At 42.7% G+C, this 142909-nt stretch overlaps 5 protein-coding genes across 10 annotated transcripts; 3 read left to right on the top strand and 2 right to left on the bottom strand.

Annotated features, from left to right (window-relative positions):
- Positions 1 to 18156: 18156 nt before the first annotated feature.
- Positions 18157 to 20928, bottom strand: B3GALT6 (beta-1,3-galactosyltransferase 6). Its single transcript, XM_009479992.2, has one exon. The coding sequence runs from the start codon at positions 20926 to 20928 to the stop codon at positions 19885 to 19887; it is 1044 nt and encodes a 347-aa protein (XP_009478267.2). The 3' UTR covers positions 18157 to 19884.
- A 623-nt stretch (positions 20929 to 21551) lies between these two features.
- SDF4 (stromal cell derived factor 4) lies at positions 21552 to 38476 on the top strand. 2 transcript variants are annotated; one of them, XM_075721587.1, is made up of 7 exons: positions 21552 to 21759; positions 23247 to 23613; positions 30654 to 30790; positions 31280 to 31393; positions 35142 to 35300; positions 36426 to 36601; positions 38229 to 38476. In XM_075721587.1, exons 2-7 carry the CDS (start codon positions 23306 to 23308, stop codon positions 38403 to 38405), a joined length of 1071 nt encoding a protein of 356 aa, XP_075577702.1. In that variant the 5' UTR covers positions 21552 to 21759; positions 23247 to 23305; the 3' UTR covers positions 38406 to 38476. The 2 variants fall into 2 exon arrangements, with proteins under 2 accessions (XP_075577702.1, XP_075577701.1); XM_075721586.1 differs by lacking the exon at positions 21552 to 21759 and adding an exon at positions 22132 to 22212.
- Positions 38477 to 43150: 4674 nt separating this feature from the next.
- On the top strand, positions 43151 to 59128 carry TNFRSF4 (TNF receptor superfamily member 4). Of its 5 annotated transcripts, none has more exons than XR_012831650.1 (9): positions 43151 to 43378; positions 45704 to 45826; positions 46186 to 46287; positions 46723 to 46789; positions 47325 to 47554; positions 47873 to 47998; positions 48730 to 48856; positions 55444 to 55576; positions 59073 to 59128. XR_012831650.1 is itself a non-coding variant. In XM_075721588.1 (7 exons), the coding sequence occupies exons 1-7, from the start codon at positions 43237 to 43239 to the stop codon at positions 48798 to 48800; spliced, it is 861 nt and encodes a 286-aa protein (XP_075577703.1). In that variant the 5' UTR covers positions 43151 to 43236; the 3' UTR covers positions 48801 to 50849. The 5 variants fall into 5 exon arrangements, 1 of the variants encoding a protein (XP_075577703.1); XR_012831651.1 differs by lacking the exon at positions 59073 to 59128 and adding an exon at positions 56887 to 56925 and having other exon boundaries at positions 47331 to 47554; XR_012831649.1 differs by lacking the exon at positions 59073 to 59128 and adding an exon at positions 56887 to 56925.
- Positions 59129 to 59464: 336 nt separating this feature from the next.
- TNFRSF18 (TNF receptor superfamily member 18) lies at positions 59465 to 68000 on the top strand. Its single transcript, XM_075721589.1, is given in 7 exon segments — positions 59465 to 60254; positions 62569 to 62703; positions 63229 to 63316; positions 63820 to 63908; positions 66840 to 66980; positions 67260 to 67378; positions 67380 to 68000. Coding segments are annotated over 7 exon segments (789 nt in total). The 5' UTR covers positions 59465 to 60079; the 3' UTR covers positions 67422 to 68000.
- A 13383-nt stretch (positions 68001 to 81383) lies between these two features.
- On the bottom strand, positions 81384 to 102445 carry TTLL10 (tubulin tyrosine ligase like 10). Its single transcript, XM_075721733.1, has 11 exons — positions 102343 to 102445; positions 96568 to 96730; positions 95514 to 95632; positions 94764 to 94884; positions 94036 to 94121; positions 93655 to 93826; positions 91110 to 91281; positions 89169 to 89309; positions 87726 to 87842; positions 82682 to 82775; positions 81384 to 81664 (listed from the first exon to the last, which is right to left on the bottom strand). Exons 1-11 carry the CDS (start codon positions 102443 to 102445, stop codon positions 81384 to 81386), a joined length of 1569 nt encoding a protein of 522 aa, XP_075577848.1.
- Positions 102446 to 142909: the final 40464 nt, after the last annotated feature.

Here is a 142909-nt window from a genome sequence, read left to right as displayed (position 1 = left end):
TCAGCACGGCAGAAGTCTCACATCTCAGAACACTATTTGAAATTCTCCTTCAATACGAGGCCCGTAAGATTGCAGTGCCACTGGACTTGGATTCTGAACCAGATTTGAACATGACCCCAAACCCCGAAACCAACCTTAGAATGTGTCTGGCTCTCAGTCAAGAGGAGCGTATTTTTGGGCCAATTTCTGCTTAGTACAATGACCTACATTCAGTTCTCGACAACCTTGGTGTGAGTTCTCAAATAACACCACTGACTTTGCAAGTCTGATTCCAGGTATGTATGGCAGAGACTGAAATCAGAATCTGATTTAGCTCCTCCTTGGTGTTTAATCACAACCCTTCCTTTTTCAAAAGCCTTTCTGCCATACCTAGTGGGGGCTCATTAAGGGATGTCTTTGCAAACAGAACTGTTGTACTGTGGTCAGATTTAAACCTCCATATTTTTTATTCCCTCGCATCTGCTTATGAGCTGGAACTGAGAGTAAACCTGTTCCCAATTAAAAACACACTAGTGCCCTCACACGTGAGAAGTGTGCACTACTGGCTGCACAGGGGAGCCTCCTGGAAGATTTTATGGGGTTCTCTTTCTCAGCATGGCCTGGCTGTTCAGGCTTCTTGTTCAGTGCTCAGATTCCTGTCCCTTGCGTTCCTCTTTCTCTTATAATTTGAAATGAGAAGAGTTTATTTCTGTGCTCACTGCAGAGGCTAATTCCAACAAAAAGGAGCCGAGTGCTTTACGGTTTAACTTTGGGAAACTCTTCATCCACAGCCATGGGCTTTCACTGCTTTGCTGTGGTTGGGCAGATGTTATCTTGTCCCCTCTTTGACTATAACTCTTGCAACTGCAACAACACAGAAAAAAGTCGTTGTTCTTGAGTTGTGTGTTTTGTTGTGGTGGGTTTTTGGGGGGGTTGGGGTTTTTTTGTTTTGTTTTTTTGTGGGCTTTTTAAAAACTGCTTGCACACATCAGTGTTATTCCACCCTTCCTCTGTGAGCCTATGTCCCTGTGCAGAGCATGTTGCTACAGAGCTGGGGACTCAAAACCACAGATGAGAGTAGGAAATGAATGTATAAATCAGAGCATTACCACGGCGCCCGCTAGCAGTGCCATACCACACAGAGGACACTGCCTGTCATTGTCTCACCCATAAACCCCACTGGAAGAGGTTTAGATTACTGCTGGAAGGTTCTCTGGCTTGGCCTCTGAAGCCACCTCTGCAGAATGTTTGGCTGAGTGGCATTGTAGAATTTGAGAGAGAAAAAGCATACTAGGTTTGATGACTGCAAGATGATACTCTTTCATGCTCTCTGTTTTACAGCTCTTGCAAGTAAGTACACAGGAGGAAAGAAAAAATCAGTTGCGTTCAATATAGTGGAGTTTCTAAAAATCAGTCAGACTGCAAAGCGGATCAATCAATTCTGCTTCTCAGCAGAGGAAATACTAAATCAAATACTGATTTATTCCCTCAGCACCCAACCTCCCTTTGTTAACAAATTATTTCTTATCAAAGACAGCCCCCTGGACTAAGCACACACATGCTTGCAAAATCAATTTTTGTCCAGCATAGGGAGTGACAAAATTTCTTTTACTCCTGATAATGAAATTCATGCATCTTAAGTAGGCTTTGGCTCAGCTAAGAAAGCCCCATGTGTCAGCTGTAGTGCGTGGAGTGAGCGTGGTGGGAGTTTGATTAAACGGCACACAATCTAATGGACCATGAAGCCTCTTCTACCACTAAGTAGTGACTTCAGATCCATGCTGGGCCAGCACAAGAGTACTGGGCAGCCATTGAGAAAGGATTCAGTGGGTTCAGTCCAGCCTGCAAAGAGCAAATGGTTTTTGCTTGCTGGTGGCCTTGGCAAAGCTACCCTCCTTTGAACGGGCTCTAAGCAGTGGATTATGCCAGCATTCTTGCAAGGGGCCCCTTCCGGCCCTACACAGAGAACAGGGCACGTAGAAAGAGCTTTATTAAAGGGTGCCATGTCTCAGCACGCTGCTGGGGAAAGGGACAGAGGAGAGAAAGCAAATGGCATCTGCTCCTTTCCTAGCCTGTGCCCTGAGCCAGCAGGACGCAAGCCTTTTTCCTCTGAGAAGAAGAGCGACGGGTCAGCTTACCGGCGGTGGTCGGCGAGTGCTAAGCCACTCTCTTGGGGCTGGCGTTGTGATGGGGGGGTTCATCGTGCCTGGGGGGGCTCAGCCCTGTGGGGAGCAGGGTGATGTAGCACCATCGCATTCCCTGAAGCCTTTAGGCCCGGGGAGTGCTCAGCCCATTGCAGGATTAGGGCTAGCACGCACCATCTAGGCTGACCTAGGATGCAATTCCCTGCTCTGTGATGAATGTCCCAACACTCTGTGGGTTGGGCTCAGCCTGAACATTGCTGTAACGTTGCCTTTGTTGGTTTAATTTTCTAATAACATATTTCACCAAGCAATGCAGCCAGACTGGAGCCATAACCCAGAACAGCAGTTGGCATGAAAAACTCTACTGTATTTCTGACACTAGGGTCTTTTATAACCAGGGTATGATGGTTTCAGCACCAGTGCAATTGCAACCAAGTATTAAATATCCCAATTAGTGCAATTCACAGTTATCGACAACACTGTTTTCTTTCCAACATTCCCCAAGGACAAGAAAATGTTCTGTGTGAATCTGAAAGCTTCAGAAAGAGGCAGCGTACATCAGTAGGATGCTGCAGTGTTTAACTTACGGATCTCCAGAGCTGATTTGGGGCTGGGCAGACATAACACATTAGCTTTCTTAGGCAGTCAAGGTAAAATAGACTCAACAGCCCTAATCCACCATCTAACGGGGGCATCCATGTAACAACAGGCATTGTAGCAAATGGCATTTGTTGGACTCTTGCCTGCAAATATCAGAGCTGAGAAATGATAAGACAGTAGGCTTGAGCTAGAACACATTTGCCCAGCAGAAGTCTGTGTTGCTTCAGCACCTGCACAAGCCTCCAAACACAGGCATTTATTTTGCATTTCCACCTGCTTTGTGGAAACGAGAAGAAAGCTCTGAAAGATAGTCTTTGTAGTCACAAAATGTTCAAAGGAAAAGCACAGTAATATTAGAACAATTTCTCCAGTTTGGCCTGTAAATCCAGGTGCGTTTCTGGCTGCGCTCTGCAGGGCTCTAGTCCCTGCCAAAGTTGTGCTACAATCTTCAGTTTGTGATTCTTACCCAGTGCAGCTACATTAAAATGCTGTTTGCCCAAGCTCATTTTGCTAGTTTGTTCTAGATTTGCCCAGGGAAAAAAAAAAAAAATTCCTTACACTTCCTTCCCTCTAACCTGGCTGTCTAATGTCATTCACAAATAAGCACGTGCTCCTCCAAATGCAGGTTCATGCACTCATTATTAAGCGTGCAATGCCAGTGAAATGCAGGATTGACTTCTGCAGGGTTGACTCCCAAGGATCAATGATTACTAAGTGATCATTTTATCCTAATTTCTATCTTTAATTTTTTTGTTTCCTCCTCCTTCAGGTTTCTTGCTCTGTAAAGCCAGAGAAGGAAACAACACAGCTGCAGAAAGATGCTGGGTTTCAAGAGTTAAAAAATGACAGCAAAAAAGAAAAAAAAATAATCATAACTGCCTTTTAAATAAACATCAGTGTTACTGATCCAGTTGTTTATGAGTCTCTGTTCCAGCCCATTTCACTGACAAAAGCCAAGTGAAATTACTGTTTGATGCCTGAAAAGAAATAGAAAGCCATAGGCCTCACATGAAAGGGGAAGCAGCGAGATAAACAAACTCTGATTACATGGAAGGGGTTGTGTGTTTGCTTAGAAAGAAAGCAGCGAATCACAGGTTGTTTTCAGTCAGAAGAAAGAACACATTCTGAATAATTCAAGGAATGGGGACACCGAGACGCTTCAAGACCTCAGTGTTGCTGCTGCGCAGCCTAAGGAGAGATGCCACAGCAGGCTGGGGGCCTGGGTGGGACCGCAAAAACATGGCTCGGTTCTTTGATTTTGCTCCTGACCAACAATGGCAGAGTGTCCGTGGTGGTCTGTTAACTTTTGGGGCTGGGAGTCTAGGCTGATTATCTTGAGTTCAGCATCATGCTAACATGGTTATACCGTCTTCCTGAGACAGCTGGCTCGTGTCATGCTTGTAGAGTAGGAGACCAACTTGGATCTGAGGGATGATATATGGTTGTCATCTTTGTCTCCCTGTGCCTCAGCTCCCCTCTGCAATTATTCCATAGCACTAACCTGTTTACTGTGAGGATAGGTCAAGCCTGGGAAGTTCTCTGGTAAGAGAAGCCCCATTTAGTATCTGAGCTTAATGGAAGTAGCTCCCTTCAGCTCCTAGTGTTCATAGAAGAACTGGCCTAGCACTTCTAATCCCATCTGCAAGGACAGGACTTTCCAACTAGCTTTGTACCTGTTTAGTAATATCTCTGAACCTGTCTTTTTTCTTGACTCTGAATAATCCTACTCCCAACTGCTTCTAATTCAGCCTCTTACAATTCCCCAATCAAGGAATCTGCAGCCACTTCCAGTCTGCTCCTGGCTTGTGCCTATTCTTTTGCTAGGGGTTCTTCAAAACTGCATTTCCCATACCATGAAGAAATCCCTGGTCCTAGCCTGAATGTGGAAGGGGAATGCAGTGGGAGGAAAGGAAATTAGGGCCTTTGATCTCTTATTTCATCTGCAAGGCATTGAGAGCCAAATGCTTTGGAATAAACAAGCTGTCAGAGGTAGGGAGTGAACAGATCCACATGGATTGGGTGGGGTGCTCTCTGCACGAGCCAACGTGGAACTGATGTAAGGCAAGCAATGGGATGTTTCCCAAGCATTCCCCTGCCTGGTGATGTAATCTCTCATTTGTCATGTGCCCTGGCTAAGGCTGATCTCTACACATGCCAAGGATGAGTGGAGGCAGACTTGCTGTCAATCCAAGGATAATTAACATTGGAAGAGACCTCTGGAGGTCTCTAGTCCAACCTACTGCTGAAAGTGGGGTCAGCTTTGGGGGCAGACCAGGTTACTCAGGGCTTTATCCAGCTGGGTTTTGAAAACCTCCACAGTTGGAGACTGCACAAATTCTCTGGGCAAGATGTTCCAATTATTGACTGTTTGCGTGATGAAAAAACTTTCTTTTAACCCAGTTTGAACCTCTCTTATTTCAACATGCCCATTGTCTCTTGTCCTCCTGCCATACACCAGTGTGAAGGGCCTGGATCTGTCTTCGTGCTAACTTCTCACAGGTACTGTAAGCTTGCTAGTAGCCTCTCCACAGTTTTTCTTCTCCAGACTAAACAAGCCCAGGTCCCTGGGCCCTTGACCATATTGCTTTTCAGTAGCTTGTGCTTGGAAAGAGGCAAGTGAAGGCACACCCCCCTTCCTTGGCAGTGCAAGGAGTGTGTTCTGGGGTCCTCAGACAAGGATTTATAGGCTTATGGGCACATTAAGGCAACTACAGTAGGTGATCAAGGCACCAAACAAGAAGCAGAGGAAGGAATTCTCAAAACAGGGCACTCATTTGCATGACCTGCAGGTGGCTGGATGCTGTGTAGCACCCAGGAATCTCATGGCTCATAACATAGGAAGTGGGCTTCTGAGATCCCATTGCCTTTCGTCACGAGCCTTCCTTTTTCTTCCCAGGGTAAGTGCCTCCTCCCAGCCAAATAAACAAAATTGTCCCCCACTCCCAATTCTGCGGTCTCCCTGCCATGACCATGCAAAATTTATCCCTACTAGTCTCACTAGTCTTCACCCTGGTGATCTTTGAAGTTATCTGTACAGCTCATTTGGAACCACCGCCCGGTGATCAGGTGCCTGGCCGGGAGACACTGACTTCCCTCAGGCATTGCCCACTTCTACAGGCTCCTACCCATCACCCCAGAGCAACTCCCTGGGCTAAATATGGCTCTGGGTCTTTTGTGGTTGTGCCCCACTCTTTTCTGAAAGCAAATGGAGCAGAGAGCTGGTGCTGGTGCACTGTAATGAGGATAAAGTTCCTCTTGTCACAGCTGGAATTAAAATCAAGGTAATTTTACCCCTTCGAATTCCTCCTTTTCATCTCAGTCCTTCCCCAAACAGGCATCTGTCTCTTCTTTAGTGACCCCAGTGCTTAGGACAACTGGGGCAGGACATCCCTGCCTAGTGGCTGATTCCACCCAGTTGCAATATTTATGTATTTCTTGCTGTCTCTTGCTCTTTGGGACCCTGCAGCTTCCTGATCACTGCATTTCATTTGTCTCAGGTTTTAGAATTTATTTCGGTGACTCCAGTCCTGATGTCTGAGACTGGCTGAAAATAGCAACTCAGTCTGATCTTATCTGCAGCTATTAGACTTCAATTATATCCTCCTGGGACTATCTGTTACTCCTAAGAAATTAGATCTTGGTTATTGTTTTCTTACCCCTCTCCCTGTCCTCATAAACCTTCCAGCTATGGGTTTTGCTTTGATGAAGCTTTTCAGGAGCCAGACTGGACTTATACAAAGTGTAAGATAATCAGGCACTTTCCTAAGTCCAGCCGTGCCTGGATCCCAAAGGCCTTTGATAGCTTTGCTTCACAGTGCCCTGAGAAGACGTAATGTTATTATCAATTTACTGAGGGAGAAACTGAGGCGTGGAGTAGTTATTAGTTTCATTTTAAGAACTATTTCTACTGGATTCTGCTGGAATAATGGAGGCACAGCACATTAAGAACTCGGGGCATGCAGACCATGGTTTGGCAGGCGTGCCCATGGCTGCAGACTAATCTGATGGTAGGCTCCAGGAGTCATGACCACAATTAATTGGTCAGTTCTGCCTTCATAACGAAAAAGTGCCCAGCCTTGCAGGCTGCATTAACCAATAGTCAGCACCGATAGCTTACTGCTCCAGCACTCAAGAGTAGATGTTACTTTGCACTTCCAGGAGAGAGAGGGTTCCAGGAGTAACTGCATCTTCCAGCTCCTGGTTAAGGAGCTGGCTAACCTGACTCTTTAAATCTGAAGGTGCAGAGAGCAGGCTGTCCTCTCCATTCACAGTGCATCGCCAGGAGCTCTTCTCCCTTTTGCCTGTGCCTCTGGCTAGGGCACCCTTTTGCCATTCAGTCACATCTTGAGGGAATCTCTCCTCTCTGTCTCTCTACAGCCTTCCGCTGCCATGGTGAGCCATCCATTGCTCTCTGCCATAGGGCAAGAAGCAGCAGCCCAGTGACCCAGCACCCTGAAAAACTTTGCAGAACAGTACGCTAGAACACAAGTCAGAGAAGAAAGGTAAAACCCCACCAAACATCTTCGTAGCCAGGAGTCCCTATGAAATCAGGGATTAGGAATGGTAAAGAAAACCAGAAGAGCTATAACTTTTCTAACTTCTTGTGCGCAGCACCTCACATTTGGGAAAAAAATCCCTGTATGGCTGAAGATTGCCCTAACATTTTTTGCAGCCAAAGTCAGCAAGATTTGTTTTTAGGAAGGGACACAGTGTAGCATTCACAGAGAAACCACTTGCCAGGGACTGTGAGAGACTAGCTGCAAATTAGGGCAGAGACAGCTGAGAAAATTGCACACGCAAGCATGCAGTGTGTAAACATCTAAGGAACTACAAATGATACCAAAAATCTAAGTCTGGGTTAGCTCCTGGCCTCCTTGATCTTAGCAGAGCCATAGATTGAGACCTGGAGCTCAGCACGGCACGTTTATAGGGGGTGGTTTTCCAGTGCATGGAATGCTTGTTTTATTGAGGTCAAGGCATGGAAAGAAAGACAAATATATTAGACAAGATAAGATCAGAAAGATTAGACCCAAAACTCCAGTTCTTAGCACCTCAATTGCTGGTATGTTTGCAATCAAGATCTACTATCTCTGGCTTGAGTCCTTCCCTAAAGTAAATATATAAAGTAAATATTTGTAACTCTTGTGGCTAGGATCTGTTCTGGATAAATGTTTTTGCAGTGTCTTGTGCTATGATGCTTCAAAGCCAACTGGAGCCATTTGGCGCTATCCCAAATCAATTGATCACTGGCAACAACAACAACGTTTTCCTTTATTTAAAAAACACGGTGTTATTAATTTTCCTGTCCCCTCTGTTGCTTATGTAGGGTGCACTTTGCACTAGAGGCTCTTTGTGTGGAACTTCTCTACTTGTCCAACACTTTAGATTTCAGTACTGCACATCAGCCTGCTGCCTGGAAAATAAACAGATGCTGTAAGAGGACTCACATTCCCTGGATCTTGGCTGTCAAGCAAAGCCGGGAATGACATGGACCACCAGAAGGTGGGGCTTGTGGCCTTAAATGACTAGACGTTCTTTAGCCTCCCTGCCAACTTGCCAAAGCAGGCTGCTGTGCCGGGCAGAGGTGATTGCCTTGGCGTCTCCAGAAATCAGGGCCGGAGTGATCGTCAAATAGTGGGCAGCAAGTGGCTGGATGTGCGGGCTTGTGGCTTTTTGAGTTTTCATCAAAACATGAATCAGTGTCTATATTTTTCCACATTTTTTTCCATGTTTTCATTGAAACCGATAATAAAAAGAAAGAGGAGAGGATGTGGAAAGTACGGCTGAAGTTTGGATTTTATGCAATGTTTGTGACCTGGGTATAAAAGCCCAAGGCTATGACAGCTCGACAGGAGCGGAGGAACGAGGCCAGAGCTGTACCACTCCATACCCACCAAGACATAAAGCAGTATTCCTGCACTGCAGCCTGCCTGGCCAGAAACCCTGGGTGACCTGAGTGGGACCCTCGGCAGGGACAGAGCCAGGCAGGGACACTGGCATGGAACCCACCGTGGCTCCGCTTTGCCTGCTGTGCTCTGGAGCTCACTTATCTAAGCAGGAGTAAAGCAGGAGACGGGGCCTGATTCTCAGAGCTGCTCAGTATTTCCCTGGAAATGCTGTTGCATTCACAGGAGAGTTGTTTTACTGACGGGGTGCTGTTCAGAATTAAGAACTCTGCAATCTGACTCAGAACAAATATTCATTTCCCCTGCAATAACGCGTAAGCATTGATAACTCATTCTTAACTCTGCTTTTTCAAAATTCTTTCTGCACTCCCTAAATTTCAGCATCAAATACCGGGGTTTCCCTTAAGAAAACAAAATTTGACAAATCAATTGTATTTTCAGATGATGAAACCACAGAAAAACTTGATTGGGGGTGGAGGTGGGTGGAGCACGGGGACTTAGGGTTTTGGTTTGTTTTGGCTTCTTCTATAAAAAATGTCCACTTCACTGAAAAGCTATTTCTCTTCCACCTGCCAACCCTCCCCCAACGACAATAGAGTCCTTTGATGTAAAATTTTTGGCCAGTTTTACCACAAACATACACAGACAAGAAAAAGTCATCCGAAGATTTTGGCAAATCACAGCTGCATATTTTTCCATAACAGGCACCGTTAGTTATCTTTCCATAATCCCAAGTTATTGTAGGTCCCAAATGGTGTCTAAACTTCACTATCATACTGACCAAAATATGGGTCGTTGTTTGTAGTTAATGTGCTTCTCCCGTTTTGGGGGCTTTGTGGGCTTCTGCAAAGGCTTGTCTTTAAAATCTGGGTATGCATTATCAATCATTAATTACATGGAACAATCCTCAGTAATTCCTTCAGAATTCCATTTCTGAACAGGAAAACTTTTTTCTTTTTCTCCCCGATTATCCATTTGAGACTGTGTTAAACAGCAGATACTTATGAGAGAACACAGCTAGATTTTAGTCATAAACAACTGTCTTTCGACACTGCTTAGGTTCCTGCTTTGATCCTTTTTTTTTTTCCTCAAGGGAAACATCCCGTTATGTGCTCTTAAAGGCGCACAGTGACATCTAGTGACTGAATTGTACAGCGCAAGTAAACAGGAAAACTATGGAGAGTTGGGAATAGGGACCTTGCTTCAAAGATCTATTTCAATAACAAATTTGAAAGTTATTTTGAATTGCCGATGAAAAAAATAGAAGCAAAGTCTTATTTTAAATCTTTTTAGCAAAGATGCAAAAAGAAGTGAGTTCATTAGACGTAGGTGAAAGATTTTAATTTGGATGAAAATGCATTTTAAAAAAAATGGAAGACACATTTTAATGGTATCAGGGCAAACAGATGAATAACACCCATGTGAGGATGTCCCTTTAAAATAGTTGGGCCTAATCCTCATGTGTAGCTGATTTGTTGCTTCCCAGCTGATTCCCTGAGGTCAGTAATAAGGTGAGGACCAACTGGTCTTGACAAAAGCAGCAAGAAGAGCTCTGGGGGGTTTTTTTGGTGTGGAGTGTTTGAGCTGTGATAATGGACATCATCCTGTGGAAGTGACACTGGGAAAATGGCTTTTATTCGCAGTCTTCCTGGAAAAAAAGGTACGGTAGGTGAGTTGAAAGGCTTGGTTTGGCTCTTGGGCAGACGGTCTTTGGACAGTGCTGCTCTAACAGTTGGGCTGTTGCAAAAGAGGGCAGGTTTGGATTTAGAGGAGAGGCAATGCATTGCTTGTCTATTCTGGAGTTCTGTGTTATGGGAGGGGTGGGGTTAAAGCTTTCACACTTCTCTGAAAAGGTATCTTGACTATCTGGTGTTGTGCATTGACTGCAAACCTTCAGCTGATGTGACTAGTTTAGCCTTATCTTGCTTGCTTCTCTTTTGCTCTGTAAGAACCTGCTATGGGGTTAATAGCCCCAGTACTTGATGAAAAGCCATCTGAAGGGCCAATCTTAGACTTAAAGGCTGACAATTACTAATGTAACTCATTGACAATCTGCTAAGAGTGTCTAGATATCCATGACTTGGGGATGTTACAGATGGAAACAAAATACCATAAAACCAAGGGACAGTTAGACGGCTTAGTTCTGTTGTCACAAACAGGACGAAAATCTGTTGGATTTGTATGGTTCTGGCATGTTCCTTTTGACAGGAAGAACTTATGATTAGCTTGCGTGTAAGATTTGGAAAGCTATCATCAGCTTTCTCCTTAGTAAGAGGAGGGCGTTAGCCTAACAGCACCACTACCTGTTTCTAGCTTCTGATCTGTTGCCAGCTTCCTATGTGATATTGGACGAGTCGCTTCCCCTCTGAGCTGCCTTGTTTTCACTGTAAAACTGAAACACTGTATGCCCTTGGACACTGGTTGTCTCGGTATTTTTCTATAATCTATGAGTTCTATTTTTAGGCAACTTTCTTGGTTACTGGCAGAAATCTTTATATATATATATATATATATATATATATATATATTCTTTGGTTGATGACCTGGGCAGCCTGTTTTGAATTAGCTCACTTGATTTGCATTATTTGTCAGTCTTCTCCTTATGTTCACTTCGGTAGCAATTTGATCATTTGTGTTGGAACGAAAACATCTTACATCATGTAACAAAATAACTCATCTTAGATTCAAGGTCTTATACATGTGACTTTATTTACTTTAGATTGCTTGGCCTTAGAATAATTTCTGAATTAGCTTTCTTTGGAATTAGACGACTGAATTTGAAACAAGCTTTGAGCAATGAAAACTTGCTGTATCCCAGAGACAATAATTTAAAGATATAGAGTGGCTAGGTCCCAAGTAGAGCAAATAATGCATAATGCACGGTGCCTCCTAGCAAACTTGTGCGTGGGGAGAAAAGGAACAAACCCAACTAATCTGGTCCAATCCACTTGCTCCTGGGTTCCTCAGAAACTTGTAGGAGTTGATAGAGACTTATAATGAAAGATTATTCTTTTAGCATGACTCTAGGCACCAAGCAGTGTGAATAAATATCTCAGAAAAGGAGAATAAAAACGTTTGTCCTGACCTTGAGTTGGGGTCAAAAGGCCATTTCCCTGTTCTTGCACTGATGTGGCTGTCTCCTTGTTACCTGAGAAGCTGCAGAAGAAATGCTGATGACTTGAAGGCTAGATTCTGTTTCTGAGGCACACTACCCCTTCATCCCAGTGCAGTGGCAAAAGAAGGACAAAGGGTGTTGCACTGCCCTTTCTCCTTGGGGTATGCTGGCACAGCACGGCTGAACGCACTTCTATTTCCACTAGGAACATCCTCCTTGGTACTGCGCTCTGCTCTCCCTCTTTCACGACCACCTGAGAAACTGCTGGGGTAGAGGAATACAAGAGTTTCCCACTGAATGTTTTTTAGTTTTACCCAAGAGTACATTTGGACACTTTGATTGTAGTGCTTAGCCAGATGCGATTATTGCAGAGACTCTGAATAGTGTGCGGTATTGCTGACGTCAAATTTCCTTATCCACTCTTACCGATACATGAATTGCTTTTTGGCCAAATGTAGATTAAAGCTGAGTTTGCATCGTGACCTAGACATTCAAAACCACGTACACATTAAGAGTAAACTGGGAGGAGAATCCAGCATCGTTTTTGTGGCTCTGGTTTTCTCCTACCTTAGATACTGCTGGGGTGCAGAAGCACTAGTGGTGACAAAGACTTTAAAACGATACTGCATCTGATTAGATAGATGTAGGGTGGGACTATTTTAGTCTGGTAGCCCAGAAGAAAGGGTAAACCCTGAGGTACCTGACAAGCCAGATTTGAAATAACTGTCTCATTGACTTGTTTAGAACAGATTCTTTTCTTCTCTGTACTCTGATAATTAGTAGACCACTATCCCTGCCGTGGCTAGAGCAGAACCAACACACTTAAATCGCTTTTCTGGCTGCACACAGAAGCATTAACTACGTTAAATCCTTTAGTGTTTTCAGTATCGTGCATATAACCAGAAAATATCTTTTCATGATAATACAACAGGCTACACGGTATGATCTCTTACAAGCTACTAGTGATGTCTTGTTTTTCAAATACCCTAAGTAATTGCAAAAAATTGTTGAAACAACTTCAGTACAAAGTTGCTATGTGGATAAAAGGAATAAGGGATCTGCTGACTTACATTTGTTGGCCCCCAAGTCTACACAGTGTGCCCGAGGTTACTATTGAGGATGGGTTCAAACTCTGTCCGAGTGTGGCTTTCATGTTTAACCACGGCATTTCTAATTGACAAGAGTTCTTTAACTTGATTTACCATTGGACTTACTATTTCGGTACAAGAGGAGACTGCATGTATTATTTGGCAATCGTAGTGCTTTATGAATTTTAATTAAAGCTCAATACCACTGCCGCTGGAATGAGGCGAGTATGGAATTTTGAATTTAATTACGGCTTACAGGCCAGGGTGCAGTCATGGAATCCAAATCCCCTGCTCCATATGGTCACTTGGCTTGCCTTTACAATTCCAGAGTATTGAAATACTTCCTTGTTCCAGCCTCTGTAGATGAGGAATTTCAGACTTGCGCTTCTCTTAAAATGAAGATGCATGTGTTTACCTAGTACCATATCTATAAATATTTTACAAGACACAAATCTTACTATTTGGCTTACCACAGTTCTGAATTATACTCTGCATATACATGTGCTGTATGTATAGCACTGAGTACCTGTTACTCTAAGTGAGAATGCTCCTACTGCCTGCAACTTCAATGCTCTATTTCAAGGGAATGGTACTCTGGGCACTTCCTCTCCTCACTTAAACTACTTAGAGATGGCTTTCCAGGTACGCTGTATCTTCTGCTTTCTGCAGAAAGAGCATTGGGTATCACGCCTAGACACTTGAAAAAGGCTGGTGTTTGTCACAGGCTTCCACATAGTGGAAAAATACGAATCATAACCTGCTTAAGATATGCTAATTTTAGAGGTTAGATGCATCCTTACTGTGAATTTCTAAGTATGTAGAACCCGAGATGTCTTTGATTTCAGTGAAACAGCAGCAAAAACATTGTGTTGCAATCTTAATTCTAGTTTAAATAAATCTTCATCAGACCTTAGTGTTTTTAAGTTACTAATGCACTGGAGAAGTATTTTTATTACTACTTCTCCGTGCCTCTACCTCAGCAAATACAGCAATAAAATACTGAATACAAATGTTACTGAGCAGATGAGTTAAATGCTCATTATGGGCTAGGTAAGAAGCGTACCTTTTGCTCTCCGCTTAGGAACTAATCAATACGGCTAGCCACGTATTCAATTTGCCAAAGCTTTCCATGTGTCAGAGGTGACTGTGATGCTTTGAGATCATAGTATTAAAAGGGAAAATTACTGTTGGTTTTCTGGTCAGAGTGCACTTTATGACAAACACTGCCAAGAAAAATCGTAACAGGTAATTGAAGAACTGCTAGTGAGAACCAGGACACTTCTGATCAGAAATAACAACTTGGTCTTACTCAGTCACCTTGTGCTTCTGGGTCCAAATAGATCGGTTTAGTTTAGCTAAAACCAGAGGTGCTTCTCTGGGCCAGAGCCCAAAATGTGCTTCCAAGGTTTTGGCAGAAGCAGCAGGAGCAAGAACACACTCATGTTAAAGAGAAGGGACTAGCTACTTCATTGGCCAAAAGTTAGTGCTATTTAAACTGCTTGAAGGTTGAAGGGAGTTGAGCAGATGTTATATTAAAAACAGTTTCAATTCTTTGTCAGAATGTTGCTAGTATTTTGGTTGCTTAACATAAAACGGGACTATAGCCAATGGTGTTTATGGATGTCTAACTGCTTAAAACACTTCTTAGCGAAGGCCGGAATCATACACTTTTTAGTCAGAAAACCCCTTTTTCTGACTGCATTACGGTTTAAGTCATGCCCCTATACTGCAACCAAGGTAAAATATGGATGAACAGGTACATGTATTTATGTATACATGTGTGACCCAGTGGCATTCCTTCTAGGCCATGGCTACTTCAGGGTTCTGGCATGCTGGTCAGTCGGCATTACTGACGTTAACTGAAGCATCTTTGTGCAATTCCTTAAGACTGAGCCAATTCTCTGTGCCTCTCAGTGGCATAATAAAACAAAAATAACCACACTTGTATCTTTTCTTACATAGAACGAGCAATCACCTATACAGCAAAAGTCTTTTATTAAAAATCACAGCACACAGATCCTTTGGCCAATAAAGGCATACATGAAAGGACATAAATACATATACAACACGCTTACGCAATTACCAAGAGTTTTCATCATCAGATAGCTTCAGGTTTCTAGCAGTTTATTTCCTATATAAATGCTGAGCAAATAAACTGTGTGCCACACCCCACCCCCAAATGGTAAAGTTATGTGGCTGCAAAAAATGTGCAATGTCATTCAATTGTTTAAAACATACTCAGCACAGTACCCCACGTTAATTCTGTTTCATAAAGGCACACTTACGTACTATCCTTCAGCTTCACATAGGCTGTAAGTAACAGACTGATCTGTTTCCACATTTTACTAGACATTACCCAAATAGTCTGTATTAGAAAGTAATAACTGGCATATTACGTTGGCATAAAGTAGTTCCAGTTCCAAGGTAAAAGCATATCTCACACAGGTACATGTAGCAGATTTGAGTCTTGCAGGCAGTGTGTTCTAAATAAAATATATAGATCGTAGTGTAAGTGTTGACAGTTTGCCAAGCGTACAGCAATACTAAAAACATTTCAGCTCTGATGCTGGAGCTGAACAGAAACGAATAGAAATGCAACGCTTAATCACCTTTCCATGCTGCTGGGCTTTTAATCAAATCTGCAAAGCTAACACCTTGGCCCCCAAAACATTAGCGTTAACAGATATGAAATACAAACTTAAATGCTCAAAAATGAGGCATTTCAACTACAGAAAACATAACATTTGTCAAAAGTAGGACACAGAGAAGCTGTATTTGAGCAAACTTCACAAGAACAAGGCTAGACATTCAGAAAAGAAAAGTATTCAGTTACAGGAATAGTAGTTTCTAAGTTGGGGTTTTTTTTAAAAATCTTGAACTGACTATAGGAATTCTTGGAAGCTTGAGGGTTTTTTAAGTAGAACTGATGGTTTATTTAGTACGGCAATTAATGTTTTAGCTATTTGTTTTTACACACTAAAGTAATTAAGTCATGTTGCATATAACTTAAAAATCACTGGAAAATCAACTTTCTAGTTTACGCCATTGTCAGCTTTAAGTATTTCAGTATCAAGTCTTAGATATGATCACGGAGAGGACACGTCATGAACAATTCATTTGTCTGCTGCACCTATTAGCTCTGGTAGAATGCTAAATGCTTGATTTAAAAAATAAGTTTAAAAAAAATCTGTAAATAATAACAGAAAGCTGAACAGTGTTACAGATCAACTCAACGGTAGCCCTGAATGGATGCTAACATAAGCTGATAGACTTGACACAGTTGCCTAACTTACAGTGCATAACGCACTGATATCTAGAAAAGCTAAGGTGATAATTTTTCCCCGTACTAACAATAATATTAAAAATGCAAAGTATTTATGAAGGGAAAACTTGGAAACCAGCAGAAACACTATTTTAAAAAAATAAAAAGCCCAATGTATCACTAACATATTGCCACTAATCATGGCTATAAAAAAGAAGATAAATCTGTTCCCAGATAATTTTCAGTAAGGCTCACAACAACTTTCCACTCTAATACCGCTGCTATAAAGACCAAAAACTGCTTATTTCTCAGCAGCACTTAAACATCCTCCCAAATGCTGGACCCCCTGAAGTCAGACTTTCAAGAGAGACAAAGATTACCTCATGGTTTTCAAGTATAAAAACATCACATACTAGACTTCTGAGATGACGTCAGGGAATGTGGAACCTGGCCCTGAGAAGTTATGAAAGATAGCCTTTAATTACTACTTTTAAAATATTCAATTCCTATGTTGTTCAAAATGTGCTTTCTATTTTGCTTTAGGAAAAACAGGCTCAAAAATGAATTTTGGACTGAAACTTTAAGTTTTAAAACTTTCGTGACTCACTCATGGAATATACAGGTGTTTCTTGATTATTCAAAATAGCATCAATAGGTCTTTCACATGCAAATTCTTCCTAGTAAAATCTAAAATAAAAATTCCTGTATTAGTTAATGATTTTCTGGGTTTTCCCACAGAAGATGTGGGATGTCTGCTCTCTCCCAAATGATTCAATTTGCTTTTAAAATACCAAAAAAGTCTAAAAACTTCATCTTTTACTTTTGTGGAATTTCCCAGCTAACTGGGATTGAAATCTAAGCGCTGTAATCGCAGTAAGGGGGCGTCTACTAAGAAAACTAAAACCGCACACCAAAGGACAAGAATCTGTCGAGCCTTCCATGTTAATCTGTTTTGCAACTAGAGCAAAGCATGGGTAACCGTAAACAGAAAAGGGTATAACGCAGCTGTGTCAGACCGAGATCCAGGTATCAAGGGTGTTAAGAGCAGTCACCGTTGTTTGAGCTTCATCTTGCACGCGTGCAGGCAGTGCGCCGAGGCAGGCAACGGGCTGGGCTGCTGTCGCGGTCTGCTACGCTAGGTACTTCGGGGCGCACGCTCTATTCCTGACACTTGTGTAAGAAACTCTTCAAGAGAATTTCTTAACTATGAAGTATTTGTATGCATAATGTCTTCCACGGGGTCAAATATCAGATGGAGAGCCAGCATTTCTCTGCCATTCATTTTGCCAGCAATGACAAACACTTTTTTTTGGGGGGGTGAGGGTTGTGGGCAGGGAGAGTCAAAGTCAACAACATAAACAACTTCCATGAACACAGTTATTGGTAGAAATGGATAAACAGTACATTCTTACTAGCTTGAGAGACATGCAGCAGACTTTTGATCTGCAGTTGAGATCCCAGTACTTCAAATAATGGCTTGTACACCAATAAATTCAACCACTGCTTGATATGTAAGTCCCATGGCCATTACAGTACCTCCTTAAACAAATTTAAAATCACATTTAACTATCTTATTTTTCCTATACATAATACATTTTCAATAATTATAAATAAATACTCACATTACAAGCATTTAATCACATATATACACACAATACTAGTGAACCCCAAATGGCAAATAGGTATTTTTTTTTAAATGCTAAAACCAATTTAAATTTCCTGTAATCTTGTTAAATTCTTGTTTTTAAATAGTGTACCTTGCTGAAAAGCACATCTGCCTATTTGTCAATACATAAGCGTGCATGAGAATGGACACATGCTAAAATAACTTTTTTTTTTCAGCATCTTAATTTAACTTTGTTTTAGAAGGAAGTCAAAGATTTGTTAAAATTTTCAAAATAGAGAATCATCAGCCTCTGCAGAAGACTTTTCTTAATCCTCAATAATTTAATCAAAACAAGAGAAGAATAACAAAAAAACATACTTGATTCCTTTGGTATGAATTGCTAACTTGTTAATTTAAGAAGCAAAAATACAGAGATACTGGCACCCTTTTTTTTTTTTTTTTTTTTGCCTTTGCAATTTGTCTCTTCCTGCAGGTGGGAACAGACACTGACCTAGGGAGAGGAGAAATGAAATTGTATGAAAGTGCGGTGTGCGACAAACACTACAACTGATAATTAAGAATGCCCTTCAGGCATAAAAGTAAAAACTCTCCTTATACTGAAAGATCTGTAGCTGACAAAGGTTACTGGAAGTCAGTAGCTCTGTACTAGTACTAGAAAAAAAGTATTTCTGTATGTTGGAGGACGTGCCATTCAAAAATGTTTGAATTACAGGCTTACCTAAAGCTTTGAAGATAAGTAATATGGTGAAATTGTGTAAGTGATCTGTTCTACAGCCAAGAATGTCCTCTCTGCATTTACTGTTCAATACCGCATCTGATGCTGACAAGCTCTGTCAGTACTAGAATTATTTGTAGTGTAGACAGGACTAAGGGACGCAATCCCATTTACTGACATATCACTTGAGCAATTCACTTAGACCTCCTGTAAAATTATCTTTAGTTCCAGTATAAGGTGCTATTAGAGAGAAGGAGGGAATCCACACAGTCTATACTTGGGCATCTAAATGTTACTGTTGGGGGATTAGTCTCCTTAGATTGCAACATAGCTCCTGAAAAAGAGAGACAAGGTTCTCCTCAAACAGGAATTGGGATGGTGGGGGAACCTATTTCTCCTGACTAGATACAGAGTTTACTTTCTTAGCTGAGGTACCCACGTTAGGGCAATCTTGTCTGAACTCGAAATATCTTCCTTCCACTGATCCAGTCCTGTTAATCTACATTTTACAGAAGTAATCCAGAACAATATAAATCTGAAGCCTACAACGTCTGACCTCGTAGTAGTCAGCGAGATTACTTACTGTTGGGAGGGGAAATGTTTCAGTGTGTTCGCAGGATAAGCTAAGAACAATATCTATGCCTAACAACTGAAGGCTAGCTTTGTAGCATAACTGTTTGCCCCCAAAATAAGGTAATATATTCTATATCTGCCAAATACCATAACTCATCCACCTTTCTAAATACAGACTTACTCTGTAGCTGCCAGATAATTTATGTACATGATGTCTTTAAAACAACAAAAAGCTTGAGAGACAAGTTACACAGGTCTAATAATTCCATTCATGTAAATCGGAGCACTTGCCAAAGAACACTCTCTCTTTCTCCCTTAATGCAAATATCCTAGGTAAAATTGTTCCCTTTACTTGACTGCTTGTGTCAATAACCAGCCACCTGTTCCTACCAGCAATAGCAACTGATTTGCAGCCCCATTAGGCTCTTCAAACCTTGCCAAACTGACACTTGTTCCTTGCCAAGAAATAAACAGCAGATGCTAGCTTCACAGTCTTATAGATAGCATAAAGGCCCATCATGATCTTTAGCAAATAAATCTTAGAATCTGTTAAAAATCTTCCAGCAACTTTTCATCCAAGTTACCTCCCCCAAATTTTCTGTACTATCCATATTTTGCAACCTATTATTTGCTTTTGGTCCTGTCATATGAGCCTTTCCATGCTTTTTATCATCTTTTTTTTTTTTTTTAAACACCTCTACATCATGCCACATCAGGAGCTCTTAGGAGTGTCAGGGTTTCATTGATTGTGACATAATGAATTGTGCAAAATCTTTTGAGTAATTTTTAAGCCCTAGTTACTGGGATTCTCCCCAAGTAACAGTAACCAAGCTCAGGGAGTCCATCAACACTTTGCCTTTTCCTTCGTCAGACTTTCATGGGATGCCATCCTTTCTTTGGCAACACTGGGAAGGAGGCACTCCCCAATCATACATGTAGGAAAGCCTGAGCTTAACCTCCTCCTTACAGAGCTTTCCTTCTTTAGCCAGGGTCTGGTGCTTCTCCAGCATGTCCTCGATGCTTTGCTTATGAGTTACTATGTACTTATTGTTGCAACCTCGTGACTTATACTCAGTGTCAAAACGAGGGTCATGCACTCTCTTCACGTCAATGGGAGCCAGCCACACCCCCAGGGAGACGTCTTCACTCTGCCACATGTTCAGGTAGTCTCTGCTAAGACGCAAATAGTGCACCAGATCTGCAGAAATCACGTAACCGCCACCCAGCGCGTACGGTAGGTAGTAGTCACAGAGCACCCAGGCGCTCTCTTTCCATTTGCCGCCAGATTTCACTCGACCGCGGCCAGAAAAGAAGCCCCAGTAGAGGCGACGCGGCTCCTTGGCTCTCAGCTCTTCCACAAGCACATCCAGGCGTACAAAGCTATCGTCGTCAGCCTTGAGGGCAAACTGGAAGTCCAGGTGCAGATCCAGCCAGACGTACGTGGCCAGGACTTTAGCGGTCAGGTTCTCGTAGGAATCCCGCAGCTCTGGCAGGAGGAGGAGGTCTCGGTGCCGGCTCTGCTCTAGCTCCAGGCTACGAAGCTCCTCTGCCCCGAGCCCGCCCGTGCCGATCACGAAGCGGCTCCAGATGTCCTCGTGCGGGGGGCGGCCGGCGGCCGAGAGCCACGTGCTGCGGATGATGCTGCGACGCTCGCTGTACTTGGGCCCGCTGGTAACGAGCACGGCCAGGAAGGCCGTCTCCTCCGGGGAGGGCGGCGGGGCTGCGGGGGCATGCGGGCCCCGGGCACTCCGCGGTGGCAGGACGGCGGGCTGGTTGTGCGGGAGCCCGCGCGGGGCCGGCAGGGGCCGGAGGCCCTCGGAGGTGCACTTGGCCAGGTAGAGCAGCACCGCGGCGAAGAGCGAGAGGCCGCCCAGGCCCAGGGCCGTCTTGTGGCGGCACAGCAGGCGCAGCAGCTTCATGGCCGCGGGGCCTCGACGGGGGCGAGCGGGCCGCGGCCGGAGCCACCTCCCTTCCAGGCCGCGAGGCCCCGCCCCCCCGGCGATTTAGGCGGGAACGGCAGAAGCCCCGCCCCCGGGCTTACGGCCGCCGAGAGGGGACAAGATTCCTGTGGGAACCCTCACCGCGCTTCGCCGTTCCTCAGAGGCGGCTTCATGTCTCCTTCCTGCCTTTTCCCCCTTCTCCTCGGGGAAGCGCCGGCTCGGGCCGGCAGGAGGAGCGGCTCCGTCCCTGCCCGCCCGCCGGGGCCTGCGGCGCGGCCCCGCTGTGTGCAGCGCCCGCCGCTTCGCTCGCCGCCCGCTTTGTGGGGGAGGGGGCAGGAGGAGTGGCCGCGCCCGGCACCACCTGACCGCACACGACGGCGCCTTTGCGGCGGCCATCTTGCAGCAGGGCATGCGAGGCCCAGACGCCATTTTGGTTGCGGGCGAGCCGTGCCGGCAGCTGCTTCCGGGAAGCCGCGACCGGTGCCGTTTCCAGCGAAGGAGGGCCGCTCCCCAGCCGGCTCCGCTCCCCAGCCGGCTCCGCTCCCGGCCCCCGTGGCAGCGCTGGTGCGCGGCGGTGCTGCTTCGCTGTGGCACGGGGTGCACGTAGCCTTGTTAGCTAGCTTGCCGTCCTGGTTTCCTAAGGCTCTCTGGCGGCGCGTAGCGCACAGAAGGCAGTGTTTTAAGGGCTCCCAAGCAGAGGAACGATAAGCACAAACCCAGAGAAGTACGCAGAGCCAAGAAGAGGGACATGACAGGGCGTTAAACAGGCTGCTTCACGCTTGGAGGAGGTCTGCTTTATTATTAATTGAGGTAGGGAAGATCACGTGAGCGCACACGTTCAAATTTTTAGCAGCCGGAGTTTTCCTCTCCCTTTACCGGGTCACGGCAACCGCAAGGCCCTGGCAGCTGCGACGTGTCCGGAAGCAGTGAGGGAAGATGGCGGCCGCGGGCGGAGCGGGCGCTGTCCTGCCCTACTCCAAGATGGCCGCTCGGCGCCCCTGACGCACGCACTGCGTTGTGACGAAGTTCCTGCGCAGCGCTGGCCCGGCCCGGCTTCCTCCCTCCGCCCGTGCCTCTGGGGCGGGAGCGGGCCTGGGGTCCTCCGCGCCGGCTGACGGCTTCGCTGAGGGGCCGCGGCCCGCACAGGCACCGGGGCGAGGGGCAGCGGGGCCCAGGCCGGCCTCCCCGCGGCCTGTCACGGTGCTCGGAGGCCGCGTCCCTCTCCTGCAGGGAAGGGGCCCTGCGGGCGCCCCGGAGCTGTCGGTGAGTGCGTGTGGCCTCTCCTGGAGCGGGCTCGGGGCCGCCACTGCCCTTCGAGTCGGGCAGGGCAGCCCCGCCGGGCTCCCCCCCTCTCCGGTGGAGATTGAGGCGGCGTCGCCGCTCGGGCTGTGACTCCCGCCGCGGGCTGGGCGCGTACCCCCTGCCCAAGGCTCTGCTGTGCCCCGCGGGACTGGGGATTTTGTGCTCCTCGACGCTCTGTGTTGGGCTCTGGTCCTTTTCCCTGCGCCGGGGGTTTGCGGACTCGTATGTGGCAGCGATTTTCACGCACCAGCGAGCAGGTCCCGACAGGTCCGCCCCGGAGGTGCTTTTCCTGCCGGCTGTTTCCTGTGTGTTTCCAGCTCCGCTTTAAGTGGTGGCTTCTGTACTCATAGAACCGTTTAGGGTGGAAAAGACCTTTAAAATCATCCAGTCCAACCATTAACCTAACACTGCCAAATCCACCGCTAAACCAGTTAAGGGTAGAGTAATAATTTCATGTTTCCTGGCTTGGTGGCTGGATTATATTTCCCTCAGTCATCTCTTTCCAAAAAGGCCTTTACGTTTTTCAGCCTTTCTAAAGTCTGTTGAGATCTCTGGTAAACTGTTGTGCTGTCGTGGCTGTTTGTGCAGCTTGCCGGGAAGTGCAGTGCTGGTGTTAGGGAGGTTGCCACAGCTGGGCTCGGGCTGCACGTTCGCACAGTTAAGTGCTTTGTGTGCTGGGTTGACTTTGCAGTAAATGCTTGGGCTTCAGTTGTCAGGTCAGCTCATGCCATAACACCTGAAGACAGTTTTCAGAGCAGAACTAGGCTATTTAAAGGATGTTATCTTCCAAGTCCTCTGACAGAGGTTACAATCGTGCAGACTGAAAACTAACACAGATTAATTTCTTGTCGTGTATTTATTGTTTAACGGGCTTTTTTATTCTTTCACAGCAAATACTTGTGTGTGTGTAGGTTCTTCTGAATTTTAGGAGATGTTTTATTGGTGACAATGTTCTAGAGTTTAATTCACATGTGTTTTTTCCTTTTTGTTTTTAGATCATTTAATCCATTCACAGCAGTTTAATCAGCTAATGTTTTGAGTAAAAAAGGAAAAAATGATGTCAAGACAGGCCTTTCTCTGCAGTTTGGGATCTCTGTATTTGTCCCTTCTGTTTGTATTTCTTCTAATGGATGTTTATGCAAGGCCTGCAAATAATTCGGCCCTCAAAGAAAAGCCAGCTGATAGTAAAGATGAGAATGAGATCTTGCCCCCAGATCACTTGAATGGGGTCAAAATGGAGATGGATGGACATCTTAACAAAGAATTTCATCAAGAAGTTTTTCTAGGAAAAGAGATGGAAGAGTTTGAGGAAGATTCAGAACCCAGAAAAAATAGGAAGAAGCTCATGGTCATCTTTTCAAAGTAAGTTAGGTACATTGCCAAGAACAGTGCAGCCTCTTTCTCTGATCTTCAGAGTAAAATTTGCAAATTTTTCTGTAATACTTAAGAATTGCACTGATGAGGGGAAAAGCATCATACTGTAAGCACTGTGTTCATGTTACTAAGGTATTAACGTACCTGTATAAACCATTCTCAGGAGTGAGAATGCATGTGTTGAGAGTCACAGTCAGTATACAGGATTGGTACTGTGGTCAGGTAAGATTTATGACAAAACATACTGTTTCTATGAAAAAACCTACATAGCCTCTCGAGGTATGAAAATTAATACTAATTTTTCCTGGTTTCCTGTCTTGATGAATAATCAATCACACTTGTGTTTTAGATCAAGGAATTAGGAAGGAAGGGCTGGATACCCATGCAATGAATTGGGAGGGTGGGAGTTTGTTCCAGTGTTGTTCTAGCAGTAGTATGCTCTAGTGCTTTGCTGTAAGTTTGGTTTCAATTGGCTATCTAAGATTCTTATTTATTGCTTGGTTTTACATTCCATATGGACCTTGGTTTTGTTTCTATTTTGACTTCTGCAAATAACTGCAGAGGAAAAACACTGAAAAGACAATAGTAAAGGCAGAAGGGAAGAAAAAGGATGGACAAACAATGGGGTAAGATTGTCATAAACAAACTAACAGTTGCTTTCTGTTCATAAAACTTTCTAATAGATGCTAGGTGTGTGAAATTTGAGTGTTTCAAATGAAATACGTGAAGGTAAAAAATAATTATGCCTAACTGCACATACGAAGAATTCAGAAACTGCCATGAGAGCTTTCTTCATTGTTAGCAGTATTGTTAACAAAACATTTAGTTCCTCAGAATTTACAAAAAGAGAATGAGAATGAAACATGAGAATGGAAAGATTAAATTTTTTCTTTTGTCGCCTTTTTGAAAACTTCATCTACCTCTTTCTGTAAAAATACTAACTTTACTTTTAGACATTAAAGCATTTTTCCTTTTATAAAGCACTACTTGTTCTAGATAAGGTTTGTGTCAGCTAATAAACTGTCAGATGTTTGGAGGTCAGTAAACATAATGGAAATCCAAGTCAGTGCATACTTTTAGACACTATGTGGCAGAATTGGCTTTAGTTGCGTTTTTGCAATGGCGAATTAATTTTATTAGACCGCTTAAATTACATTGGTGCTCTTAATGCTGATGATGGTGTGGGGATGCGCATATACTTGAGATAAAATAAGAAGGCATAACAAAATTTTGGGTTTTTTTCTGCAAACTTTCCATTAACAGGGAAAAAATACCAATAATAACATTTGATTTTTTACTCTGGTGTTCTCCTGAGCAAAGGTAGCTAAATCAAATAGGCAAACCAGAGAGCTGTTTTCATTTAGTGTAGAATCTTTTATTACTATGTCTGCTATTCAGACCACTCACTTCATTGGTAGGATATATACCAATATTAAGTTTGTGCTTGGAAGGTTTCATTTTCTTTATTGCTGTATGTTTATTGGAAACATTCAGCTGGTGGTTAGTAAACTGTTACTCACAAATTGCAGACTCTGTTCATTTCTGCCTGTTTGTTATGAAAGAAGGAGCTTAAAGCAATTGGACTCGGGATCAGCTTCACTTAGATACTTACTTAAAATTACATTCCGTCAGCTGATCAGATTAGAAATGTAGGAAAGCATTCTGAGGAATTTGGTTGCTTTCTAGACGTACTCTTAAAGGCTGAATGAAAAGAGAAATACTGTGAACTTCTGTGAAAAGCTAGTAAGTCACAGGCTTCCAGATGCTTTGGAAATATTTTCTCTAAAGACATAAAGAAAACACACAATGTTTTTTTAATTAATGAAAGCTGAGATTCTGCAGCATGCCAGTATGATACAAAGTAGTCGATTCAAAGCATAAATTATTGTCTGATAGGATTACTGAAAATAAAGTTTAAACATGAAAGAAAAGCTCCCCAAACCATGTTTTTCTAGGCAAGCAAGCTATATGTGACTGAAAGAACAAGTGGCATTTCATAATTCTGTATTTCAGTTTCTGAAGTCACTCTTTACTGGGAGGACAAGCCTTACTTTGTCTACAGAAGTGTTTTTTTTACAAGTTAATCAGTACTTCCACTTCGCCCTGTGAAACTGGGCATGGTGCAGAAAATCCTGGGTGCATCTTTTTAGTCTTCATTCCCGGCCAAGGGTAAGCGTTCAGGTACCTTCAGGTCAAGAAGATCTGTGAGAGGGACTTACTTGACATCCTTCCTTCTTGTACTTCTTGTAATTGCAAAAAACCCCATTTGCTGTAGTCCCTATTTAAATAGTTTAAATTAGCCTGAAATCTATAGATTTTCCTATTGTTTTGTGTGGTGTAGTTTAGCTTATGTAGGTGGGTGTTGATGGGAGGGAAGGAGGAAGGATATTGAAAGCAATCAAGTGTATTTATGGTGACGCTAATTTCACTAAATCAATGGCATTGAGTACTAGAATTCAGTTTGCAAGCCTTGCTTCTAAGGGTCAGTTATCTTCTGCACTAAGTTACATGTACTGAACAAAATGGATAAATTCAAGTACAGAAGAATGTAATTTGTGTGGCTTTCTGTCAGGGTGTTTTTGTGGCGATAGAGTTACCTCTGTGAGTTTGAAAGTTGAGTATCCTCTTCTAGCATTTGCATTTTGCTGATGCGTTCAGCTACTTAGCGGCAGCCCTAGTTGTAATTTAAAAATTAAAATCTTTGTGTTAGCTGAGTGCCTTACCTTGATGGTCATTCATCTGGTCATAGGCTTAAATGCACCTTCTGTTAACTACTACCATGTACAGAGGTTTTTTTTTGGTTTGGTTTTTTCCCCTTGTTTAAAAGTGACAAACTTACCCTTTCCTAAAGCAGAACTCGTTCTGAATCCCACAATGCTTGTAAGTAGAGCTTTCTTAGACTTTACAGCTGTGACTGTGTTCAGACTGCACACAGGGAGTGGTTTTGGCAAGATCCGTGCCCCCTTTCTTAATTCCAGGTTTCTCTCACAGCCTAACACAGTACTCATTTCTACTGCATTCTGTCTATGGCGGGAAGATGCTAGTAATGACAGCCGATGTTGGACAATAGCAGGTAGAATAAAGAATGAGGAGAGGGGACATTTTAAGCTTCCTGTTTTGATATCTTTGGTTTAGATTACTGTTGTGGTTTAACCCCAGCTGGCAACTAAGCACCACACAGCTGCTTGCTCCCCCCGCTGCCCTGAGCTGGGAAGGGTGAAAAGTAAGAAAACTCGTGGCTTGAGATAAGAACAGTTTAATGATTGAAATAACATAAAATAAAATAATAAATTGTATTGCAAAGGAAAGCAACAAAAAGAGAGAGAGAAACAAAACCCAGGAAAAAACAAGTGATGCAACTGCTCACCGCCCGCCGACTGACGCCCAGCCAGTCCCCGAGCAGCGATCGCTGCCCCCCAGCCAGCTCCCCCCAGTTTCTATACTGAGCATGGTGTCACATGGTATGGAATAGCGTTTGGGTCAGCCCTCCTGGCTGTGCCCCCTCCCAGGTTCTCGTGTACCTCCTCGCTGGCAGAGGATGGGAAACTGAAAAGTCCTTGACTTGGTATAAGCCGTGCTTAGTAACAACTAAAACATCAGTGTGTTATCACATTATTCTCATACTAAATCTGAAACGCAGCACTATACCAGCTACTAGGAGGAAAATTAACTATCCCAGCCAGAACCAGGACAATCACAGATTTGTATTACTCAGTTAAAAAACTGTTTATGCTGTATGCCACTGGAAGGTTTTAAGTAGTGTGTGCACCCTGATTTGTGTTTTTTCTAACCTGTACATTTAAATATACATCTAATAAATTTTGCATATCTCCTACCGTGTAAAGTTGAGCTTTTTTTTTTGTTTCAGTTATTAAAAAATATTTTCTGGATCTGCTTTTCATTATTTGGATGAAGCAGAAATCAACTCTAAAGTGACATGCATTAGATGCTCAAGGAAATTGTTATCTTTAGTCCTTTAGGTAAGAACACTGTCTTTCTGCTCCACCTGATACCTCGGGCAGCATTGCGGTGTTGTCATTTAGGAACCTGAAAATATGAATCTGAAAACCTGAGTGGCCAGTGTTTATTGATGATACTTTCAGATGTAGACCTTTTGAAAGGTGGCCACAAAAATCTGGGTTTTAGTGGCTTGGGGTTGAGAAACTGGGCTGAAGTGTTTAAAACCTGTTCTTCTGGATTTGACGTCTATATTCAATGCAGCCCGTACTATACGCTTTTGTTAAGGAAAAATTTACAACTATCCTAGAAAGTGTTATACTTGCTTGTGTCTTACTCAAAGGTAGTATTAATATTTAGGCTGTGAATAGATAATGATATATAGTTTGAATAGTCAGTGAAGTGTTAACCTTGAACTTAGACATTATAAGGAGCTGTTATGTCTGATGTTGCCCATTACTGAAATGTATTAATACTAATTTGTCACGTTGCATCAACTACTATCTGGGCTGTGGTTTATCTATAATTTTCTTTAGAATGAGAGAGGTAAGCAATAAGGTAAGCTGCTTTCTGTAGTCTGTTGTTTAATTCAAATTTATGCTAACGGTAGTCCCTGCTTTTACAAAAACCTTCCTTGCTGTCAGTTCAGGAAGTAGTACATCATATACCTAAGTTTCTACAAATCTGAGATAGCACTCTCTAGCAGAACACGATGCTTCTTGTAAAAAAAAAAAAAGAGCAGTCAGGGGTTTTTTTGAGCTGGTACATCATGAAGTTTGAGAAATTGTCACCAGATTTCTATGTACAGATTGCCAAGGAGGGTTTGAGCAAAGTTGTAATCTGGGATATCTTCTTGATTGGATTCATCGTGTTTTCTTGAACTTAAATTCTTTCTGGCCAGTACTTTGGCAATTACTTCTTTGGCAATTTTTTTACTAACATCTTTTGAGTGTTCAGGCCTATCTGCCTCAGAAAACTGGTTGCCCATCGACGTGTTACAAAATCAGTTTTCCATGACTTACCAGTGTTAGGTTGTTCAGCAACACCTAATTATCTAAGCTTGTTATTGTTACTGGAAATGTTTTCAGTAGACCCTTCTGAATGAGATGGTTATCTAAGGAAGCTGGGACAGTCTTTTTTTATCACCTTAGATGGTAACCTCACAGCAGGACCATATCTTATATTTCATACCTTTGTAAATATTCCTCTCAAAAGCAGAAGTGCTGTTTATGGACACTGAAGGGATTTCAGCTTGCCTTATACAGTGGGTGCCTGCTAGTTCATGAAAATCTGAGTCATTGGAGACTTCTTGTGAACTGTGGTAGCAGAACAAAGGTGTACCTTTGTGAGTGAGAAGAGCAGTAAATGGGATGTTTGTTACCTTTCTCCCTCGTTACAATGTGATTTAGACGGAAAGTACAGCTTGGAAGTAGTAAGTTTGATAGCTTTGATCTAAGGAAACTAGAATGTTAAATGTTGAGAGGAAGATGCTTTGTTTTCCCTTCTCATTTTTGATAGTACCTATTCCATATTAAAACCCACGTTTGTTCACCTGTTAAGTGCAAGGTGGTGCGAGTGGAACATGACCATTTTACTGGTCTTGCCATTGATGCTGAAAAGTTGCTACTACTGAGCTTGTGCGTATATATGTGGAAAGATGTGATACAATATTTAAAACCACTAATACTGCATTTATTAATACAGCTAAGTGTTGCAGAAGAATAGGTGCTAGGGTTGTTATTTGGCTTAAGCTTTTAACATTTAGTTGACATTTAAAGGCAAATCACATTTAATAACTTGAGTTTCAATGATAACACTTCAGTACTGTTAAGACAGTTGATACAAACAGATAAAAAAGCCAGTCAAGCTAGGGGTTTTTTTTGTGCTTTTCTTTGTTGTTTTCTTTTTTTTTTTTAATTGAACAAGTAGGTTTGGTATGCTTTAAATAGAACCTTGCCTCCTAAATGTTAGTGATATCTTTTCAGTTTGAAATATTGTTACATCTTTTTTGAATAAATACATAATGATATGCTCAAAAAAACCTTCAAGTGCCATGTTATTGTTTTTGTATTTGTTCTTCAACTGTAATTTTTATATTAACTTATTTTTAATGAAATAAGCGTTAATGGAATTGATGGTATGGCAGGGCATCTTAGTACAATAAAGCAGTATTGGTAGTACATTAAGGAGAACAATGGATCGTCAGATTGGATGTTTACTGATAATTTTACTCGGGTAGAAAAAGTTTGGTTCTGTAGCTCAATAGCACTGAGTACAAGCATATCCTTTGACAAAGCAAAGTGAGCCTGATAACTCAGAAACAGGAGAACAAATGTATGTGCAGAACTTCTAAATGGGTTAAGAATTAAAAACTGCCAGCTGTTATGTTCCCAGAGGTCAAGGTATAATAGACTAAGGTTTGTTAGGTTTTTTCCACTTAGAAGTACTACAGTCAAAGTATTAAATAGTTTGAAAGTCCTTGCACCAAGGTTATTCACATTATATTTTCATTGTTTTTAATGGTCACAACAGTTGTGATGTCATCTAGGCAGACACAGGGAGGCAGCTCATCGGTAAACTGCAGAGATCATGGAAGATCAAGGTAAAAAGGACTTCGATAAATTGAGAGGGAGTTAATGGTTTGAGAGAGTGTTAGAGAAGAAATTCTTCAAAGTAGTGAAAGTCTGCAGCAGCTGGCAGTGGACAATTCTGAACCAATAGCAAATGAGCTAATATGCCATGAATGATGTATTTGTGGTTTCCTCTGCTTTAAAAATTTACTCAAAAACATAATATTGAAATGAGTTAACTTACAGCAAAGTTGGAGTATGGCTGAATGTTTTTCACTGAGTAGTAACCTAGGTGTTGTAGTTACTTAAATTTAATTATGAAATAAATGGCTAACTTGCTACTTGTTTACTCTGTAGTTCAAAGAATGTACAACTTATCAGAGAGGGTTATAAATATACTCTTTTCTGTAGCAACCTACGTTTGTTATTGTTGAATAAAGTAATTTAGAATCTAAAGGTATACCCCCCCCAATTTAAACGTTCTTTGCTATTCATCCATAGGGTGGATATAAATAATGATAAAAAGATAGGTGCGAAAGAGATGCAGCGCTGGATCATGGAAAAGACAGATGAACATTTCCAGGAAGCTGTGGAAGAGAATAAAATGCACTTCCGAGCTGTGGACCCTGATGGTGATGGTAAGATGAACGATTCCTCCATACCCCGATGACGTCTTAAGTCAGTTGCTAGTAGCCAAACCTACTGGCTGCTCTTCAGATGTGCTGTGACAAAACCTAAGTTCCTTTTGACTGTGTGTAATCGCAACAGTTTTGATCCATACACAAGACAATAGAGCAAAGTAACGTGCTCCAGTCAGCATTGTAGTTCTGTGTTGACTGCTATGTTATTTCATTTGCGGTCACAGGAAATTGTAGCAAGTTAAGTGACTCTGCCAGGGATGGGGTGAGGATGGTGACCTAAATAGATTATTTTGACAAGGCCTGTCTGGTCTAAAGAAACATAAAAGTGAATCAGGTGATAGTTTTCATGTTGCCATTCATAACCTTCATGGGATGGTTTTAGTGCTGAACCAAAAGATTTTAGCACATACTGTTTTAAGTAATGAGACCAAAAGTTTGTCATTTAAGCATACTATGTCATGTCTGAGATGTGGCTCTTTTTTACAGGCCATGTGTCCTGGGATGAATATAAAATTAAATTTTTGGCAAGTAAGGGCTTTAATGAAAAAGAGATTGCAGAGAAGATAAAAAACAATGAAGAGTTGAAAATAGATGAAGAAAGTAAGTGCAGACTGTTGGTGTGTGTCGTTTTTTCTTTTACTTTCCTAAAACCTGAATGTCAAAACTGTTCTTAACAGAAGATGTTTTACTTGTTCTTCTGCTTCTACACAAATGTAGAATGTGTAAGTCGTAAGACAGAAATGCGAGATTTCTTTCCAACTCAAATCTGCCTTCCCAGCACTCTTGATGTAAAAATTTAACACTGAAAAATCGTGGTTGCTTATTTGTTACCGCCTGTTTGAATAGTTTTCAGTTATTTATGTTTAACAGTCTGCTAAATTTTGTCAGACCTGTGTTGTCTGTGGACCATTGTATTGTTAATGCGGGAGCCAGGTCCCCTGTTGCTCCAAATGAAAGGAAGCTGCTACACACAATTCCTGTTCTAAAATTGAGGAGGGGTGTATGTGCTACCAAACAGTGTTGTGTTTAAATAGGTACATGTTTAGGCACTGCAAAGCATACTAGAAGTTAATAGCAGCAGGTTGCATAACAATTGTTTCGTGTTTCATCTAAGCTCTCTGTAGAGAGAGGTTGATTCTTTAGGTTAGTGGGATTGATCATTTCTTCCTTATTACTTTTGAAACTTTCATTTGAATCTGGGTTGGTATAAACATGGCAACTCCTAGCAGAGTAATCTCCCTGCTACCCCCCCATCTAAAAGTGTTTAAATTTACTGTTAAGTAAAACACAAAGCCTTAGACTTTCCTTGCAGGAATTAGTCATTTAAAAGTGGGTTATGTTATATTTTCCATTTATCAAAAAGCAACTAAAATGCAAATGGGCCTTTGAATTTTATGGCAGGGAAAACACCTGTGCAGCATGTTCTATGGCAGTGTGGTTAACTACAGTTTACAGGAATGCTCATCAGATAAAAGATTTGCTGAATAAGGGAAGTGTGTGCATAATCATTTTTCTACCTAGGTAGCAAGCCTTGTTCGGGAAAATCAAATTAGTTATCTACCGCTTCCTGAGGATGATAGGCAAAACTTATTTTCATACTCTAGTGCAGTGTAAAAGTACTCTTTTGAGTCTGTATAATAAAAAAATAACTGAATACGTGGATCTCAAGGCATGTTCCAAGTGTTGCACAGAAGCACAGTAGAGTTTGGATGCCAGACCAAAACTAGGGGCACAACTTTTTAACTTACGCAGATAACGACAGTTTCAACTGGTGACTGACAGTTGAGTTTCATTTAAGACTGAGTAAGAAAGGTAGGCAAAGGGAGATTGACTTGTGAGTTCTAACATTCAGGGTTGGCTACACTGGAAAACCATAAACAAGTGATTTGATTATTCTGTGTTTGCTTGTGTCCTTGATATAACTAAAACTTGCCATTTACAAACTTGCCCTAAGATTCATATTAAGATTCTGAAGGATTTCTTTACTCTTCACAAAAAAACATTAACGGAAGACTTGACTCTTAATTGCAACTAGCAGTTCAAAAATGTAGATGCAGCTGTTGGGTTTTTTTTGTCCTCTTGTAACTCAGCAACCAAAAGCATGCAGGAGCTATTTAAGATGGTTTATTAAATTAAAAAAAAAGTTTATTACTTGAAAACTGTAGTCTTTCAGAGTGTTTTTAAAACTTGTGAAAAGCAAATGCTTCAGATTTGTGTTTGTTAGTGTATTTTACAGATAGCAGGGTGTGCTACAGACAGTATTTTTTCCAGTGTGTCATTTAGAAAATGCCTACACCAGAAAAAGAATACTCTATACAGGTATTTTTTTTCCTGTTTGGTTATGTTCAGGAGCACTAGGTGCACATAACGTTCATGTTGTGTGTTGCAGGGTGGTTTTTTCTTCAAATCAGATGCATGGTTTTAGCGGAAACTCGTGTAGAAATTATGATTCTCAGTTGAGTTTAGGAAAAACTCACTTAAAAAGTGCTTGTCTGCATGGTGTAAGATGAAATGAAAGAAGTGGAAATGTAAAGTGATTTCAGTGCTGATGTATCTGTTCGTACATGTGTACTTCAACTTGTATTTGCTCCTTGCAGCAAAAATATTTCCCTTTATTAAATTATAGCGTTAACTAAAACATATACAGCGTTTAGGTCTGAAGGTCAGAATGCTTTCTGACGTGGAAAAGACAAGGTAGCTAAAAGGAGTAATAAGTACCTGTATCCTTAAGTTACTGAAAGCTAAATGCATTTCTTGGTGCTTAGCTTAGTATCTGTTCTTGATGTCTCCAAACTTTCTTTTGTAGAGCTACCCTCTTAAATCTCTCATAGATCCAACAGATCACATTTTTAGGCTGAAATACTGGATACTGTATCTGAGTCTAAGGATATAAGTTCTCCCTGGGTAGGTGATTCTTTTAAATTCTGAGCCTTTGACAAGGTAAAGGAAGAAGGAAGGAGCAGAGGCAGGGCAGAAGTCTCTTCATAGCTTTCCTAGTCCTCTGCTTTATGGCTTTGCTTCTACTGCCTTTTCAGTTAGATGCTTTGTAAAGAACAGCTGTCCATTTAAATGTATGGATGATTGCTGTAAAAAATAGGCTTTGATTTTTCTTCTTTATAGTCTGTTTAGTACAGTTCTTAAGCTTAGTTCATAGAATCATAGAATTGTTTAGGTTGGAAAAGATCTTTAAGATCAAGTTGATATATATGGTTTTGTGGGGGTGAGGGCGCTATCTGGAATTGCGGTGTGGCTGGAGAAAAAAACTGCACTTAAAATTGTGTGCAGTATGCACAATTTGATCATCGCTTCGTGGTAGATCACTGTACCTTTTTGTTAACTCAAATCCTGTGAGCTTGAACATACCTAAAAAGAGTTCAAAACAGTGATACAACTGGGTTTGGTTTAGGTAATGCTGTATTAAGAAATGCCAAGTTGAAATAAGAAAAGTTGAGTGTTGTAACATTGGAGTAATAAAATGTGTCCCTTTGATCATGCTTGGAACCAGTGTGTTGGCAAAGAATATTTTCGTACCTGTGGCAGACTTAAGAAGTGCTGCAGAGTAGAGTAAACCTATGTAGTGCTATTAGCCAAAGTGCTAGTACAATGGTGCTTCACAGATCAGAAGCATCTGTCTAGCTTTAATGATAGTTATGTTATTTGGTCTTAGAAGAAAACACGATAAATGTTAAAGGAGTTGTTCTGTGGCTATTATTTGAGTAGGAAAAGAATTGCTTGGCATCTTTCTGTCTTGTAGATATTAACTAGGTGTGTTGTGACAATTGCAATGCGTGGAGATAGTGAATCTGAAAAATATTTTTAATTTGAAGAATGTTTTGGCTATTTCAATGCACGGGACTGGTTTGAAGTAGAAAACAAAAATGATTAGTTCAGAAGAAAGGTACTACTGGTATTCAGGCAGGTGAAAGATTTCTCTTGGTAGTGGGCTTCAAAATATGAAAATAAGAAATGAGAACCACAAATGCTGAACAAAGTTGGATTATTCATACCTCCTACCAGAACCAGCTAACAATACCGATAGGACACTACTTTTTTTCTTGATATGTTGAAGTTTTGATAGAGGTGTAGCTAAATCTTTATTTTCATCTCCTAATTTCAGTTCAGCTGTTTGTGCAGAAACACTAGGAAAGATCCTTTAACCAAACTACTGGACGAAACTAATTGTGCTTTGTTTCCCCTCAGCACCCGCTTTTCCCTGGGAGTTGAACTGTAAAATAACTGGTTCATAGGTCATCCTTGTTTAAACAATTGAGTAACAGGGGAAGGTATATTTTAGAGAACTGTAAATAGGTTGAACATGATAGCTTAAATCTTTTTCTTAAATTTCTAGCACAGGAAGTTTTAGATAACTTGAAGGATCGGTGGTACCAAGCTGACAACCCACCTCCTGACCTGTTGTTGAATGAAGAAGAATTCTTGTCCTTTCTTCATCCAGAGCATAGTAAGGGAATGCTGAAGTTCATGGTGAAAGAAATCATCCGAGATTTGGGTACGCCATTTTAAAACACGTTTCTTGGGGGTTGTTTACTTGCAAACCATTTTTTTGGGTAGACGTTGTTAGGTCATTGCATTGTCATGGGTCAATCTGAATTTTTTGCACATCTTGTTTGCTCTGTTCTACACGTCTTCTAATGTGATGAGTAAGAAAAGCTGCTAGCACAAACACTGGTGTCTCTATGGAGCTGTCTGTTCATCTCTCAAGACTAAATTTAGTCTCTGGTTGTTAAAAAACAGCACAACATTATATATTAGAAAGATATTCTGAGTATTTTGTACAAAGAAGATCAGCTGAGACTACTTCACACAAGTGCTGCTGTATTGTAGGGTCACTGTAGCAATAGTAGAAAAGGTTTGACCAATAGTAAAATATTATAAAATATTGATGTGAATGGTCCATGAGGAGGGCATTAATTGCTTTATACTTCCCCAGTACAGCAACCATGTAAGGATTGTGACGTACAGTCATGAAAGTGGAAATAAATGGTTGAGATAATTTCTGAGAATTTTTTTTTTTTTTAAATTCGTAAGTATTGGTACACATGTTTGTTTTTTTCTATTGACTCAATAGTGATGCATATTTAAAACTGGTAGAACACCTGGATTAAAAAAAAAAAAAAACTATGACTTTGCTAGTTGTTAGCTTAATAAATATGAAGGGTTTCAGTGATACTTGTGACACGTGCAGACAGAACAACTCCAGTATGTAGTCTTTTATGAGGGATAATTTACCTGAATGCTAATACAAGGGGAGACTGGATACAGCTGTAAGAAAATGTCTGTTGCAGTAGATTGTTGAAAAAATAAACAACAATTTAAAAAAAAAAAAAAAGCCCAGCTTGCCATTGGGTGTGTCCTTCAGGACCAGTAAAATTGTTTTTGTTTAGTATATTGATGAGTGTGTGTTTTTAGCCTTCTAAATCATTGTGCATGTACCATTACAGAGTTTTTGGCTAACCAAAGATATAAATGGTAACTATTGTTCTCTGCTAGGGGCAGGATTGTGGACTGCTGAAACCAGGCAGACTGTACCAATGACATATCTGACATGAAGGAATTTCTCATTTTTAATGGGCATTGAGAAATACTTTTCAGTTACTTTGTGCTTCTGTTGTAGATCAAGACGGAGATAAGAAACTTACCCTTTCAGAGTTCATTTCATTACCTGTTGGTACTGTAGAGAACCAGCAAGCTCAAGATATTGATGATGACTGGGTAAAAGACAGAAGGAAGGAATTTGAGGAGGTCATTGATGCTAACCATGATGGTATTGTCACAATGGAAGAGCTGGAGGTAAGTCTTCCTCAAATAGTTAGTTCTAGTGTTTTTAAAACCAATAGTAGGTTTTTAAATACAGGATTGAAACTGCTGTAGAGAATATGGAGTCCAAAAATATATGAATTAACAGTATGGAGTGTGTGTGTCGACTTCACAAAACTTTGGATTATAGTATTGTTCTATAGTGCTTGCAGATAGTGTCGTTATGCTTTTTGTTAAAGAGGAGGGGGAGTGTTTCTAGCATAACTGTTACTCATAAGTATGCTTTTAGGGTTTTTTGTCACATAGACACTTGTATGGATATGGAGTGCATGAAAGCAAGTCACAGACTTCATTAGGTGCGCTGGTTAATGGGACAATGAGTCATACTTTCAGTTGCAAAAGGAGTAAGTGGCAACCTATATATTCAAAAAAAAAAAAAAAAACCACCACCAAACCCCAAAATAAAACAAACCAAAAAACCCCAATGACAAACCCTGGGGCCCCAGTAACCTAGAAAATAGCAGAGATCTCTTGTCTTTCAGAGTGTTTTTCTTTTTTAAAAAAACAGATTATTATTTTCAAGTGTGGATTCTAGTTTGTGTTCTTTTTGGACTTTGGTTTGCAGAAGTAAGGCTTTCTTCTAATAATTCTGTCTGCAGAAGAGTCTACCAAACAACATGAAGTATTTTGCACCCTATAGTTGTGGCAGTTTTGTGGCCAATAGAAGAGGCTTGTGGCTCATTTCTGGCTCTTTTTTCCTTTCTGGATGTAAGAGTGTACTTTGACTAGCAGAATTCAAACTGCAGCGTAGGCAGTGTGAAAGGAGATCCTCTAAAATGTTTGGCTTCTCCCCAAGACAGGATGAATGTTAAAGTTCCTAACCTTCTCGCTATGCAAATATGTGGATATGAAATATAGCGGTAGTATAGATGAACAGTTATATTGTGACATAGACAGTGTTAATAGCCTTTTTACTGAGATTTTGCTGTTAAAAACAGCCATTTTATCTGTGAAGTCTTTGTATATGTGTACACACATAGACGCGCACACACGTATGTCACGTCTTCTGGGAAGAAATTGAAGATAATCTTGAGTCTTCTATGTCGTGAACTAAAGTGCACTGTTTGTTAACTTTTAATCTATTTCAAGTTTGATGAAGAAGCAAAATGCTTTGTTTCTGAGACTTCTGACCTCTGTAATGTCTGTCTGGTTGTTTAAAATGGAACAACAAAGTTCTAAATTGAAATATTCTAAAAAGACTATCTCCAGAAACAAGAAAATGTAGGTCCTACAGATCAATAGTGTGACGCTTTTTAATTTTGAATTGATATTTCTTCACAAAAAAACACCAGATTTGATAGTGAGTTTAGTTTGCAACCAAAATGTCAAAAATATTTTTATTGTAGACACTGGCATAAGCTGAGAAAATGTGGATTTCTGTTAGAACAGCCAAGGAAGCAGTGAATGGAAAAATAGCTAGGACATAGATGTAAGCCTGTTAAAAACATGTGCTAACACCTGTTTCCATGACTCATGTTCACTTTGGGATGGCTTTTGTTGGTCTCATAATTGCTGAAGCTTATATAGAGCTAAGGTTCATAATTCTGATGCGTGGAAATGTGTGCTTAGTGATTGAAAATTATTTTCTTACTTGTTTTAGGAATATATGGATCCTATGAATGAATACAATGCCCTAAATGAAGCAAAGCAAATGATAGCAGTAGCAGATGAAAATCAAAACCATCACTTAGAGCTGGAGGAGATCCTGAAATATAGTGAATACTTCACAGGCAGCAAGCTTATGGACTATGCACGTAACGTCCATGAGGAGTTCTGATCCTGCTCACTTTTCCAGAGCTCTGAAGCACTTTCTTGCTTTCAAAAAAAAAAAAAAATCCAACCCCCAAACAGACAGAAAGTTACTTTGCTGCTATCTGTGTTATATGCCTACAATGTGTTGTCCTAGACTTAAAAAAAAAAAAACAACCCAAAATCTTGCGTCCATTCATAAGATCTGCAGCTCTGTTGCCTTTGGTATGAGGGGGGGAAAAAAAGTCCATAAATAATGGGGTGGGTACTGGACTGCATCAGTTTGCCCTGATTTGTACAGTTAATCCAGCTGAAGTTTCAGCTGCTCTTGGCTGATCATATTTGGTGGAGGCTCCTTAAATATTTAACTCTTGTTGTTGCCCTCATAGCTGCAGATCCATGGAAATCACAAATAACACTGAAAGATGTTGGCTTTTGTAAAGGGGATTGTGGTTCAAATACACGTGTTCTGACCTCATGAGAATATCCATACATAGACTGATTGGCTAATCTTCCAGTATTTTTCTCAATGCATCTCAACCTACTTATGTATTGTTGAGAATTTAATACAAGTTCTTCCTCCATTGCTGAACTATCTAGGAGCTGTTGGGAAGAACTTATTTTAAATGTTACAGAGAAACTCTTCTGCATCTACTTTAAAAAGAAAACTGGTTATACTGTGACAGGTTTTGTGTTTGCAGCTGCACTGGGAGTGTGAGAGTGTGCTTCTGTCTTAAAAAATCAGATTTCATTCTAAAATGAAACAAGGAGGAGGTTTCTTTGTGGACTTAAAGATGTTGGACAAAGCAATGGGATTCATCTAAGTGTATGATTACTACTTAACTAGAATTGGTTGTTAAAACTAGTATAATTACTTGCCTCTGTACAAATTAATGATGCTGATGAACTCATGAATGATGAAGCAGGGGGAAATACAGGCTTTGCTTTTGAACTGCTTTTGCCAAAGCAATGTACAGTCAGCACTTGGGAAGCTTTTTTAATCAGTCTGGTTTTGGGTAATCTCTGAAAGCATCTTGCAACACAAGGGTCATATCCACTACTGTCTAAAATAGAAAATTTATTTTTACGCTGGTTCCGTCTTTAGTGTAAAAACCCCTCTTTCAGAAGGGTTGCCTGAAAATCCAAGTGAGATGTTATATTTGATTAAATTTATTCTGTTAATATAATGTAAATATAAGTATTGCTGTCTGTTTCTGTTTTGGTATGCCCTCTTTTTTTTTTTTTTGCTTTTTTGTTAAATGACTTGTATCAGAGTCTTTTTATATACATACATCTTTTTTCATTAAATATTTTTCTCCATGCTTTGGAAATGTTGCTGGTTTTGGGTTTGTCAGTGAGTGGGAAAAATTGAAGGACAGAGAAATTAAAATATGATTTTGAAAGAACTGTGAGAGAGGGATAAATTTGGTTGATAATCTCATGTTAAAATGAGCTTTTGTTAATGTCTGCCACATTAGTTGGCCCCCACTCCCTTCCGCCCCCCTACTGAGGCCCCCCATGTACTTGATTGCAGGGTAGTGGGATTTTAATATGGCTAGAATCTGGAGATGTTCAAAACAAAATCCCATTGTTTAAAGATGTGGTGCTTAGCAGAAGTCATAGGTATGGCTGATTTACATTGATTGGCAAAAGGTCTAGGTTTTGCTTTGCTGTTGTTTTAACTACGGCTTCATAAATATGCAATGACCTGCACTTTGAACTAACACAAAATTATACATGTAAACGTACGGTTTTGCAATGTGGTTGTTCACAATCTAGTTAAGACAAAAGTTTTAGCAATATTAGTTGATAATTGTATAAATGTCCTGACTGCATTCTTGTATTATATTCTAGTTGTTTGCACAATTCAATTATTTAGATATAATTTGAGTGGACAAGTTCTATCTTGTGCTAGTTTGCAGAGGGATTCTTGAGCAGCTGAAATATGATGATGAAATTTGGAAGTTTGTCTGTCAATAGAGGCAAAGATTATGCATACGCAGCCTTAGCTTAATCTTCTGATAATGCAAGCATGGAATCCCTTGAAAATACAAGGTAACACAGTATTTAGCTAGCAACTGCAAAAATGTTAAAGTATGTACTGTTGTTGCAGTGTTTGCCACACCTGATAAATCTGAAACTTGAGGAACAACTGTGAAAAATTCATTTTTTAATGATGCATGGAGTTCTGCACCTTAATGTGTTTTGTTTTTCTCTGCCAGAAATCAGGATCACATGTTAACTAACAGTTCAGCTGTAAGGATAAAGTGGACTGCATGGTGAGATTTGGAGGTACATGAGATTATTCCTGTGTTGGAATTTTAGAAGTTCTAACTATTCTAGTTTGTCCATAGACTTACTTATTTTTAAAAAATTCTTCAAGTATTTTATATGCACTCAGCCTTTCTCAAGATTCTTGTAGGCCCTTTCCACATAGCGGAACCCTCACTTGCCTGTAATTCCTAGGGAATCTAGTGACTTTTTCTTTAAAGCCTTTTATTAAGCACTAGTTTTGAGTTCCTTCCCCCCCCCGCCCCCAGGTATACAAGTGATCTGCCTACTGTTAATAGGACTTGGTATAGTGCTACTGTCTCATGGACGTGTTTTGTCTTTCCAGAATTGAAAAGCTTGTATAGAATATCTAGGATAAGCATCTATAGTCGAAAACATTACATGTATATTAAATAAAAGCAGAACAGGGTCTTATTTCTGACCCATAGCATGGCTCTACTCACCACTCCGAAGCTCTCCTCTCCTGCTACAACCAGAGTAGCTGCATCCAGGCTGGCTTTTGGGAGCAGCCTGTGGCACCTGTGATCCCTGTGGCAATGCCAAGCAGCATTTTGGAGAGGTTAATTTGCATTGGTGAAAATCCAGCCAAGGAGTGTGCTAGATGTGAAATGCTATGGGATAATCGCTGTGTTCTCTCCCTGTTTTATTTACTTGGATAATATAGCTGTATAAAGGAATCTGGCAGTATCAAGCCTGGTGACATTTAAGGATGCCATACATAAAAGTTGAGTTCTCAAGATGGTATATGAAGTTTGTGTGCTAACTGCTTTTATTAAATGAGCATTTAATTTGTATTAAAGTGTCCTTAACAAGAGTATCAGTGCTTCATCGTCACTGCTCTAGTAATTTGGGCGTTTTCAGTTTAAACGTATATAGCAGAATTTTAACCTTACCTTGTTTGTGAAGATCATAAGAGTTTGCATTTTCAGTTTCTTACTGAATAATAATTGACTTATTGAGTAGGTAAAGTCTGCTACTGTTTGTGAAAGAGAATTGGGGAAAAAAAAAATCTGATTAAATGGTGCTGAGGGAATGACTGAGTCATGAGGCATAAAGCCACTTAAATGGCATTGAGTGTGATACTACAGTGGGAAGAGATTTGGATATTTCCTGCATGCAGGTACTGAATCTGAAGGTAGTTGAGGTTCAGCTGGTATGGTTTACTTGCTCTGTCAGCTTTGCTCCCTTTTGGAAAGAATGGCTTTAAGGTATAACTTCTTTTCCATAGTGGTTATGGATAAAACGTGCCACAATACTGCTATTCGGTCCTCCCAAATACTGCAGGCTAGTTGGATTCCAAATGTACTTCTGTTCCAATCAAATTTCTTTGCGTTTAGATGTGAATTGACTAGATCTGCTTTGTCTGGGAAGTCTGGCTGTGTTTTTTAACTAACATAAATTAAACATCCTTGATTACTGTAGGATGTCTTGTTTACTTGGGCCTTTGCATAAGAGTTGCTCAAGTTTCTTAGAACTGGAAGACCTAAAATTTAGAACCTAGATCAATAAGATCAAATTCATAAAATTCTAATAGCGAGCCTGGAAAGTTAAACCCACTGATTCCTAGTGTGATCGCTTTTTTTCTCTGCTCCGCATGCTTGTGTTAGGTGAGGGCAGGACTGCGATGCCAGTGTCCTATTCAGCCTCCTCCATTGCTGTCCTGTTGTTGCTGGCTTGCACAGCTGGATGGAGAAGCCTTCTGGGGGTTTGGATTCCAGAGTTAACATGCTTCTGTGGAACAAAATAGGCGTCAAAAGTATCTGGTACGTGAATATTGCATCCTTTGCTTTCACAGAGCCCACCTCTGCTGGAAGTTTTTATTTCCACGGGACCAAATGGTGGGGGTAACACAAAGTCTCTATTTCGGGGTCAGGAGCTTACTTTTCTTCAGTGGTGATGCAGGGAGTCTGATGTTAGGACTTGAAACAGAGGCTGCAAACGCTTCTCATCTGTAGCTTTTGCTAGCTCCTGAGGGCAGTATCAAGATGACTGATGATTTGTGATTCTGCACTCTCCCTGAGAAGAGAAATAGATTAACAACATTGGTTTTTATGCAGCAATAAAAGTCACGGGTCTACCGTTACTGTGAGACCAAGGGGAGAGAATCTGCCTGTACTTCACCTTTTAAGGAGCAAGCTTATGTGGGCTATGTTTCATTTTACCTATGGCTCTCATCCGTGAAGGTTTTCAGTCGTTACCTCTGTATTACTATAATACTCCTCTTTACAATAAGAAGGATCATCTCTTCTAGTTCTCCTGGCATTCAAGGCCTGTGCTTTAATACTATGTAGAGAGGTATGTACCTGGCTGGAGGCACTCTGTTTTAAGGGTATGAATAGAAATCTTCTCAGAACACTATTCAGCATGCTGTCTTTCTGCCTGTGAATATTTTAGTTGTGAACTGCAAAAAAAAAAAAAGGGGTGTGGGAAGAACGATGGGGGTGTGGAGTACATGCTGGGACTTTCCCAGCAACTGACATAGGAATTTGTTCTGGTTACCAGCAGTTTAGTCACCTCTCCAAGAGTGTGCTGCTACCAGAATTTTGCTGGCATAGTAGGGCTGCATTATGGTAGCTGTAGGTTTTTATTTGCATTTTTCTACTGTTTTGTTCTTGCTGCTGGCAGTTACTGTTAGCCGTTGCTTGGGATTGAAATGTGAAGAACATCAATATCGTTTTCTTGAAAAATGCTGCAAGGATTGTGCCCCTGGTAAGTAATTTTCACTGGATGTTGGTTATACTTGCTCGATGTAATATCTATCAGTTAAAAACCTACAGGTGGTAGAAAACAGCTCGATGGAAATATCATTCAAATGTAGGAAGCATAAGATGGAGAAAAAACATTTGATGAGGAGACTTTCATATCAGTCTAGACTGACAAAGATTATTTCTATAACTTACTAAATTTAGGAATCCTCCTCTTTGAAAGACCTACATATTCTTTAACTTCTTTTGTGTGGCTCAGCTTCCTTTATGTGTCAGTCTGGTTATTTTCATTGCGGGTGTGTTAGCTGAGAAAAGGTGGTAGCGTTTATTTTACTGTCCATTTTAAGCTTTCTTTTGTAGCAAGGTTTATACTACTTAAGACTTGGTGTTTTTTCTAAGGAAAAAGATATGCTTGATTCATAGGCAGAGATTAGGAAAATGTAACGTGGCAGAAAATGCGTGTTTCCTCCTTTCTTACTGTAGAAACTGAATGAGCCTGGATTCTGGGTTTTTCATTCATATGTGTGGTTTTTTCCACAATCTGAATCTCTCTAAAAGCAATGCAGTATTGAGAAGCACAAATGCAAAATATCAAACCTCAAATACTTAACGGTTGGGACTTCATTATCAAAATGACTTAGTAATGAAGAGTAAGAACAATTAACAGCTAATATTGCTGTTCAAGGGGCAGTCCCCTTAGCAGGAGGGATTATTTTTAGTACAGTCAGTATTGACTGGACTAAAAGAAGGGTACATCTACGCGCCTAGGGGGAACGTAGATCATGTCTGTAAATGCAGTTGCAACTTCAAATCTTGCACATGGTTTTATGTGCATCTTTCAGAATAGTTACTTTCTCTTCTCATAATTAAGTCTACTACACAAAGTGGATGTGGTATGAACTGATGTAGTATTATCTTCAAAGAAGCTAATTGGAATAAATTCAACCTTTCATCTAAAACTTGAGGCAGTTTATTGCATTGTTCTCAAAACTATTTAAATCTGAGTGTTTCTGAACTCAATTTAAAGAAAGGCATACTTGTATGCAGATACAGATAATCCTTTATCTCTAAAGTTTTTTTGTTCCTCCTTATGCTGAAAGAATAGCAAATCTGCTGCTGTTGGGGAAACATTTCTTCATAGTCTCTTCCTGAATGTGCAGATAGTAAAAATGTGGAACTGTGTTGCATATATTGTGTTCACTAAAAGTTGCCTGCATTTTGCCACTAATATCACTCATGCAGAGAAAATTAGTGTGAGCAAGAGACTTGATGCTTATTGTTCACCTACGGAATAGGAAAATGGAGAACCAAAATGAAAGACACAGTCTGTGAGAATAAGGATGCTCAGCTATAAAAACCATAGTCATTAAAGCTGTCTACAGTTCCTGCAGCCTGTGCTGTATGGAGAGAAGCTAGTGTGATAGAAGGAACATGTCTGGTTCCTTTTCCAAAATCCACTGTTAACTTGCTGTTTCAGTTCGGGCACATTGCTTTGCTTGCAAACCTTGTCATCCTAGCGCATCAATCTGAACTTCTGTGTAAGTACTGTGTATCACACAGGTTGGAATTTGTGGGCGCAGGCATTCAGAGCTTGTTTCTAAATGCAATGTGTGATACGCACATACTGTTTGGAATAGTAGCGAATGCCTGCCTTACATCTCGCGCTGTTATGAAATGGAGCTAGTAACATCTTTGATGTTGCTGGATGCCAATACAGGTGCATATCAAAATACAACCACATTCTTTCATGCCTAATGGGCTTTCAGGATGCCAACAGAAAGTTACTGCAAACATTTATTCTTGGCTGCTTCACTAAGGAATTTTCTGCAAACCCAAGCAATCCATTGCCATCTTTTGTACCTGTTTGGGATTACTTTGGGTTGAATTGCATGATGTATCTCGTAAGGGAAGGCAGGATCTGTCATAAAGCTGTCTTATTACACTGGAGATCAGACCTATTGCTATGCTAAAAATCTGGGTTTTTTTTCCTAATTTGACTTTGGCTGCAAACTGTGATGTCTAAACCACAGGAAAAGGTGGTCTGGAGAAGTGATATTTGTAATCCACTGCGATAACCATCTGGGGCATTGCCTCAACTCTCAGCAAGTCATCAGGCCCCTATGAGCCCATTTTAGCTGCTTCATTTACAGTGATGCTATGGGTCAAAATTTTAGGGATTCTGGCATGTCTAAATTTGCTGAATGTTTTCAGACAGAGTTGTAAGTGGAACTGTCACTTTCTGGGCACTCTTTCGTTCTAATGCATGAAAATGAAGAGGGTTTCCTTCTGATAACAATCAGTTCCTCCTTCTACATGGTCTTTGTTTTAGGTGAAAGAATGAGAAACCGCTGCACAGCAACAACAGACACAGTCTGTGCCCCCTGTCAAGATGAATACTTTAGTAGTGAATACAACCACAACTTCTGCAAGAGCTGTACAATCTGCAACACTAGTAAGTCAGCTGTATAGTGTTCATTTCTTGATACAAATTTGGGAGGCAATCAGTCTTCATTTGCTTTCTTATCTTTGTGTGCTCCTCAAAGGCTGATGTCATAAAGCCTGTCACTTGAGACGCCCAAGTCCAAAGACTGGGTTGTTATTTCAATAGCTGATATCTCCTGGTTGGTACTGATGGTAGAGCCTTCAAAGGGAAGCAGGCTTGCACTGCCTGAAAACTGGTGTCTTCAGAATTGTTAATAAACTCTGTTCTCTGCTGTTGTTTCTACACATAACAGATAGGCACCGAGTAATAATTTTTTTTTTCTTAACTTATTTCTTGCCCCTCACTTCCCTTTATTCTGTTGTTGCTAGGGAAGGGAAGTGTGGAAGTGAAGAAGTGTGAGAAGACTTCTGACAGAATTTGCATGTGTGGTGCCGGTTACATGCCAGATGTCAGATATCCACTGCGAAACAGTAAGTTAGTGATGTGTCAGGCTCTCCAAACTCTTGCCTCCACTTCAGATGAGATGGTTGTTATTTCTAGTGTAAAAGCTGTTGTCATTTGTCTCATTGATATCTCCACACAAGTGTTACAGCTGGGTAGCTGTGCAAACTGTTGCTCTGTGATTCCTGAGCTGTCAGAAATCTTAATGCTTTCCTTATTAATAATCCATAATTAGCCACTAGAGAAAACGGGAAATGTTGCCAGTTGCAGACTAAAATGAACCACTGAGCATGTTGTGTTACTTCTGACCCAATGGCTATGTTTTTTAGAGTCTGTGTGGGTTTCATTTGGCCTGTTCTTATAGGCTAGGCTACTAGTATAAGCTGTTAGTGTAATTACTGCGTAGCTGTCATACAGTTATGTTTCTAACTGAACTCAAATTCTGCCTCTTTCTTTTTTTCCAGTATGCTCACCATGTCCTGAAGGGTCTTATTCCACAGGGGGAAATGAAAACTGTCAACCTTGGACCAAGTACGTATCACTGATCCAGACACGTTCAGAGCAACGTTTTGGGTTTACTTCTGTAGCAGTTGATGCCCAAATCATGGTGTGTAGAGTAAACCTGCAGTAGGTGCAATGAAACCATGTTCCTCCTGACTCTCAGGAGTCTTGAGCAGTCTGTGTACTGGTTTTTGTAGCATCTGTCTGCTTTCCACCCTTTCTCTCTTCACCACTCTTGCCATCAACAACAGTATTCTCAGCCTTTTTTTATAAGGCCTGGATGTTTTGTCTGTAGCAAAAGGTTTGCTTGCCAAATGCAGCTGTGCTTCAAGGCTGTTATATGCACAGATGCTAAGAAAAACAGAATGGCAGGTTTTTTTCCAGTATTAACTCTGATTAGCTTAGTTGTTCTTCACGTATCTGTAGAACCCAGGAAAGGTGAAGCCTTGAGCTTGTATTGATAAAACATGGATTATAACGTTTGCTCACTTGTTCCACGGAGATCACTTATAAAGTCATTACTGCAACTTTTGAAAAGCTGCACTAATTTATTTTATGTCTCTAGCTGCAGCAGTCTTGGGAAAAGTACTCTTCGACAAGGGACAAAAACAGATGATGCTGTTTGCAGAAACCATGTCACGCAGCCAGTTACCTCTGAGAGTGCAACGCCTGCTTTGAATTTTTCCACCACTGACCACAAGAATAATACGTCGACTGCAATGTTCTCACCGTCCAGACCCAGCGTGATTCCTTTCATTTGCACAGATACGAACAGCCCCACAGAGACTAACTGGGGTAAGGAGGGAATGACCAAGTCTAGTCTCTCTATTTACTAGAGCTGGTCAGGAATTTCACCTGAAACTGATTTCATTGGAAATGAAGTCACACTCTTTCTCAGAAGCCATATCTGTATTTTACACCATCTTTCAGTGAGACGTGCACAGGATCACAGACTGCTTGCTAGTCTGCTTGGCTGCTGGGACTTTCAGGCTTTGTGGTTCAGGGGTAATTCTGGAGTTCTAAGTTTCTTCTTTTGAAGCTGGAAAGCCATGGGAACTCCAGCTAGAACCATGAATCTTTTTTTAGTGTATTCTTCTTCTGTTTTTCTTCCAGGGTCTTTATCACTTATCCTTATTTGTCTGATACTGCTCATGGTGAGTGGAATGTCCATCCTCCTGCTGATTATCCAAGCAGCCAAAAAAGAGACCAAGAGGAGGCCTTGTAGAAAAAACGATGAGAGTGAGTTTCTTTTTATGGGGAAAAATGTATAGGGAAGAGAATAATCAGGACCCCTATTTGAACTTTGGTAATTGTTTCAATCATAATGAAGTCTACCTGGCTGAGTAGAACAGTGTAATCTGCAGTTAATACCAGTGGTTGATCCTCTATTTAGTCCTGATGCACTGGAAGTCATAGTGTCTCAAGTTTGCATTCTTAGAGAGCACAGGTTCCCCTGTTTGTTGCCATGCTGAAGGAGTCTCTCTCTCTGATTTTAACTCCTCCTAGCTTTTTCCTCCCTTAGTCACTGCAAAAATGATGTAATGATTTAGTGCAGGGAATTGTGTTCAGCACAGAGAGGATCCAGAATCAACAGTCTTTTAAAGAGTATATTGTGAACTTTTTTGCCTACGTAGAAATGGACTGTCTTGAAGTGTCTCCTGCAAACACAGGAAAGGTTTGACTGAGAAGAGCTGAACTCTGTATTCAGAATTAAGTGGCGGCCCAGCTCTTGAGTTGGCCCACAGCTGCCTCAGTGTTCCAGTCATAGAACAATGGTAAAGTGTATTTTCACTGTTCCCTACGCTTGGTGTTTCCTAGTGCTGGCTGGAAAGACAAGCACCGACCCAAATGTCACTCATAGGTGCCTAGTCATCCATGAAACTAGAGAAGTCCCTGGCTTCCCATTTCCTGGCCCTTCTACTCTGTACAGTATTTTTTTTTTTTTTTTTTTTTTATTATCTGTCTTTCAGAAGAAAGGAGCTTTCGAATTCCTGTCCAGGAAGAGCAAATTGACTCCAATTCTAGTCTCATCAAAAACTGACTCCACGTTATGTTACCATTTCCTGCATTTCTGAGCCGATCGATCAACTGTAACAAGTAATGTGACGGAGCATTCTGTTGGCTATATATGTGGATGTGTGTAACTGTTTAATTGCACTTCAGTTCCTTTGGGTCCGCTTGAGCGGCCCCTTTGGCATTAGGACCCACGGGAGTAACTGTTCTTGGTGGAATCACGTGAGTCTTTCTCTTAAGCAGATCCTGCGCGCAGCATCCCTGTTGCCAGGACTGACTTGATGGAGTCCTCTGTGCATTTCTAGCCAATTCTGTATGTAGTGATGGGCAGTTCTCTTTGGACTCAAGAAAGTGTTTTTGAAGCTGTAAAAGCTGATTATTGAGCAGACAGAAAAAGAGGGAAATCAGAAGACCTTCTTTATGACTGAGTTTATATCTTGTCTTACAATTCTGAGATGCTAAGCAGAGCATGTCTCTCTTTTCTCAGTGCAGGTATCTCCAGTGTTTCAGTCCAGTTCCCAAATGAACTCTCCTCACTTTGGGTGGAGAATCTCCCCTGATAAACCTAGCCAGCTTCCTTTGTGCTTCCGTTTTTTCAAGTTATTTCTTCTTGGTCAAGTTGAGTGACATATGTCAGCTGTACCTCCAAAGACAGTTGTCGTGGGTGGTAACTCTCATGCTGGCCGTGCACCAGAATAGCACCAGAATTCTGGTGCTGGCTGTTAAGTGACTGTTTGAGAGATGGCTATTCAATGCCACTTCTCTTTTTTCTGCATTTCTTCAAACATACCCATTGAAAAAATGTCATGTTAACGTAATGAGCAGTATCCCCATTGTCAGGCCAACAAATGGAATTACTCATGATCACCAGGTAGCTCCAGATCTTCACATGTTTGCAAATCTCCGTGGAGATCATGTGTGTGGAAAGTAGAATATGTGGATTGCCAGAAGGCAAAGGGAATGGTAATTTCCGATTAGAACATTATTAGTGGAAACTGTAGTTCAAAATAGGGGGAAAGGTAGAGTACCACTTGTCTGCACTGCAAACTTTAGTAGTTGCCGTGTATAACTAATGTTTTATCTGTAAGACCTGTGCAACTGACACGCTGTGTGCTTCCTCTTGGTGGACATCCTGTTGTGCTGAACACCCTCGTGTGTCTATCATCAGCAAGGCTGCTTCAGTCAAGCTTGGACATCTCCGCAGTAAAACTGTTTAGCTTAAACCAATTTTGTGGAACTTGATTGCTTGCTGTGGAGGTAGGGAGAAACCCCCAAGCAAGGTTGGTTCCAGACAGTGCTCTGGATTTGGGGAAGGTCGGTTTATGTCTTAGGTTTAGGAGCGTGTACATGGACATGTAGAGTTTTTCTGCTGATGAATGATAATTTTGTGATGGCTTAGAAAAGAGTAACTCCTTAGATGTTCTCTCTTCATAAGAAGCAAGAGCTGAACTCTTAACACAGTGCTGACTCTGGGCCTCGAAGGGTTGCATTTTAGCAAAGATGTGCAAAGGTCGTGTAACAGTGGATAGATGACTAAACCATGCTCTGACCATTCATCTGGATGATCACCTTGTGCATGCTGTCAATGGAACATGCATTCCGAACTGAAGAAGTGTTACTGATTTGGTCTCTGTGCCCTTAAAATACCTGGTTGTCTGCCTGTACACTATGTGAAATGAATTTTACTTATGTTACATTTTACCAAAAGTTAATCAGTCTGTAGTTTTGGAAAGCATTCAAATCTTAGGTAGCAAGTTCAAAATCTCAAGTGTCTGAGAGAAACCTGAAGTGTTATTGTTGATAGCTTTTGATGTAATTTAAATACCTCAGTGTAAAAGTTCAAGAAAAAGTAAACTCGAAAGTTATTTAATTCAGAAGTGTTTTTCGCTTCAAATATAACTCTTCAGTTGATAACTCATTAGGGATAGGTGTGTTCTATACTTGGTACCAAAGCATATGCCAAAATATGCAACAGGAAATGTATTCAAGAATACAACCAGTGTCTAGAAACGTGTTTTTAAACATGTTTTCTTATATGTTATACATATGGTGTACTTAGCAGTGATTTCCTATTTTGAAGTGTATATACAATGTATATAAACATTTGTATTGTATACAAAGTGTGATAGTGACTTTTTGAAATAAATTGTGGTAGCAGCTAGATGCGCATGTATGATATGTATGATTGGAGAGTACAAATGAGCAAAAAGTTATTCCAGTGTGTATAATTCTCACAGAAAGCAGGATCACCAAATGGTCAATCCTACGGCTTAGCAGGCTTTGAGTTCACATGCTGCCTTGCCCCTGGCTTTCTGCGCAACTTGAGAAAGCTGCGTGTAGTGTCTTTCTCTAAATCTGGCCTGGCGGCAGTTCTGACCTGAGAGTTGCTGGGAAGTTCATGATGATAAGGCTCAGCCCCTTCAAAAACACAGATCCATTGTGTGACTGTAGAGGTCTTTGAAAGTGTGGTGTGGCCTAAATGCTGTCCTCTTGCTGTGAATTGGATGGCAAAGTGCAATGGATGCATCTGAGAAATGCATTCCAGGGAACACCTAACAAATTCTCAGAAACGATGCTTATCAAGTTTGTAGGCTGCACTTCAGAGGCGATAAAGCAAGTACCACGTTTCCATGTAACTGAGCAAGGTGCAGATAACTAATGAACTATCTGAGGTTGTGTGTTACACGGTGAGAACGCAGCCCACAGGAACAGATGAGCTGTTGGCTTGACAGAAGTGCTGCTCTGGCAGCAGAGCTCCTCTGTGCTGTGGGCTCATCAGCTGTTTCCACGAATCTTACTTGTTTTCTGTCCTCTATCTCAGCTGCACAGGAAGAACGCCCGAGTGCACCGTGTTCTTGGGCCTTCCTACAACCTCCCAGTCAGGGGATTTCCTGCAAAGGAGGGCATGGGTTCCCTCTGGCAGAAGAAGGAACTGGTGCTGGCCCTGGAAGTGCCCAGCAGGGGTAGGGTGGCTGAGGACAAGTTGCGTTTGCTCATCAACATCTGGAAAACTGAAGACAGACAATTCGGCATGCTGTGTGGCTGAAGGCCTGCAATAGCAAGCCCTCGCAGGCTGTAATTGCTGGCTTTTGTGCTGATGCATACCTGTGAGGCAGTCTGTGCTGGCTGTACTGCTGTAGAACTGTATCCAATCGCTGTGCCAAGACATGTAATCCTATCAGAAGAGTTAAACCATATTAACATTTGATAGGATTAGAGGCATTTATGATTTGATTTTTTTTTTTGAGCATTTGGGTGTTGGTAGACTGCCGGTTTAAATAAACTCATGTAGATATTTCACTTTAAATAAAGGAATAACGGTTTTTTAATTGCCATAGTCTTATCACTCTTCTGTGAAAAACTTGCTTAGATTTTTTGTTCTAATCCTCCCTAAAATGGCAGAAAGTAGTTAAAAACAGGCAGAGAATCTTGAACAAATTGGTGCTGCCTTCTGCCCATGCTTGTCTTCCTGTGTGCCACAAACGAAACTTTCCCTTCTCTTTAAGGGGCTGTGCCACAAAGTAAGTTCCTGGTTTTCAACCTTTCAGATTTCCCCATTTTCAGGCACTTGAGAGAGACACAGTCTAAGTTGTGCAGCTTCATTTAAGCTGATAAAGGTAGGGCTGTACTGGAAATTTTTTCCAGTCAAATGCAGTAAGCTGAGGTGTCAGTTCTGTTCTGCAAACCAATGGCAACTCTGGTTTTAGTGTGAGCTGTATTGGCTGTTAGAGTACTTGGTAAACCTATATGATTTGTAAATTAAATGCATGCAGACAGAGGTTAGGTCAGATTGCTACAAAAAAGCAGGAGGAAGACCAAGCAAAAAAATCAACCCCTCTTGTCTTCAGGATTTCCGTCTACAATATTTTTTCTCTCTTACATGTGAGACTATCACATATGGCTGCCTGGAGTTTTAACAAGGCTATTTGTTTAAAATGGAGGTTTGTTTTGCTTATTGTGTTGCTGCATTCAGTTTTGGAGAAGCATTAGGACAAGAACAGATGGTATTTGAGAGCCACATTGGAAAAAATTTATATAAATGTGCTGGGTTTTGCAGTGTTTGAGCACTCCTTTCAGACTGCAGATTTGGCAGTTAACATACGTATTTCATGTTGCAGTAGTTATTCTAATTTAAAAAAAAAAAAACAACCAAAGGCCCGTAAGTTTATGCTTTTTATGTTCACTTCCTCCTTTGTCTTTTTTTTGGTTTTCCCCTACAAATATATGACAAGTTTCCGCTACTGTGGGTACCCCAGATCCTTTATCTCCTGCATTTTCTCTTTACATTCTCCAGTGACTTAGAAGTGCATCAAAGTGACTCAGGTTTGCCATGAGAGACTTAAGAAAGGTCACATCCGGTGATATATGCCGTGCCAGCTGCTAAGCTGGAAAGGAAATACACAGCTTTGTAACGTCAGGGACTTGGGGTTTTTGCCTCTGTCTGGTTTGGTTTTGCTCTATGAAATGTCAGTTCCGTTACTACCTGGCCTCGGCTCCGTTGGGATTGTCTGTAAGGAGTCTCCACTTTTGGCAGCCAGGCTGTGCAAGCAAGCCAGAGAGGGGACTGCGAGACTCGTTCAGTAGGCTAAGGCAGAGCTCGGATGAGTGCATGCTGCAGGTCCTTAGTGCTGCTCGAAGGAAGGATCCAGGAGTCTTTGCAAAGCCCTAATTGTTTCGGGGTGAGAATTTCACTTGCCTCGGGAACCTGTGCATGGCACTACATGAATCACACATGCTTCTGCCACGCTGTTTGACTCCTGTGCCCCCAGCCTTACCTGTTACAGGTTTGCAGGGCAGTAATTGTCCCTGTGTGCCAAAAGAAGGAAGGCATTAGACTGGCACTTCAAATACCTCAAGATCTGGAAACCCCCAGGGTAGCCAGTCCTGATCACTGCAGAATCTCAAGGCTGATCTAAACGTCAGCAGAGCTGAAAGGAACACAATTTTGTCTTCTGGTTTCAGGCTGCAGATAAATTATTTGTCTTTACGCCTTTTTTTTTTTTTTCACCCCAGTCTTTGTACAGTACTATGTGAGCTGTCACTACTCGTATGGTATCCTTCTGGGGAGCCGATGTCCCTGTGCTCCCCCTGCTGCCAGCCTCACCATGCGCTTGCTGCGGGGCTGTCCTGCAGCCCGTGCACTGACTGTTCCTCCGTGCTTTCTGCAGCCCATCAGAACTGCAGTTCTACCACGGGTTTCCTGGTGTGGCAAGTCACTTCACTTTGTGTGAGTAGCCTCTCTCATAGTTGTTACGACATAGTAAAGGGCTCTTTAAGTAAAGACTGACTGACAGTTGTTTCCCAAGAGCATAGGCAAGTTCTGTACAACAGAACGTGAAATCTGTAGCTAGCGATGGAGTTTTTTTACAGTGGGATGAAAACAATGTAGGATGGACCTTACAAGGCAATTTACACATTGGTCTAACAAATGTCATTAGTTGTTCTGAAATTACATAGATTTCATGTGAACAACCTCTTACATGTAGAAGAAATGCATAGCTTTTTTGGTCACCCATTGTGTGTAATCAGCAAAATCTCAATGTCAGGAAACCAAATACTCTCTCTGGTAACAGTACCATCTCATTGATGACGTTAGGGCCAAGGAGTGTCAGTAAAGCCGCTGGACTTGCAAGAACTAACTACATGTTTGAGAAGTGGTTATGCTCTTTTTTTTCTTCTTTTTGTTCTTTCCAAAAGGTTAGTAAGTTGGACAGTTCAGCAAACCAGTGGCTCCAGTGGCCCCAAGCAAAAAAGAAACTGTAAAATGAGGCTCCTGGCGATGTGTATAATGTTCAGCTCATGGCTGGATATCCTTAAGGTGGGCAAAAGTAGAATTCACAGCCAGTTCTGTAAATACTCTTAGGAATGTGTGCCCTGAAGACAAAGATACAAGTTGCCATATCGGTGCACTTCAGTGGGTGGAAGTATCCTTCAAATCTCATCCTTGAGCACCCCTTTTAGTGTTATGTGTGCAGGTCATGGTAGCACAGAGGAGGGAGAAGGGGTTAGGAGATCTGTAACATCATGAGAAGCAATCCATCTTTCCCATATTTCCTGATATAGTGAGGCCCCGCACTCAGAACTGAGGTTCATTTCTTGGACACAGCCAGAAAAGGTTAAGACCTCTTCATCCAAGCCTGAGGAACTAGAGCCTCGCATGCAGGAGATGCTTCGGTTCAAACTCCAGCACAAGCCCTTGCAGTCTCTCTTCAAAGGGGCAGTAGCAGCAGTATTTGGATGCTCCTTTTTAGTGGCAACTGGGAACTCTGAGCCCTGAGGCATTTCTGAATATCTTGGCCCCTAGCTTCTTTTCTTTGCCTGTTCGAGACTGTGCTTTGTCTTCCTGTTTCATGCAAAGGGGAAGGCACTGCGTGATGTATGTCATGCAACGCCGAAGACCACATTGCTTCCAATGGCCTTTTAATCCTTGGGATTATAATTTTGAACACAGGTCACACGGATTGCAAGAAACTGCAGGCCACAGAACCTCTGCTTGTGTGTGAAGATAAAGACTGTAAGGATTCCTAATTTCTGAAAAGTGTCAGTCAAATATTGTCTAGTTAATAGTATAGTTAATCCTGTAGCTGCTGCTGAATAAAACCACCAAACAGCCAGGTGATGAGGAGTGAGAACTACTGCTTATTGATGAGTGAAATTTGTTCTATCAATAGGTGCAGAGAGAGCTAGAAGGCCTACCAGGTCAGGCAGCAGCATGGAACCTAGCAGCACTGACATGCATCATATGCAGGACTGAGCAAGAAGGGGATTGACAGATGAAATGTCACTACCTTACATCAGAGGCAGGTAAGGTTAGCTTTAGAAAACCCCTGAAGATTTTAAAGCCAGATAGTCAAGTTGTCTCTGAAAGGTCACTGCTGACTCTAGAGATTTAGACTTGACATGTACAACTATTGTCTGTGATCTGACTGTAAATGTTCCATCATCTGGCAGTATCTGTGCATGACTGTAATGCTTGAACAAGAATGAAAACATGTAAAGACCAAATCAGAAAAAAACAACACTCAAAAAAGATAGAGTGAAATCAATTAATTAGTTCCTATTCTGATAAACACCAGGTACTGGGTATCACATACGCTAACTGCCTGCCTGCAGCCTTTGCCAGGCTTAGGGTTCCCTTGTGTACCACCTGCCAGTTGTCTCGGTAGGACCTTTGGAGGTCCCTTCTCTATCGCTGTGTTTATGACGCTGTGCAAAAATCTGATTAATGTTCATATTTAGTATTTAGGCAGTGCTAGTTATTAATGTCCATCTCTGAGCTTTAGTGGAATGGCCAGTTCCTCCATCTGGAACCACTACCCTGTCCTCGTCCTTTCTGATAGACGTAGTCTAATCTTTTGCTGCTGCTATACTTCTAAAGACGAAGAAAGTAAGGCATCAGGAGACTTGGTGTGGTGCCTAACTTAGAGACCTGGCCTTCTACCGCTCAAGTCCTTCTGTTAGTTATAAAATTACCCATCCCAGCTGTTGCTGGAAGTAACAGTTCTTCCTGTTGGTTATTCAGCAGCATTAGTTATCAGTGACTGGTGTGCCAGATATTCCGGGGTATGGCCTTGAGGTGTAACTTCCAGAGAGTGAGGCTAAATGACTCTCAGCTCCTCAGGACCCCATCAGATCAACTCTCAGGGCCCTAACAAGGTTTGTCTCCTCCACATCAGTATTGACAGTGGGACTCCACCCAGGGTACAAACATACATAACAAAGCCTGGGGCAGTTTCTGGGGAGCCTGAGCTGCACCCCTGGGCAAGTCTCTCAGCAACACACAGAACTGATCCCATCTCTTCCTATTCCTGAGTTACATTTTTTCACTGCACACCTCATGAATAAATGATTTGTCAGGGTTACTCCTAAGGCCATTTCTGACATGACCCACAATTTCTGTTACTGTTTCCAGCTACTGTAGGAGGGTTTGCAGCCCTTTTATGTTCGTAGTGAGCCTACACACTATCTTTTAATGAAACGGGGAGCACCTGACCTCAAAGGTGGGTGCTGCTGGGACAATGAAATAATCTTGATTTCAAGAAATTTGGCTTTCCTTCGTGGGTATTTTGTTCTTGTTTTCTTCATGCACGTAAGGCTAAATACCTCTTTTACAGACTCTGAGAAAGACTTGCAGAGCCAGGGAAAGTGTTGGGCTGAATGGGAAGGTGCATCCCCTCCTGTCCACAATCTCTTTATGGATATGGTGAGGAGCTTCTAAAAGTGGCTGGTGCTGCATTTCCCCACTGTACCCGCCTGTGCTGGGGAAGGGGCAGAGGTAGGAGAAGAGGGAAGGGAGAGTTTGGCTAGCACGTACTTTACAAGAGCAGTAGCAGCACTTGTTATCAGGGCAGATGTGGGCTGCTCTGCACCCAGGAGTTCTGGCTGCAGCCACAGTAGGGTGGAGGGGCTTAGTGTGCTCCAGGTATTCCTTGCCCTATTCTGTGAGGAGGAGTATTTTCAAATGGTATTGCAGCCAGCATGCCCTGGGGTGAATCTTAAACGTAACCACATAGTAAGACCTTTGAAACAAATTCTCATTATTATTAGCCTATTCTTATAAGAGCTAGGGGTAATAAAAACGTCCTCAGAGTTGGTCAGGGCTTGTGTGCAATTCAGAAATGGTCATAACTGATAGAATCATAGAATCGTTTAGGTTGGAAAAGACCCTTAAGATCACCCAGTCCAACCATTAACCTACACTACCATGTCTACCACTAAAATAATTAAGGATAGAGTAATAATTTCATGTTTCCTGGCTTGGTGGCTGGATTATTTTTTAATGAAAGTAAAAACTAGGAATCACTAAGGTTGGAAAGGATCTCTAAGATCATCAGTCCAACCATCAACCCAACGCCACCATGCCCACTAAACCATGTCCCAAAGTACCACATCTACCTGTTTTTTGAACCCCTCCAGGGATGGTGACTCCACCACCTCTCTGGGCGCCTGTTCCAATGCTTGACTACCCTTTCTGTGAAGAAATTTTTCCTAATAGCCAATCTAAACCTCCCCTGGCGCAGCTTGAGCCCATTTCCTCTCATCCTATCACTAACTGCTTGGGAGAAGAGACCAACACCCCCCTCACTACACCCTCCTTTCAGGTAGTTGTAGAGAGCAATAAGGTCTCCCCTCAGCCTCCTCTTCTCCAGACTAAACAACCCCAGTTCCCTCAGCTGCTCCCCATCAGTCCTGTGCTCCAGACCCTTCCCCAGCTTCCTTGCCCTTCTCTGAACACGCTCCAGCACCTCAATGTCTTTCTTGTATAGAGGGGCCCAAAACTGGACCCCGTATTTGAGGTGCGGCCTCACCAGTGCCAAGTACAGGGGCACAATCACCTCCCTGCTCTTGCTGGCCACACTGTTCCTGATACAAGCCATGATGCTGTTGGCCTTTTTGGCCACCTGGGCACACTGCTGGCTCAGAGTATATTGCTGCAGTGTCCAAGTGCTTTGCCTAATAATTTGTCTTCATTGTAAGAGTTCTGAAGAGTGTGAGACAAAGTTTTGTATGCTGCTGAGTGCACCATGTTTTCTATACAGGGGGAGCACCCTGACCGGTACCTGTAAACCTTCCCTGTCTCTGTTTTGCCCAAGCATCATGGTTATGCTGTTTGGAGGAGCTGGTGAAAGGAATCCTTGACTTGGCAGACTGAACCCAAGAACTGTGGTGTCTAGGACACTCCGTGGCCAGTTGGGCACAGCTGCAGCAGGCAGTTTGTCTGTGTTTCCAGCGTAGCATGAGTGGTACAGGCTGTGGCAAGTGTGAGGAGCAGCGCTGTGTGGGAAGAGGGAGGGGATCTCCTGTGTGGCAGAAATACAAAGTAGGAGGATTTTAGTTTCCGAAACGTAACAGTTGGCCTTCTAGGGGTGTTATATGGGAAAAACTGACGGCACTGTGTCTTTTGCCTGCTTGCAGCTAGTTTGGATGTCATCTTTTGATAGAAGGGTTTCACCTAGCACTTTTAAGAGTATAAGCAGCTTGGTACAAAAAAAAAGTGTACATTTTTAAAACTAGAAGGGTCTGTTCCATACCAAACCTACCTGATTGTTTCCAACCCATGACAGGAACACGGGCAGATCCCTGAATAGACCAAAGACTTAAGTGAAAAGTGTGTTGACTGACCTATTCTTTGAGATCCATCAGGAAGAAAGTGTAGAACATGCTGAAGGACAAGTGATGGTGTCTGTGTGGGAAGTTTGTTCAGGCTTCATTGGCTGTGTGTTAGACTAAGGAACTAACAGGGCAAATGTCAAATGCTGTAGGCATGGCATTTTCTAGAGGGACTCATCTCTCTTCACAGGTCTGACTCTCCCTTGCCTTGACCTATTTGTCATCACATGCAGTGTGGAAAAGAATCTGTTAGAAACTGCTTCTGCATCAGAATTCATCTGTTCAGTTGAGAATGAGGTTGGATTTTAAATACTGTCTTCACTGTGCACACATAAAAGCAACCACAAGCTACAGGGATAGAAGCAAACCCTAGGGTACAGTGGAAATAGAAGCAGGGGGCGGGGAGCAAGCAAGCTGTCTACACATAAAGCAGAGATGGAAGTTTGCATATGCGTTTGTGTAAGGCAAGACATTTTGGAATTGAAACCCAGCAGCAGGTAATGATTACAGGCAACATGTCTGTGCCTATGTACAATTTTGCTGAGCAGCTGTCTTTTGTTTTGCAGGGGCCTGGGGGTCTGAGGAGCTGTACGTGGCTCTAAAGAGCCCATTGCAGCCGCTTTCAGTTTTGGAACCGGGGCTGATTTTGCAGCCTGTGGGGAAGACAGTATTCTTTCACTTGGTTTCATGGTATCCATATGGAGTTACATTGGCTCTGGAAAATAATTCAAGAGTCTTCTGATCCAGAGTGAAGGAAGGTGAAAATAATTAACAGATTCAGAATCAGAGAATCTGAATGGATGGATGGACTTACTATACATTGCAGTCTGATAGTTAAATCCGTGAACATTTCTAGATTCATTAGGAACTCTAAGTCAGAATGAGATAGTCTAAAGAGCGCTGAAGTTCACACACTAATTTAATTTGCATTAATTTTCAATTGTATATCAACTTGCAAAATCCTTTGAAAAATCAAATTACACGACGTTACATTCTTGCTGCATGGTTGCTTAGCGCTGCTTGTTTAAGAATTGGATGACGTAAAATAAAATCTTTTCCCCGCCCCGAAAGAAACAGGAACAGTGCAGCCACAAAAAGCACAGTGCCTTCCCACAGTGTCAGGCGAAAGAGTACTTTTGCAGGAAAGTCGTGATACAAGCCCACCCTAGCGTGCTTTTGGGTTGTATAGCTCGAGACATGACTGAACAGACAAGTGAAGTTGGTCACCTCAAGATGCGAGCTTGCTTGCTGCTGGTGGTATGCCTATGGCAATGGACACAGCAAACTCTGGCAACAGACTGCCAGAATGGTGAACTGAGGATAATCAGTAAAGATGAAAAGAAATGCTGCCCCAAATGCATCTCAAACACAGGTAAGGGAATGATGTGTCTGTCTTCTTTCTGTTTGTCAATATTGTTTTATGTCAGCCAGGGCAATCAAGTGTGGGAAACAGGCGTGTGTGTATGTAAATGTATCTTGAGTAAGTGTTTATGCAAAACAAAATGGCAAGGGATTGCCTCCTGCCTCCTAAACTCATAACGGTGCCTTAGCTATAAACTTCAGAGTAGACTCATGTTTCAGATTTGTTACACGCTTATACTTGCTACTCTGTAGTGGGAAAGGGAAAACTAAGTTTCTGTGGGTTGGTCTTGCTCACTAGGAAGGAAGGTGTTCACTTAACACTGATCCTGAGCCCTTGTTCCATTCAAACGATTTCAAAGTTTGTCTGTGCCATTCAGACTTCAGAGGGAATACAGGGAGTGATGCTGTCTGTAATGCTGTTCTTTGCAATTTGTGGTCCTAAAGAGTAGGAAGCATCCCACTTCAGTCTCTCTATTCCACTAACCTGTGCTTGTCCCAGAAGTAAATGCAGACAAGGTCTCAGGTGATCATTAGTTTCAACAGCCTGTTCTAACTTGTATCCTTGCCTGATCTTAGGATGGTGGTGAGATGGTAATGGATTCTCACTTGTCTGTAATTTTAGGTTAATGGTTTAGGTAATTTGTAGGTTAATGGTTGGACTGGATGATCTTAAAGGTCTTTTCCAACCTAAACGGTTCTATGATTCTATGATTAAGTCAGATGAAGGCACTAGAGGTGGAACAGGCTAGCTGCAGGACTTACTGTGTGACATTTCTGTGCCTGTTGGGCTGAAGGACAGAACAGGTGATTCTAATGGCCTCTTCCGTGGTCCCAGCAACAATCATACTATTCTTCTGAATTTAGTGCTGTCCCTAATGGTAGCCAGAGCTGAACAGGAGAGAACATGCAGCTGTCTGTATGACCTACAGCAAGGAATGCACCTTTCTTTTCTGTTGGTCCCAAAACAGGGTTGCTGGAAGCCTTTAGTATGGTAGTGCTGTTGCCCTGCAGGTTAGCAACAGGATTAACCGAGAAGTCACATCTTCCGTTGGTGCCTAGGTAGGAGTCAGCCTCCCACCTATTCGCTTGAATAGATCTGCCTCAGCCCATGACAAGGACAGTGAGTTCCCTGTGGAAGGAGTGAGCAGACACATGGGATTTGTGGGAATGAGCAATAAATAGGTGAAGAGCTATAGCATCCTCAGTAGTGTGAAAACACCAGGGTATTTCCCTTCCCACTGAGATAAAGTCATTCAGCATGAGGTAGGAGAGTCATTGCTTGGTGGGATCAACTCCAGAATCACCCACTAGTGATACACAGAAAGAAGCATCCCCAAGCTGTTTCCTTTTTGCTACCAGACTTCACTGAAGTTTTGAAGGCCAGTAAGAGGAGGCCAGTGGGCAGAGGAAGATGTAGGCAGTTTCCCGGTGACCCTGTGCATCACCAACCTCAGCAAATAATCTTTGCTTGATCTTTGCTACTCACTGTGGGGTTTTAAGCACACTATTGAACTAGCCAGCATTTCCGTCTATATTTTTTTTTCTTTAAGGTTATACGGCTTCCTGGTTGAACAGCACTTTTTCTCTAACTGGTCTCCAACTGCCTGAAGGACTGCTTGATACCATTTACTGATGGGATCAGTGTAGAGATCAAGCCTTTGCTTTCATGAAGCCAGAGGCCTCTCAGAATTAGAGATGATACTTTTTGAGTGCAAGCAAAGTTCACAACAGAACTCCTCTAGAAATAGACAGAGGGTAGGAAGGGCGCTGGTTTTATGGCTTGGATTTAGACCCACTTCTGCCAACAGAGTGTAGGAAGCAGCTGCTGCTGTTAGGAAAGGCGTGGAAAAGGAGCTCTAGCTTCGCTGGCCAAGGATCTTTTGGGCATCCCTCCTCTAACACGACTGAGCCTGAGAAGAGTTCTGGCAGCATCCTGAGAGCTGACTGGATGGCTGGTTAATGTGTAGTGCTTCTTTGGGGCGCTGGTAGTGCCTTCCTCACCCCACAGTGGCTAAATCTGTACAATGTAGTAAAGCAAACCTGCTGCCTTACTTCTGTCTACCATGACCTACACTGGTATTCCAGATAAGAGAGAAGGGTTATAGTGGTTAACTCATGCAGTGCTCAGATAACCATGGTGTAAAAATCTGAGTGGCGCTGAATTGGAGTATTCTAAACTTTATGGAGTATGCATGGGTGTGACATCTTTCTGGTATCCATTTTTTCCACCACATATTTCACCTGTGTCAGCCAGTAAAACTAATGATTAAGTTAATTTCTGGCCTCTATGACAAAGGCAAGTCTAACTTCTTTCTTCTTGACAGGAGACCACAGCACATGTCAAAATATTGAGGACCATGACTGCAAATGTCGTCAGGGGTACAGCTGTACTGATAGTGCATGTCACTACTGCTCAAAACTGCCTGAATGTGCAGAAGGCGAGGAGCTGGTTAAGCTTGGTAACTAAAGAAACACAAATGACTCTGAAAGACAGAGTTTAATATAAGTGGCTGGCTGAGCAGCAGACAGTTTCCTTCACTTGTTATAACCTGCTTTTGGGAAGGCTCGTGATGCAGAGATAAATGGCATTTATACTGTGGCTTCTGTGACTAAAACCCTTGCTTCCCTATTTTCTAACTCCTCCCTTCCTAAATTTGAGACTTTCACTTTCATGCTCAGACTTTCAGTATTACTTTTCTTCCAAGCTGCTAGAACTGTTGTAGCAGACTGTTTTACTCTGTGTTGCCTCTTAACTTCACACCCCCTGCTGTCTGATCAGACTATTCTGTACCTCTCCTGTAAGGGGTCCGCCCATACGTTTCCCAGAATGTAAAGGTGGCAAGAACTGCTTATGTGTTTCTCCAGGGGAATGATTCATAATGCAGAAAGAGTGTGGAGGGAATGCATTGTGCTCTAATCTGTTGTATCCCCATCTTTCAGTAAAGGCACTGACCACTAATAATTCATGTTCTCTTTTCTTGTAGGCATTTTAGACTTCACATTCAAATGTAAACCATGTGAGACAGGAACCTACTCTAATGTTAAGAATGGCTGGTGCCGTAACTGGACTGAGTATGTATTTATTGATACTTTCCTTCTTTGGAAATACGCATGATAAAGTTCTCAAATGATTAATACTTAAATTAGAAAATAAAATTGAATCAAAGATCAGATCACCAATGAGATTAAATGATTAGTTTTTTAAATTCAGCAATATATGATATTTCTCTCTCCTTTGGCTTTATAAATAGTCAGTCTCAAAGCAGAACTTAAGACAAACTGCCGTGTATTCAACTTGCTTCCAAGTCCGGCTCAAACTGATACAAAATTATTCCAAATGTGGACATCACTTGAAACAAAGAGACAAAAAAAAATGTGCACATAAACAATTGTGATGTAGTGTTATCTTGTTGGGGAACAGCCGTAACTTTACCTGCACTGCTATAAAAAGGAAAAAAAAGGAACAAGTTGTGGAAAGAGTGGAGGGAAGGAAGAAAGGGAGCCAAGAGAAAGGCTGGAGAGGAACAAAGGGAAAGGCAGGGACATTCTAAATGTGACTCTTATTCTTCTTTTAGTTGTGAAAGTTCTGGGTTTCTAACAATCAAGCAAGGCAACAGTACACATAATGCAGTATGTGGTTTCCCTGCTAAAGATTTGGAGCAAGGTACCTTCTCATAATGATTTGTTTCTTTGAGCCTATAACTTTTCTCTACATTTCTTCAGTTGGTGTCTTGCTGCATAGTTATCATCCAGAGCTTGCTATCATGAAAATTTGCTTTGAAAATTACTGTTGTGTTTCTTGCAATATTAATATAGGTAGAATTGTTGACCTGGGCAAAGATTCCACCATTAGAGCACTGTCAGTAATTAAAGGTAGAGAAATGCCCAACAATTGTCCTTGAATAGAGCACACCTGGCAAAACTAGAGTTTTCCATTGAACTGCTCTTGCTGATTTGCTAGATTTTCTTAGGAAGAAAATAGCTTAAAATCATAGAATCATAGAATCATTTAGGTTGGAAAAGACCTTTAAGATCATCCAGTCCAACCATAAACCTAACATTACCAAGTCCACACTAAACCAGTCAAGGGTAGACTAGACTAAACCATGTCCCAAAGTGCCACGTCTACCTGTTTTTTGAACACTTCCAGGGATGGGGACTCCACCACCTCTCTGGGCAGCTTGTTCCAATGCTTGACTACCCTTTCTGTGAAGAAATTTTTCCTAATAGCCAATCTAAACCTCCCCTGGTGCAGCTTGAGCCCATTTCCTCTCATCCTATCACTAACTGCTTGGGAGAAGAGACCAACACCCCCCTCACTACACCCTCCTTTCAGGTAGTTGTAGAGAGCAATAAGGTCTCCCCTCAGCCTCCTCTTCTCCAGACTAAACAACCCCAGTTCCCTCAGCTGCTCCCCATCAGTCCTGTGCTCCAGACCCTTCCCCAGCTTCCTTGCCCTTCTCTGGACATGCTCCAGCACCTCAATGTCCTTCTTGTACTGAGGGGCCCAAAACTGGACACCGTATTTGAGGTGCGGCCTCACCAGTGCCAAGTACAGGGGCACAATCACCTCCCTGCTCCTGCTGGCCTCACTATCCCTGACACAAGGGTACTGTTGGCCTTCTTGGCCACCTGGGCACACTGCTGGCTCATGTTCAGCCGGCTGTCAACCAACACCCCCAGGTCCTTTCCGGCCAGGCAGTTTCCCAGCCACTCTTCCCCAAGCCTGTAGCGCTGCATGGGGTTGTCGTGACCGAAGTGCAGGACCCGGCACTTGGCCTTGTTAAACCTCATACAGTTGGCCTCAGCCCATTGGTCCAGCCTGTCCAGGTCCCTCTGCAGGGCCATCCTACCCTCCAGCAGATCGACACTCCCACCCAACTTGGTGTTGTCTGCAAACTTACTGAGGGTGCACTCAATCCCCTCATCCAGATCATTGATAAAGATATTAAACAAGGCTGGCCCCAAAACAGAGCCCTGGGGAACACCGCTCGTGACCGGCCGCCAACTGCACTTAACTCCATTCACCACAACTCTCTGGGCTCGGCCACCCAACCAGTTTTTTACCCAGCGAAGAGTAGACCCATCCAAGCCATGAGTTGCCAGCTTCCCAAGGAGAGTGCTGTGGGAGACGGTGTCAAAAGCTTTGCTAAAGTCCAGGTAAATGACGTCCACGGCCTTTCCTTCATCCACCCGGCAGGTCACCAGGTCATAAAAGGAGATCAGGCTGGTCAAGCAGGACCTGCCTTTCATGAACCCATGCTGGCTGGGCCTGATTCCCTGGTTGATCTGCACTTGCTTGTTGAGTTCACTCAATATGAACCTCTCCATAATCTTTCCCGGCACCGAGTTCCTTTACAAGTATTGGTTGAGTCCACAACACCCAGAATTGAAAACTCATGTCTTATCATGGATCAGATTATGTAGGAATAAGTGGGTACAGGCTTTGCAGGTACTGAGTATCTTGAAGACAGCAAGCTGCGCTGCTCCTGCCTTTCCCTGGGCTGCATCAAAAGCAGCGTGGCCAGCAGGTCGAGGGAGGTGATTCTGCCCCTCTGCTCCGCTCTGGTGAGACCTCACCCGGAGCCCTGTGCCCCGCTCTGGAGCCCTCAGCACAGGAAGGACATGGACCTGTTCGAGTGGGTCCAGAGGAGGCCACAAAAATGATCTGGAGCCCCTCTCCTACGAGGCCAGGCTGAGAGAGTTGGGGTTGTTCAGCCTGGAGAGGAGACGGCTGCGGGGAGACCTTAGTGCGGCCTTCCAGTGCTTAAAGGGGGCCTACAGGAAGGATGGGGACAATCTTTTTAGCAAGGCCTGTTGTGACAGGACAAGGAGTAATGGGTTTAGACTAAAGAAGAATAGATTTAGACTGGATATAAGGAAGAAATTTTTTACAGTGAGGGTGGTGAGGCACTGGAAGGGGTTGCCCAGAGAGGCGGTGGAGGCCCCATCCCTGGGAACATCCCAGGCCAGGTTGGCTGGGGCTGTGAGCACCCTGCTCTGGTTAAAGCTGTCCCTGTCACTGCAGGGGTTGGGCTGGGTGGCCTCTAAAGGTCCCTTCCAACCCAAAGCATTCCATGATTCTATGATTCCCCCGACCCTTGTCCCTGCAATGAATTGGTGCCTTTCAGTTCTGGGCCCTTCATTCAGAGAAATTGTTAGTTCTGCTGCGACAGATGGCAGAAAGGTGCTACTTTTAACTTCCATGAGGCAGACACAAGCATGAAAATTTGACTTGTTGTAGTGGTATTCAGGGAAACATTGAACCCAAATCCCCTCAAAGAGCAAAAACCAAAACAGAGTAGATGGAACAAGTGATAGCTGCAAGAGAGAGGAGAGACATTGAACAATGAAGAGATCAGGCATGTGGGTTTTTTGCATGAATGCTTCTTACCACAGGCAATGATCTATTGCACCCTTGACTCGGAGCATCTCAGTTTTATTGTTAATACCCGCACTGGTTTTTTTCCTTGGAAAATTATTTTCCACAGAAAGAGGAAATCAATCTCTAAATTCCCTCGGAAGAACTGCCTTTCCTTTAACAATAGTCTGGGTACATAATTTCTTAACCTTTATTAAATATATTTAATTGCAGCTCCTATTATGAATGACCCTCTATATAACACCATCCTGGCCATCCTTACTGCAGTGGCTGTATTTGTTCTCATCTTGCTGACCTTCTTCTTGCATTTCTGCATATGGTCACTGAAGAAAGAAAAATACCACACAACTGACAGTAAGTGCATCTTTGTGGACTTCTGCGTAGCTTATCAGTGGCAAAAAAATGTGTCCATTGATCCAGATTCAGAATGGAATATGTTAAGTTGAATAAATAGAATAAATATGGATTTACTCTGATTTTGGGCAGGTTAATAGTTTCACTAAGATGCAGTGCATCACCTGTATCGTTGTCCTTTCCTCAGAGAGAGCCTGTATTGGTAAAGGTGATGGGCAGCTAACTGACATGTATGAAGACCTCTTGCATGTGCAGTGCTTTTGCTTATTCTCACTGCAGATCTGGAACGTAACTGCCCTAGGCCGCTGGGGGCTCCGCAACTGTCACACCATAGAGAAGAGACTTACAGCTGCCAGTTTCCAGAAGAAGAACATGGAGACAAAATACCAGAAGAAAAACCTTGCTATTTCCACCCTCAGAGTCTACAATGAAAACAGATAAATGGCAATGCGCTGTGAGAATGGGGAGCTGAGCTCAGCTTTTCAAAAAAAAAAAAAAAAAAGACGGGAGGGGCTGGCTGCGTAAAGCATCATTATATACATAGCAAAAAGGAATGGGTTTGGGGGGAGTTTGACTTCGTTTCATCTCAACAAACCTAGCATTTAGAAACAGAAAAACTGCTAAGTCAGGCTGACATTCACTTCAGCTGCATTGCATTGTGCAAGTTTCCTCGGTTGTTGGGTTTTTTTTTTCCGTTGATGCTCTTTTCAACTTTGTTTGGGACCAGGGAGCCTTCTTGTCATTATTCCCCTTTGCATCTTCTACGCGTGTATCTGTGGTGCTCCCAGGGATTGATACGCATGTGGAAGGCGTCGGTCCCTTCAGTGCTACAGGAAATCCAGTGGTACCTGTACGGCACTCTCACAGCCTTTGCACGCTATCGGTATTTCCAAGATGTGTCCTGGTGCTCATATTAAGGGAATAAGGCATCGTGCCTAGCAACCATATCTACTGCTCTTCTCTAAGCAGGCAGTGCTTTTCACTCCTGCCAAATTGCCCTCTTTGCTATGCAGCAAAGGGCCCTTACTCTTAATCCATTAAACGCTCTCCTCTCCAGTCCCGACAGCAGGTGTTGGCTGGGCCAGTCTCAGTGCCCAGAGGTGCTGGTGTGAGACTGCCATGGCCACATCAGTTGTGCTTGCAGAGATTTTTCCTTTTTTTTCTCATCCCCTCCAGGGAAACTAGGGGAAGAGGGGAGTAACGTTTATCCTCCTTCTCCTCTCTAAGTCAGCAATTCTTGGTGCCTGGAATACTGAATTACAAAAGGGAGACTTCTGAAAGGCTCAAATGAGGATCACGCTGTCTGGAGAAAGAATTTTGGTTTAATGCTCTCTTCTCACCTAGTTTACAGAGTTTGAAAAGACTGTGGAAAACAGAGAAAAGCCCAACTTTTGTTCTTGATACCTTTTTTTCTCCCCACCCTAGAAGAAAAAGAACCAGAGCATCTGCTGATGTACACCAGCATAGCTCCAGTGACTTGATCATCAGCTGAAAGATGTTCTCCTTACTGAAAGTTGTACCATGGAGGACTTTTTTTGTGTGTTAGGTTAGTGCTATTCCGGTTTCATAGAGCTCTAACGTGGCTAGAATTAATTGTTTTGCCTGCATTTAAAGGGGCAGGGTTTCAGCTGGAGTTGGTTGCTTTCTGTGAATTGACACCGATTTCAAATAAGAATCTAGCCTGTGGCTTCAACTGGTTAAAACTCGCGTGTCTTTTTTACATAATTGTTTTTGTGTTATATGACTGCAGTAATATGTTCAAAGCTCTAGATGCCTGCTGGTTTGGCCTTCTGGTGAAAGCTGCTTGGAGTAGACTCTTTTACAACTGAATCAGCTCTGGGCAAAAATGAGTTTTGACTCAGCCTTCATCTGAAAGGTTATAAATACCTCACAGTACAGGCATTACATTAGCTTCCACATGATTTCTTACAGATAATGTAAACAGTACAGGGCTTCTAAATTAAATCCTAACAGAATAATGAAATTCCGGTTAATCACCTTACTAAATACTCAGAGGGGGTTATTCCAGGTCTGAATGACATGCCGTTTTAAGTAGGGCTCTGTGAAATTACAATAGCTGCAGAGGAGAAGTTATTGCCTCCACAGATGTGTGTTGCAAAAGCACTTGAACAGAGAATGCTAAGAGGTGGGACAGGTTATTGCCTTGGTAAGCCAGTCACATAGCCTCTGCTCCAGGGCAGGCTTGGTGAGACTGGACAGCGATCTACCTGTCGGACTTTTCACTGAGGTGACTCCATGACCTCTCTGGGCAATCCAGTCCAGTGACTGATTTCAAATCAGAGGAGAGAGATTTTGTTAGTTAAAATTTATATTATCCATTATGATTATGAGGAAGAACTGAACTCTTCAGCATCGTTTTAAGCGTTCAGAAGCTATCATCTGTCCTTGATTTCTCTAGGCTCTTATCCTCCTTCAGAGGCTCTGTTTTTGAGACCTCTTAGCCTCTCTCTCTAAGCTCATTCCAGTTGGTGTTTCTTGAAGCCTTCTCTGGAGGAGGTTTTGGCAAGCTTGAATGAAGCTGAAGGATTTATTTTATGATTCATGGACATGGTTTTATTGCTGGACATTTCTTCAGCGGTTATGTCAAGAGGAGTCATCCTGTCTTTTTTGCTTTTTTGCTTTTTTTTTGTTTTGGTGCATTATGGAATCTTGTGACTGGGTGAAATTACTGTAAGGGAAAATGAAGTGCAAAGGGTTATCCCTTCACTATAATGTATTGCTCCACAGTCATAGTCTTAATCTTCTAACTTCTCTGTTACTGTATTTACTGCAGCTGACATCCATATACCTTAGCTTCTTCCCCTTCATGTAGAATGAGAGCAGTGATACTTCTCAACCCTAAAAGGATGTTGTGAGACATAATTAGTACTTTCAACGTATTTTTGTCTTCTTCGATCCTCTTACTGTTAATCCTTGTGTTGCTGTGAATTTTTCCCATAGGTATCCCTATGTGAAATTCACTTAAAAAGAGAGGGGTTTCCTCCATTGCTTTAGGAAATGTGCAGATTCTTAATTGAGGTGAACTGGAGATTCAGCCAAGGAAAGGGGAAAGCATTGGATTGGATTGAATAGGGTAACTTTTTTAAAGTGTAAGACTGTCTCTGCCTTGTAAGCAATTTCACTGTGGGATTTAATATATTCGGAAGTCTAAACACCAGTTAGTAAAGACACTTCTTACAGCTCCTTCTATGTTGGCCTTGTTTATTCTCAGCTCTGTATTGACCCTTCTTTTTTTTCAAATGTTCTCAACAAGATTTCTGATTGTGACCTTTTGTAAAGGTAAAATAAACTTGAAAATTGAGTGAAGTGCCTATGTGATATAATTAAGCAAATTGGAAAGGAAGGGTTTTATTCTTTAGGTTGTCCCATTGTTCGTGAGCACACTTGTTTTACTTCCCCAATTCATTTCCCCTCCCTTACAGAAGTCTGGCTATTTCAGCAATCTATCCCCAACCAAACTCTTGTATCACTGAATTTTAGAGTGGTGCACTTGCACTTTTTTCCCTTTTTAAGCAAGTGGTTTAACGTTTCCTGGCTGCTGGCTAAACCAGCTTTTCACCTACCCACTACCAAAATAGCAGGAAACTGTGGCTGACAATTTTTTCCGTTCCTGACAATGGCAGAAAAGCAGCAACATTTTGGGCAAAAAAATTCAACAGAGCTTACTATTGGCGGAATGAGAAGTTTGAGTGTCTAGTGGAAGCCTGTGCCTCTGGCGATATGCGGCAAATCTTGGTGAGGTGTGTAAGACTTTCTGGGCTGTGGGTGTTGAACAGCCGACACTACTGCCAGTTAATACTGAAACACGATGTACAGAGCCATATTATTCATTGGAAATTTGCACAGTGGCCTTTTGGGTTTCTATATGCCTACCTTGAAGAACAGTTCCACTTCCTGCTTACCTAACCACCTGACTTTACAGCTGCTTATTGATGGGAAAAGCAACCAATTTCCTGACTTCTTAAAGCTCCAATTCAGAGGGAAAAACCCAAAGTGTGAATCATTGAAGCCCTGGAGAATTTCAGTAAAAGAGCTGTTCTTGCATCAAAGGAAATGAAAGCTATTGGCTCAGAACGGTGAATTTGTAAGAAAACACTATATTTAAGTTTCCATTCAGAAAGAACAATAGCTTTATTTTATCAGTGTGCAATTACTGTAATATTTGAATCAGATCATGGCTGAGTATTCAGTTCAAATCCCAGAGTTTATGGGCTTTTTCAAGTTCTGATTTGAACTTCAGCTTGACTTCTGTATAGGACTGTACGTTAAAAAAGCTTCTCCCTCAAATAATTTACATCCAATTAAATGTCTGTAACAATTTTTTTCCCTTTAATCTCTTTTCAAAAGAGAAAATAAAATATCCCTGAAAAATATACAAAAGTTTCTGGAGGCTAAGTGATCAAGCAGATTTAGAAATACAATGTTTCATTAACACTATTGTCATGAGTAAATAGTTAAAATATGATATATGGTGATATCTAAAAACCCAAAAAAAGTTCCTTGACAGTGCTAACAAAAAGGCTAACAATGCAGACTCCAAAACGACAACATCAGATTATGGCTTAACTGAGGGCATAGTAAGTTTTACACTATATGTAGGTGAACCTTAAAAGGTATATTTCATGTTTATGGAAAAAAATGCAAATTTTTGTGGGGGTTGGTAGCACTTAGTCCTTGTTTTATTAGGAGTTGTCCAGCACTTTTATCTTAAGCTTGTCTTTGAGTTCTCCTATGAGCTGATGCATCTGATTGTAAAAAAAGTTCTTGAGCTGCCAGTGATGAGTAAAGACTTGTTGCCATTTAGCAGGAATCTTTCTTAGGTACGTATTTTGTAGGTAAGGATGTGGATCGCTCCGTTACAGCCATGGCTGAGCATCAGAGCCGGGGATGGGAGCCGGGTTTGTGCTGCCAAGCAGCCAAGGAGAGAGGTAGCTGCTGCTCTCAGGGCCCCGTCTGTCCCCCACGGCAGGTGTGGGCTGGGTGCCCGTCGGGTAACGCTGCTCAGCCCTGGCTCTGGGGTGGCTGCTGACGTGGAGCTCTGCTGGCGGTGTCCGTCTTGGGCTGTAAGAGAAGCCACTCTCCAGTAGCGTCTAGGGGTTGGATTTGGTGGCGGTGTCTGTCTGTCTGTGAGGCTGAGTGATGTCCCTGCACCCCTTCTGCTCCACGGAGGCAGGCTGCCTGCTCCCGGTACAACTGCAGTAGCATTTCACAGGGTTTGCCTGGCTGTCAGCCTGTCCTGTGCGGCCAGCGCCGTTGCCTTTGTTTGTTGAGGAGATGGGAGATAAAAACGGTGTTGCGCACAGATGTGTCCTGCCGCAGCCTACGTATGAGTGAGGATTCTGAAAAGCAGATAGCACTTAACTAAGAAATTTCTGGAACAATTCTGGTTATACAACAGAGATGGAAGTCGTCTCCTACACGCTGAAAAGTGTGCCTTTTCATTCTACTTTCCATTCTACTTGAGACAGCCTCACAAGCTGCCAGGAGGTGTTGAGTGTCTCGCAGCCGGTCGGCAAAATCTTACACCATCTTAAGAGCCAGCTCTTTTAGCAGATATGCTTTAATAGTACTTAGAAAGGAACACCACTGACAAATTTTAGGAAGCCACTAACCTAACACGTTTTGTGATTTCTTAGAAGCTGACATCACTTAGCTGTGCCTGAGGCTCCCTTGCCTGTCCCTGGGAAAAGGGGAAGTGGCTGGCGTAGTGAGAATTGAAACTGGCCTCCAGGAGGGAAACCTCCGATGGCTCTGAGTTCTGGGATCTTCCAGTGACCTAGAAACAAATTTAGCAGCTTTTCCCCGAGTAATGCATATTATTTTCCTGATGCCAGATCCAGTGTTACCGTTTAGCGTTTTTTGCTTCTAATCTGGATGTGTATTCTTGAATTTTGACTTCTAAAATGAAAAAGGTATGATGGCAAAATTTCAGGGCAGGGAAGTGGAACCCAGTAGAGGAGAGGAGTTATCTTCCTACCTTTGTTTTTGTGCACCTTCTCCAAAAGTTTAATAAAAAAAGTTCTTCTGGATCTACAGTTCTTCAGGATTTTCTCCACGTGTAAATGTTTAAGAAACTTCAGACTGTTAAGACAAAGTTTTAAACTTTGGCCCCATCCCTGGAAACATCCCAGGCCAGGTTGGCCGGGGCTGTGAGCACCCTGCTCTGGTTAAAGCTGTCCCTGTCGCTGCAGGGGCTGGGCTGGGTGGCCTCTAAAGGTCCCTTCCCACCCAAAGCGTTCTATGATTCTATGAACGTTGGATGCTTAGAAGTGGCTTGCTGTTCAGAATCAGATAAAGACCTTCCCACACAGTTTTAGGAGATGCAGGGTAGCAGTTAGGAGAACAAGGTGATACCTTTTTATATAGTCATTCACTTACATACATGAATAATGATCATGGGAGTTTGGGGCCCCAGTGAGCTCTGGGGATTTCTTATCTTTTAGCTGCAAAAAAGAGTGAAAGTGTAACAGGATAAGAGAAATGCTTGAGGTATTGAAACAGCTTTTCTCATACTAGAGGTTTTGCTCAAACAGAAGGCAACTAAGGATATGTGCAGACAGTGTTTTGTTATGCTACCACATCTGCTCATGTTTCCTGCAATTTATTAGTGTTTTGAAACTGAAGAAGGTAAAACAATATTTTCACAGGACTTCCTGTCCTTGATTCTTTTTGCCTCCTTTCCCAGGGAAGGGGAAATGAAGCAATTGTGTGATTACACACCTGTTTTTCCAGATAACTTTTCAACTTACTGCCTAGTTTCAGCCCAACCTGGCAGAGGTGTTCCGTTCTTAAAAGCCTCAGGAAAAGAGACTCAAAATTTATGGTGCTTGTGGGCGTACCTTTGTTATTTTCTTCTAACATTGTTGAAATAGTTTTTTGCAGTATACGCAGCTGTCTGTTTCCTTGATTTACATGTGGCCAGTGTAGGCTGCATAAAGGAAAAATTGGGATAGATCAGGGACCATGGGACCACACAAAGCTTGTTCAGGTGACTTTGCAGCTATACCATGGATGCAGCCTGGATGATTAACCTACACGTAACTGAGAACTGTTTGAAATTAAATGCTTGGTTGGTTTGTGGCAATGCTGCATTTTCAGTGCTGCATATATGTAGAGTGGGGAAAAATTCTTAAGGTGTTCAAAATCCAAATGAAATATTTTGAAATCCTCAAAATGCATAGATTTGATTCAAGCTGGAGGGTTTTGGGTTGTTCTTATTAGAGGGCAGAAGACAGCAATGAATATTTGGGGAAACAATTTTTGGTTTGCGAAAACTTCCAGGATTAACATTTCTTCTTGATTTGGGCAGGAAAGAAAAGCTATAGAAAAGGGGCTGTTCACCATCAAGAGTTGCACTATGCCTGCTATTTCAAAGGAAGGCAATGATTCTCCAAACCAAGTCACCTGAATGCTGCTTTCTACACATGGTTTAGGCTCAGGTAAATGGGTTTTATTAGTAGTATTTACACAGTATTTTACAATGTTTCTTTTTCTGATAAGAATCAGGCAATAAATATAGTAAGAAAATTGAAAAAAATTTCTCCTTGAGGCATATGTACAGCTGAGGTCAGAATCACAAGATCCTATACTGATTGCAGTGGCCCATTCAAAACAGCAGCCAGTGGAGAACAGTTCGTCTGCAGATCCTTATTCACCTCCCAGTCTGAAAGAAGCTTGGTTTCCAATTTCCAGTCTATTCTTACTCATTTTTGCAGTTTCTTCAATTTCTGTTGGGATCGTATTCAACATACCTCCTTCTTGTCATTGCATGCTAATGTCCTACTGATGTGGCTGGGATTTCTTAGGTGTGATTGGCTGGAGAGTCAGAGGATCAAGGATTTTCTCTGGCTGGAAGCTATTTTCAGCACGTGAATATCCTAACTCTGCCAAGAATTTACACACTAGATAAACACACCCATGCTCAACTATAGCATAGCCATATTGATTAATAAATACTCAGAGCCCAACATTGCTTCTGCTTTTAAAACATCCACTCCTGTTTCACCTTTCTCTCCTCTGAGCCCAGATAGGGTTATCCGCTGTGTAGGGTGTGCTGTATGTGCTGGCCAACAACAAATGATTGAAAACTAGAACCTAGATAAGGTCCTGTTTTGAAGGACCTACTTGGAACTAACTCCTGTTTACATGGGTATAACTTCCAGGGAACTAGGTCATAAGCTGGTAGTGCAATCATGGTTTTTTTGGGAGGTAGCGTGACATAATGTTTCTCTCTAGCTTCATTAAATGGCCTGCCTCCACCCCTCAGTAGTTCTGCTTATTTCAGTATGTAATTTCCATTTAAATCAGTGCTAGTTGAATACTTAGGTATCAGTCTTTCAGTCCTAGAGTAGGTAGGTGTTTTGCCTAAGAGGACCCAAATTCAACCCCTGCTGATGGAATGTTTTTCTTTTTTTAAATACCCACTGATATTTCACTGGCCAAATGGATGGCTCTTATCGGAGAAAGATAGTCTTGAAGACAACACCCTACTCAGGTGAGTATTCTGTGGAAAAGGAGAAGAAAAGTTGGGAGGATGGTAGATCTTAGATGAATCTATGGCTGGGAAAATCCCAGGCTTGAAAAGAGATACTGCTGCTGTAAAGTTCTCTGAAAAATACCTTCTGTGGGTAGAAGAGGCATTTTTCATAATCCTCTGCTGTGGAACAGGTGATGAGGATTGGTTCTGTCAGGCTTCCTGCAAGACATTAGCAGGGAACAGTTTGGTGATGGAAAAGTGTGCAAAGTTTGCCATGGCACACAGTTTATTAGCCTATAGCAAGGAAACTCACAGGGACTCTCCCTTGTGGGACGACAACCTCACAAGATAATCTGCCCTCAAGGCAAGCCAGTGTTGCTCAGTTTCTCATTAGACTCAAAGAATGGTTGAGGTTGGAAGGGACCTTTGGACGTCACCTGGTCCAACCCTCCTGCTCAAGCAGGGCCACCCAGAGCCGGTTGCCCAGGACCATGTCCAGGCAGCCTTTGAGTATCTCCAAGGCTGGAGACTCCCCAACCTCTTTGAGCAACCTGTCCCAGTGCTCAGTCACCCTCACGGTAAAAAACTGTTTCCCTATGTTCAGACAGAACCTCTTGTGTTTCATAGCTCTCATCTTTCTTTTTCAATTACATACCTGTCATTTCAAACTGTAACCTGCCCAGCATAGCAGATTTCTCCTTTGCCTGGATTCCAGTTAGGGGGAGTTTTCCCTTCAAACAAGAAAAGAAAAAAGGTGCTTTTCCTTCGGCTCCTCCCTGTTCTCCTTGCTATTCAGACATTTTCATCACCCAGTGCTGCTCACTAGCTCCAGCTCCTTTTAGTTCTTCACTTCTTTGACCAGTATTTCCTCTGTTATCTTGCATGTGGTTGCAGTTCTGTCCTCACCCACAGAGAGGAAGAGCAGATCTCCGGGAAACAGGATCAGCAGTCTTTCCTCAGAGTCCTGTGGAAAAGAGGCATCTTAGAGACAGCAAAAACGTTCAGTAACTTCCACTCAGTGGATCTGTCTCAGTCAAAGGCAGAATATGAAGTTTAATGACTATGACAACACACCAAAACTCAGAACTGTCTGCAGCACCCAGCTGCTCCTGTGCCAGCCACGGATACTGCTCTTTGTATTTCTTATTCAGGTTGGATATTCATTGCTTAGACAGCTGATAGGATATCACAAAGTGGTGAGGTTTTTTTTTAGAATGGGTCAGGCACACATCTGCAAGGAAATGTTTAGAAAATGTTGATCTTGCTGTGTGATTGGAAGGGGGTGGACTGTCCCTCCCAGCTCTACTCCCTTGGAAGTGGAGCGCGACTGTTTGGACACATTGTCAGAAGCAGCTTTCAGAAATACAGCTGTATTTCCTTTTGTCTCTTTAATACTGTGGGACTTTGACATCATTAACCTTTAGCCTTTTTCTTTTTCTTTTCTTTAAGCATCAGTTCCATGTCAGCCTAAACTCTCAACTGCTTCCATTCTTCTTAAAGCCACCCACATGTCAGAGTAGTGTACATTGCACATTGCCCCCTTGGAGCCATTGCCACTAGCCACTTGCACCGTGGCCAAATACTGCATCCTTCCCAGATGCTGAGTAGGTTTTCCTTCCCACTTCAGAATGGTGTTAGACAAAAGATATCTAATCAGCTCCCTTTTCTTCCACTGTTCATCACACGGCACCTCTTTTTTTTTTTTTTGAGACAGAGCAAAATGAGCTAAAACTACAAGTATGATGCTTTTCAGGGTTATAGAGTGGTAAAAGAAAGGTATTTAGGACATATGCTTGGAAACTGGGAAACCCATGATGAAGTTCCTGCTTTGCTGTAGGTTTCGTACCTACTTGAACAAAATCATGTGTTACTGTGGTTTCATGAGCAGCAGCTGAGACAACAAAACAGCTTCAGCTAGTAAAAGGGAAAGGTCTCATTTTCGTTCTCCCCCTCAGAAGAGGTTGTTTGAGACACTGATTTGGTTTGAATTTGACTTTCATCTTAGTTCAAAGCACTTTGGGCTTGGCATTCAGGTCCTTTTATTGGGGGATATTTTCCTTTTCCTTCAAAGTGGTGCTGTCCAGCTAACAGGGGAGTGGGCTTCAGCGAGGGCTGATGGTATGCACGGCTACGCTGAGTCCTGGCTGGATTGCTGCAATTGATATTAAATCCTTCGAGCAGGACCACCTGAGCTAACTACTGGAAAATTAGCTTGTATCCACTAGCTACAAAAAATTACGTGAATTGTAGGGAACGTCAGAAATCAGCAGCTCTTAAGGGTGGGTAGACTGGGTTGCCCTTTCTCCCCCCAAACTGAAGACAAGCATGCCCTTAGCCATGGAACTGCGGTACAGCGTTGCCCTGGAGTCCATGCCATGCTAGGCGTCAAGGACAGCAGAGTGGATGTTTAAAAGAGGGGCAAGTTTGTTTGTTTTTAAAAAGTTACTAACAGTTCTGCTTTTCTTAAAAAAAGCAGAACCGTTAGTCAGTAACACTAGGGAGGGGGGAATGACAAGCTGGTTTTCCAGTTGACTCACCCTTTAGAAATCTGAGCGTACCACGACAGGGGCAAAAGCTCTGGGAGGATTCCTTGAGTTGCTGTATGTGTGTTCGCTCCATGGGTGTTTCCAATGGCAGTGTAATTCTGCCATCTTGTGACCCCTGTGGATGTTGCAGTGTGTAGTGTGTCGCTTGTGCGACAGTCAGCATGTATCAAAAAGTCTTTATTTTGTGACTGTACCTAAGAGGAATTTTTTTTTTTTTTAACCAGTGTAGTAGTTACAACCCAGGAACAGAAACGATCAGTAATTTTTCTAAAATCTCTCATGAGCGTAGAGTAGCAGTTGCAAATTTGTGTGTAGCAAGTTTACTTGCCATAGCCTAGAACAGCATCCTCAAGTAACACTCCTGTTCGTTTCCAGCCTGCATTGTGAAAAATCCCTGAAAATCCCTGTCCGCTTTCCAAGCTGCCACTGTTTCCTGTTTTCATCCCATTCCATTTACATCTCTTCTGCATTGACTCACCAGAAGAGATATTATTGTTGGGACTGGGCAGTAAGCAGTTGCCATCTTGATTTGGTGCTGAAGGTGTTGAACACACGTGTCGAAGTCAGCTAAATTCTGGCAGCAAACGAGCCTGGATTCTATCATGGACCCTGTGCAAAGAAACACAGAACCCCGGGGTCTGAGGAAGGACCGTTGCGATCTGCCCTTGAGCCTCGTGGGTGAGTTCTGTGTGCTGCCCCTCCGCTCTGTCATTCGTCATCTCTGTAGCCACGTTCCACCTGTGCTTTGATATCTCATGAGGAAACGAGCTCCTGTCTGTCTTGCGTTGTGCTTGATGGCAGATACTGGGCTGGCGCTGGGACAATGCAGTACCTTCCTTGGTTTTTGAATAAATCAGTTCCCCTCCCTCTGAGCATCTTCTCTCAACGATGGTGGTAAAACATGGTCCCAGGGAAAAAAAAAATCCAAAACTGACTTGTGATGACAAACTTTCTCGCATGTGAATTTGTAGAACAGAAGCTGAAAACCTATACCTGGGCCTCAAAAGAGAGGGAACTGTTGGTTACTTGCTTTCAAAACAAAGGGCGTGTCATAGCCTCTGGCACTTTGCTGTAATGGGATACTGCATCTGGATAATGCCATGGGGGGGGGAGATAGATAGGCCTCTGATTTCTTCCTCATTTCTGCATACAAAATTTTTGCTTGAATGACCTTGCTCATACTCACATCTTCTGTTTCTGCTAGGCTTGCAGGGTCCTCAGGGTGGAGGGATGCCTCACTGGCCTTCTGAGTTGCACCACATTCTGAAATGGAAGAGAACATGGAAAGGCATAGGAAAGCACTTACCTAGGTTGCATTTTTGAAAGGAGAGAGAGAGATTAATGCTCAGTGAGCAGACAAATTTATGGATTTCTGGCATAAATTTGGTGTATTTTAGAATATGCTATTTTCAACAGGAATATTGGTTGGTAACACCTCAGTGAACCCTAGGGAAAAAAATGCAGCAGATGCAGACTCAGTAAGCAAGCATGTCAGGGAATAACACACCTGAACTTTTGGGGAACACACCACTGGCATTACACAGAAAAGAGTGTAGGGATGATGAAGGCACTCTCAGTGTGCCTGCCTTAATGGACAAGGAAGGAATAACACCATTTCTTGTAATACGGTGAAATGATGGAAGGAAATGTATAATGTAGCTTAATGCTTGGCCTTAAGTAAAGAATACTGAGGTGGTACGGTAACAGTCTTCACATATGTAAAAGACCACTAGAAAGAGGAGGGGAACAATTCTTTCTTTTTGTCTGTGGTGTGTAAGATAGAGACAATGGCCTTACCTGCATTAAAGGTTAGCTATTAGGAAGAAATGATGGCTTGCCCGGGACGTTGCAGAACCTTCATCGCTGGAGGTTTTCAAGGACAGGTTAGACAAGCGTCTGTCCAGCAAGATTTAGGAAGAGCTGAGGCTGCTCCAGAGGTGGAAGCAGGACTGAAGGCCTCCTGAGCTTCTTTTCAGGCCTCCGATCTGTCTCTGACATGTGACAGTCTGATTGAAAACATCCATTTCTGACAAAACATGAGCAGTGCTTGCCAGAGCCGCAGGAGTTAGTTGTGATTGCCTGGCCAAAACAGTGAGCTACATCCATGGCAGGAAGGAATGTTTCCACCTTCGGTTTCTCAAATGCTGACCCGCTATCTTAAAAGACTGCAACACCTTGGGGGACATATTAAGGAGAAGCAAGCAGGGTCTAGTTAGAAGGTTAAATGAATCTGACAGCGTTACTGTAAATTCTGGCTAGAAAAAGGGAAGAAGAGAAAGCTTTTCCTTTAAGGGAGTCATATTTGGAAAGCAAATACACTGAGTTTCAGTCTCAAGCACCAAATGTCTTTCTGTTTGAGTGGAGCCGATTGGCTTTTTTTCACATGCTCCCAAAATTGCTACCTACCCGGTCCTGCCCGTCTTCAGTAGCTCCACCTCATCCCGGCCTGTTCCTGCAGACCCAGCCTGCCTGGCACTCAGGCTGCAGCATCCCTGTTCGGTCACTGGCTCCCCCGTCCACCGATGCTTGCTTCAAACTGGTGCTGCAGTCACAGGATCACATGAATGCGCCTGAACTACAGTCAGAAAAAGCACAGGAGGGGAAGGAAACACGCATATACCCTTCAACTTCCTGCTCATTTAAATTCCTTGGGTTAGAAGCAGCAGCGTCTGAGATGCGAAAGCATTTCCTGTTGGTTTTAAAGCTCTCTCCCTTCCTCCCCGTCAACTTGGGCCCCCAAGCATCGTTGTTTCCTGCTGAGACGGTGGCCTGATACGGTAAGTATGTGCTGCTGCTTGGCTGGCACATCAACCAAACGAAAAATGAAAGCGAGTCTTAATACAAGGTTAAAGATGCAAGGCACGGAGGATCTAATGAGTGAGGGAGCTGGACAGCTACGAATGATGGGGCAAACGGGGGGATCTCCACTGTTAAGCGTTAGGTTTAGTCTTGGCAGCTTCTCTCCCTGCCTTTTTGTATAAGGACGTCGTATGTAAAAAGTTTGGCCTGTTTCTGGGTTGATCCGGTCAGATCAACATTGTTTTTAAAAGGGAGGAGTTTTAATGTGGTAACAGTTGTCTCATTTTCTGTAGCTTTCCTATAATTTCTGGCTGACTGATTGAAGTACAGCTTTCCGCAGAAGAACTAAGAACTTATAGAAATAGTTACTGGTTTTCCAGCTGAAGTTGATTATATAAGGTGAAAATGAGCTGGACATGCACGGTACATAGCAGTTTAGCTTTTATTTTCTTTTTATGTCTTCTGAACTTGTGGAAGCCCTCTTTCTCTGTAATGGTTCAGAGGGTTTTTTCCGTGATGGTCGAAGAGCTGCACACATGGTATAGTTAGGACAGTTGGTTGTTAATTCTTTCTGGGCAGCAAGGCAACCTTTCTTCTAGAGCAACCAAGCTTCTTGGAAGAGTTCTCCAGCACTTTGGCAGGGCTCTGACCGAAGTGGCTGGTACTGCCTGCTTGTGGCCGCAGAAATCGGCCGGTGCGCAGGCCAGTTCTGAGCTTCGAGGGCTGTTCCTGGCCAAGGTCTGCAGCATCCTCGTGATAAAGAAGCACAAAATGGCAGAGCGTCTGTAAAGGTAAAACGCTCTGGCCTTTGAGGCGCTTGTTGAAAACCTCGAGAACCAAATCTGAAAAAGAAGATGCAGTTATGAGATGGTCTAAACACTCTGATGCTAAAATACACCCAAGCTGTCGTGTGTGTGCACAAAGCAGCTGTGTGCGTGGGAAGGGTGAGGGGTGGGGAGGGGAAGTGGTTGCCAACCTGTGATCTGTGGCCTCTGTGGACTGTTACTATTAAGATAATTTAAAAGAAAAAACCCAAACCCACACTTTTCTTGCATTCCCTTCAGCCAGCGTCAGCTCCACCAGAAACATTTTAGGAAATTGGTAGGAAAAATATTGTAACACTGCTTACAATGCGATACTGGGTATGAATACACCCCAAAATAAAGATAGGTATGCACAGGAAGGTAACTGTGTCTATGCAAGTAAGCGTAAGTAGGCTACTGCTAACACCCTTCATGCAGGCATAGGCTCCCCCTTTACCACTTCTCCTTACACATACAGTGGTGTCACAGAAAGTCAGGGGTGAAAGAAATTTTGGTCCTCTGGGCAGGAGCAGATCTAGTTAATGCATATCAGACTACATAAGGATCTTTTCAGTCTTTGTATAGTTCATGTAACAGTTGCCAGCTATGTTTGTGAAGCACAGTGGGTACACTGGCATTTAAGCACTGCCACGGCTGTGTGAGGCACACTGTAAAAACCAGCTTAAATTCCTGCCCATTCAGAACAACAGGCATGAGAAAAATGTGCAGGTGCAGTTTATAGGGGCATGTGTTAAGATTTAGCCTTTTGTACATAAAGATACAAGAAAACATTCTTAAAAAGAATTATAACAACAAAAAAAAATTAACCACCTATTTCTTTCTAATGGGTGCATGGCTAAAAAGACCGTAGCTTTTCTAGTTCTGCATGGATTGGAATTTTCAGTGCCTTCTAAATTGCTTATAAACTCAGCAGTGTGATATCTTTATTCAAAGACTGTTTTGGACTTACAACTGATAGAAACAGGAGTCTTTGCTCTGACAGGCAATGGAGCGATATGATTTTCTGCTGCTGGCCACCCTGTGACATGCACTTACCAAGACTCTCATAGACTAGAGTTGGGATGATGTCTCTCAAGACTTTGCAGTTGGTATGCAATGCTGGGTTCGCATTCATCTCCAGAAGCCAGACCTGGAAAAGATGAATGCCAATCAGGAAACCAGGCTGGAGCTGCCTAGAGTCAGAGCAATGCCCTTTTATGGACTTAGTGAACCCCTTGAGAGGTAGGAGTCCTGCTAAATCCCCACAAAATGCCATGACACAGAATGCAGGAAGGGCAGAATTTTCATAAGGACTGGATAAATTAAACAAAATCCTTTTTTGCATACATTTAGATACTTGAGAACAACACTACATGTTATTTTGTGTCTCCAGCTGATGCTCTTTAGATTAACTCTTGCTCTGTAGGGATGTAAAGGTACTGTTTTTTTTTTAACATACCAGTTTCCATAACAATTTCTAGCTGAGATTTTGGATACCATGAAATAAAGTTATAAGGAATCTAGGAATCATTTTGATTTGAAGTGGACATAGGATCAAAACTAAGCAACCATGGCACTGAGTTTTCAATGAACCCTTGGCCTTGGTGTCGTGGGTAAGCTCTAGTGTCGGGTAGAAGCCATGTAAGATTCTGATTTTACGTATCTATATTAGTCTCATCTCCCTTTCCCTTTGAAATGCCAAGGCCTGAAGCTACAAGCCGCAGAATGTGATGGTCCAGTTACAAATCTGTGTGAAACCAAACAATTGACTTGCATGCAGTTCTGTTTACTATTTCTTCTCCCTGCAGTGAGAGAAACTCATCTGTTCACTTCCTGCCTCCACCATATGGTGCTGCATCTTGTATATAACACATGTAGGAGCTATTCAGCATTTTGTAAGGAAGGGTACTTAATCACGTAACAGCCCCAAGAGAATTTTACTCCCTTTTAATTGATTTTTAAAAACAATTTTTTTTTAATTTTTTTTTTTTCCTGAAGCAGCAATGAGTTTGCTTGCAAGTACCTGTGAAGTGAAGTCCAAGTGTTTGGTAGATTTTGGCGACATGATAGCCTTCACTTTGGCACTTTATTTTGCTGAGAATGAAATACAACAGTAATTTTCACTTCTTTGAAATTCTTTATTAAGCAAATGAAAAGACTGGTAAGCGAGGGCAGGGAAATGTCTTTTTTTTTTTTTTTTTCCCAGAGAACTGGAACAGCTGCTCAAAAAACCCTGCTTTGCAGATGCCAACAGAGGGCACCTAAGTTACACACATTTTTTCTTAGCAAAGTCCTTCTAAGTGTTCTTTTTCCTATTAAAAGTTCATAAGATTTAGTGCTGATGGACAAACTCAGTGAACCTTCATAATTGTCTTGATTAGGTTTTGGTTTCTTCTCCTTCGAAACAAATAAAACTGACAAACAGGAGTAAGAAAGTTCTCCGAGACATCTATCATGCTGTTCATCTTCTACATTCCCCATTATTGGACTATCTGAATGTCTCACAGTTTTAAAATTTTTAAAGTTCTTAACCTCTCAACAACCAGGGCAAGTTAATAAATGCCCTTTGTTCTATTTCAGGAAGAGCAGAGAGAACGATGCCAAGATTCACCATATCTGTGTGAATATCTGCAACTTTAATGTACTTCTTCCTGCATCTGGCATGCATGTGCCTTGCTCAGAATTTCCTAGCAAACATATGACAAAGGAAGGAAACCAAAACCCAGAATGTCTGTCCTTGATTTCCTAACCATGGACTGTCTTTTTGATTTAGGCTTTTCAACTGATGAGAATAACGAGGGCCCTGTGGCTTTGGCCAGAAGTGCTGCTCTGGATGTTTCTCAGGATGAAGAGGTTACTGCACCCTGCAGCCTGCCAGTATAACTCCGTGTTCCATCACGTCTTAAACTTGCTCTGTCAAGGTAGGCTTAAAAACTTTAAATAGTAGGATTTGTCCATAGGTTCTTGAATAACATGCTGGCTGCAGCCAGCTTCTACATTACACCAGGATCTGAGGTCTCATTTCTTGTTCTTTGTACAGTGCTAGATGCAGTATTAGCATCTGTTGAATACTTTTTAATTTCACCTGGTTTGATTACTATTGTAGTCTCATTGCTGCAGAACCAACCTTACAGCAGCAGGTCAATGTCTTTCGAAGGAGCACTGGATGATGAGGCTAGGCTCTGTCACGTGTTGACATAGTGGCTAACAGACGGCGTAAGACCTGTCCCAAGGGTCATTTCCCTGTGGACTTGGGCAGATGTAAGACTTATTGGGGTGCAGGAAATGCGTGATTGAGCCAAAATTTTGTTCTGTTTCTGATCAAAACCCACTTAGGTTGTTTAATTGTGTGGGTCTTTGCTGGAGCTTGCCAGGTGGAAGCTAAACATCCTGCTGGGGTTTCAGAGAGGGAGAAGGCATCAGGCCACGCTCCCAGAGGCTCCAAGGGATGTGGTAGCCAAGACCGAATGGGAATGTAAACATCTCTCTACACCAGAACTTGTTCTTAGAGAGGATGGCTGTAACATGCTTCAAAGCCCAAAGCTATCCACAGCAGGGCTGCATTTGTGTAGCAGCAGGTGTCCAGGGAGCCTGACCTCTGGCTGGAGCTTTAAGCAGCACTGAAATACCAGTCAGAAATAGGAATAAAATAACTTGATCTGTGTCCTGTGTGGACATAGCTGAAGGCACATGCACAGTCACAAACCAAGCACTGGAAGGGTTACTCAGACGTTGCCGGCTCAGAAAGGGAACTGCTTAGCGATAGTGGAGACCATGGGCTAAGGCAGTGGGGTTCTGTTTTTCCACAGTATTTACAAGCTTTTATCAGACGTTTTTATCATCGTGACCTGGGGTGGGCACAACCAAGTCTACAGTATCCATGTGGTACCTCATACTCCCAGGGTGAATGAAAAGCTATGTCATTCAAATCAAAGGAACCGTCCCTGCCGTAACTAGGGATTTGAGTGTTATCTTCATTTACGTACATCTATCACGAATTGGCAAATGGCTTATCTATGTTCAGTCTGTTCTCTACTGACAGATAGCTGAATACCCTTATGGCTGATAAAAAATTTACACATCTGTCTTCCCAGCATACCTCTGGAGAGAAGCCCTTTTGCACGGCTGATGCAATGCTTTCTGAAAACAGGTTCCTTGAGCATTTAAATTACACTGTCCTAAGCTGTGTAGTGACTTAGGCATTTACAGTGCAGCACAAGGAAGCTCCAGAAAACAGTAGGAAAAAAGCCAACAACAGCAAAACCACATCCGTCACTTTTGCTCCCTCTCCTCTTAAAGTACTTCATTCTTTTCTCAGCTTACATATGAATATGCAAAGCTCTACAGAAAGCTGTGGCTTCTCGGCAGGCCCTGCTTTCATAGTCTGAGCTTCTAAGAACTCTGAGGCAGGAAAAACACCTTCCAAAGACTGAATCAGGATGCTGCAGGGCCTTCAAGAATTATTAGGAATGATGCTGAGGGCATTTATATCTCAGACAAACAAGGAAGAGGGAAAGGCATGATGCGCTATAGGACCGAACATGCAAGACCATGTTCAGTCGGCATAAAGCAGATTCTACACGTGTCGTGAAATAGGATGACAAGGAGAATAAGGCTGTTGTGTATTCCAGGTGGAGAGGACAGGATGTCAGACCAGAAATTGTAATGACAGCCCACAGAAAACTAGGAGTTTCCTGCACTGACCGGTGTGAACTGTGGGTTGAAGCTGTCAGTCCCGCGTCCAGCTGTTGTACGCTGCCTCTACAGGGAGCGTACCCGTGTCCCTTGATGCAGCAGTGCCCCAGTGAAAAGTAGGGTTGTTGCTCCCCAGCGGGGGCAAGAAAACATGGACAAACCTATGCTAAAGAGATGCCTAAATTTCCACATTACTCTGTCTCAAAGGGAAGTTCCAGGTTCTGTCACCACTAAGTGTCCAGAAATCCTCATCATTCTTCTAGATAATACTTGTCGAGAAACAGATTTTGTTTCTCTCTCCACATGTAAAATACATGGGGACATAATGGTCTTTAAACGCTGACGTTTTTAACTAGCCAAGTAGGAATTGCCACAATAGAGTGATACTGGATCTTCTATTCTACTTAAAGTTTACCCAGCCAGGGCTTTGCATGCCAACGTTGCAAAAGACGATTCCCACTGAAATTTGAGAAGCACCAGGTTCTACGTCTTTGCCATTTACTCCCCCTTGCCATTGACTTCCTGTACAAAGGAGTCTATTGTTCAGGTGCCGTACCCACTGCTGCATACATTAATTCCATTCTTTCATAGGGTTTGCTGTTCCCACTGCCCCTTGCTGGAATATGTTCGAGTTCCTTTCTGCTTTAGCAATAGCAGAATCTGCCAGATGGCTTTCTCTTACATTTAGGCCAGGTGGTTTTGAAGGACTCTGCTGTATTGAAAGCACCTCAATCACTGGATTTAACATTTCCCTTTCTTCTGGCTTTTCTTGTCTGTGTTTCATTCACTCTTTACAAGTTCAAATTGCAATTCTAGCAGATTTTATAGACTAACTGGGCTGACCTATTGCTAAATGGTGGACCTACAGTGAACATGGAGGTGCTGATGCTGACATCTGAATCAATAATGACTGATTCTTCAGTATGGTGAGGGTGAGTTCTTCGTTGCCTTTGACGGATACTCAGCTAGTGTAAATCAGTATATGTCATGTGATGTTAGAGGCATTACACACTGATTTATGGTGGCTGATCATCTGGCGTGTTTGGTTTCTGGAGAAAGGAAAACCTGAGTGGGCATTAAAATTCCCATACTTTTCACTATGAACCCCACTTCCCTGTGAAAATTCTGCACAGAACAGTTTCAGCTGCAGTCAGTACTTTTCTTCCCATCCTGAGCTGTTAATGCCAGGGTTTCTCTGTGCCGTAAATGTGCACTCAATATAGATGCCATGTCTTGATGCTGGACAATGGAACTGGAGAAAAAAAAGAACCCTGCACTTTGTAGCTGGCTGACTGAATGCTCTATTTAATTCCTAGCACCAGAGCCTGTGTGAACCATGCTGTACTGCTGGCTTTAGACATCTGGCCAATATCATACTTGGTATTTGACGATACTGCGTTTGTACCTTAAAGTTTTCATCAATTAAAAAGTCACAGCCGATGAGATCAAAGTAGCCCAGTTTGCGATCCAGTTTGTGCTTGGCTGCCAGGAAGCACTGCAACATGATCTGCTGCATCCTTTTCTGAAACAGAAGACAGGGAGTGGTGGTAACTCATCATTGTGAATGCCAAGGGCACAGGAGTCACTGTAAGCCATAGGTGCCCTCTTGGTTTAGGGACCTTTTTTCTTCCCCTGCCTCCAGCAGAGCTCCTCTCTAGACTTGGAAGGATGTTGCATTTTGCAGACCATATGTCTGCCCACTTTGAGTTGATTGAAATTCCCTCTTGAACTTGGTTGTACAGACTGCTGCGGAGGTGCGTGAAGGAATCTTGGCCCTTGTCCCTTACTCAGAATGGGCTGTCTGCAGAATTTTTAGTGGTGTTCTTTCATTTACTCCTACGGGGGTACAAGATGTGAGCTGAAAGCAGCCATTTCTGACAGTGATGACTCACAGCCCCCTCACAGCTGTGCTGGACATAGTGTTTTAAAGAACCCTGGTGAGCTACAGCACCTTGCAGTAGGTGACGCTAGGCTTCATTCAGTTTGGAGTTGAAATGCACAGTGGGGAATTTCTGCATGAAGAGAGATACCATAAAGTTGGCTGAAAAGTTTCTGATCCCCGAGAAGCTTGGCAAATTCAACTAGATTTGCTCTTGCGCTGCTTTTCTAAACAAAACCACATTTTAACCAAGTTTTTAGCTTTTTAATTTTCTTTGTATGTGGCTTTAAACCACAACATTTCCAGAATTAACCTGAGAAAGCTGTGTCCTCTGCCCTTTTTATTTTTACCCCAGCAAGTCATGTAGAGAACTGATGCATCATTAGACTCAGGCTGATGAAATGAAGTCTCAGGGACTCAGATAATTTCTTCACTTTGTTTCTTCAGTGAGACAGGAAGATGGTAAGAAATCAAGCCAGCTGAGTCTTCTTATCTCTCTTCCATGATAAGAAAAGATCTAAGGCCCTGACATGACATGATTTTCATGCAGCAAAATCAGATGGAAAGTGAAGGGTGAGACCAAGTCAGACAGGAAAGAGACCACTGAAAGTGTAGTCCCTTTTCAGGCTAAGACCTGTCAGGCTGGAGAGCTCTCTAATGTGTATTTTATTTTTTAATGCAGGACCACAGCATTGGGCCACTAACGTGAAGACCGCAATTGCATTTTTATAGCTAGCATTTACATTCACACTCTCTTTCTCAGCTTTTTACCCGTTTTATTAAAAATAAACTCTTTGTGTCTTCACTTCTGTTTAGCATCTGCAGATAAATGGTTACCGTGGGACCATCAATACCTTCTCACCCGGTGTATGTGTCTCCTTGGGGGCTCCAGTGAACTGACGGGCTTTCTCCCTGTTTCTGTCACCCTAATTAGGCAGACTAGCTCACCATACACTTGCTTGCACTTACAGTAAACACAGTGAAAACCCAGTCTTTGGGGAGGCCATTGGTTTTCCTGAACTTCTCATTAACGTAGCTGTTGAAGTGCTCCATCCGCCAAACAGTCTCATCTTTCAACTGGCTGTACAGGGAGTTCTTCTTCTGCATGTACTGAGAGGTGGGGAAACAGAGCAAAGGGAGGATTAGATTTCTGGCAGAGTAACTGCGAACCGGCTTGCAGGGTAGACATCCAACTACCCTGAGTTGTTCCAGGCATCTGGAGTTGGGAGGAACCCCAGGATAAAGTTATAGAGGTGGAGGAATGGAGCCCCTTGCTAGCAGAGCTGAACCTGAGCAAATGTGCTGACTCCCGCTGTACAACACTGCCAGGCAGAGATGTGCCTGACCCACATCGATGCTGTAGACACAATTACCCATGGTCTCTGTCAAAGCAGTGTTTTCTCTGTGTGTGTGTGTATGTATGATAAGTCTGGACCAACTGGCAGACAGGGAGAGGTGCTTTCAGGTCACAGTCATGATATTCTTTGGACTAAATCCGGTTCCAGTGTCTGTCTGCCTAGTACTCTCCTAGAGAAGAGTGCATCTCGGAGAGACGTATAGAGGTATCCCCAGAGGAAACCGAGGTGAGTGAGGGCTTCTCTCTTCCACTGTCTCATTAATCCCTATGTCAGCTGGAGCTTATCAATAATGGGGTATTTAAATTGTTCAATTTATTTATTTAAATTGTTCAGTCAAAGGCAAATCCCCTTTCCCTGTGAGACAGCTGGGCTTGGCTGCAACTCCATCTGCAGTATGGTTACTGTGAGGTTGCAAAGCTTCTGGTTAGCGATGCTGTCTCTGCTGCCTCTTGTCTTTTGGTGTATTTCCAAATGGCGGAAAAATGGCTGATTCGAGGCGGGATGAAAGGATAGGGAGGGATTGAGAGCAGAATCAACTGTAATTTGAAGAAGCCTGGCCTATTACCAGCCGCTCCTGTGAATTGTTTCCCTCCTCCCAGCAGGAACCCAGATAATTTATGTTCTGCTAATAAACACCTGTCCTTTGTTTAATATCACTTGTGCCATGGGATCCTACCCTAGCACCTGAATTCCCATGTGGATCGCTCTCTAGCTAAGCAAACAAACTATTCCAGAAAAACAAGTGGCATACTGGTAATAGCATATATTGCAGGAAGCAGCTATAATATGCTGTCCTGAACTGCACTTTTCCAGGAACCGTAAAACTCCAACTGAAGTGGGCTTGTCTGATACCTCTCTAATGTATATTTTGCTAGTTCTCAGAACACAGCATGACACTGGGAGAAGGGCTTTAAAAGCAGACTGTTTTCTTCCCTCCGATTCTTTTAACTCTTTTTCATCAGGGCCATTTCTAACTACTGAAGGGCCTTATTTGAAGCAAAAACGCGAGGCGGGCTTCTGTTTTGCATGATGGGATGTATGGGGGTACAAGCCAGGACAGTCTTGTTCTGGTACAGCTCTCATTTGAGAAGCCAGACAAGCAAAGATGGAGATTTAGGAATGATGGCTCTTGAAGAACACATCTGCATCTTACATCATTATCATTATTGTGTTTAGGCACAACAGGATCAGCAAAATCCTTAGCCAAGATTAAGGCTCCTTTGTGCTAGGTAGCTGCAGTCAAAGGCTTCTTGCCCTAAGCAGCTTATGGTCTACAGACACAGGAGAGAATAACGGCAGGAAAAAGAGGTCCAGGGAAAGAAGTTGTCAGGTGAAGCAGAGAACCGGTCCGTGGCAGAGAACAGAACCTAATGCAGTACTGCTTCTGTTCAGCCTTGTTGCCGTGCCTGATCAAAAGCCCACGTCCATTTCTGGGGTGCATGGATTTTGCATGCACGAGGCATTTATTTTTAGCCTTTCAAAAGTCTTTTTTGCTTCCCATCTCTGTCAACCACACCCTCCCCTTCTTCTGAACGAAGTGCACTTAGTTTACCTGATTGGTCAGGTGAACAGTCAGATCATCAGAAGCGGCATCATAATTGACGCAGGTCAACCGGACATAACCCTGGGCAAAAAGTAACACGTATGGTGCCGTGCAGGCAATGAGGAGGTAAGACCGGACATCAAACTTCTTCCCCTCCAGGAGCAGAGGCTGGTGAATATACCTGTCAGAGCAGTATTTCAACATGCGTCACCAACAACTAGCCATAATACATGGCAATTCAAAGCTCACGCAAAACCCTGCAGCCAGTTCCCTTCGCACCTCGGAACTGACCCGTTTGTCCCTCTCCTACGAGGCCAGGCTGAGGGAGTTGGGGTGGTTCAGCCTGGAGAGGAGGGGGCTGCGGGGAGACCTTAGTGCGGCCTTCCAGTGCTGAAAGGGGGCCTACAGGAAGGATGGGGAGAATCTTTTTAGCAAGGCCTGTTGTGACAGAACAAGGAATAATGGATTTAAACTAAAGAATAATAGATTTAGACTAGACATAAGAAAGAAATTTTTTACAGTGAGGGTGGTGAGGCACTGGAAGGGGTTGCCCAGCGAGGCGGTGGAGGCCCCATCCCTGGGAACATCCCAGGCCAGGTTGGCCGGGGCTGTGAGCACCCTGCTCTGGTTAAAGCTGTCCCTGTCGCTGCAGGGGCTGGGCTGGGCGGGCTCTAAAGGTCCCTTCCAGCCCAAAACGTTTGATGATTCTATGATTCTATGATTCAACACCGGTTTTAAGGTGAATGGCAGCAGAGGGCGCTGGTAGGAGAGGTTAGAAATGCCAAGAACTGCTCCTTTCAAGAGAATAGAAGCTGCGCAGAGTCTCGGGAGCAGGAGGTAATTAAAGATTTACTCATATCTACTGGAGAATATACAAAGTTTATGTCTGAGCACAAAGAACCCTTCATACAGCACCATTGCTTTTATTGCCATAGTGATGTAAATCTGGGAATTGTTTCCCTTTATCATCAAAGGTTGCTGCATGTCTACATAAATAACAATGCTGTTAAAACAATCAATGCTAACAACAGTTTTCAAAAGAATATGGAGCCTCATTCTTCAGAGCATAAGACATTCCTCACTAATAGAAATCACGATGACATCTAAGATAAGGTCCAACCTCTTCTTCCCCTGGCACTGCTGCTTGTCCGTGTCAAAGACCACATACTGGTCTAACTAAGGCCCTCGGTCTAATTTTGTCAGGCAGTCGTTGTTTTGCTCCATATACTGGCTGCTGCGTAAACACACACCAGGCTATTGCAGAAAGCCTGTAAGATCATTATTCCAGTTTACCATTTTACGAATTTCTCTTACCCTTTTCAATGAGGCCAAGCGCTCCTTTGTTATGAAAAGCAATGTTTGGATGAACATAAGCAGAGAATATTGCTTGCTTTGGCTAGGGAAGCTCTTGGAAAGGTTGCTGTGTGCTGTGTTCTCTTGCAAGATAAAGATGCCGAGCCACGATAGCAGAATGTCAGGGAAGTGGCACAGGGTCAGCGTAAGGAACTGGTATCTTCACTTTGCCAGGACATGCAGTGATCACTATGTGGCAAAATGTGCTTTTGCCATGCCAATACTACACGTTGTCATGAGCATATCACATTGTCATTGCTGGCATGTCATGAGAAGGCCAGGCAATGTCATGCATGTATGGGCACCTTGACATTTAGAGTGCCCTGTATGCCTGGCTGTGCACGCCAACGGCAGCATCAAAGGCATCTGGGAACTGCAGCGCCTAGGATAAATTTTTGCATTTCTCTTTGAAAGGTTTATTCACTCATCTCAAAGCACTGAATTGATTTAATTGTAATGCATTCCTAATTGAGGGAGGGACAGAAGCAAAGGGGAGTGAGTTGCGTAAGACTAAGCAAGTAACATTCAGTAGCTGAAACTGTTCTCATGACTTCTGCTGCCTTATTTTTCCCTTCTTTTTTCTGCTGTTCAGCTACTCTACAAAACATTCTAGCAGTGGCTGAGAAGGGTATGCAGTGTACAAAGAAGAACCTTCATGGTTCTTTTACTCATGCAAGAAATAAAAAAATGAAACAACCTTAACCCAAAATTTTAGTGACTGCTAGCCACTGCCTGTTGATTGAAGTTTAGACTTTTGCAGCATTGAGGCAGAGTTAAGGAGATATTTGGGAGGCTTTATTAGCTTGCATGGAACAGATATTATGGCTGTACAATTTCTAAAATGCTAGCTTTGTATAAGAAGCTGGGATGATATCTAATTTAAATTGCTTTGCACAAGGCTTTATGTCTAGCATTCATGTACAGAACTGTAGCATCTGGCCTTTTGAGTCATTCTTAAATTTCCAGACAAAGGTAAGCTCAAATCTTTCTGACGACAAAGATCTACCTTGAAATGACTGAAGTGCGGATGCAAGACAGACTAACCAGAGAAATAGCCTCTCTCCCACAAAATGAAATCTCATAGGTTGATGAGATGTGGTGTAACCACATTAAATACCTATGGAACAATTCCGCTCGCTGGGGCCAGTGTGCTTAATCAAGCACACTACTCACGCATGAATTCCCAGGCTTCAGTATCTACCTTTGGACTATTCTTGCCTGGGGAGCCTTGTATGGCCCCCTCTTACTGAGCAGGTCTTCCCCAGTGCTGTGGAGCGTGGCTTGAAAGCTGTTGACAGCAGCTGGATTTTTAAGCAGGAAAATTCCTCGACCTTGGTTAGAGCAACTTGGTTTGCAGATCCAAATCTGGTTTTCTGCAGAGAGAATGAGTCTATTATAGTAACGTGTGTGGTATGAAACACTGATGTGCCCATTAGTGGGCTCTGAAAACCTCTCACTTCAATGTGTATATATATACACATGCATACAGATATCAATTATTATTACTGTGTATGCTTTATGAACATTTTAGAGGATCACATAGCTATTAAAATCGGTTGCCACCATGATTAAGACAGTTCACCTTTGCAAAGCTCAAAAAAGGCGTTTCTCTCATCTTTCAAGTCTAGGCGAAAAGATTCTGGGAAGAATTCTTCCATCTTCAGTAACCTATGGGAGAATCAAATGCAAGTTCAAAACCATGTCCAACATGTTTGTTCCTCTGTTACTTTCAGAAAGGATGGTTGCAAGTAGAAACTTAAGAAATGGCTTTTTTTCCCTGCTTGTATACAGTTGTATGTTTGTTGTATGTTTTTGCTGAGCTACCTCATTCCATAAGCTTTCAAGAATATATGTTAGCCTTAAGACATTTTTCATATGCTCAGCTTTTTGAAAACTGAGATGGCTGCAGGTAACCATGGTACAGGATTGCCATTTGGGTTTTGGTAGGGCAAAAATACAGCAGCGGAAATAGCAATAAGCTTCTCTTACATTTACAGTGTCTATGGCACAAGAAGTCGTGGCCTTTCCAGTAGCACGATGTACACAAACCACGGGAATTACTGTGACTGTGGTCTTTGGGGGACCTAGCACTCCTACAACTCCAGACATAGTAAAAGAAGAAATTCTGTCTCTGATGTATGTAGTTGTGGGAAAAAAGTTCTTTTTCTAGAAGATAAGAAAGAAATAAAACCTCATATACTTTGTATCCTGTACTGTTATGCATCCAGAATAAAATAGTCCTTTTTTTATGTGCTCTCACTTTCTGTTGGCATGTGTCTGGTCAAGGTTCAAAGAGGTGAGAGTTCTTACTTGGAATTAGAGCTCCTACTGATCTTTTTCATCATCCGCTCTTGCTCTTTCAGGCAGCATAAAAGCCCTATCTTACTGGTGAGGACTCCATTGTTGGGAATCTGATAGAGAAGCTGTTCACCTGTGTAAGAGAGGGAGAGAGAGAAAAAAAAAAGCTTGCCCTCATTGTCCCATGCAGCAGAACCTGCAGGATGAAGCCGACTTTGTCACTGTTGATTTTCACCAATTTTCTTTAAGGCAGTAGTGAGAACTCACGGAGCAGTGAAATCACTTGCTGTAAATGTGTTTCTGTCCAATCTTGTAGCGGAACAGACCAAGCTGATGGGGCTTCCTGAAATAGAACATCCCTTGCCCTCTCCAAAGGTGCCACTGCCATCACACCATTACAGCTGCAGAATTGCTGAATATGTTGAAACATAGCCTGTCTGCACTGCCGTGTGTTAGGCCAACCGCTGGCATGGGGCAGCCTGACAAGTAGCCACCGCATTGCCATCAGAGCTGGCAGGAGGGGAAAGGCGGCTGCTGTACGTGGACGGGTAGGGAAGTGATAAGGCACTCCCTCTGCCACAGGAAAGCCCACAGAAAAGCCCGCAGCTCTGTGCCATGATGCTCAGGCTTGCCAGGGCATGGGTTGAGGTTACCTGGTTCTCCTACCCCCAAGTGACCTCCTCTGCCCTGGGAGTCACCAGCCCAGCATTCTCAAGTTTTTCCCACTACCCTCTCCCACTCAAAACCCACAGGCACCTCTACCTTCTTTGAAATGGTAATAGGTCTCTCGGCACTTGATTTCACACCATTTCAGTGCATAATCCTCTCTTCTGTTGTCATAGATACGCTGCCAGCCTCTGCTCTGGCAATAGGTGCTCACACTGCATATGGAAAACAAAACAGCCGAGTAGCCTCCCTTCTATTAACAAATACGTAGTTAGCTCATATCCCTTGAACTCCTAATAATTTTCTCTGGGAGCCTGACCTAACATGCCCAGAAGCCCCTGGGTGGTGGTTAAGGTGGGAAGCACTAATTAGAATGGCTGCTAGTGGACCTGCTGGTCTGAACTCCAGAGGGTGGGGGGAGCAACTGAGGATGCTAAGAACATTGTGATTCAGCAGCTCTAATGAGAACTTGTACCACTTCAGCAGGGTTTTTCCAATTAGGATGCAGCTGGTACCCATGGAATAGAAATGTTTGCGGTCCAGTCTTAATAAGGAGCCTCTCCACTGAGGAGTTTAGGGAGAGACGACAAGTAGCGATAGAAAAAGCTGTTGGTAGAGAAAACTATGGAAACATAGCAAGGAAAGCACTGTTTGCAGCAGAGATTCTGTGGTGCTTGCTGGTGGCAACATATAGAAAAGTATGCCAATATGCTGGAAAGAACTCAGAAAGGAATGAATGGAACTTCTGATCTGACAGTTTTTCTTGGGCAGAAATCTCTTACTCTTTGCTTGTTCTACGTTTAGCACAACAGAATGTTGATCAACAACATTGGTTCCTAGCTCTAGTGATGGTGCTAGCAGATTTGCTACATGGCGTAGCTAACTGATTTCTGAACAGCCCCAAGAGAGAAACTTTCATTAAACAAATAGAAGTATTTAATGTCTTTGCAAAGGTATAGTAGTTAGCTACTTTACCGCAGGTGGCCTTCCAGTGGATACTTTCTATTGGAATTACCTTTAAACGGTTCCCCAGGTGTACCACTGGGGGAAAGGAAAATTACTTGAGGCCAATGGGTAATGGATAACAGTGCATGACTTCATGTAAAGTCATACTACTCTTCATATGAGTCTGCTGAAAGGACCTACTTACAGCCCAGCTCCATTAGATCCACTGATATAGAAGTATGGTCCTGGTCCCATTGGTACTTTTGGTATCTCTTCTGGCTGTTTTTCATGAGGGCATGCCTTACCCTGTGTTCTATTCTCATTAGACTTGGCTTTGTCAAGCTCCATTTCTGAGTTGATAGAAGTACCTGCAAAATTGGAAATTGAGAAACTTTCAGATGATCTGGGATCTTCTCCATTAAATCCACATCTAGAAAAGACAGCTGTTACAGAAGAAAATACTGTAAAGTAAGGGACTGCTTCAATTGGTTTTATAGCCATTGCTAGGGGCATTGTCTTAAAACAATTCAGAAATTATTGCTAATGTAACCTGGTAGCAGGTACCATGGTGTATTAAGTGGAAAACCAGCAGAAAAACAATAAAATATGTAGTAGAAGGGAAGATTCCAATCAGCCCTAGTCTGTCAATGCTGAATGGCATCCTCTTACTTGGCAGGCCTCTGCTTCACAGGACTTTCTCAGGTATGTTGTCTAGGTGGGTCTCAGTTCTGCCCGAAGCTGCGCACAAATCATTCCAGCTATGCAGGTGGCAAGCTGAGGGTGGCTATGGGAGAGTCTGGCAGACTGCAAGGTCTGGAGGGGTGTGGAGGTACAAAGGCAGAAGGGCAAGAAGAGCCTCCTAAGAAGTGTTAGCCATACACTATGAAACAGATATTCTTTCAGCTGTGAAAGCCTGTAGGAATTTTGACAAGCCCAGGATGTGGCAGCCCCGAGGTCCCCCTGACAGGCAGCCACAAAGTGGAATGGCACACGTAGACTGTGGTGACAACGACCGGGGGGGTGGGAACGGGAAATACCTTGCTTCAAATCGGTAAGTAATTGTCCTGGTTTTGGCTGGGATAGAGTTATTTTTCTTCCTAGTAGCAGGCATAGTGCTGTGTTTTGGATTTAGTAGGAGAAGAATGTTGATAACACGCTGATGGTTTAGTTGTTGCTCAGTACTGCTTATGCTCGTCAAGGACTTTTCAGCTTCCCCTGCTCTGCCAGGGGCACAAGAAACTGGGAGGGGGCACAGCCAGAATAGTTGATCCAAACTGCCCCAAGGGCTATTCCATACCATACGGTGTCATGGGCAGTATAGAAACTGGGGGGGTTGGCTGGGGAGCAGCGATCGCTGCTCGGGAACTGGCTGGGTATCGGTCGGCGGGTGGGGAGCAATTGCATTGTGCATCACTTGCTTTGGATATTACTATTGTTATTATCATTATTATATTGTTATTATTATCATTACTACTTTACTTTATTTCAATTATTAAACTGTTCTTATCTCACCCCAGGAGTGTTTCTCACTCTTACTCCTCCAATTCTCTCCCCCATCCCATCGGGGCAGGGGGAGTGAGCGAGCGGCTGCGTGGTGCTGAGCTGCTGCCTGGGGCTGAACCACGACAGTAATGATGTCAGGCTTGTGACGGTTCTGTTTCTTATTCTCAGATCCCAGGGCTCAGAAGCTGGTGAATTTGTAGGGGATAACAATTTTTTTCCAGTACAAAGTTAATGGGATCTGCCTAACCAGTAAGTGCTGCTGGGTTATTTGGGGAGGAGAATGTCAGAGCTTGTATCTAGCTTTAGCAGTTGTGAAGAACTTTAACTTCTTGGCCTTCTGGGAATGACAAACTAAACTGGAAACATCACTTCCAGATCTTCCTCTGTCAGGAGGTTTCCCTGTATAACACATAGCAAAAGCTTTTCTTTTGCAAGGCAAAATGAGACTCCATGACTTTTCCCCACCACCGCCGTGCTTTGTCCATATTTCAGGGCTCTGATGGTCTTCATACAGCACAGACAATCCTCTGGTGCAGTCCCCAGTCATGTTCTAAAGCATAAAGATGCTTCAAAGCAGCTGAAGCAATTCATGTACTGTCTCACCCTGACAGAGATACAGGCCAAGAGGTCTAACACTGTGCGTTATAATTTTTTTTTTTTTTTAACTGAAGTAGCAAAACTTGTTCAGGGTCTTGCCTGATACAACTAGACTGTCATATGCTGTGGTACTGTTGGAAAAAAATACGGTATGTGAGCGATTTCTATCTGATCAATCTTCACATTGTTCAAATGTTCTCAAAACAGATCAATGACATTATAATACATAAATGAGATGAAGGATATTATCAGATTGGAACTCGAATCACACTCATATATGAATGAAAGAATTGGCAGTAATGGGAAATTTTATTTTTAATATGGTTGCTGGTAAAGGACTTCAAAAGGGAAAACCATACAGTTTCAGAAGTGGCATCTGATGTAACGATGTCATCAGCCTCAAAACTATGCTGGATTTATCATCCATTATCTTGGTCTTAGCAAGAGAGTTCTGTTCGTGGTCTGATTTCTTGGCTGGTAACTCATAGGAATTGTGAGTCTGGCACTTGCTTCCAGAACAGCTCATGACTACTTATATAACTAGCATTTGGGATATTGATACCCAAGTGACTGGCACCAAGCCTACAGAAAACATACATAGGCTTAATACTTCCAAGGGCTGGGAAACCATGCCTCTGGTTTCTCTTCAACTTGCCTATGCACAAAACTTTGGGGAACAGTAAAGCCTGTGGATAGAAGCCTTATCGCTCTCTACAACTACCTGAAAGGAGGTTGTAGTGAGGTGGGTGTTGGTCTCTTCTCCCAAGTAGTTAGTGATAGGACGAGAGGAAATGGGCTTAAGCGGCGCCAGGGGAGGTTTAGGTTGGAAATTAGGAAAAATTTCTTCACGGAAAGGGTGGTCAAGAATTGGAACAGGCTGCCCAGAGAGGTGGTGGAGTCCCCATCCCTGGAAGTGTTCAAAAAATGGGTAGATGTGGCACTTTGGGACATGGTTTAGTCTAGTCTACCCTTGATTGGCTTAGAGTAGACTTGGTAGTGTAGGTTAATGGTTGGACTGGATGATCTTAAAGGTCTTTTCCAACCTAAGCGATTCTATGATTCTAAGAAAAAGTCCACTCTGTCCTAGTTTTGTTCCCTCTGGAATGAGGTGGTAGCAGGGACGGAGGGAGCGGGAAGCACGCAGATGACAAGACTGAAGTTATCTACTCTTTGGACTGTTCTTTTATCATTATTTGTTATAGTACATGCTGTGATCACACGAGTAAAAACTTCCATCTCAATGGTGAAACTCTTTTGAGTTAGGTTGAGCAAAGGTTATCTCTCATTTTACAAGCACTTGTTTTACGTCTTCGTTGCACTCCACCTATGAACACAGGTGCAGTCCACAGTGAACTGTGTGCCCACAGGTATTGAATTTCCCAGCAGGCTCACACACCTGGTTCGATTTGCTTTGGAATAAAGGAAGTAGATTGCAAACTCTTTGAGGCGGCGCTTGCTTTAAATTTCTGCTTCATGTAGCACTTGGCACCAAAGGGTTCTAACAGTAAAAGCCTTAGCGTTGTTACAAACTGCAGCATTATCGGTGCTAATCCCTGGACTCCTGCCTTGAATTTCCTCCTTAAATTAAAACCAAAACAAACCAAAATAACATACTAAACAACCAGTTCAAACAAGCCAGGGCACAACGTCCATGATAGAGAACACTGCCTTGGCAATGTCTTGCAAGCAACCAAAATGAGCTTTTTCCACCGTGAATTTCAAGCTGCCTGTTGCTGCTCGGTGGAGCCGAGACCACGCTCGCTCGTTGCAGGACGGTGGGACAGTTGCAACGGGGAGGACTCTCCAGCAGAGAGCGGTGCCTGGCTCTTTGGTCACCGTCGCATTTTGCCATCGCAGCACCAGACCAGGCGAAAAACGTAACACGCTCTGTCTGCCTCTGGAAGAGGCTGTCGTTAGCGACTCAGTCAAACTTCTGGAACAAACTGGTTGAAAGTAGCTCAAAGGCAGTGTTAATGCATTATGCATAAGCGCCGGGCAAATTAAAAGACACACAGAAAAGTAGTACAGCTCAGCTGTTGCCCAGACCCAATGCATTTTCTGAAAAGGTTGTACTGCAAAGCGGTACCACCCCTCCAGCTACTGGTATCTTCCACGAGGGAGGCTGATCTCTCTCCTCTGCCTTAGCACGGCGTGTTATAGTGCTGTTCTTGTTACTCTTTGATATGGGAATGAAAATATTTACTTATCTATTTTTAACATTTAATTGCTCATTCATACCTCCTGCGAGAGCTTTCGGCTCTTTTGTCACTTCCCTCCTTGCCTGGATTGCTAAGAAATTAACCAATTTTAAACAGTCCCGTTTATCCTGAGACACGGACACGTGAAATACCCTGCAGTGATTGAAGTGCTGGTAAGGTATTCTTCCATTAGTCTGAACACGTACTTGTCTCTCCCTCTCTAATCTTTATACAGAGACCCAGGGGGTGGGAGCCTTTTATCTTCTTTTCTGTCTAATTATGGAATCTCCCAGTATTAAAGATGAACCTTCATTTCTTTGAATCTTGCAACACGTATTATTTAAGCATGAGTCTCCTTAGTCTTCATTTGTTTGTGTGTTTTGCATCCTTAGATGGCTAATTATTAAAGAGGTAAGGAGAGACAGGGATGGAGGGGGTTATTCCCGTTGCCTGATTGCATAAATTTCAGGCAAGGGCCTTCTCACTTGTTTATCAGAGGTGGGATTAGATGCTTGTTGGGACTCGAGTTCTTAGGAAAGAACAGGCAGAGTGGCTTGGCTTGCAGACCTAATCAGCAGAGAGGAGTGGATATTTCAGAGGCTGAGTTTGTGCATCTGAACCGAGTTCTCCGTTGTCGCGCGGAAGAGCCTGCCTCTGTCCAAAAGGTACTCGTGGTGTGGAGGTGGGGAGAAGCCTTGGGGAAGCACTCTGCTAACTCGTCACATCAACTAGCAGCATGAAATTAAACAGTATGACTCCCTTCCAGAGAGCCCACACAGAGATTGTCTTCACACCGGGTGCAGCCAGTAAATTACAATGCTTGAGACAATTTTGAATTCGGCTCATTAATTTCCTTGGGAATTGTGTGTTGGCGGTGTCTGTATAAGAAGCTCCTATCTAATCTCAGCTCTGCTCTCAGTGCACATGGGGATAAACACGCTGGCGGGGAGATGCAGTCTGCTTTGTGTCATTTGCTACCACAAGAGAAAAAAAGCAGAGCTTAGAACACAGAACTTCCTTTTTCCCTTTTCCATGTAAAGAAAGGTTTAACAGAATAGTAGCTGACGGATTTCTCTAGAATCCAGAGTTTAAATCTAACTGAAATTTTCATTTAAGCAAGCCAAATGATCTAATCATCTTTCTAAAGACAAGCATTGCCCTAAAGATTACCTCTGTATTAAAAAGGTTTTAATTTGAAACAAATGAATATATTTTTTACTGCCAATGCACAGAGCTGAGTTCAACAACGAATATGTCAGGAAAATAATACTGTTGGTTTTGTCATTGAAAGATTTGTGGCATTTCAGCCAAATTATCTCTCCATAAAAAAGTAATGGTGTCTTTTCAGAGGAACTGCTTGCTAATGGATAGCTGGTATTTTTCTTCATGTTTTCCACAAAACACTTAAAATGTTAGTATAAACTATTTTAATTTCAGTACATATTTGTCAGCCAACATCAATAATTTCTGTCTTGAATTATTTTAGAAGCAAAGGGATGGGCTTGTATTTTCACAGGGTTTAAATGAAAATGGTGTAAGTTACGTGCAATACGTCTGTAATTTATGCCGTAAGTTCATGGCCAGCACTTTGGCTAGTATAAGATATAACTCCCTCGATACTGGCATCAACTGAGAACCTGGTCATAGGACTCGGCACAATTAATAGCTGAAAACAAGGGTACAAGATTCACCTCTGTCAGCTGATAAGGATCCAGCCTGTTGTCGGTTACTTCCTTGCATCATGGATTTGGTGTTCTTTTTCCTCTCGGTTGGCACAAAGGCCATCTCAGCCTAGCCTGCAAAAGCAAAGATCATCGTCAGCCACTTTGCCAGTCACGAGTGATCTGTGAAAGTTTGTAAGATGTATTTTTTTCTCTTTGTCATCATTTGCTCTGTTGATTATGGATGCCATTTTTCACCATCTTCTGCAGTTTCTTCATTTCTTCAGAATCCTTATTTTGACACAGTTGTTTAGCTAGGAATACATAGGCTCTGCTTTCTATCTACAGCTTCTTATGGGTGGTCTCTAGTGATACACTTGTTGGTGACTGTGCTGGGGATCTGAGTGCTTTCATATCTAATCTTTGTGCTCTTTCTACTTCTTTCCCATTGACAGCACTCAATGTCGGTCTCGGATTGCCTTGTAAATTTGCTGTAAGTAACTGGGTGCTTTCCTTCAGTCTGCCGCTCATGGTGGAGCATGTCCAAGAGTTGTTTTCAGATATATCTGGTATTCTTTGTCTATCAGGATCCAGTTGTTCAGCCTTGGGATAAAAGACAGGCTTCTTTTCAGGAAGCTTGAAAGCTGAGACCCATTTTTTGCCTTTACAATGGATATGAAATCAAGAAATGAGATATTCTATCTGGAGACAGAAACCATAATCCTGAATAATTGTTGGACATAGAGTAGGCTGAATATTTTTAGCAAGTTTCATGCTTGGAGTAGTCAGTTGTAAAAAAGGATTTGTTCTGAGTCAAGGCTGCAACTATTTTGTAGGAAGGATGCTTACCTTAGAAAGCATAGGGCGACTGAAACATCAGCTAGAATTAGAGAGGGAAATATATATTTGCTACTTTTACTTACAAGCAAAAGTAACAAATAGTCTAAGAACACCAAATAAATGGAGCATACATACCGTGTAGTTTAAAGTCCATACGGACAAATGCAAAAGTGCTAGTTCCTGTAAGTATTCTTTTGTAGGAAGATATAATGCAACAAGCTAAATTATACTACTGAGCTACTGAGTTTACAGTTAGATGTATTTAAAGCATATTTCCTGTTAAAGACCATCCTCCCCCAAAGTGGTTTGTTGGAGTGGGTAGGCAAGGAAGGTAGACAAGCATGTCAGCGTCACTGATCCATTGTGCCTGCGGCCACGTCGCAAAGCGTTACGGTGCCAGTTCCCCCATCTGCAAGTTTGAGTAGTAATTGCATAATTGCACCTGGGTGGGACTGGAATCCTCATTTTGTAGTACAGTCTGACTGTAGACTGACTGTTCAACTCTATTTGTTCGAATGGAGTTTTATTTTCAGTTGGAGGCCAAAGACCCCTGCAGTTTCCCATGCCATGCCATGCCATGCCACGTTAAAGAAAAAGAAACCGTCTGCAAAAAAATCTGAGGTTTAGAGAAAGGCAGGTGTTGTGGAACCGCAGGGCACCTGCCTTCCTCTAAACCTCAGTCTGGCAAAGTCACAAGGGGAATTAAGGGGAAAAAGGGTTCTTTCAGACTCCAGTGGAAGGGAAGAAGTGTGGGTTGGCATAATACACAGCAGCTGTCACACAAAGAGTCTGGCAGAGAGCTTTTGCCGGACAGCTAAGAGCTGTAAGATCCCCTGAAGAGTGACAGGGAATAAGAAGCTGTTCCTCTGACAACATTCTCGCCCTCAGACTGGGAGGCATCCAGACAGGGAAACAACCACCAAGAGTTTTTAAGGTGGGGATTTGTTAGACTTAGGTTAGGGTCATGACTCCATGGAGCAAAGGCTGCTCTGGGTGGAGCTGTAGAGAAAGAGGGAGCTTGTGGAGTGGGGATCAGGAAGGGTAAGTGGTGTTTTATGTTCAGGTAGGTTTGCATTTGCCAGTCCAGTCGCAGTAAGGAGTCTTGCTCCTGCACTCAAAATGCACAGGTCAGGAAAGGAGTAAGGCTCAGGCATGTTACTGAAAAACACGGATGAAGAAATCCTCATCATGCTGAGGAGATACTTAGTTTTATATTCCTCTTTCAGTTGTCCCTGCTGTGATGTTGAACATCAAAAGCAGAATTCTTCCTCTCAGCCCAAAGCAGCTCTTTCATTCTGCTGCTGTTCTACTATTTGCTTGTTTCTTATCCCAGCCTCTTCCTGTAGTTTCATTTTCGGATAAATGCTTCTCAGAAGTTTCTCTTCTTGTGTTGTTGAGCACTTACACATCACTTCCCTGTGAGGCTGAAGAACTCTAACTAAACAAATAACTGCTTGTGAGGAATTAATGCACCCAGTGGCCTCACTGGGTGTGCCTTTCCATCCAGACACCAAGTTGTATGGAAGTGATTTTACACACTCTCCTGGCAAAGTAAAAGGATCTTAAAACAGTAGAGTGAAAAGTCTGCAGCAAGCGAGAAGCCTCCTCCTTATGTCTGTCTGTTCCATGATGGATGTCTCTGTAGCACCTTCTTAGTAACAGTACTAATACATGCACTGATAATAAAGAGATGGTGCTGCTGTATCCAGAATTTATGTAAAGCCTTTTATATCAAAGAACAACATTTTAGGCATCATCTTGTTTGTCTGGCAAGGTACTACCTAGCTGGTCTGCAACAACTCAGCATAACAGTTCTGTTTTTACCAGTGTTTTTACCAAAGTGTATCTGATGACAGCAGGTTGCCCAGTTTTGGTGATCTGATGAGATCCTATAGAAGAGGCTTTGAGGATCTGCCACGTCATGTTTGGAATAAGGGCCTGGAACGTTCACTCCAAATATCGTAATACAGATGCAAATAGCTGTTTAGCTTATAAGTCGGCACCGCTGTCATTAGATGACACAAAATGGCTTCAGCATCTTACTGATAAATCACTCTGTACCGTATCTTCATGGAGATTAGAGAGGCACTCTGTACAACCACAACTTCTTGCCTTTTAGCCCCTTCTTTCAGGGGCTAAAGCTATATTTTGAGCTAACAAAAAGTAATGGAAATTCTAACCTTTGCACGGCGGCTTCTAAATAGTTTAGCAGAGCTTCAACTGCTCCCTGCCCTGCCTTCAGTTTGGAGAACTTGCACTTGGCTTCTGATCAGGCCATAAACAGCTTCTAAAGAAACAAACCATCCTGTGATGGAGCAGGTTTGCACTCTGGAAGAGTACAGACTGCCTTATGCCATTGACTGAAGAGCGGTGGATTCGCAATAGCAAGCGGAGGCTCAGAAACCCAACCTGCTTCTGCTTTATAAATATCGAGATTCTGTTGTGCCTGCCTGGGAGGGTCAGAAAGCCTTCAGCACTATGAACACAGGCTGATCCCCTAGCAACAGCTGCCTGGCTACTGTTGGTAATCATGCGAGGGGTTCTGCTGTTAAAAATGCAAAGGGATTTCTACAGATGTGTGTGCTTTTAGATAAAGCTATCCAGTGGCAGTGTTACAGGAGGGCTGCTGAGCAAATCGGCACGCGTGTGTGTGTGTGTATCAGAGTAGAATTGCGTAACAGAAAAACAGGAAAACCAGTTCTCGGAGTGTCTGTTGGCTGGCACATTTTTGCTCACTCTTCTGTGGCTTTCCTCAAGTCTTCTCAAGGTCAGGCTTCACCTCTGCTTGAGACACCCTTGCCCCTTGCACCACTCCACCTCTGCTTGAGACACCCTTGCCCCTTGCACCACTCCGAATAGCAAACCAGAAAGTCCCATTTCATTCTCTCCGGTGCACGATCACCAATAGGACAACAGATTAAAGACAGGAAAATACATACTTTATCTATAATGTAGTTTTCCTTTCTGAGGCGGAGTTTGCATAGCTCAGTACTTTGTTGGACTTTGTTAATGCTGAGTGCTGGAGTTGGTCCAACGCAGCGTGCGCTGTTAAATTTGCCAAGACTAAATCAAATCATGAGAAGTGGTAACAGGGCAAAATTAGCATCCTAAATCCTCCTAAGTCCTGCTGTTTCTTTAGTGAACAGAGACAAATCATTCTGCAAAGTTCTGAAGAGCAACTCGGAGGCCAAAGGCAGCTGCTGCGGCAGCCCTGGAGAGCCAGCCAAAAGTGCTCTGTGCAAAGGTGAGGTCTGCATCAGCAAATATGTCCATGCAATAGATGTGGATCTGCAGAGAGGGGGAGTAACACCTTTTCCATAACACGTGCACCGTGGACACCAGATCTTCAGTGCCACCCACTACTGCTGGGACAGGGTGAGCGCCTTCCCTGGTTCAGCTCCCTCCAAACAGAATCCAGTCTGCGAGCTCAGAGACCACCCAAGAGTGGAGCCAACGCATGCTGAAGAGCAATGATCGTGATATTTCTGTGAAAATCGCATGCCAGATGTGATCAAAGGCACACATTAAAAAAGGCAGCAGTGACACTGTCAAAACACAGCTCATACTGATACAAAAATGACACTGATGTATATGTAAGACATAAATGCAAGCATATTTTAAAAATGGGGAATAAGCTAATGATAGTGTGAGATAACTGCCAAAACCAGAGATTTCTCTTAGAAGACTCCCTATAATTGGTTATTGAATCCTTTGAACGGTTTTACTGTGTCACTGAGCTGCAGCTACTGGTGAGCTGAGCCTACAATAACCCAGGGGTTAGCCGGGTGTAAAGGAAAGGAAAAGAAAGGAAGGGGAAGAAGAGAAGAGTCCTGCATTCCCCTCCTCATCCCGAACCTCATAAGGTCCTACATGTGTTTCCAGGAGTCTGAGAATGCTGGGATAAGTATGGAAAAGAAATAACTCTATGGGTTTGGGTGTTTCTCTGAAACAAAGTTCTAACCAAATGGAGTGCATCCACTGCCAGCTTTATGACTAAATGAACCATTTTGACTTCGACAAATCGCTATTTCTATCGGAGCCTTTCCTCCCTCACATTTTTGTTTTTATTAGACCATTAACTACCTGAGTGCAGTGAAAAGTGGCTAAAACAATGGGACCTTGATTTTTTCAGGCAGCCGCTGTGTGCTACCAAACTAGCAATAATAAAAGATTTTGACACTTACGGAGCCTCAATCAAATATACAAAGATAGAAAGGCCTATTGACGTAGCCTTAAATTCCTCTCTCTGTATAGATTTTTCTGTCCTTCAGATGCAAGAGCAAAAAATAAGGTGTGTGTGGGGGGGGGTTGTGACCTCAGCTGCATATGCACAAAGAGTAGGTCATCTCCAGGGTTAACATCAGAAGATAAAGCTTGGAAAGGGCTGCATTTACTCCCAGGCTTTCATGCTTCCAACTGCAGACACAACAGTTCCAATTATCGGCCTACCCAGAAAACTTCGGCCACATCTGCCAGCAGGACCCGAGATGCTGAAATGGACTCTGTGAGGAGAGAGATGGCCTTCCAGGGAACGCAAGTGAGGAAGAATGAAAATCCAGCAGTAAACCTGTCTTTTCTTATGTCGTAACGCCCGCACCCCCCAACCGAAAGGGATGAGAAAAGTTGATGGAAGGTGGAATTTGGCTTAGATTCAGTCCCTCTCCGGGCTGGCCCTGCATCCTCAACGTGGACGTGCCAAGGCGGTGTGAATACTCTGGCACTCCTTCCTGGCGGTCACCGTGACCTTCAAGAACGTTCTCCATATTTTCCTGTTCGTGCACAATGCCTCTGATTAGGTCCAGCGCGCACACAGGGCCAGTCAGGATCCTGTCCTTGCCTTACCTTCAACCTTCCTGGATTACCTCTCACGGCCAACCCACCCGGCCTAATCTCTCTGGTCCTATAGAGAACAGCATGGAGTGGGAGGACGGCAGTGTTGCAACCTGCGGCACTGCAAATACTTTCAGCAAACGTTACACCCTCTAGGAAATATTGCCTAATTGTTGGAGAAGGGGAGAGGCTGACAGTTACAGAGTTAGAAGAGGCATTTCGTTCACCCGAGACGTTAATATGTGGGCTCCAGATTTCCTCTGCGTACAGTGAAATGAGACATTCCTTAGAGAATTACCAAAGACGACTGAACTATGTATTTGCCCTGTGCTTTGAGCCTAACACAGGCTATTTTAAACGCACTTCGGGCACCTATTTTCCTGCCCTTTTCTGTTTGAATCTCTCGTGCTAAGCACGTAATTCAGAGACCGCTGGAGGTTTTCCTGGGGATGGGAGGAGGCAGGGAGGGGGAAGGGGCATTCACCACCTCTGCCTCTTCTACCCAGCAGCCTGTTTACATGAAACCTGCATGAACGTAGGAGGCCTCTAAAAACTGAGATTTGTAGAACTTGACCAATAGGTTTAGAAGTCATTAGAGTAAGAAATGACAAAGACAGAGTGACTGTGTAATCCTTATTATCTTGGAAAACCAGGCTCAAAAAATAACATGCAATGGAAAAGAATGGGTACTGGCAACACAGGTACAGTTAGAGACAGCGCGTGTTTAATTCGAGGTAGTTCTTGTGTCAAAGAGTTTCTGTGACTCGATTAGCTGTACAAGCGATATTTGAGTCATCTGCTTTGGGAATCAGGCAATGGGACAGCTTGTTGCTGCATTTGGTCTGTTGTTTAAGTGTATAAAGTTGGGACGTTTTGATGTGAAAGGCCCATTTGCGTTCTGTATTTCTGAAAGTCATAATTATGGGATCTATACAAAATACAAGCATAACAAACTAGTCCCTTGACTATAAAATATATCAAGATTTATATAAGAAATATATTTCCACTATAGAAGATGCACTAATAAGGTTATAAATGTTTTTCAAGGTTCTTACGAAATCCAAGCTACCAAAGCAAGGAGTGCTGTATAAAACAAAAACTAGTAAAAATTACAATATTAAACCACAGAAAATTCCTTTTAAAATAATAAATGTTCTACATCGTTACTTATGCAGGACCTTGAAGCAAGCAACCGAGCCTTGCTCTACAGCAGCGAGGAAAACAACGGAATAGAGAGCTCACGTCACACACCGGCACGTGCTGCAGGTAGAAAAGACAGCAGGTCTCAGAGGGTCTGAATTTTTTTTTTGATTTCACAAAGCACACTGTAGAAGGAAGCAAGCTACATAAACGTGGTAATATTTTCTTGCTGAAAGCAATCTTAGCTTTACTGCAGGAATATTATGCTTTTTGATGCTTCTCTCTATAAATAGACACAATTTGAGGACAGAAAACTACGGGTTCAGTGGCTTACGAGGGATACCTTAGTGGCTCCTGATCCTGATCAGCCCGGTGTTCAGGTGAGTAGCACTATTCCAGCCAAAAGCCACGGAGCCAAAACCAGCACTCAGGGCTGGGATCAGCACAGCCAGGGCTGGGTACCAGCTTCAGCCATGAGGTGACAGCACGGAAGTTCCACCACGTGCTGTCGGTGGGAGAGTGGCACTATCTCGACAATCTCTTTCAATCAAAGATTTTTTTTTTTTTAGGAGTGACTCACGTGCTGGTGGTGCATGTGGTCCAAGTGCCCTTTTTCATAGCTAACTGGAGGGTCAGAACAGCACGTCTCTCAGAAAACAATGTTTTAATCACGTTTGGAGGCTGCTTCCCCCACCGCCCCTCCTGCACACACAAACACAATAATTCCCAAAGTACCTGTGGAGCTGAGACAAGGTCAATTCCAGTGTGTTGGGTTTTGTTTTTTTTTTTTCCCCCCTAGCTTGGCATTGCTGTTTTCCAACAGTAGCAGCGTTTTTTACAGAGAGTGCTTTTACAGGGGGTTACAGCAACATTTGGGAGGGAGAAACCCAGCTTGTGGCAGCAGCTAGGAAGGACCATGCAGGGTCATGTACCAGTATTTTCTTGCGTGTGCAGAAGGGCTGTAGGGGTCAGAAAGCATGATCCCCCTTGGTTCTGCAAGAAAGCCACTGTGAGAGACAGGGAAACTCATACATTCTTTCTAGACTTTGGTTTTCTCACCTGTACGATGGAAAAAAACAATATTTATGTGTGGTGGACTTGAACAATAATGGATAATTATACATTGCTTTGATGAGGTGGGTGTTGGTCTCTTCTCCCATGTAGTTAGCGATAGGACGAGAGGAAATGGGCTCACTGTGCCAGGGGAGGTTTAGGTTGGATATTAGGAAAAATTTCTTCACGGAAAGGGTGGTCAAGCATTGGAACAGGCTGCCCAGAGAGGTGGTGGAGTCCCCATCCCTGGAAGTGTTCAAAAAACGGGCAGAGGTGGCACTTTGGGACATGGTTTAGTCTAGTCTACCCTTGATTGGTTTAGTGTGGACTTGGTAGTGTAGGTTAATGGTTGGACTGGATGATCTTAAAGGGCTTTTCCAACCTAAACGATTCCATGATTCTGTGATTCTAAACAATGCATCCTTGGGCCTCCCAGTAATGAGTTGTGTGGTCCCCACCCAGACTCAAGCTGCAGTCCTGGCCTGTGCAGGCTGTGTTTCAGTGCTGGGGAGGGAGGAATAGGAAGCAGTGCAACGTTATCAGCTTTCCCAAAGGAGTGTATCCGACTAGTCCTGTCTCTCACGGCAGAGCAGGCATGCAGGCCACAGACCCATGGTAATTAATGATTAAGCCCAAATTCTGAAACAAAGCTGGGGAGTCAGGAGAAGACAAACCCTCTAGATCCAAACACGAAATCCAAGTTTTTTGGCTGGCTGCTGTCATAGTTTTGTACTGAGGCCGCTCAAAACCACCCCACAAGTGTGGAAGGTTCAGCACAAGTGCCCATTTCATGTACCCTGTCACAGAAACCTGATGTGTGCAAGGAGACTGATCCATCCCCTTCCCACAAGTGTTTCTTGCAACACAATGGGAAAACAGAGCAACCGAGATGATCAGCTAAATCCCAATTTACACCTACATACCTGCATCAATAGGTGAATTCTCTGTGCAGTGACCAGTTTCTCATAACAGGACCAGTTTTCAATGTTGCTGAGCTCCTGCAATCCTGCTTGAAATCAACAGAAAGACAGGAGCTCATCACTTCATGAGACCAAGAGTTGTGAGAGGAAAGACTCTCTCAATCACGGGAAAAGGAATTTGGCCTGAAGTCCAGTGAAGTCTGTGGAAAACTTCCAAGTTTCCTCTGGCTTTGTATCAGTATTTTGAGGAAAGTGGGAATATTTCCTAGAAAATACACTCCCTTTCTCCCCCTTTTCACCTGCCTCTGTTGCTTTGTTGTTGCTGCTTTGTTTTTGTACTGAACCCTTTCTGATGTTTTTGTTCTTCTGCCTTGTTCTGATTTGGAGCTGCAACTTCAGAAGCAGGGAATCACTGGAGTAACATTACGTGCAGCCAGCCACCCCAGCTTAAGCAAAATCCAACCCACTGTCTAAGGTGTGGCAGTGGGAAAAAGAAAGGTGAGAAAGAAGTAAAGCAAACAGGCATTGTACATGGTCCTTCCCACTACTCAGGTTTCCCACTGCTCAGTTCCAAACCCAGTAGCACTGTTTATGTGGGAATCAGCTGCCGTACCTGCGTGTCTCCTGGTAGACCCACAGAGGCTCGTATAGCTGTGTGCATACCCTCCTAGCCGCTGCTGTACATCACCGAGTGCTCCAGGCCGCCAGTGACGGCTGAACACAGGTAGTAAAGCAGTCATCTCTCCAAATTGTGGCTTCCAGCAAGCTTCCACCCCTACTCGCCATAAGAATGGACTTTGTGACCAGTCTGCCCTTACTGCCACCAGCAACTGACCCAACTGCTCTCCTCTTCCAAAAATAGACCAAGGGCTCCACCTGAACATATTTCAGCCCTTTACCTCCTGCCACCTCATTAGCCATCTATCTTCCACCAGCAAAACCACAGGACCTCCCCGTAAAGCTCAGACCTGAGCCCATTCCACCCTCGTACCTCATCCCCGACAATGAAAAGAGCTTCAGCAGCCAGAGTACTGAAGGCTGCAGGACACCAAGCTGGAAGAGGCATGGCTTCAGTGCATTGGAGGCAGCGGAGAAAGGTTACCGCTGAGGAGGCAGAGGTGAACCCCAAGGGCTGGGGAAGCTGGGGCAGAGCTGCACTGCGTGCTGTGCCATGCTCCACTTTTTTCTGGTGGAGCTGGACCACTCTGCAGCCAGGACCTCCACTGTCTTGAGAAAAAAAGAGAGTAAGTGGGAAAAGATGTTGGAAAAGTGTCATACTCCCTGCCTGCTTTTGCCTTTGTTTTTCTGTGCTGTTTCTAAAACTGGTCTCTCCTCGTTTTAACTCCTTCCCTTCCCCCCCCGTTCCCCTGGCTTTTCCCACTTAGGTAAGGAAGTGACCTGTTCGTGACACAGCACCCAAGGTAGATCCTGTGACCAACCCTGCTCCCCAGGCTTGACAGAAGACTTGCAAGGTTCATTCTTTGTGGGTGGACCATGAGGAGCCCTTTGCATTTTTTTCAGGTGATTTAATCTGCCGTTGGCCGTGCCACAGGCGGCTCTTCGCTGCTGCAGGTGCATTGCTGCAAGCGGCACGTGAAATGCTGGTCTTTCTCAAGAGCACTGAAATCCACTTCTTCTGAGTTGTCTCCATGCAACAGATGATGGCTTGGTGAAGACCAAAGCAGAGGATCGTTTACTCTAAAAGAGGAGTGTGCTTTGGTGAGTGTGGAATGTTTGCTCTGCAGCTGTTAATGATGCAGAACCTCTGTTTTGGTGGCTATGGGAAAGAAGCGACACTGGGCTGTGTGTAAGACCTGGTAATGTTTGCTTCATGCTAACAACGGCGGGAACGCTGCAGGCAGGAGGAGCAGTCCTTTGCTCTCCTGCCCACAGAACTCTGCTAACACATCTGCTTTCTGCTCTGCACAGTGGCTGAGCCTGTTGTTCCCTCAAATTAACACAGCATCTCCGTGTTTACAACACCTGCGCCAGCTTCCATCCACTGCCCTAACTTGCAGCTTTCCCATCATTCAGGTCCAGTTACACCCTCTTTTAACCATCTCCCAGAAAAGACAAAATCAGCCTCTGAAAGCCAGGGTCTTACTGACATTGCCATGAAACAGGGTTATGAGCTTTTGGAAGCGCAGCTTGTGCCGCATAACGAAGACCAAGAAATAAAGATCAGCCTTTCACCTGCCACCTGTTTGCTGTGCCCATGTTGTGTTGTGCCAGAAGGAAAACCAGAAAACAACACAAGGCAGTAACTCACACAAACTGGCAAAGAGCTGGAGGAAGCAGTTAGAGAAAAACTAAGAAGCTGCAGTGGAATCATAGAGGATGAAATTAATTGCTACAGGTACCCAAACTCATAGGGCAGCAGTAGTGAACTACTCCCTCGAGTTTGGCACTGACAGAGGTTTGGGCCAATGCTCATGAGCTACAAATATTTTTTTTAAAAAAAAAAAAGCTCAATAACAGAAACCAAAACCGCTTGCCATCACAGGTACCCATGGAGATCAATGCTAAGGCTGTGCGCTCCTGCAAAGCAACCTGTCCGTTTTGGCGGCAGGGAGGCAGGAATGCATCCCCCTCAGCCAAGCACATGCATTTTCTGGGGCATCTGGAAGATCACGGGCTTGTGAGGCTCAACTTCACCCCCACTGAAATAGCTAAATCAATAACCGCAGCAGCTCACTGCCACATATATGTATAAGACCATGCTTTTTAAAGCTGGAGCCAACACTGAGCACGATCTTTAATTTAAAAAAAAAAATACCTCAAAAAACAGTGTAAGGCACAAGGGCCAACTTCTGATTTTACTCACAGGAGAACAAATCACATGTGATTTCACTGGCTCCAGTTTCCTACCTGGAGAGCAGACTGATTGGCCTTCAGCTTCTTACCAGGACAGCCCACTTCCAGAATTCCTAGGAAATTCAAGATGGACACAAGCAGCAATAGTAGTTGTGAATGAAAAAGCATGTTTTGGGGGTATTTTTGTTTGTTTTTTTTTAAAGATAAAGTACTGCCGAGGTGTTGCCTGTGCCTGTTGCAAAGGGTGACCGTACTATTCAAAGTCCCCCACCATTTGCCTTTGCTTGCTCCGGTCACTCAATGTATGCGGTCAAGCTCCAGGGGAAGGGCAGAGGTGAAATTCCATTGCATTATGGAATGAAGCCGTTATAAAGTAGTCACTTGGACTGATTCGCTAGCAGAGCGATGCAGGTTCTCAAATCATTTGTGGCGTTTTTGAAAGGTTGTGGGGTGTCGGGCACCCAAATCCCGCTGAATGCCAATTTGATATGGGTGCTTGGCTGCCTTGGCTCTTTTAAAAATGCCAGCTGTAAATTCCCCAGTCCTGTCTGCAGCCTGCTGCATCCCTGTGAAGCAGGAATAACTGCAGTGACCTTATTGAACGTCCTTAACGCACCAGTGCGCTCAGCACTACCAGCGAAGAGCCGCTCTGTAAGGGACGAGAGCTATTACGGCCCCAAAGCCATCCCTGTTTATGCTGAGCTATATACCTTTGCCTCCCTCGAAGAGGTTCACTGTTCTTTTATTTACCGTGGTAGATATTCGGGTTTTATTTCATATACCACTTTGGGAGACTCTCAAAAGCTGTCTAAGTACAAACCATTGCTTGGCAGGACTCTTCCCGAGACTGAACAAATTCCTCGTTGCTATACCAGTCAGGCTAACTAGGCATGTGTCCTCTTCTAAAAACGCCTTTGGTTCATTTCAGGCTCCACAGCTGCTCAAGTCTGGACCTGTCTCTCGGATGCCTCCAGGACTCTGAAGCGATGCCAGTGAACCGCAAAGTCAGGAGGCTCCACCCGTAGTCCAGCGCTCTGCCCTCCTTGGGAAGGTGAGAGGGATGCCCAGATGCTCTCAGAAATGAATTTCTGATGAATGCTAATATTCCAGTAGTCTAAGGGCAAACTATGGCAATTGGTTCAGCAGTTTCAGGGCAATCAGATAGTTACGGGATACGTGTCATTCCAGTTCTCTCTCTCTGTACCTTGTGAGCTGTTCAGACCCTGACAGGGCCCCATCTGTTGCTGTGAATTACTGGCAAAATGTGTTGCAGCTCAAAAAGCAGTTGCTTCACAGTATCAGATGGGGCCAAATTTTCATGCGTGTTGTCAATCATGTTTTGCATAAACCGCAAAGACCGTCCCACGGAGCCATGCTGCTACCTATTCTTATTTTTTCACTGTGTAGAGCAATGCAGTGAACTTAACCATTTATTTGGCGTAGCCAGTCATTTGCACACAGTTTACACTGCCGCCGTGTAGCTTTAGATGAGGAACGATTCCCTTGTAGCGCTCCAGACTCCAGAACTCGGCTTCTCTTTTGAGATACTCAATTAGCATCTACCAGTTCAACTCCGTGTAACATAAATGGCCGCTGTAGGCTAGGCTGGAGAGACCCTCGCTTCACCCTGGTCCCGAAATACCAATAAAAGGTCATTGTGATTTTGGCAACATCAACCTGGAATAGATGTGGACTGCTCACTTAAGAAATGGCTATACATTTCTGAGCCCCGTGCAGATGCAGCCTGTAAATTCTGTTTTTAAAAAACATTCAGTATTCTGGTGGCTTTTTACAGACAGAGCCAGCTTCTGTTTCCATCAGCTACCTGCACCAAATACTTCTCCCTTTCTGGAAAGGTAGAGCCTGCTATGAATAACCGCCTAGCTCAGTGACAGATGAACTTGGCTTTGATTTATCAGGTTTATGAAAACGCCCTGAAGGGCTGGTTAGGTATCGCTAACCGTCTGACGGTTACAGCGCTGGCCTTGAATGCCCTCACCAAGATCAGCTCTCGGAGTACTGAAATTTCATTTCCACAGAACTAGCATCTCACTGCTGCTTAGGCAGTATGTCTGCAGGGACGTGCACCTCACAGTGTAAACAGAGAGGGGTAAAACTATTCACATACATGACAGTTAGAATCACAGTTGGCCTCTCAATTAAACCTATAGCATTTACTGGCAAAAAAGTGAATTTTTCTGGAAGAATCACAGTTGGCCTCTCAATTAAACCTATAGCATTTACTGGCAAAAAAGTGAATTTTTCTGGAATCAATGGTGGTTTGACCATAGTACCTGTGAATAGAAGTAGCTGAATTTAGTAACAGTATATCAGAGAGAGCCACTGGAGGTCTAAACAAGAAAAAGATTGGGATATTCTCGGAAACAACAGGAATGAGGGACATGGCAGGTTCACACCCACGTTCCTCTGAAACCCCCTAAATATACCACGTACAGTATGTATATGCTGAGCCTTTGCAGATGGGGAACTTGATCCAGGATTTAGTTCTGACTGAAACCATAAAAAGGTTCCAAAGTGTTCAAAAAAACCAGATTCCTGATTGCTGGAATTTTGAGAGCTTAAGCAAAGCTGCTTTAATATTTGTAACCACAAGCAAATGTAAAACCTCTATGTTGCAGGCAATACCAACGGTTAGGGCCAGCTCTAGGACAGAAACCACAGCAAGCGCTGGGAATCCAGAGCACAGGCAAATACACAGAGACTGGGAAACGTGAGGGAAGTGGGGCATGAGCTGGAGCCCAGCCGAGCGGGGTGTGAGGAGCCCGGGCTGTGGCTCCGGCTGCGGAGCACAGCTGAAGGGACTCGCTTAGCCACTGATTTGTAGCGGGAGGCACCTGGCTGGGCGTGAGGGTTCTGCTCAGAACCTGACCAGCAGCTACTCTCCACAGTGCCGAGGAGCTTCCAGGTAAGGCACGCATCTCTCTTTAGCCAGTCCGGTCTGTTGCTGCGGCGTCTTGGAGCTGAGGCATGGCTTTGCTGTGCAAACAGGGCAGGGGAGCTGGTCCCTGGGGATTTGCGGTGGGGCTTCGCCGCCCTGCCAGGTTCCTCGGTGCGTAGGGCTGGTTCCTGGCTCGCTCCCGCTCTGCGCCCAGCCTCTTCCTCCGACGCAGCGTAATGGTTCCTTCTGCCCGGAGGAACGATGTGCGCTGGGGAGCAGCAGGCGTTTTTCCCAGTCCGCTTTATTTTCCTGCTCCCTTCTAGAGCGTGGGATTGCAAACGCTGGCGTTGATACGAGTAAGGAGGCAGCAAAGCGCAGTGACTGAGGGAGCACAGGGCTGGGAGGAGGAGGGGAGTAAATCTCTTACCACATATTTAGCTGCCAAGCTAAACCAAAACACAGCCCGCTCCCCCCATGCCCTTATCCAGACAAAGGGCAGGAAAATGGGATATAGCAGGGAACAGGAGGCCTCTCAGTCCCACCATAGTCATGCCTAAAATTTCTAAGCTGCAGTTATGGGAGAAATCCAATTAAAAAAAAAAAAAAAAAAGAAAAGAGTTAAATGCAGGCTGTGTCTAATTCACTTTGTTCACCATATGACCAGTTAGCTCCAACTCTTCCTAGTCTTCTGCTTGTTATTTTGTAAAGCATATTTATAGGCAGTGCCTTTGTTCCCAAACAGTTCTAAAATGGCCTTGATTTTAGGACCCTGTTCTAAGGGAGATAAAGACCAAAGACAAGTAAGCAAGCTGGAAGAGTTGCATGTTATCAACTCATCCTAGTTTGTTTTCAGGTTTCCCTTTTTTCCACGGCACTCAAGGCTTTTTTCTCTCGCTCTGCATGTGTTTATTGAAGGGTAGGCTCACAAACAGTCATCAAATAGCAGAGAGTGAATAATGGGTTAGGCTCGCACACAGAAATCCAAACGGGTGTGCTTAAAGTGGTGTTTGGTATGCAAATAAAATTAGCAATCCAAATGAGGTTGTTTCTCCTCACTGTTTGCTTAGCCTCTCCCTGGCTTTGGCTCCCAGCGCAGGGACTGAGGTAATGTTTCATATAGTCTATATGGTTCTTCTCCCACGTAGTTAGCGATAGGACGAGAGGAAATGGGCTCAAGCTGCGCCAGGGGAGGTTTAGGTTGGATATTAGGAAAAATTTCTTCACGGAAAGGGTAGTCAAGCATTGGAACAGGCTGCCCAGAGAGGTGGTGGAGTCCTCATCCCTGGAAGTGTTCAAAAAAACGGGCAGAGGTGGCACTTGGGGACATGGTTTAGTCTGGTCTACCCTTGATTGGTTTAGTGTGGACTTGGTAGTGTAGGTTAATGGTTGGACTGGATGATCTTAAAGGGCTTTTCCAACCTAAACGATTCCATGATTCTGTTCTATGAAGCGATTTGCATTGGGGGACCAAAATTAAAATGGAAACTTTATCAAATATCGGAGCCTTTTTCCACCCCCCCCCTTGAGCCCCGTGGCTATGACACTGTTTAGAAGTGAAGAGGCTGCCCAGAAGGGCACGGTTAGGCACGTAGCTGCCCCAAAGCCAGCCGGGCTCCTGCCCGCCTGAGCAGTCAGCTTGCTCTGTGCGGTCCAACCTGAACTGGGAAGTAGTTTTGGTCCCAGGTACTTTTAAAGCAAGTTTACGATGGCTGGGGAAAAAAAAAAAAAAAAAAAAGCTGTTGCCTTGAAAAAGGTAGATAGCTTGATAGAAGCATGTATTATTCATTAAGTGGCTTCTTTAATACTTAAATTCACTTTTGTTGAGGAAAACGATGGAATTACGTGTTCATAGTTTCTATAGTCCAAACATCTTGAACTTTGCTCTTGAATCAGTTTAGATTGTAACAGTTGTGCCAGGAGGTGCTTGTTAAATTTACTGCCTTGGGAGCTGACTCCACCTTTCCTTGCCTAAAATAAACTGACAAAGGAATATGAAAAGAGCTTCTCCCAAGCAGAAGTTTCTTAAGGGGGCCTAGGTGTTATATTTTTCTTCCCTGCCACCTAAGTGGCTACATAGCCTTCTATGCTACGTTTAGGGCTGGAATTATGAAGATGTAGAGAACATCCACTCCATACTGAGAACAGCCCTTTCTATTGATTGGGCTTTCATCATACTTAAAGGTGATATGAAGTGTTTTTAACGCACTGGAGTTTTTATTGCTTCATGATGATTAATAAAGTATTAATCATAGAATCATAGAATTGTTTAGGTTGGACAAGCTCTTTAAGATCATCCGGTCCAACCATTAACCTACACTACCAAGTCCACACTAAACCAATTAAGGGTAGGGTAGGAATTTCATGTTTCCTAGCTTGGTGGCTGGATTATTTATAATGAAAGTAAAAACTAGGAATTTAGAAGGGTTGAAGCTGTTTTTTCTCCCTAAGTGTTTTAATTCGTACAAAATACTAGGAAAACTAAATCTTTCTCTTTTTTTTTTGGTCTTTGCTCAGCTCCCTGTTAGAAATCCCTGGTTTATTTTTGCTTGTTTTTAAAATTGTTCACTGTAGGAGAGGAAAGGAGGTGCTGATTTTTTTTTTTAAACCCATACATTGCTATGCCAGTATGTTAAACTTTAATGTTAGTAAGTTAAAGCCAAATAAGCAGGCTGAATACTTGGAGTCTACAACAAAGGCTCTTGGTTATTTTCTTCTGCAACTGTCTGGACAAGTTATTTTCTGTGCGTGCCTAACGTAGGTAATGCATAGCAATTTTATTGCAATGCTGTCAGCTAATAGCTGCCAAGTGTTTGGGGGAGAAGGGGACGTTGCTGTTGTGAGTCGAAGGGTACAGCATTACCAGCCCGGTGACATTGCTGTAGAGCATTATGACAGCAAAGCCAACTACGAACCCCTTCCTAGCGCTCGCAAGCAGCAGTGCGAAGCACCAGTAATACTTACGTACTTGTGGAAGGCAAGCAGACAGGAGGTATTTGAGGACTGTGTTTGGTAAAATGCCTTCCCCGCTCTGATGCTGTGCTTGATCAAGCAGAGGTGTAATGGGCTGTTGCCTGATGATGTAGAACGTACTTGCATATTTTACCTACTGGTGTGTAAAGTGTAATGCAACAGAGTCCTCGGAACTTCTTTTGTACACCACAGCACAAGCTGTAGGCTGGTAAAAGGATGTGTTGTTTAGTTCTTGAATTTAACTTGAGGAGAATCTGTGATCACCTTAGACTGTTAAGCATGTTGAAATAAGGGCTTCAGGGCTTTGGAGGAACAAATAAAGCTGAAAAAAATTTCCTTTTCACAACTTTGAAGCCAATATTTGTCACTACTTTCCGAAATTTTCAGTACTAAAACATTTTAAGTCTAAGATTAGTAAAAGGTAAGCAGACCAAAATGAAAGTTTGCTGAATTTCTTTTGGCCCCAATACAATAATTTGCTTACAAAGTTTTGTTAATAAAAAAAAATAAATCTACTAGGTACCAAGACTGAAAGCAGGGATTAAGAAGTTGTGTCTGTACCTACAAACCAGAGACTGTACTAGGTACTCCGTTTGGAGTTTCTGTAGCCTTTTGAGTATTGCTGAAGATATTACAAGTAGCTGGAAGGTTCCTGCTTGCCTTGCTCTTATGATAAGTCCTCAATCAACAAAGCGAGAAGCAATTACGCTAGGCAGAAACGGCTTGCTTCATTTCTCACCTTGTCTGAGCCCAGGCTATTCTGATAGCAATACAGCTTTCTACTCTCTGCTACTCAGTTGAGAGAACCTACCCAGGGTGTTCCCTTGTCAATCAAAGACAGAGAAATACTGGTTTTGCTGAAATAGATGTTGCTTATTTCCTTCCTGCTGCTTTCCTCAGAGGGGTATTTGTTTTAGGATCTCTCCCCCTTTGTGAAGGTGGCATCTGCCTTGCTAGTTCAAGGATCATAAGAGGGTGTTCAAGTCAAAATTCTCTTTGGCTTGTTCCAGGCTACAGATCAGGAGGACAAGTAATATTAAATATATATATATGTTGAGGAATTACAAGAGAGAGTTTACTGCTTGTATTCTGTGAGAGACAGTAGCTCCTGGCTTGTGTAAGGACCATTTTTTTCTGGATAAAGGTTTTTGGGAGCATATTGAGAAACTCCTCCACCCCCTGCCCCAACACACACAATGGCAGGGCCTTTGTTTAGAAATCAAGGATATTTCAAAGTATAGCTTGCTGAAATGTTACTGAGTTGGTTTCAGTCTCGTGTGGCTGGCTAGAACTTTATGCATGGGGCAAGGATAAGGCAATGTTTCATCAGCATTGTCTAGAACCCCAGTTCAGCTTCACAGAGGTGCAAACCCTTGAATAGTTGCTCATAAGTTGTGCCAGCCCAACAGAGTCCCTCTGAAGCAAATGCATGAGTAGCAAAGCGCTGGCGTGCACTAGCCATAGAGCTGTGTCGGTGCCACATCGTATCCAGACTAGTAGAGAATACTCCGAGGAGCTGGCTGTATCCATGCAGAGCTGTACGGCATCGTGAGGAAGGGGCTTCCTGAGAAGCCGTTACTGCTCTTGGACAGGAATTATTAGACCGAATTCAAGCATTGGGGAATACTGTTTACTTGGTTTAAACACACAGAAATCTGTATTGCTTCAAAATAAATTCAACTCGGGAGCTGGGTTGAGATTAAGCTCTTTTATTGAGTATACAACTAAAATGCCTAAAATTAATAACATAAGCTCTAAGGCAATGAAACAGCACGCATGTAGGATATAAAAATGTATTTATACAATAGCAGCTAGGGAAACTGTTCTTCCTACTTCTACAAAGAAAACAATCTTTCTGTATGTGTTTATCCACACATGGACTCTAGTGATAAAAACAATGACAGTAGAATATTCCTTGGAATAATTACAGTAAGCTACTGGTAACAGAGTATGTGAACACAGCATTAAGGACTAGAGTCATATCTTCAATCTCTCTGCTTTCTCTGAGAATGTTTTATGCATACCTACCCTTTAAAATTGACTGCATAGGACATCTCGCAGGATTTTTGTTTTTTATTACCAGTTTACCCAAGAACACATTTTAATAAAAGGCATGTGGTTCTTGTTTTCACTTCTTTTTAAAGGTGGCTAGTAAAGGGTAGTGCTGCTGAAAGGTCAGATTTGTGTCATTTCAAGAAACACCGTAACTCCAAAAAAACCCCTTGATCATGTTGGGCATCTCATGAAGACGGAAGTAGAAACAGTGAAGCTTCCAATAAGAGACTGTAGCTTCTGTGAAACCCAAAAGGTAAGTGTTGGACAAAGAGAGGCATATAAAGGAAAGGAAAACAAGGAATCCAACAGCTGATGTTCAGGAATAGCACGGGTAAAAGTATAAAATGTAGTGGACTAATATCTTGATGAGACACTGCAATACACCAAAAGAAGAAGCAAGTTTCCATAAAATAATTGTACTATGAAAAGCAATACTGTTTGTACCCTGCAAAATGAGACTTGCCAGCGTGAGTAATTTTAACCAGGACATAGATACCATCTTCACCATCTGAGCAGTTTTGGGCAAGGCGATTTCCTAACTGGGAAATTCCTGACAATTTAGTGAGACTTCGTTGATGTAGAGAACTGTGCTATCTTCATGCTCATGCCTCAGGGCGCAGGATGCTCATCAGCTGAGGTCAGGAATACATTCTATCATGCTGTTCCCTCCCACTGCCGTTATATTTCACAACTCGGGGTGCTGTATTGAGAAATCCAACAACTGGCAGAGGCTATTGCTGCTTCTCAGTACGGGGAGGCTGGTAGCCATGTGTGGGGAATCAGAACACTACTCAGGGAGGCCACCCTTCTCGTATAATTTGGCTAACTACATCTCAAATGGAAGATTTGCTGACCCTTATAAGGTACCTTTTAAAAATACTTTTCTGTCAGTGTAAAAATAAAGCAGACCTTATTCACAGTTGCAATGTAATAACAGGGTGCACTGATCTATTGCTGAATTTTGCTCATTTAACAAATAATTTCCAAACAGAAGCAGCTACTTAAACTGACAGCAACCCCAGATGACTAAATGGCCCAAGTTTACCCAGAGAAATTCTCTTCATCTTAAACAACAGCAAAAAAAGCCTCAGTGTTTTCTGTATCAAGTATAGCAGTAACTTCACGATTAAGAAGCTACCAACTTCCTATGCCGTGGTGCTGGGAGTTTCCAGCCACGCTTACTCTGCCACCTTGGGAGCAATGATAGGCTCTGCTTAGCTGATTTAGTTTTATGATGTCTTTCTCAAAGCTACTGGGTTGTTACGTCTGCATCAAATTTCGGGAAAGTCTGACAATAGGTCCAGAAGTGACTAACATATACAGATAGCTAGTGAGTACAGGCACCTAGCTCCTTAGGGAAGCAAGTTCAGAAAACGTATCTTGACCTACCTACATATGATGGACATGCAAGCTTATAGTCTCTTGACTTTTCTCATCTCTCTTTATACTTCTGCAGGCATTACAATACACGTTTGGGTGTTAACAAGACAGACATAGAACCCGTGCGCTTCAGCATGAGCCCAGACTCCAGTGAGAAGGCCCAGACGGCAGACTTCATTGATTCTTCTGATAAAGGCAAGCTTTTTTCTCCATATTCTGTCAAGACGAAGATTTTTGCCAATGCAATTGACGGCATTACCAGACAGTATTAGACAAAAATAGCTAGATCTAACTTTGCCTGGTAAGACAGCAATCGGCAGGCACTCAGGCTAAAGGAAACCACCACCATTAAAGGACTTTCTCCAGATCCAGGACTAAAAAGATAGGGCAGGGAAAGGCTAAGGGCCTCTCCCTCAGACAAAGCAATAACCAGTAAATATTTAACTTGAAATACTTGCTGATTATGAGGCAGTACAATTATGAAAACGCAACTGTTTCCAGTTCGCTGGTACGCGAGTTTAAAAAAATTGTAAAGAACTTAACTTACCAACAGCTCTGTCCAGTGCATCCATCTTGCTGGGAAATTGCTCACCATGCCCGTGTCTGGTGCAGCTCCGCCAACAGCACAGCAAGACCGTGGCTACACGTTTCAGCTGCACTCTAAAGACTGTGCCCTCATCAATATTAAAACTCCCCTCAGCGAGACAACTTTTTTAGAATTAAGTCTGACGCAGACCAGCTCTCAGACAGCTCTTAAGCCACCCTAAGAATCAGTACTGCCTGTGGAATTGCTCTCCTGTGAAACTGATTTAAGCGAGATGAAAATCAGTAGGAGAAGAGGAGGGAGAGAAAGATACTGAGGCAGAAGGGGATTTTTCTGGGTTGCCCCTGGCTCTCATGACTAACTGTCTCTCCCTGAGACAAGATTGAATGGACACTTTCCTAAGCATACATCATCATGGGGGAGGGCAGGGGGGATTTCCCTGGTCTCCATTCTCTTTTTTTTTTAAGGTGACATTCCTGTGCCTGCCATGGATGCCAAATTAGAGTTATCTTCTTTATTTTTTATTTACTCAACTCCATCCAAGGTTAGGACCCATACTTTGTTTTAAGAAGAGATGAATGGGAGGTAGGTGTGTGCTCCAATTAATCTTATTTAAATGCTTGTTAAAAGTCCATTTGCAGAGTCACTCAAATTTCACACCATTTCCTCAATCCCTTGTGAACCAGTTACTTATTAACACAGAGGCTAATCACCAAAGAACGCTTCTCTGCTTCTTCCTTCTCTCTCTCTCTTGTTTTCCTGAGAATTACAACCTGCAAGGGCAAACACAAAACTGAGCTTGTTCCAGTGACTCAACCAGTGGAGTTAAAGCAGGTACAGTCAGCTCCTTTCAAGCTGTTCACATTGTAATGGAAACAAGTTTAAGTTATATACCAATTGGTTCATTTTTTTATACTGTTCCTCTATTACCTAGTAGCTTTGGCAAGGAATCCTAAGCCCAGCTTACTGCAAAGTGTTGAGAAAAAACTTGTAGAGATTTCCAGTGACAAAGGCAGAGAATGCAGAATTTCCTTGTGTACCGCTGTGTTGCTACAGCAGTTCTATTTTGGAGTGAGGGAGGGGATTAACACTAAGTTGAGGATGAGGAAAATGTTTTGGTGCTGTGATTCAAACACAAATCAATACTTGGAAACCATTTAAAGATCTGGGGTGAGGACTGTGTGCATGTGTAACATTGCCTTACATTTCTCACAGAAAGGAGCTGAAAACCAATGGGTACGATGCTGAAGAATCAGTACGAGGTCTGTGCATCATCCCACCTCAAGTTAGAGTCCCAAAAGCGCTAAAATTTTATGATCTTTCAGGAGTGCAGGCACTATGAACGCTCATATGAAGGATGAATCTCAGCTTGTATAGTGGACTGCTAATGAGTGCTGACATGAATTTGTATCCTCTACAGATAGACCAGGCTGTCTGCAAAATACTGACTTGGATTAATTTGTCAAGGACTAGGAAGGACCCGCAGAGTAAGCAAAGACTGGCCCTGAATATGTACGTGTAGTTCAGGCAGGAGGCATTAAATATCACTAGAGGAGGGCAAGTTTGCACCTAATCTAGTCCCCAGGTTTGGCCTGCAAATATATGCTTTGTTTTAGATATGTGAGCGATCCCAGAATCTGCTTGCAGAATCAGATCTTCAACACAGCAAGCAATATTACCACTAGCAGTGCTGAAACTTGTACTTTTTTACTGAAGCGGATGGAGCTGGGCTATCTGGCTCAAACATGACGTGACAGGTCACCAAGATAATGCTCTTCCAGGAAGAAGAGGTCTCCTCAAGCGCTTGCACCTCTGTCACCTCAGGAAATGTGTTTAAATCTGACCTCTGTGTCATTTGAGAGAAGTACTTATTTCCTTAAGGAGTCCCAGCTTCTAATCAGCCATTCTCACACTCGGTGCAGCGGTGTACTTTTACGTGAGTTGCTACACAGTTAGAATTTATTCTTGTGAGGTGGGAGCTCTTCAAGTTCCTCTGCTTGGTTAGGTAGAGCAGGGTAAGCATTCCATAGTTGTTCCTTGCCTGGGTTAAATTCTAATTTCTTAATGGAATGATTAGAGTGATTAACCCACCTGTTCTATAAGTTGAAAGCACTGCCTATAACCAGGCAGGTTATAAGGTTGAAAGTTCATAGGCCGTTCAACCATGGAGGTGTAATTGAACTGTAATTGGGAAGAGTGACCTTTATAACCAGTATCCTGCCCTAAGCACCTTTCACAGCCAAGCACGGCAACATTACAAGCAAATCTTTCAGCCGCCTGGCCAAAGGCTGTGCCATGCAAATACATCACAGATCTAAACACTGTTTGGAGAGAAGAAAGCATTACTGTGCCTCTGAGAAGAAATGCATTTTGTATGTTAGAGCTGACATGTCCTGTCTTGCCTCCTTCACAGCAACATCGAGGTTCAGTAGCACCTAACGGAGTGGTTTCCAGCAACTTCTTTGTTGGAAGTATTTATTATTATAGCCACTTACTATATCTAAAAATACTTGTTAACATGATAGCCATCATCCTTACCCTCTTGTCCAAACGTTCCACTTTGGCCTAAATTGTGGTACAATGTCTTTCTGTGAGAGCTCCTCCTGATGCATGTTGTTGTTTGGTTCACCCTTTAAACATCGTTACCAGACAGTGTTAGAGTAGATCCAAAAAATCCAGCACTGTCTAGTAAGATGCCCACAGAGGACCATAGTCTGTCCAGCAGTTGGAGAAATGAAGCATCTATTAATGATTCCACATTCTTCAAGATGTCAGTGTTCCATAAAAACTAACAAAAATGGCTTGAGAAAGATTGCCTTACATCAATGGGTGTGTAAATAATTTACCAAATACATGATGGGCAGAAGAAAGACATCTGATGTTAAAGGATAGTTTGAAAATCCTGGTGGATTTCAGGAGACAAATATAGTATAAGAAGTTGATTTAATAAAGATCTGAAATAGAAACATAAGGTTAAGTTCTATTTCAACATGATGTAAAAGCAGTAAGATTTCTTGTGTTTTGTTTCTTGGCTTCCTCACTCCCTCCTCCCTTTTGATTCACAAAAATACTAACTGATTCCAGTCTTTCCAATCAATTAAAAAGACATACTGAAAACTGGTGTATAAGGAAAACAGTGCTAAGACGGGCACAAAAAAAGTGTCAAAGATGGCCTAACATTTAAAACAGTTAGTTGCTTTTACAACAAATACTTTATTGTGTTGGCTTTAGTTTAAGGGATGCAGACATATTTGAGTCTTAAATAAAAGTGACAGTGACAGGAGACTTAGGGGTACAGTTGTTAGGCAGTAATGTAATTAAGCATAGTGAGTACTAATGATAAAGATGATAAGGTATCTGCTGCGTTTTCTTTTTTTTCTCTCAGAAGAAGGGGAAGTTTGCTGTAGCACATCATGCCACAGAGAAGGTAAAAATCTAGCACACGCTTCTCAGCCTTGAGCATTTCCCTCGGTAAGAGCTCTGTGCCATTCTAAGTGGGGCTGTTACCCTAAGGACCCCGGATTTCGGGCACCCAGGAGGAAGGCAGCATTTGTTTCGTCTTCCTGTCCTCACCCCTTACTGTTAGTCTTACCTCGGGGTAGTAGTCACTATGTGATAGCTTAAGAGAGCTCTGATCCGAGTTATACCGTGTAGGTAATGTTATCCTACATATCCTTCATTATAGCCATAAGATACTCATAAGTCTTTGTGGATCCAGCACAGTATTTCACACGGTATATACAGAACCTTTCTATCAAAGCCAACTGTAAAGGAATACATTTCATCCAAGCTACACTTCAGCAAATCATTCAGTTGACACTTCAGAACAGGGTTCAAGGAAACAACCAACCTTCTCGATGCAAGTAATTAAAACCCACAGCACACCATGTATCAGTAAGAGATCCTGGGGGGGAGGGTAGGATGAGGAGGGTAGGGGACAGGATGCTGCTATCGTTGCATTTTGGTGCTTAACACCTGCCAGGCACACTGAAACACCTGCCCATAAAGCCATGTGTCAGATAAAAACATCTAACAGCAATAATACCCTTTTTCAGTGATAGCCTTTATAAATCATTATTTACAGTACCCTTAATATCTGATAACTGGGAAGTATAACTTCCTGTATTGTTTTAATTCTCAGTAAAGAACAAAAAGCCTTCATGAACCATTTGAGACAACATTCTCACTTCCACTAAGTCCCTTTAGAGTGAGCTAGTTCTTTCAAGGTGACTTTAACTAGTGTCCTGGTTTCAGCTGGGATGGAGTTAGTATTCTTCCTAGTAGTGCCGTGTTTTGGATTTAGTGTGAGAATAATGTTGACAACACACTGATGGTTTAGTTGTTGCTCAGTACTGCTTATGCTCATCAAGGACTTTTCAGCTTCCCCTGCTCTGCCAGGGGCACAAGAAACTGGGAGGGGGCACAGCCAGGAGAGCTGATCCAAACTGGCCCAAGGGCTATTCCATACCATACAGCGTCATGGGCAGTATAGAAACTGGGGGAAGCTGGCTGGGGGGCAGCGATCGCTGCTGGGAACTGGCTGGGTATCAGTCAGTGGGTGGTGAGCAATTGCATTGTGCATCACTTGCTTTGTATAGTATTATAACTATCATTATTATATTATTATTACTATTCTACTTTATTTTATTTCAATTATTAAACTGTTCTTATCTCAGCCCAGGAGTGTTTCTCACTCTTACTCTTCCAATTCTCTCCCCCAGCCCACTGGGGTAGGGGGAGTGAGCGAGCGGCTGCGTGGTGCTGAGCTGCTGGCTGGGGCTGAACCACGACAACTAGTATAACTGATTTAGGGGACGAAACCTCATAGAATAAGAATCAAACCCATCTTTTTTTTAAAATGTATTATAATATTAGTCCACTAAAGTAATGAAAACAATCAAGGGGAATGGGAGTTAAGTCTCGTTCTCTCTCTCTCCTCCCCCTTCCCCCAAGAAGTGACAAATGGATGTAGAAGTATAGCTGTATAAAATTAAAATTTAAAATTTATACATTACATAAAAGTTGAAAGTTTTAAAATAAATGGCTTTGCTATTAGAACATGCTACTGGAGAAGGCTAGAGGAATTGCTGTGAAGGAAAGAGTAAGTTACAATAGCAAAGCTGAAAAAGTGAACTCCGCTTTTGATTTCGGCAGTCCAGTTCTTAAAGTGTATTTAGATGAAAGAACATTTTGATTTTGAGAGAAAATGATGAACAAGAAAACTTAAATGCTGCATTTCAATAAAATGTTTACTTTCACTCTCTGGAAAGCTACCATTGCTTAAAAGTAAATAAAACATATTTGGAGCAGAGTACCTACATGCATTTTACCGCCACAAAACTTAACATTTTCATTGGAATGTATTCTAATGTTGCAGTATCAAACATGTGCTCTGTTTCACATTCTGCATGGCTTTCTATTTACAGGCTCACTCTAGCATTATTTTATCATTGTAGAATAAGGACAAGATTTTCTTATGTTTGCTTTTACCCTTTATTCTAGAACCCAAAGCATTTAATTTTAAATTTACTTATGCTTGGGGAGATTTGACAGTCAAGCATGGAGTTTTCTATTGGCCACTAACCTCTGTTTCCAAATTCGCTGTTGAACTTTTCCACGTTGTACATGAAACACCATAATCATCATTACCAGGCAGTATTAGAAAAACAGAAAACATCCAATGCTGCCCAGTAAGATGGTAATGGCATCTCAAGATCACGGTCTACAAACAGAAGATATACCACAAGCTAGAAAGCCTGACTGTTTGGAGTAGAAAAAAAAAGGGGGGGGGGCAGGGGGAGGAGGGGAGAATACCACCTGTAGCTGTCCCTCCTTTGTGATTTCAGCAATTATCAAATGCTATTCATTTGGGAGAGGCAGAAGCAACAATGTTCTGAAAAGTTATCCCAGAAATACTTGTACAGGTCATATAGTCCTGCCTCTTCCCCCCATCCCCCACCTCCCCACACGCACCTTCAGAATTGTCACTTACCAATAAGTGGTCTTATTTATATTACACCTAATGAAACACACCTATGAACTGAAAAATGTACAGGATGGTATTTGAGGTATGGGCAATTACAGCCAACTTTATGCCCTATCTGCTACTGCAAATTAAATACACAGGGAAATGCAAAATCCAGGAAGCAATATAGGTTTGCAGACCTAGGTATATAACTCTTACCTTTCGTCCAGTACCTCCAGCCATTTAAGCTTTATGTACGTTTTTATTAGGCAATTCATATTTGCTGATTCATTCAGTCATCTTTTAATCAGCTTTATATTTTGGGAGTCCAGAGATCTTGCAGAGCATGGTTATTATAAAGAAACTGGGAATATTTACATGCTAAGAATGTTTGGAGCCTCTTACTCTTCACCTCTTAATATTCACAAGATTTTTGCATGTGTGGTTTTTTACGATATTGACTCATATACACTAAAAAATACACCTAGCCCTCTAAGCAGCTCCGGAGCAACTAAACAAATTACTACAATTTGCTCACTGCAAAGAAACTCAGCATTGACATTCAATACCCTTGAAAAGACTTGTAACCTGACAAACATACTTTCCGGTGCATTCGGAAACCCATTGGAAATCTCTGTTTGCCAGACACTGCTGATAGATAAACCTTCCGCAGCCTAGGGGCTACAGTATGGTGTTTGTCATTCTCCCCCTCCACCCATTTCCTCCTTTACCTGCACAGTTGCTAAGTTTCTTAACCAAAACCACACCATTTTGATCAGTGATAGGGTACAACAATAAAATGACCTCCAACTCAGCAAGCACTGGGGGATGCAAAAGGTGCAGCTAAAAGGAGGGGAAGAGAAATTTTCTTTTGGTTCCAGATAACTCCAGGTCAGAAAGGCTCAATTCCTGAATAAAGGGAGCTGATGTTTTAATTTACAAAAGCAACAAGACCAAAAAGACCCTTACTGCTTGCACTGATGACTTCAAAACTGCAGTAAGGTGAAGGCCATTCCCAAATGCTCAGCAGCACAGTAACCATTTGAACAGCAGGGCTGCATTCAATATAAAGATGGTGAAAATAAAGTGAAAAACAGCTAGAACAAAATGTGGTGAATGACAGAAAAAGTCATTGTTGCAACTAGACTCCCATCCCAATTTAAGATCTCTCCATCTGTCATGTCATTGCGTACATTACCTGATAGTTTAGCTGGGTCACTACACTACATAGTATTTAACACCTCCTCAAGACTCACTTAGGAGAAACTCCAGTCAAATTCTGATGTAAAGAAGTTACATTACAAGAGCTCTTCCATGAGGCTACCCCAGACAACTTTTAAAGTCTTGTAATGTACGCTATCACAATGTACGCTATGTCCTTACAACATTTGAATACAATTACGCATTTGAGTCCCCTACTCCATTTCAGGTTGACATTCTGCAAATAGCTAAGTAGACCACTGCAAAAAAATTCCGGGGTCGAGGGGGGGTTGGTTGCTTTTTGCATTTTTTTGTTTTTGAACAAGATGACATTGAACCTCATCATCCCCACTAAAACAGCTAACAAGCGGATATGCTCCACTTAGCTGTTACAACAGAAAGCGTCTTTTCTACATCAATAATGTGGAATAAAGACAGTCAACAAGAAGGAGAATTAGACAATAGCTCTTTGTCTAAAGTACCCTACATGTTAGATGTGATAGCTGTAGCTGAAATAAAAGTAGGTAGAATGAAGGTTTTCCAAACAGTAAAACCCCAGGCTGTGTTAAACTCTGTTTTGATGCATAGCAACCAGATCTGTTATCCATTTAATATGGATAATAATAATTTGCTAGAATGACCACCGTTTACAAAAATTGCATGATGCTTAGTTATAATTAGAGCAAAAATACTCAATTGCACACAACTTAGGAAACGTTAGCCAACCGACAAGAACAATTTAGATAGTAAGCTAAGATTCTAGCTAATTTTACCCTTTTTGCCTGAAGTCTAGTGTCTTGCTAGGGTGAGATTTGTGAGCCTTTTTCTTTGCTGCCATATTGATAGAACAGTGAAGCAGAAGTAGCCCGAAGTTTGAAGTTCTCATTCTGCTGCTTCAACTTCTAGGGCTTCATGGCTTTTTTCCCTCCTCTTTCCTGGCTGTGATGTCTCTTTGCAGTCTGGGGATTTTCTTTTTCAAATGACCAAAAAAAAAAAATTTATCTTATATATGTTTTTCAAGTAAGGTAGGTGCATTAAAAGTAGATGTTTGCACAATTGCACTAGAACCATATCACACAAAGTCTCACCTAATGACCAGAATTAAGTAACTATTATAACAAGCCATTCTCTGCTAATGTCCCATTTGTACTGACATGTCAGTTTTTTAATAGCGCAAACAACATGTCTTTCATTCCTTGAGATATGACTCCTTCCTATTTGGCACCGATACTGGAGGCTAAACAGCTGAATTTTCATTAATTCCTTAGAGACTGAAGGTGATGAACACCTGTAAATAGCCCTGGATTGTCAGACCTAAAACTCCTAACATATAAAACCAGACCATTGATAGAAAAGTCCATTCAGCAGTGCAGAATCACAGGCCAGAAACACATTGAGAGGTTATAACTGTGGATTCTGGTCTCTTCTCCACTGGGAAAGCTTTATGGTTTTGTGAAGAAGATATTTTGAGGGGGTTTCAAAATAGATATAGTTTTACTGCTGCCACACTTGACCCCTTGCCATCCCTTTCACTGTCAAGTAACAAAAAGGCTTTTTTTAGCTCCTTGGTTTGGCCATGGAGCCAGGAGCTGCCAAAACAAGAGTTGTTACAGTACACACTCACAGCAAAGGATGCTGCTCCACATAAGCCGCTTCTTCAAAAATCCATTCATTGATTTATTTAAAGTCAGGAAACTTAGTCCCTTGAATATGCACTCTAATATGATATATCCCATCACTTTAGAGTGAGTGTGGGACCATACATTTGAATTTACCAATCTAGTTCTGCCCTCAAATACAACATGTAATGCCCTTTGCTGCAGATGGAAGCTGCTGCGTGGATAGTTTGCCAGTGCATCCTACAATTGATGCGGACAAGGGAACATTGCTCCCTTGAACTTGGAGTAGAAAATACCTGAGATATCAGTGCTTATAGAGAACATAGAGGGTGTTTCTTTTTTTTTTTTAAGATGCCCTCTGCAGCTGATAAAAGGCCTTTTGCTTAATCTTAACATTTTATGCAACAATAACCTTGGAAAGCTGCCAGGAAACTACTTTCTCACTTTAAAATAGTGAGTGCAAAAGGAAAAACGCATAAATATTTTACATTAGCATTCAAGTGCACCGTCATTGCCCCACCTTCTCAGAACACGGAATGAAGCGACGCTAAGTGTGTCACAGACTATCAGACCTAGTGCGAGATGAGAGGTTGTGAAACCTGCATCCTTGCTGATTTTCTGAACTCAGCTGGAAAAGGCCCTCAGCGACCAGATCTAGCTTTAGATCAGACTAGATTACCTTTATCAGCCCAACCCAAACTAAATTTTCTATGGTCTAGTATTTCTGATGACATCTTATAGGTGCCATAAAGGCAATTCAAGGCAGTCACCACTTAATTTCTGATGTACTGGGAACCAACTCAACAGGAGCAAGTGTTGGCCTGATCCTGCTATTTTGCAATGGTGCAGGAATATTTCACCTGATACAAAATATTTTTATCTGTGGCCCAGCTAGAAAGTGACATCTCCTGCTTTTACAAGCATGAGAGAAAAACTGTCCTAAGGCATTCAGCAGCAATCCTGCCCCTCCTGGGTCTCTGTGGCTCTTTCCCTAAGCCAGTTTCTTACTATTGGAACCTTTCAGCAATTTCAGACTGACCCGGACGCATGTTCAAGCCAAAAAATATGTACATAAATGCCACAAACTAATGCTTAAAAGGTATAAAATTCAAATCTTGCCAAGAGATTCAACAGGACACCTCTTTCTGTGTGCAAACGTGCAAAACAGTGCCAGTGCACTGGTACCCAGCAAGTAGTATGATACCATCTCTTATATCCCTCCTGCTCACCAGAGGTGGAGAACACCTAAAATAAAGAGGTATTTCAATAGGAAAGGAAAGCGTCGGTTCTTTCTGCAATAGGTGTAGGCAAAAGGGAAAGTCAAAAGGGATAGGAAATGAGGACTTTTTTTAGGGCCTTTTCCTTTAAGAAATCTTTCACCTTCCTGACTTTGACACGTTTTGTGATAGAGAAAAGCCCTTGAGGTCAAATTAACTCTAAGCTTAACTCTAGCTCTCACTAGAAATACCCTTCCTTCTCCTAATGCTGCTTGGCAGGTCAAAGTTTCTTCCATAAAGCAAGGCGAGTACATTAGACGGGCTCATTGCAAAAACCCCACCAGGTACGTGAAGGGGCAATGGCCATTTTTCCTCAGTACTACACAAGAGCCAGGCATAGTCTGTCAGTAACCCTCAGCCCAGGTGTTCAGGCAGTTCAACAGCAACCCGAGAGAAACACAGTTATCCGTCTTAATTTAAAGCTCCTTCATTTCTTACCTTGCCTTTTGCAATTGCAAACAAAAGGCTAAGTAATCTATGAGGGGGTGTGCTGCTACAAATACACCTGTTCCGAAAGAAATGAAATTGGATCAACCAATTCCCTTCACACATGCCAAGAGAAAGACAAAAAAAAAAGTTCCAGTCTGGATTAAATTCCCTGCAGAAAGGTGAAAGGCCTCAGTCCATTATTCAATTTCTTACATCTCCTTATAGGAATGGGAAAAAGGTGGTTTTAATTAAAATCCTTTTCTTAATACACCATCTCCTCCGCTGACAATTTTTACAGTTCCTTCATTCTGCTCCGTCCAGACTCTCTCTGTAGGCTGCATGCTAGATGGCCATTTACAATCTCTGTACATACACCAGCAACCAGAATACTTAATGTGGTATGACTGGGCCAATTACATTCTGCCTCCACTCCCCGCAGCTAGTGACAACCCAAAATGCAAGTCATGGCCATGTCAGGTGTATCTGCCAAGAGCAGGATTTGACTCACAGTATATTACTATGCAAAGACAATGCTGCACTATTACGCAATCAGCAGTTCGAGCAGACCTGCTAAGTCATCCAGCCCTTCCTCCATACCTGGCCCCTGATAGAACTGGTCTCAAACGATTCCTGTGCGTTCGGGCTGCCCTAGATAAGGCTCCTGAAAGCCCTTGCTTTAACCACGTTCTTTGCAATGTCCCCCAAATCTGTTTCCAGTGAAAATAAGGACTCTTTACTGGCGTGCAGTGTATCGAGAGAGTATGGCTAGCACGCCATAGGTCAAGCTGCCGCTTCCAAACGAGTGAAAAACACCACCTTCCCAAACGCATCAGAACTGCATCCCAGTGCTACACTGACTTCAGTCAGAGCTTCAACAGTCACTTCTTAAGGCCTTGTCCTGTATTGACTTCCATGAGAGCTAAATACCTGAAGATTAAGTCAACCAGTAGAACCCGCATCTGGAGTTAAAAAAAAAAAAAAAACCAACAAAAGAAAACAAACAAACAAAAAACCCCATCCCAACGACAACCAAAAACCCACCACAAACCAAAACCCAAACCCCTCACCTGTGCATAGGTTTCACGTCTAAGCTGGGAAATGGTAGCATGCCATGATAATCACAAAGGCACGCATTTCTGAGCTGCATAATGCCATTCTAATAAGCAATCCTTATGCCTTGCTGTTGTGTTAATCATTAGGGAACCCGACAATGGCTTGTGAATTTTCTTTTCAAAATTTCGTATCGCTTATGGCCTATCCATCATCACTGTGCAATGAAAATGATGTCTTTTGCACAAAACAAACAAAAAAAATTAAAATCTAACATTGTAACAGACAAAAAACTGTGAAATAGTTTCCAAGAAGACCTAAGGCCTTCATAGGGCTCTTTCTGGAACTCTTTTAGAGCTAATCCATTAAAATAATAATAATAATAATCATCATCATCATCATCATCATCTCGGTTTGCCTAACTGCTGTCAATAATAGATCACAGCACAAGAGAAAGAGCCTTTTTGTCATCTTCTGCACAGTACTGTATCTGTTCACCTTCTTTTCCCATTAGTATCATAGGAGATACTTTATATATAAAACAAGACGTTTCGGAAGTGAATTATAGATAATGAATTCAAGAAAAACTTACATTACATACAAAAATGCGGCAATTTCGTGCTTATATTAGCAGGCAAAAACCAACACCAAACCTTGATCTCTGCTAAGATGTTATACATCTACAATACCAAATAAAGTTAAGAGCTACGTAAATTCTTTACGATCATAAAACTGAGACCAGAAAATTAACTGTTCTTTATCATGGGCTTAGTACATGGAGTACCTGCTACTTTAAAAGTTTAACAGCAACTAATATGAGTTAGGAAAACAATTTTTTAAAAAGTACCTTAAATGTTTAAGTGTAATTTTGTGTGGTATTTTATTTGAGAAATGCATTTTGATCTTCACTTTAGCATGTGCAACTCCATACACAGGATGGAAAGAACTTTCCCAATTCTTTTTCTTTACTAGAGGAGCTGCCAAGAATTTCATAAACTAAGGAACGTTTTGCTTAGCGTTCCCCCAGAAGGTTACTCAGAGACACAGCCAGTACTATAGAATCGACGTGCCACAGCCACCAGCTAGCCAAGGCTGTGCTTGCAATGACGAACCGTAAGGCCGAGAACCCCCCAAAAGGCATGGCACACCACACAACTGAATTATGGATTCTATTAACCAGCTCAACATACATGAAGACAAGTCAAACGGAAGCATTCACTTTCGATGCACGCATTTCTCAGATGAGCCTTCATTTCACCCTCAGTAGTAATTCTAGATCTTTTTAATACTAAATCCCACGTCTGTTTCTATCTAGTTCAGCAAATGGAAATAGTTTGTTAGAAATGCTTATTTCCCATTAGACTAATAAACAGTTTCAGCTCATTTATTAAGTCTGCTTTGAGTGAGACTTATTCAATATCTAGCAAGCACATTATTAGTATTTACCAAAAAAAAAAAAAAAAAGAAAAGAAAAAAAATTGCAAATTACCCAACCAGCTTGCTGCTTACGTTACCATTGCCAGTGAAATATGCAATTTATGCCCACCGGGGGCCTGAGAACGAGGAGAATTTCTGGTTCCACAGAAGATGGCACTTGCTTTTAGTACACTCAATACAAGTGTGGTGATAGCACACAATTAAAAGCAATTAAATGCTTTGTCTGGAGAGTTATAACACTAAGTTATTACGGGAGAAGCACGACAAGTCTGAGATACATCATAAAAAATAAAATAAAGTCTCCAAGCCAATTAATCTAGCATATACCTAATATATTGAGAAATAAATCCTTCCTTTCACCTCCTTCCTTCTCCCCCAAATAGTATTTCTCAGGTAGGCCGGCAAACAGGGGGAAACTGCACTTCAGTCATACGCAGAATCTTTCAAAAGTGGCAAGTCAAGGAGAGAAGGAATGAAAAAGACAGGAGAAGAAGGGAAACATGGAAGAAGGTGGTTGTAACCTTACCGTTGTGAAGCATCAAGGCACAAAATGCAAAGTAAAAAAACACAATGCAGAAAAACCCCACCACCAAAAAACCCCAAACGCCCCATCTCATTTTTCCGAGTCCTCAATAGTGTGCTTTCTCTGGCTATTCGGCACCCATGAAATATAAAACCAGCCTAATGGTCGCCCAGGTTACCGACTTCATTTAGTTAATCATCACCATTATTACCAATGTTCAGGCCTTGAGAAAAAAGGAAAGAATGACTGAAGAGGAGTGGAAAACAAGGAACTTAAATGAACCCCACCCCCGCTTTTTTTCTTTTTTTTTTTTTTAAGCAGCACTAGTAATTAGCTTTGTACCTGTATTACCTTTCTTTCTCCTCCCCTCTTCTACTTCCTTACCTGCCTCCCCCACTCACTTCTCAAGTACAAGGACAAAGTTCCAGCAGCCTTAAAACAATTGGGTATCAATTATCCTGCAAGCAGGAATACAGAGATGCCCATTTTTACCCAGGTAGCTGCAGGTCTGAAAAAGAATGCAGCTCCGGTGGGGGGAAAAACTAACGTGTTAGTTAACCTGTAGGGCTGAGCCTTAATCAATAGTCAACGGTGATGAAAAGAACAAAGCGTGTGAAACTTAAGCCTTTATAGCTTCGAGCTCCATCAGATAGAAGCTATACCTGGAGTCTGAAAGGACAGGCAGGCTTATTTGAAAGCTTAACAGCATCAATGCAAACTAAATTCTGTTTTAGAGTTCAGACTGCTTACTGATTCACGATTACATCTGCCACAACCTAAGATTAAATAAAGGTAAGACCCTAAAACTAAGTTATTTGACTCTAATGACAGAACCATTAAAAAAAAAAAAAAACCACACCAAACCCTAATTAAAGTGAAATGTGCATCCCAATTGTAAAATGTAATTTCCTTGGGCCTCTTTCCCCTGCCCAAAATATGGTAAGAACATTCTAATTAACTTGTTTTGCAAACAAAATGTCTAACAAACGAACATCTGATTGCATGTATATTTTATGTCCAATTTGCATTTTTGTAATCCTAAGTTGCATTATGTGCCTTTTTAGTAGAAATGCAGAAAATTATCACTTCAGCCTTCCTCCATGAATTTTAGACACCAAGAAAACCCTATTTCCTACATAAGTAAACCATCACAAAAAAGGGGAAGCCTAGGAGAATTTTTAAAGTTTTCTGAATATATTGAAACAATTTTCAAACGTTATCATTAACTGGTATGTATTTTACTGTGTCCTTTTCATTGATTTAGGGTCTGATTAAGTTAAAAGCATTGTCTCGGGGGGAGGGGGGTGTTTTCTTCTCTTTCTGAAATAAAGAAATACTACGCAATTTTTATACCGCAATATCTGTCAGTAAAACTGTGTCACCAGGTCAGTTTGAGGACTCGCACTCCTTTGAACTCATTCACTGCCTGGACCATCATTTCAGTTATTAAACAGGGGCAGGCTCCGGGCCAGGACTGTCCAGTCTCACCATCGGAGTTTAGCCCCTGCTCCATCTGAAAAACTGAACAGCATCACCGCAGCTGGCATTTAGAGTTCCACGCTGGTCACCCCCAGATCTCAGCCACTTCTGTAAGATGCCAGATTTTTAAGTTCTGATTGTTAGCTTTCCTGAAATGTATTAAATAGTCACGGCTGTGTTCATGATTACCGCTGCAAGAAGGTTAATTCACGTGAGAAATACCTGTGCCTTCACTGGGATCAACGCTTGCTGTGCACAATGGGAAGAGGAGACAGAACTCGGTGTTTAGCAAACAGTTTCCAAAATCCTGGCATTCATGTGATTCGCTACAATTCTGTAACATCTTGGTTGCCTGAATTTAGTTGCCCATCTACCAAAAAGTGTCTTTTAACAGCCAAAATTCTCATTCAGTAATAATTTATAACAACAATTCGACAGTTAAATTCATGAATTTTGAGAGCGATTTAGACACCCACAAAGCAAAGGTGCTTTCGAAAGTCTTGTCAGGTAACACCTCCAGCTCTGTGTAGGCACTTAACTGCAGACACCCACGTTTACAAGCTGCAACATAAGTTCAAATTAAAAAAGGTTTCAAAACCAATTAAAAAGACTGAGACCATTCCTGACCTTGCAAAGTCAAAAGTGAATGCTTAGTCCTGCCGATAAAACCTTGAAACTGGCTTGAGTATTTTTGAATTGGTGCACAGATAAAACGGCACACAATTTTTTTATATTAGTGCTGTTATCTGAGATTGAAGCAAGCATAATCTTCTGATACAGAGGAGTCTAGAATAAAGCAAAATAATATTTAAATTATAGTTTTTTCAAATAAAAGTTGTGAGCTGAATTTAAATACTTGCAATTACAACAAGAAAAAAAAAATCAAGAATTAGCCTCACTGAAAATGAGGGGGTAAATAAAATAGTAATATTTCATGCATGCCTGACAAAATTTTTCAGAAAAGAGCTACTAAAGACCTTCTTGAATCTAAGCAAATCAAACAGCATTTAGGTCGGGGGAAGCTTTGCCTCCTTATTTCTGAAAAGTTAGATACTCTGAAATTATTTCAGCTGGGAGCTGAAATTATTTCGAGCTTTGTGCCTCGCAGAACTTTCTAGAAGGCTGTTTTACTGAAGGGGTGGAGGGAACGAGTGAGCAAACATTTTCTGCTGACTCCCTCAGTGTCTACAAAGCCAGCCTAATGCCTCTTCCTGCATCCAAGCAGATGAATTATACAAGAAGCCTTGCTTACAAAACACCTCTTACTCCTCATCCAAAATTATCACATCAACGGTATCACCTACCAGCTGCCAACCGAATTAGAAAAGACAAGAAGGGGCTTTTTAGGTACCTCGATCTTCCAGTCTGAGAAAGCAGCACAGCTACTGCATCCAACCCGCAACTACACTTCACACTTCAAAAAATGAAGCAAACCACTTTGTTTTGTCTTCTCTTTGGTGTCCAACCAGCCAGCGCAAGTAAAGGCTAGTCACAGCTGGCACAGGTAGCTCCGTAACGAGAGTAAACTAGCGCGAGAGTGAAGAGAAGACTTAATTATGCTCATTTTGTCGTGCACAAAAAAAGCCTCAGGTAAGAAAAGAATAAACAAAACGAACCCAAAATGGCTCCTCCATGCCATGAGCGGAAACCGATGACTAAAGCAGAGCAAGATCTTTCCTTGACTTCCACTTAGTTTAAACAGCAGGGTTGTCTGGAAAATTCCAAATCTGTTTCCTTCACTTCCAGCACCCTATCTGAGGAATCAATTTTGGCTCCAAAGCAGTAGAGAAACTAAAACTAGAGGACTGGGCATTTTGCAATTGCAATAAAATGCATTAAAATGCCAGTTAATTTAAAAACTAATTGAAAAATGGCGCTCATAACACAGAAATTGAAAAGGAGCCGATAGCATACTTGCATTTAGAAACGTCACTGCTGTTAGTACCGAAGCTGGATCCTCTTTGAAACGCAAGGATTCTCTTCCGAGAGCTCTCTTAAACTTTATACTCATTTTATTTTAGTCACAATCAACCTTTTCCAAAGGCGTCTTTTTTTCCAAGCTCACCATGACATCTTGGTGAAACTAGCTTTCCCCCACTGGCTCCCTCCTATTCAATTTCTTGGTTCTGCTTTTACCTGCCCTGACTGGTTTGGCTAGTTGTAAAATGAACGTTTGAATTCATGTGCTGTTCTCCCCTCCCCCATAACCCTGAGCAGACAAAACCTGATACGTATAACAAAACCCTCTTTAATCTACCTGGGGAAAGGAGGAGGAAGAGAAAAGAGGACAGAGTCCTATAGAAAGTTAAGTCGAGAGGAGAATATTGACAAATAAGTTATGAAAGGCATTAAAGAAGTCATTCTTCACGCTAGTTAGATCACTTTTTACCACAGCACCTGGACACTATGGCTTACCAGGACCATGAACACACACAAACGCAAGCAACTTCAGTGCTGGAAGCACAACCACCTTCTCCCAAACCAAGATCATCAGCCTTCAAGCGGGTAACAAAAAGGACGTAATGATCATCAGGAGGGCACGCACAAGAGTTTTCATCTTCTGATCTGTCCGTGTCCTGGAAAAGACGAACTCGGAGCAAGAGGCTTTCGCAGTGAAATTCACACAAAACAAATGAAGACAAAAATAGAACTGTACCTGAAAAAACAACACACTTCTAAATTGTATTAGACTACTGAAATAAAACCAAATTTAAAAAAAAAAATTAAAAAAAAAGGAAAGCAAAGGATTAAAATGTGCATGGTTTTCTTCGCAGCCCAGAGCGATGTTGCTTGTTTAAGCTGGAATTGAGAAGAGACGGTGAGTGTCTAAGGCTCGTCTTACATGTAGTCCTTCACCCCTCCCTGCGCAGGTGCATTCTTTACATCCAACCAATCTCCTTGCCTCTAGCTATTAACAGGTGTGTCCTCGGGTTTTGGGAGCGGCCAGGGCGAAACCAACTTGCGTGCTGCAGACATGCTGTGCGGGAGACCGGCCTCTCGAGGGGCTTGCCGGGCTCACCACCTCTGCCACAGCTTTAACGAAGAATGAAGTATTTACTAAGTGCAGATTCAGATTTGATACTGCTGTTCCACAATATCGCAGAATCATAGAATCGTTTAGGTTGGAAAAGCCCTTTAAGATCATCCAGTCCAACCATTAACCTAACACTACCAAGTCCACACTAAACCAATCAAGGGTAGACTAGACTAAACCATGTCCCAAAGTGCCACCTCTGCCCGTTTTTTGAACACTTCCAGGGATGGGGACTCCACCACCTCTCTGGGCAGCCTGTTCCAATGCTTGACTACCATTTCCGTGAAGAAATTTTCCCTAAGATCCAATCTAAACCTCCCCTGACGCAGCTTGAGCCCATTTCCTCTCGTCCTATCACTAACTGCTTGGGAGAAGAGACCAACACCCACCTCACTGCACCCTCCTGTCAGGGAGTTGCAGAGAGCGATCAGGTCTCCTCTCAGCCTCCTCTTCTCCAGGCTGAACACCCCCAGCTCCCTCAGCCGCTCCTCATAAGGCCTGTGCTCCAGACCCTTCCCCAGCTTCCTTGCCCTTCTCTGGACACTCTCCAGCACCTCAAAGTCTTTCTTGTATTGAGGGGCCCAAAACTGGACACAGTATTCCAGGTGTGGCCTCACCAGCGCTGAGTACAGGGGGACAATCACCTCCCTGCTCTCTCATGCTCCTGCTATACACCCTTAAAATTCGCTTAAGAGCGGAGGTCTACTGGCAACCAAGAGTTCTGGATGAAGGAGCGTTCTTCTCTCACTTTAAAATCAACCTCCAGACACTCTTCTGTTGCAAACCAATATCCATCTGTCCACTGCCATGACTACCATACTGCTGAGCTGATATTTTAAAAGCCAACTAATTGTTCAGCCAACCAGAATAAGACTCCCATTGAATTAGAAATTAGATTATTTAACTGGAACTCTCCTAGGTCATTTAACCTGCAACAGAATAGCAGGGACATCGATGGGTTGATGATCGTTTTTCCAGACGAAAGATGCAACATAGACAGACACAATCTAAGGCACAGACAGAAGCAAGGACTTGCTGAAGGACAACTATACAGTTTTGCTGGTAAATTCACAAGAGCCGATTTTTTTCAAAAATTCAGCAGAAGCTTGAATCCCATCACCATCTAGTCT

This window comes from Pelecanus crispus, chromosome 15 (genome assembly GCF_030463565.1).
Source record: "Pelecanus crispus isolate bPelCri1 chromosome 15, bPelCri1.pri, whole genome shotgun sequence".
In the NCBI taxonomy this organism is placed as follows: Eukaryota; Metazoa; Chordata; class Aves; order Pelecaniformes; family Pelecanidae; genus Pelecanus; species Pelecanus crispus.
The sequence above is the reverse complement of the archived record's forward strand: the minus strand, read 5'-3'. Positions and strand labels throughout refer to the sequence as shown.

Bases quoted from the DNA above. Each gene is read 5' to 3' on its own strand.
- B3GALT6 (XM_009479992.2), bottom strand. From the start codon at position 20,928: ATGAAGCTGCTGCGCCTGCTGTGCCGCCACAAGACGGCCCTGGGCCTG.
- SDF4 (XM_075721587.1), top strand. From the start codon at position 23,306: ATGATGTCAAGACAGGCCTTTCTCTGCAGTTTGGGATCTCTGTATTTG. The intron at 30,791-31,279 runs GTAAGATGAACG...TCTTTTTTACAG, and splicing joins TGTGGACCCTGATGGTGATG to GCCATGTGTCCTGGGATGAA. The intron at 35,301-36,425 runs GTACGCCATTTT...CTTCTGTTGTAG, and splicing joins AGAAATCATCCGAGATTTGG to ATCAAGACGGAGATAAGAAA.
- TNFRSF4 (XM_075721588.1), top strand. From the start codon at position 43,237: ATGGTAGCTGTAGGTTTTTATTTGCATTTTTCTACTGTTTTGTTCTTG. The intron at 45,827-46,185 runs GTAAGTCAGCTG...TGTTGTTGCTAG, and splicing joins CTGTACAATCTGCAACACTA to GGAAGGGAAGTGTGGAAGTG. The intron at 47,999-48,729 runs GTGAGTTTCTTT...TCTGTCTTTCAG, and splicing joins TTGTAGAAAAAACGATGAGA to AAGAAAGGAGCTTTCGAATT.
- TTLL10 (XM_075721733.1), bottom strand. From the start codon at position 102,445: ATGGCCTTTGTGCCAACCGAGAGGAAAAAGAACACCAAATCCATGATG. The intron at 82,776-87,725 runs GTACAAACGCAG...CATCTTTTCCAG, and splicing joins TAATTGATGAAAACTTTAAG to GTCTGGCTTCTGGAGATGAA. The intron at 81,665-82,681 runs GTAAGTGCATGT...CTTCTTTTTCAG, and splicing joins TCTAGTCTATGAGAGTCTTG to ATTTGGTTCTCGAGGTTTTC.